The sequence below is a fragment of the Glycine soja genome, chromosome 20 (assembly GCF_004193775.1).
Source record: "Glycine soja cultivar W05 chromosome 20, ASM419377v2, whole genome shotgun sequence".
Lineage (NCBI taxonomy): Eukaryota > Viridiplantae > Streptophyta > Magnoliopsida > Fabales > Fabaceae > Glycine > Glycine soja.
The window spans coordinates 2,897,938-3,024,341 of NC_041021.1; the positions used below are offsets into that span (position 1 = coordinate 2,897,938).

Here is a 126,404-nt window from a genome sequence, read left to right on the forward strand (position 1 = left end):
CTTCGTGGATCGCAAGCAATGATGACAACTTGGCAATGAAAGGAATACAACATTAATCCAACAGCTACCAAATGGAGGCAACTCTGTTCGTTGCCAGCCATGCACGAGTTAAAGACAAGGATACGGATCCAAGTTCTTTCTTTAAATGTAAACTTAATTTCTTTTTGCAAATTGATTTTTTGAATATAGTTCTTTCATTATATATATATATATATATATATATATATAATAATAATCTGTTAAGATTAAAAATGCTTAGTGTTTCAACCATTTTATTTATTAAGTTAAATCAGAGAATAGTCGCATATTCGAATTTTTCATTGATATTTCCAATAAAATTAACAAAAATTACATTTGTCGATTAAAAAATATTAAGTTAAAGGATTAATGGTTTCATAATTATAATTTTGAAATATTAATAAAAAAATTATAATTTTGAATTTTTTTAGGGAGTATTTTAATGTTATCGTAGGACCAATTTTAATACTTGTCCTAATATTTTTATGTGGGATTAATGCATTTCCATTTAGGACTATATGATCTGTTACAGACATTTCATTTTTATAGTATAGTTGTACTTGTGTACAGCACAAAATCGTATGTACTACTTGTCCAGCTACGACTGCAGCAATATGCATGTGTGGCATGACAGAGTATATGATATTATAGCGTTCATAATTCCTCACGCAGCAGCATGCATGTGACATGAAATAATATATGATTTTTTTAAACCAATTTTTTTATAATAGGAACTAGGAAGTTCAGAATTAATATTTCGAAATGCTAAGATTAAATTAAGAGAAGGACTAACCTCACAGAAATTCATAATAAATATTATTTCATGTTGGGAAATTGAATTGGTGATTACACTGCTTGAAGATGTGCTCGGTGGGAGTAAAGGAAATATGTGATAAATATTGTGGATGAAAATAGAAAAAAAAAAGTAAGAAATAAGGGTGAAATTAATAGTGTTTTATTTAAGAGAAATAGAAAATAAATAAGTAACAAAGATATAAAAAAATGATATTCTTCACATAAAAAATACATTAAAAAAATGATAGAACATGCAAACACTTTTAATATTATTGAAGTCAATAACATGTTGGGGTTATCAATTGATACTCATCTAGAGGATTACTCTACAAGCTCAGACCACAAGCGATCCCATCTGGTTTTTAGTTACTCAACCAACTCAAGGGGTTAGGAGATTTTCCTAAGGAAGGTTGTTGTCCACTAAGTAGAAAAAATAGCATAACAGAGATTCGAATTCACACCCATGGAAAAAGGTGAAAAGTTGTGGTATCCTTAACCATTTGTATCCTTAACAATTTGTGTCGAGCCGCATTGGCATGATATTCTTCAATTTCATGCCACTAGAACCATCAATGGTCATTGTCCACTTTTTTAGTCATTTTTGTATACATCTTTTTTATTTATTTATCTTCTCATTCTTACTTCACTAAACACTTTATTTCATATATCCTATTTTCACTATGATTCCTATTTTTTCTCATCTCAAGATACAGGAAACCAGATTAGAACTCACACCCATGAAAAAAGATTCCCTTTCCTCGTTTTGGCAATCCACACTAATGACATTCCTGTGTTTTTATGTTGTGGTTTTGAAAAGTAATTTGATTAAAACACTTTTTACCTTCTTTGTGTTTTCCTACTACTACAACGAACCTTTTTTGCATTGGTTATTTTGGGGATTCTACATCAATTGTAAAATTGATGTAGCACCAAAACCGATGTAAAAAAGTCAAAATAAAAAAAAAATTAGATTGGTTATATCTAGTACTTGTCAATTTTCAAAAAATGAAGAATAATCTAGATTTGGATCTACACCATATCAACTCCATGGACAATTTGCCTTAAGCAAAAACACACTAGGAAGAGCAAGCTAAAACATAAACGAACAAGAAAAATAAGTTCATCCAAAGATTACAAAATGATTACAACTAGAGAAAAAAAATCAATAAATTATGTATAACAAACCAAGCACTAGATAGAGCAAGAAAGCAACACAACCGAAAAAAGAGAGTTTATCCAACGATGACAACTAAGAAACTTTTTTGCAAAATGATTACAAATAGAGAAAAAAGAAAACCAATAACTTATTTACAAAAATGAGACAATTAGAAGAAAGATAGACAAACATGATTAAAAACCAAGAACTCATTCAATTCTGAAGTGAAGGAACCAATTCTACATGATCTACGAGATCCAACACATCATCACTTACATGCTTGACCTCCACAAGATCTTCATTTTTCAACAAGATCCTCATCAACATCATCGACAACAAGTAGCATAATCCTTCCATGGATGCGATCAAGGTCACCATTGACATTGAGATCCACCAATGGTGTTAGGGCATCTTTAATAAAAGTTCTTGAGCTCAAAACCCCATGTCAATTAGATCTACCATTATTCTTGTTCAAGAGTTCTCCATGTTAGAGGTTGGGTTCTAGGGGAAGAACTCCCAAGAACTCTTTTTTTAAAAAAAAATATTAGTGTTTAACATTTTTTTTCCAAACTAATTCAATGTAGAATCCGCAGAAAATGATCCAAAAATCCAAATTGGGATCTACCACTAGAGTAAAAAATAAGTAAAATTCTTGCATCTATTTGACATTATAGGATCCACAAAAAGTGATCCAAGAACACAAAATGAGTTCTTCCATTAAAGATGCTCCCAAGATTTATGTCATCAACACCCATCTTCAACAATAGTGACAACATCTGCATCGAGATCCCTAAGAGGAGAATATCAAGATCCTCATTTTCAACACCTGTCATCAAGATTTGTGTCCTTGAGAGGGTGACAAGGTGGTGGTGGGGGCAAAGTAGACTGGGGCGCGAGGGTGAAAGAGATGAGAGATGCCAGGGCTCGAGGGTGGGGAATTGCTAATCCTTGAAAATGTGAAAATAAGGGTTCGCGGGTGGGGAATTGCAAAGTTAATCGAGGGTGGTGCATGGGGATCAAAATGAAGTAAAGGATCTGAGTGTATGGATTTGCAAGAACGATTTTTCATTAGTTATAAAATTAACGATGTAAAAAAGTATTTTCTACGTCGATTAATTTAATAACAGATGAACAATGGTATACTTATTTGCAAAATGTCATTTTTTATTTTCTACATTGGTTGTTAAACAACCAATGTAAAATGCTTGACGTAAATGACTATTTCATAGAAGTGTCCCTTATAAAAAATAAAAAAAAACTCAACTAAAAACCCACTTGATTGAACCCTAACTCACATATTGGATTTTGTCTAGTTTATGTCAAGCACAAGATGTTGCTTTAGATTAAAAAAAAGTTCATTTAATTTCTATCTCTATTGTTGCGAGAAATGCTAGCTATGAGATGGTTGTAATTTTTTTTTTATTAGGAAAGACTTGGTTGTAACGTTAGAAGTAAGGGTGGGTATAAGGACCAATTCATCTCATTTAAGGCTTGGCTTGCGAAACCCGCATTGTATAAGGGCTAGATAAGTTTGGTTTGTGAAATTAATGATCTTTTTTTCAAGCCCATACCCGATCCATAAAACTCCATAGATGAAGGAATTGATCAGCAAGTTCAAATAGTAATATAAAATAATTAAAAAAAAACAAAAAAATCTATCAAATTAGAAGATTATTTTTCTTTCATTTTAGTTAAAATCTATCAAGCTAAAATATATCAACATGTATAACTAAAATACATCAAGATTTATAACAACGAAAAACACTTAAACCTTATAAATTAAATATTAAAACCTTAGCATGTCTTATGTGGGTTTTGCTTTCACAGATTGGACCCAAAATTACCTATACTTAGATGATTGTTTTTTTAAAAAAATTGTTATCCACACGATCTATGAATTTAACAAACCGATTCATGAATTTTGATATGTTTACCTACCACTATTTAGAAGCGGAAATTTGTCAAATACATATGAACTTAGGAAGGGTGTCATTTTGAAGGGTTAATATAAGTCTCACACCAATTTCATGCATTTCTATATTAAAAAATTAACTACGTACTTAACTGATTTTTTTTATTATATAAAAGTGGTTGGTGCACTAACCTATGTTGTTTTGTATTTTCCTTGTCTCTTGACGATTAAGCAAGGCAAGAGTGTGCCTAAAACTCAAACGTAAAAAAGAAAAGGTGCATGATATATGCATTACGTATTTCTCATCTAAAATTAAAGAGGATGTGAGTTATCAAAAAAGAAAAAAGGATGTGGCAACACAAAATATAGTGTAATATAATAGCTATGACTTATGTTGTTAATTCAAATAATAATAATATTAATTATATATGGGGCATATATCAAAACATATAATAAGAATTGTTACCTGTCGGCAAGACTTTTCCATGATGATGATGATGTATCATGCATCAAATGTCGTCACTGATGGACAAAGCGCATTCTACGTCGGTTAATTTACACATATGACGGTTGTTGATAACCGTTGTCGTAGGCAATGTCGTAGAAAGTCTTCACTTTCTACGACGATTCTTTAAAAAAATGTCTTAGAAAAAATCACTATTCTAAGACGATTCTTAACTAAAAACCATTTTAGAAGAATATAGTTCTAAGACAGTTCTTAGTTAAAAATCGTCTTAGAATGATGTCTTTTTCTAAGACAGTTTTTCAGAAAACTTTCTTAGAATGTCGTTTTCTAAAACAAAAAAAAAATAAAAAATTTGAATATTCTAAGATGATTTTTCCAAAAAATCGTCTTAGAAAGTAGACATTATAAGACGGTTTTTTTGAATGTGTTTTTTTATAAAAAAAATTAAAGATTCTAAAATGATTTTGCCCTAAAAATTGTCTCATAATGTCATTTTTTTAAAAAAAAAATTCACTATTTTTAATACTTTTTTATCGTCATAACTTTAATGTACAAGCTACAAAATGAGTTTTTTTAATCTCAAATATGGGACAACCTGGTGCTGCAAAGCATTTATTATGCAAGACCCAGTGAAGGGTTGGACCTGCTATATGGGTCTGGATATGAGAAATGAATTTAAAATTTGCTAATAATGATTAACATTTTACCTTGGAGACTCTAGCACAACTACCATTGTTTATGCTCCAATATTGTATCTCACTGACACATAGGACAAAGCTAACTCATTAGTGAAAAAATAAACAAAAAGGGTCACATTGCATATATTTTGGCTACTAGAAGATCACATTGGAAATTTTATCAATAGAAGGACTAAGTTGAATAATTTAAAATAATAGAAGAACCAAAAGAATAACATAAGATATTGTAAGAAATAAACAAAGATCATCAATCAAAATAAAATGAACTGAACAAAGAAAGCAAGAAGCATAATTAGCAACAATAGAAAAACTCACCTCACTTGGGAGAGCAGAGGTAGCACTGCCACGATGGGCAGGATTGAGATCAAGAAATGTAGCCAAGAGACCCTGGGAAGAGGAAGGAAACTTCTAAAAGTTTTCTTCGAAACTTAGTTTGTAATGGTTTGGAGGCTGATAACTTGTTAGCTTCAGTTTTTTAAAATAATCCTCTGAAGAAGAACCACAAAGTTTGAAGATCATGTGAATCTGCTCAAGCTATACACATGGAAAACTTCGTAAAATCAGCTCATTTTACTAGTTTCCAATACAACTTTATTATTCCATTATATTTATGGATGGAGGAAGGGAGTAATAAAATTAAAACCTAATGAAGTTTTCATTTCAATTTTTCTTCATTATTACTTAATAGATCCTGATTATTACAAAATACAATTTTTTTAGAAAAATAGCTCATATCCCTAGCTTGTAGTATTTTTTCAAATATTTTTTGGCCAAATAAGTTTCAAGGTAATTAAATAAGTTAAAAACTAACTTAAAAGACTTTTCATTACCCTATTTATATAGTGTTTAAACTTATAGTTTTAACTTTAAAAAAAAAACTTATAGTTTTAGTTTTTCTTCTCCATTTTTTTCTTAATATCTTATTAGAATTCTTCTTTTACATTTTTTATATTAAAAATTATTAACACTTTCTTTCACTCTCATTCTCATCAATAAACATTTCTTTATGATATATAAAATCATCAAAATTATAGTACAAATCCATTTTTATTAGTTCATTTTATTCTCTAAAATATTCAAAAACAAAATATTTATATCCTAATTTTCATTTAATGAGCTAATTTATCTTTTAGTTAATTTATCTTCTAATTTTATCGAATACAAAAAAGAAACATATTAGATTTTTAAAAGACATTACTAAGACAATTCAGAAAAAAGGACATAAACAACCATGTATACGTCCATCCAGAATGAAAAGAAAGAGGAGAAATAGTTTAATTTGGTAGACAAGTCACAAGGTTAGATACATAGGGTTGGATTCATTTATTTGTCGTATTTTATTAAAAGAAGTTCTAGAGCCCTATAATGCATGAGATCAAGATTAATGGGAATCTAAAATCTTTCATGATCATAGGCTCAAGTTAGCTAATTGGTACCCCTGTCCTGCCAGGCATAATTGGTCTTCCAACAAGCATCTCAGCCAATAGGCATCCTGCACTACAGAGATCAATGTTGAATCCATAATCAGTTGAACCCAAAAGAAGTTCTGGAGCCCTATACCAAAGCCTTGACAAAAGATCAACAACATTGAGATTTGGTAACAGGTTAAACACGTCCTAAAAACATGCAAGATAAGAAATGGTGAAACACAATAATGTAGCATAAGCAAAAAAAAAAAAAAACTTCAATGGTTCCCAGCCGCCATTAATGTTACATCACATGGTTTATTGGTTTTGTTACAAAAAGGTTCTAAATTATATTAAAGAATTATGGACCAGCAGAAAATACTAAATCAAGATTCAAGAACCAATTGATAACAAAGCCAAATAATCAACATTTACTAAGCAAGAATATGAGAAACAAACTTGCAGATGGTACAGGATCTCATGGTTTAATGGAAGCTTTCCATCAATAACAAGGTCAAAGAAACCCCTGATCTCTTTAAGTCTTGCATCCAAACCCTTCAAGGTTGTGAGGTTTGCACTTACCTATGTAAAAATAGCATTGTCAACTCTCATCATCAATTCATTTGCTTAAAAGAATTTCAAAAGTATTACAAAGAAAAAACAAAAAATAGAAAAGTAACAAGACTAAAGAGTACAAAGGGAAAGGAATTACAAAAACAAATGAACTGGTTAAAAGGGACAAATGAAACCTTTGTCACAAGGATGCTAATGGTTGTATCCTTCACATATCTAAGCAAGTGTTCCACTACTGCACAAAGGTAAGAAGAATTAAAAAAACAAGAGAAAATGGTTACACAATTGTATGGATAAAATTCATAATTTTCATATAGAAATTTTGAATCAAACAAAATATAAACAAAACATAAGAAGAAATACATCAATTTTACATTGAATGGCATGACATACATATTTCCTCAACTTCATTAGTAGTAATCTCTGATGGCACATGTACAAACACCTTTTGACTTTTTTGAGTGGCATTATGTACACAGAATAAACTATATGTCAGTTTCTTGGAATACTAATTTTGTGTTGAGCAAACACTAGCTCCCCTCCCACCATCACATACATCAGGATTACTTTTGTAAAATAACAGCAAGAACATGAATATAAGAATTCTATCAAAGATATGAAGGGCTTAATTTGTACCTCTTTAACCTCTTCAACGACATAATATGTTTTTCTTGGGATTCCTAATTCCTTAGGTTCAACATCAATTATAACCAAGACAGGATTTGGAACATAGCTGCAACAATTTTAAGCTTGATTAATTTGGATAAAGATTGATCAGGTACACAAAACTACAAATGAAAACTGAAATTCTGATATCAATGACAGATGTCGTACAGGATGTCACGACATCGCGCTTTAGAACATGCAGATTATATTTGACCTTATGAACAGATTAAACAAGTGAATAACACAAGAGAATTGTTAACCCAGTTCGGTGCAACGTCACCTACATCTGGGGGCTACCAAGCCAGGGAGGAAATCCACTAAAATAGTGTTAGTTCGAAGATCTAACAGCCACTGTTTACAACCTTCTCACCTAACCACTACCCGTGCAACCTCTACCTAAGAACCACTCTTAGATATGAGAACCCCTCTCACTCCCTCTCAATCACTCTCCCGTGTTTACAATTAAATCAAATACACACCAGAGATTGCTCTCTGAACAATAGAGATCAACTCTACACACTCAGGTCCAACACTTGATGTTAGGATAACATCAAGGTGGCTCACAAAACACTCAAGTCCCAAAACTCACAAAATAACTCTTCAATCCCGGACTTGGTAGAAAACTCGTGCAGCCTTCATGTTTATATAGCAGTGTGCGTATCTGGGCTGCAACTACTTGTGCTGGATGAGATCTATCATTTTCCTGAAAATCTGCACTTAAAGATCTAAAAGATACAGTTTGATCTTTTAGTTTTTATCTTTAATCTTTAATCCCTGAACGAACTATTCAAGTTTGTAATTCGAACTTTAATTATCTTTTAATTCGTTCCTAAAGATAGATCGCCAAATCTGTTGCTAACTGCACATTAATCTGTTAAAGATATAACAGATTTATGTGTCCAGTATTTTCGGGCCGGATGTCAGGACATCGTGTCCGACATCGTGGATCCTGCAGCTTCAATTCTTCATTTGACATTTTATCTTGACTTATGCATTGTGCAGCCCAATCTGATTCCTTGTCATAACGTTGGACATCATGTGCAGCAACTCCAACTTTCCTTCATTGTCTAAGTGCTTATGTTTTAACAAAATTTTAGCCAATCTTTTAAAGCTCAGTAAAGCTAAGCACTAACAAAAACATTAAAGATAGAAAGAGACAAAGAGAATAAGAGTAACACCTAGTATGAAGTTTCAATCAATTTATGACAATTATATTGACAAGGATAAAGAACTTGCCAAGCCAAGCCACTATATTATTTTTCAGCAAAACTGTGAAATATTAATGCTCAAATAAAGTGAAGAATACACAATACACAACAATTAAAAATTATTATATAGAGAAATTCAGATCAACAAACATACACATTAAATAACCCATGAGTGTCAAAGTCATTTTCACGCAACTTTGGACCAGTGCTATACCACCCCACAACATGCTCCTTTGTTGTAAACCAAAAAGAAAAACCCATGTTCAATTAGATAAGAGATCTTCAATTGAAAAAGACATACAAGAAAAGGAAAAAAATTCCTACTCATACCATTTATTCTTTTAAACATGGAAAACATCGATTCATGGTAATTATGGTCAAGAAACCAAATGTTAGGATCCTTGTCATCTTCTTCAAAGGGCATTGTCAAATTAGATAACCAAGTAGTGAGAGACAGACAATTCATACACCCTAGTAGCTGTTAATTTTCTAAATTGCACATTGAAACATCTCAAAAAAATTCATTTTGGAAGTAACAATCTTATACATTCAAATTGGAAATCCAACATAGTAAACATAACAATGAAGCAACTAGTGCCACATGAAACTTCAATATTTAATCATCTGTTATACATAACACATAACAATCAATGTTAATTTAACAATTCATAACTTTTCGCAAAGCTGTCGGCAAGGGGTAATTCCATTATTATTAATTTTGAGAAAGTCCTAATCATCTCTTCACATGAAGGCTTCTAGCACTTAACAAAGCTAAGATGGTAAACGTCACACTTAACAAAAAGCTACTCTACTATATCTAGTTAAAGATAGGGCACAAATCCTCTGAACTAAGATTTGAATTAAGTTAAAATTGAAATAATTATTGGATCCGTAGCATGTGTGGAATGTTGATTTGGGTGTAAGCGAAGGCGGATATGAGACGTAGAGTCCACGGCCACCACTTGCTAGAACCCTCTGTTTTGATCATTTCTACTTCTTTTTCTCATGATAATTTTTTTTATCAGTTTTCTCAAGATAAATTAACATATAAGCAAAAAAGATAAGGGATTAACCGAGCAAAAAATCCATGGTTCCTTTTTCGTCGAATAACGCTTGGTTGATATATCCTTTTGAGGAATAAAAGCATAGGATTATATGACGAAGGAGCGCACCCTACAAAACAATGATAAATTCTAATTAAAATGTTTCTGGGAGGAGGACAAATGCTTAAAATTCCATACAACACCTTCTCATGTTGAAGTAGAAAAGATAAAACTAAGCAACGACGCTAAGGACATTTCACATTGAGCCTAAGCCAATCATCAATGCATTCAACATGAAAATTGTGAGCACAAGGTAACCCACGGACCTGCATTAGAGTAAGCGTGAAACCCTTAGGAACATCACCACTCAAACGGTTCTCTTAAACACTACTAGAAAAGGGTGATTCAACATCGTTAAATCTAAGTCGGTTATGAGAAAAACGATGTAGTAAAGCTTTTGGTGGCATTTTTGAAATTAAATCAAACTTTTATAAAGCGTTAACAATGTTTTTCGTTAACCGCATTTGATATAAATGTTACGAAGGCGGTTTTATGAAAACCCCCTTTGTTTTGTACCATTCAAAAACGATTTCTCATAAAAACCGTAGTTGAGTCAGAGTAATTTTAAAAAAACGCATGACTCTTCAATTCCTCTCTCCTCGTCCCGCTCGTTTTTCTTTTTTCATTGTCTCTTTCATCTTCCCTAGGCTCTCGAGAAGACGCATCCACCGCTGAAACCAAACCCAATGTCCTCTCTCTTGAATGTGAATTCCTCTCTCGCAACTTCCAACCAGCACCGGCATGAAGCATTCCGTTCCAAAGAGAAAATCGCAGTTCTCCTTGAAATCTTCTGTGAAACACGCGCTTTTCAAGAGCGAGTTGAACTGATTGTTGCTGTGAGTGTGCAAATCGGAGATGGCGACGATGATGTGGTCCTTGGAGAGGAGTGATTGGGACTCGGTGGAGGTAGGTGAGTCGGGCGAGTCGACTCGGTCAGTGACCGGGTCAGACCAGATCTGATGATGCTGAAGTTGAGCTCGCTCTTAGAGTCTTGGAAGGGTGTTTTTTGCTTCACCCTCAAAGTACTGCTCTCGCCCATCAACACAACGCTATTCAAGTCAGGTGTCCATCATTTTTTTTGTTTACATCTTTTCGTTTTTTCCATTTCTGTGAAAACACTCTGTTAGCTACTAAGTTGTTTATGTAAAAATTGTTGCCCCCTTTGCAGGTTTTAATGAATATATTATCCACTCGTGGAGTGCTTGAGCAAGGTGCATGCTTAGATGCTCTAATCTCATTGATGGTGGATTCATCATCCAATCAAATGGTACCTTGACTCTTTCTTGAGTTTACATCATTTGCAAATATGTTTCTTTTGTCTTCCTTCCATTCTTTTTTGTTTTAAATATCCGAGGGTCTTGGCTTAGTTGATAGGATGTACTGATTGATGTTCCTCTTGATGCTTATGAGATAGTTTGTCTAAGGTTTTGCTGCTAAAGAACATTTTTAATACAAAACTTGCCAGTAGAAAATGGAAACTAGAACACAACTTTCATTGTCACAGGAATTTGGGTTCATTCAATTTAATTTTTCTGAGAGGGACATTCAGCTCTTTTGACTATTACAGCTTCCAGCAAGCTCGTAGTTGGTGTTGAATGGCACCTTATCTTTACATTTATTTATGCTATAGAAGAAAAAAAAATAAAAGAAGAAAAGGATTAAAGAACAGAATATGGAGCCCCACAATTGTAAGATTGAAGAATAAATTAGAGCATTCAATTCAAAGGGGTACCTCAGTCTTTCTTTTACTTTTCATGGTCTAATAAGAAAACCATATTGGTCATACATATTATAAAACAATCTCACGTGTGGGTTGCTCTTCCAGTTTTCCTTAGGTTATGGTATCGATAAACATGGCTTGGTCCTTGAACTAGATGTTCCTTTTCTTGTTTAAGCTATGGACAAATCACACTTATACATGCCATGTGATTTGCAAATATTAATTAAGTAAAAATTAATATGTCCACATTTCTACAACCTTGGCCTAGTGGCTTCAATTTGAATCTTTGATCATGCAGGGTTGGGGTCGCTGTTCATAACCTTGGGCAGTTTTACCTTGGACAACGGAAGTTGGAAGAAGCTCGTTGTTCATTCAATTTTATTGATTTCTTTTTATGTAAATGGATGGTCCAAAAATAGTCCTATTTGTTACACATAACTCTTATTTGTTTTATGATACTTATTTTGTTTTCTATTTACAAACTGCTTCATCTTTAGCATATGCTGCGGTTTCCAGAAGTGGTCAAGAAAATCTCCTTCAGGCTCCCTTATTGTCTAGATCAAATAGCATGGAGGCTTCCTTGGCAAAGGATACTTCCTCTAATGATGTGAAAAATGGTCAAGGGTATATGGTTCTTCTATGATAACTTCTTACCACTTTCTGATCATGTGTGCTTTTGTGTATTGATAGTAGCTCTGTCTTGCATGTCTCTTAATTGGTATAGTGCCTTTAAACTCAATATCACAATCATTGCTTTCTATAATAAAATATGGTGCTGAATATTGTCGCTTTGCTTTTTCTTTTGAGATTTCAAGCTAATTGTATTAAACTGGAGGTATGAATAGCCTTTTATTATCCAAAGGGAGAAGTGAATGACTAGGACATCTCTCTGGTCAGTATTTATGATTTTGATGCAATCAAGAGTATGTTGAATGCATTATCTAACACCTCTCTTTTCTCTTTAGATTCCTATTTTGAGTTCACTGGCAGTTATGATAACTATAAATTGAAAAGATATTCATTTGGAGAGTCCATGTATGAACTCTATTCTTTTTTTTTTTGTTTAACAAAACAATGACAAATCATTTTGAAGTTATAAATTTGCAAACCCTATATGTTTAGTGTCAGTAAAATTGCTGAATTGCTTCAATTTTGTCAGGTTCAAAGGCCATAGCATGCTTGCTCCTTTCACAGCTGGGTGGCAGACTACTGATTTGCATCCCCTGGTCATAGAAAGGTCAGAGGTGAACTTTGTTGCTGTTTTTGTGATTTTTTAGATATTACTTTAATGTGATATATTTAGGAAATCACAGTTTCCTTTGTTTTCATTTTAAAGATTTAATGATAACTACTTTTTCAATTATGTTATTTACCTGATTAATTGATCCAGGGAAGCTATGTATATGACATTAACGGGAAGAAATATCTTGATGCACTTGCTGGTCTATGGGCCACTTTTTTAGGTATGTAAGATATCTTTGTTCAGTACTTCGCACTTATTTATTTTGCTTATGCTTTCTGAATTATATATTTCTTATGGTTGATGTTCTCAATCCATCTTAGAAGCAAGGATGGATATAAATTTATCAAATATATATTGATATTTTAGCATTCTCTCTCTTCAGCTATCCACCAAATCATGCCTAAGTTGCTTGGGGATCCATCTCCTTCCCTATACTTAGTCTGGAACATTTCCTTTTTAGAATACATTTCATGTGAATAAAAAAATGATGAAGTACATTGCTTGTGATGTACACAGTTGATAATATACAATTTTTTGTAAGCATGTACACAGTTAACATTGGTTCATGAATTTTATATTTGATATATATATATATATATATATATATATATATATATATATATATTTCCACGTACAGGAACATGCTCTACTAGTATTCCTCCTTTTTCTCATTTAAAACAATGTTATTAATTCTGTACTCTTGCTTCTGGATGTGATCATGGTAGAATATATTCAAAACATGTATTTTTGGTGCTTATAAAGTTAATTTAGATTGTTAGAAGTGATAGGACAGGCAGTAAGAATGAATGCAATTTCTACTTTAAGGTTGCTATATATAGGCTACATGTCTTCAAGGATGCAGAGTGGACTGATTTGTGGGGAACATTGATCATCAGTTGCAGGTACATTTTTGCTATTTATATAATGTGTCTTAGTCAAGTTATATGATTCTAATATACTGTCGGTGAGTGTATATGAGTTATAGCATTTAAGTGCATACAATGAATTTTCAATTTAATTATTAGATTTTTAAGTTGGTAGGCCTTGCTTCCTTCTTTCTTTTAATGACTAGGGTGGTCATGATCTTACTGAAATTGGTGAAAGAGGGGTAAACATCAGCGGTGGCCAAAAGCAGAGAGTATCCATGGTTAGAGCTGTCTACTCCAATTCTCATGTGTACATCTTTGATGATCCCCTAAGTGCTCTCGATGCGCATGTGGCTAGCCAACTAACTTCTTTATAGCTTCTGTTATTTCTATGTTAGCACTCAATGAGATATAACAATGTGTTAGTAATTTATTTTGCCTTTTATTAAGTGTTATTATAACTTTTGTGAGTATAATTTTTGTCTCATTAAAATTAAATTGTTAATAAAACAATTATACATTTATATTAAAAAGGTTCCTATAAGTAGGTCGTAGTTTTGCTGTTTTCCTTGTCCTACTGATAATTAAAAAAAATAGCTAGAATCAAAAGGGGGAAAATATCCTTAGAAAAATCATGTGAATTATGCCGCATGCTTTACAGGAACCAAGTCATTAGCAAGAATACCAAATCAAAAGGGGGGAAATATCCTTAGATAGATAGTGGGTGGCGAGCTTGATATATTGTTGGGTCGCAAGCTTCCTTCTCCAATTTATTAGGAAATCACAGTTTGGTTCCACTAGACATATGCACGAGTTTGGGTTACGATCATTAGTTGAGTTAAGAATAAAAAAAATCTAAACTTGTCTTTTGTGAGGTAAATTTAATTAACAAGAAAATCATTATATAAACATGCTAAAATTTACCTTTCCTTAAGACTTGAATATTATTCGGTTCCTTTGTTTGGGAAGTTTTAATTTGGAAATATTAGTTAATGCATCTAGGAAATAGTACGTTCATGTATAACATGATAAAGTGCAATCAATACTCATGGGTACTAGTGTATAGGAAGTTGTAGTCAATTAATATTTGCCTAGGAAGTTGTAGTCAATTAAATTGAACTTGATGGCCTGTACGTGGTTAGTGTTTTATTTTTTTATCTTGAGGGATTACGAGGTCCTAGTAAATTTTTTGGGAGATAAAAATTATTAACAGTATTTTCTTAAATTTTATTTTATTTTTACCTTTAGGACAACAACATTTAGGAGATAAAATTCCTTTTAACTACTTATTTCTTATTTTATTTAAGAAAACAAATATTATACTATAACCCTTTATATGAGAAATGTATAATTTATATCTTAATTAAATTTTAGCACATAATATTACTAATCTAAAAAAGGAGCACGTGCATGCAAGCTGTAATTTTTTGTTGTTACAAAAAGTGTGCACTGTGCAGGCTGTATTTTTAAATTAAAAGATAAATTTAGAAAGTTTCTCTATGGGATGTAGGTAATGAATTTCTTAAACCATGCATAGATACATAATGCCCGTTGATGAGATGTGAATCTACCCTTCTTTACTTTCCCCTGATGAGTGTCCTGGTCTCGTTATTAAGTGTATGTAATTAAAAAAAATGTACTTCTTTAGTTTCATCTTACCACATAGCACTATCAAATAGGAGATTCCAGTATATTACACTATTTTCTAGTTTGCCCCATTCCATTTCTTAAACTATTCTTTTATTTTGCTTTGTTTCAAATTAACAAAATATTATCATTCTCTGGTGACACAATTGTGTAGGTATGTCTTCACAGCTGATCCTAGAGGAACATTGAAACTCTGGAGTTTGGCTGACCCTTCACAATCTGATCTTCAGAGCTCCATGGGGAGTAACAAAGCATTGCGTATAGCAGAGTTTATACCAAATTATGGAATGCGGATAATGTGTTTGGATGCATGCATGAAGGAAGAGGTATTCATCTATCCATGGATTAGGATCCTCTCATCTTTGTTATGGTCTTGTTATGAAGAGAGAAAGGCATAGAATAATTATAATATGACCCACCCTTACTTGTGTAGGATTCATTAATTTTGCTTGTGGCTCTCTCGTTACATGGAATAAAACCAACGATTTTTTAAGACATATCTTTCCCTATGACTGGTCAATTGAAAAAAATTCATTGAGTGGCAATGTTCCTTCTATCATTTGGCAGAACAGGACTTTAAATGGAACAAAGCAAATTATCCTGAAGTTGAATCTTTGTCAGATGAATTGTATGTGTAACCTTTTTATGTAACATTTTCTGCACATTGAGCCAATGGTTCTCCATATTCTAAAAATAAATAAGCTTTGTGTAGTATAATTCATGCTTTATGTGTCAAATAAATTTGCGGAAATTATGTTACTAAATTTTTGCTTTACTTTCATTACTCTTTGATATTTTAATATGTGACTGCTATGAAGCTACCAAATGAATGTCCAATATGGAAATCCTTCAAATTCTACATCGGTTGACTTATAACCGATGTAGAAATCCTTCAAATTCTACATCGATTGACTTATAACAGATGTAGAAACCTTGCCATTATTACCCATTCTACATCGGTTGACTGATAACCGATGTAGAAACCCTACCATTCTACATCGGCTTCAACCTTAGAACCGATGTAGAAAGCTCACATTCTACATCGGTTGAGCTACACAATCGATGTAGAAAAGTCGCCCTTCAAAGACGGTCCTCCAACCGATGTCGGTATTCAACGACACTGTGTTACCACCACGCGTCGTAATCGATGTAGAAAGGTCATTAGAACCGATGTAGAAGGCCTTTTTTTTAGTAGTGAAAGCACCACAACTTAAGACTTGGTAACCCGAAAACCTTAAGGGGCAACTCACTTGAGAGGTTTTGGTTGTTGAAATCCAACACCGTTAGTCTCATCAAACTCCCCAACGAACTAGGAACCCTACTTGAAAACCCACACTGACTCAAATTAAGAACCTACAAATCCACATTGAACGGTCTTCGCGCACGCCAGGAGAGTGTGGACGAGATGCACGCCGACTTCCTAATGGTCAACGAAGACGACATGGCGCATGGGCTCAAACGCGACGGAGTCTGCTGATTCCACTAGAGATGGCTTGAGCTGCTTGTTGATGTTGTTGTTAGCAATTTTGATTCAACTCCTGAAGAATGGAATTGGAATTGGTTCATATGAAAAGAAAATTGGTATGTGGAGTTTCAAGTGAGACGAGAGAGAGAAAGAAGGGTGGAAATGATGAAGACAGAGGGAGGGTGAAAGAGGGTTTCAGAGTTTATTTAGGGCTAGAGTTTCATCTTTGGAGAGTGAGAATACGTATTCCCACTGGAGAGCGTGAGACAGTAGTTAAAGGGACACACTCAAATATTAAAAATAGTGAAAAATTTACTTATAAAATCATCTTAGAATGACCGTCATCTAAGATGATTTTTGAAAAACAATCTTAGTACATCTCCTATTATTTACAAAAGTGTCATTGTCTAACATTTTAAGACGATTACCTAAGAATCATCTTAAAAGATGTGTTGTAAAAAAGCACTTTTTTAGTAGTAGAATGAGAAATGAGACATACTTTGCCATTAAATACTTGCTGGACATGTCGGGTTTACGAATGGGAGTTTCAAACTTCATGGTTCCTTTCTAAGCTTTTGGAGATCAATTTTTCAGCCAACTCCAAATATTTTTTTGTGTGTGTATTAAAAAAGATATCATCAGAAAAAACTCAAATTGCGTGTCTGATAATGCCAACGAGTTGCGAAAATAATTATTTATCGATAGATATAGGCAAAAGGTTATTATATTATATTTGATGAAATTTTCATACCCGTCACTTCATGTCTTCATCTATGGCCTTTGAGATCTTTTTTACATACATTTATCTTGTGAAATAATTTAATTTGCAAGGATCTTTTTGGTGTATAACATTAATTTCTGCATCTAAAAGCAGGAAATAGTAGAGGAAGTGTTTGCAAATTATTTTGGATGATTAATTCTGATTTTATAAAACTCATTTTGGCTAAAAATAGTTTTAAAGCATTTAAAATGTTTTTTTCTTAATCAACAATATAATTTTACGGTAGAATATAATTGAATACAACGAAATGAATATATAATTGAAAAAGAAATATAACACGACAAAAGTACTCAAGCACAAATTACAACTGAAAAGGCAAACACACATTCACCTGAATACATCTATATACTTCTGTTCCTAGCAAGGGACACAACTTCATTTATCTAACAGCTACCAAATAGACTAAGAGATAACAGTAACTATGTTCGTTGCCAGCCATTATTCATGAGTTGATCGAAGACAAGAATATATGAATCTAAGTTTATTTTAAATGTAAACTTCATTTCTATTTGCAAATTAATTTTTTGAGTAAACACTCTCAATTCATCTCTAAAATAATTATTTGACGCAATTCAAATTTTTGAAATTTTTTATTAAATAATATTCTTTTAAGATTATAAATATATAATATTTTAGCCATTTTATTTATTAAGTTAAAGGATTAAAGTGTCCATAATTTTAATATTTGATCTAATACTTTATATGGGATTATATAATCTAAAATTGAAGATCATGGATTTCCAATTTTCCATTTTGAACTAGATATGTTCCATTCCAGACATTTCATTTTTGTTGTATAGTTGTACTTATGCATGTACAGCTCAAGATCGTATTTATGCTACATGTCCAGCTACAACAGTGCAGCATGCATGTGTGACATGGCATGACATGACATGATATTATAGCGTTCAAAATTCCCCACGCACTCCGCATCTGCCTCTCCATATTCCAAACGCAGAAAAAAAAATCCACATGAACCAAAATATTTTATAAGCATAAAAGATAAGTATTATCAGCGTAAAAAACTCTATATTATTAATTAATTTAAAAATTATTATTTATATTATTTATAAGATAAGTTAACAAACTTATCATCACATAGATAATGTATTTACGGGAAGCCTTTGTTGTTTTAAGTTATAAAATTGTATTTATGATGATTCTGAGCAATGTTATGTTTGAAGATGATGGTTAGGATGCACATGGTGAATTAATTTAGGCATCATGTAAAAGTTTTATGGACCATTAGATATCCTTAATTAAATTCTAAATCCATGGCTAAATTTTTCTTTCTCTTCCCAATTTTTCCCTTTGAAAACCCTTCTCTTTATCTCTCTTCTGCCTCACCTTCAACCACGATGACGTACTAAATCACTTCAACAACGCCAACATTTGCAACCTTCGCAGAGCAACTCCATATTGGGTTTGGTTGAAATAGATATTCCTTTGGTCTGATGACTACCTTGCATATCGGCAGGTATTGATGGTGTGTCGTCAAGGTCGAGTCGACCTTAACGATGGACTCGACCTTGACGACAACAACATTCGTGCCAGCCTAGACGGCCACACAATGGTGTTTGTGTCTTTTTTCTTCTTTTTGTGGATATGAGAAAGGTTTTTTTTTTTTCTAATTTGAGAAAGTGACCGGTTTGTGGTTTCCATATTTGAGAAAGAAAGGGAGAGTTGTTGTCATTATTGTAGCCGCCATGGTGGGTTCACGATAGTGATTGTGGTGCGTTCACAGGGTTTCCTAGTATTGTCATTGTAGTGGTTTTGCCATTATCATCTCCCTAGTTGGTTTCCTTCGATGTCGCCGTTGTAATGGTTATGGTGATGTCGCAATGTTGTTTGTTGGTGGCGATCGACAACGCGATGTGCTTGCTACTAGTGGATGAAAGAGATGGGAACAAAGGGATTAATTGGAAAAAAAAAAAACTTCACCTTTGATTAAAAAAATAATACATCTTATGATTAAAAAAAAACTTTAGCATGATGCTTAAGTTATTTCACTTGTAAACGACCCTAAACATAGACATGTTTGAAAATATTACTTGTGTCATTAGTAATTTAAAAATAATATTTAAAAATAATGAAAATAAAAGTGAGATAAAAAATATGAAAGAATGAAGTAAAAAGTGGTCATTGTGTTAGAAAATAACTTTCATTCCTATAAAAATATGAGATACCCACTTCTTATAAGAATAAAAAAGTCATGAAACAAATATAAACATTTTATATTACTAAAAATCAACTATTTCTGAAAATATTTTTTATAAAACTTACCAAATACTTCCAACATTTTTGGAAATCTGGTCTCCCTAGTTAAGAGTGTGAGTATACACTCAAGCGGGTCCATGAGCTTCAAGCAGCATTCGATAGGAGTTATAGTGATTTTACCTATAATATAACATTAAAGATGTGAATAAATTAAGGTAAAATTGTTTCAATAATTAATTAGAGCTCTTGGATTTGAAAAGAATTGTGTTAAATAGTTAAGAAAAAGAATTTTACTGTCTGAAGTGGTTCTATAAGGCTCATATAAGATTATGAGCCAATAAAGAATAATTGTGTTCTAGGCTAAAGATAATATTTGACTAGCTAATATCCAGCACACGTGCGTGTATTTGACTAGCATTATCATTGGCTTCAATATTCTTATGCAGTTTCTGTACAAATTATAATGCTCGGAATCATGAAAAACCTACTTGACATCATATGGGAACCCATTTTATAAGCAAAAAAGACACAACAGTATTATACCACTTCCAAGCAAAGATACACTTCCTTCTCACAAACGTGTTATTATACCACTACCATACTATAGGGTGCTCTCACATGCATGACTCCCCCACATGCATTTTATTTTCAACCACACAAACTAAGAACCAACCGGCCTCATAAAACAACACTTGACAAACAATAAAACAAGACCTGACAAACTAAATTATTAGGTGGTCTGAAATCAACCTATCATCCATCCATGATCTCAATCAATAATCATATGACATAATTATTTAGCATGATCATGAATGACGTGATGCTCAAAGACCGATCATCTAATAATTTCTCCTAACAAACAACATTTATATATATATAGCACTAGTAGTATAAGTTACTATAAATTAAAGTACTAGAACTTAATTATCTTCACTTCTTATTCTGATCCCTACCCATGTTCCTGTTCCTATTCATGTCCATATTCTTGTTCCTTTCACCGTCACCACGGCCGCGATCAGCGGTTCCATGGCCTTCAGTCGGAGCGCCATACACGGGAGCAGCACCAATAGTGCCATAAGCAGTACTGTATTCAAACCCCGAGGCTGCATAGTTAGGGCCAGCATACGGTTCTCCTGTGGGTGGCGCTCCGTACCCGCCACTCCCTATGTTCCCGTAAGCGTAGTTCGCCACGGGGTCTATGGCAGTTCGGCTTCCGAACTGGTTCCGCCACCGATCGGCCTCGTCGTTGTTCTTGACAACGTCGAGATCGCGGTGACGGACATCATAGGCCCTCTGGTCGTTCCCGAACTCGTCTCGGTGATTTTGTTGTTGCTGCGCCATTTGAAAGAGAATATTGTGTATGTTTTTGATGGATGTGTGATGTGGTTTGAGAGGAGTGTTGTTGTGTGTATTATATATATATATCGAGAGGTTAAGCGGTGAGGATTTAGTGCAAATGCCACCTTAGGTTATTCGGCATCTGCCACGTTTTGTTTGGATGGATTAATCATTTAATTGGACTCGCTTATTGCTAACACGTATGGTGCACAAATTATAAGAAATTCACGTATTATGCGAAGGGGCTCAAGCAAGGGGTTTAGGATTCATAAAAGGACGAACCATGTATAATCCACAAAAGGGATTTCTAGGCGAGAATTGATGATCCCATAAAAGGATATAATTTTTTTCAGTATTCTATCAGTTTTTCAAGTTCTTTCAACATCTTTCACCTTCATGCACGGAAGATTAGGTTTAGAATTACAAATATTAAAAATTAATTAAAGATAAAAATGTCTTTTAATAAAATATTAAATTAAAACTAAAAATATTGAATTTGCAAAAAAGAAACACCCTTTAGATTTAATTGTAAAAAAATAAAAAACAAAACTGAATTATCTACCGTGGCAATATATGTCACTTATTATTACATAATTTGATAATAAATAAGTCATAACGGCCTAAAAGAACTTATTTTCTCTGACCAGTATATTTATTTTGATTTTTAATTGGGTCATACACATCACTTAACATTTCTATTTTTTTTTATTAAAAAAATGAACTTGATATATCCCACCATTTTCAGTTTGAGAATGGGGGCTCTAGTTTGAGAAACTTCAAAGAGAACCAATACACATGCAATCTGGTACCGAAGTGGAATTAATGCTTTTCTCCTCAAATATCGTGTTCATGTTATCCAATGCAAATGGTCTTATCTATCGGTGTAGTTGTAGGAAAAAATATTAGATAATTCAATATTATTAAGAATATGTTTGGAATAGCTAAAATCTTAAGAAAAAAGATAAGTTTTGGTAAGTGTTTATGGTCTCGACTAATGTTTAATTATTTTTATATATTTAAGTTTTTTAATTTAAAAAAATACTCAATTACTTGACATTTTTATTAATTAGAAATTATGTGTTTCATCACTACTGATATTTTTTTTTTTAGATAGAAGATGATTAATAATAAAAAGGTTGTATATGTAACTATAATTTTGGTTGTAATCTTAAAAATTAATAAAGGTTTCGTATTCTTGTCCCGATAACAATTATGGTCATATCGCTTTATTTACCTATATTTTTGTTACTGTATTTAAACTTTGATTTTAGTATTGACCATGTAAAACATTTAATCACATATCATCGTTTGTATCACTTTTAATTAGGTAATTATATATTGTAAAAATAACAAACTTACGTTACATTGATAAATTATAATTGAATTTATATATAAAATTATTGTATATTATTAATATATAATTTTTTTTCTTAAACTTTAGAAATTTACATCACAAACCACAACAACTTACATGATTGAAAATTTATGTTTCTAGTTTGTCTTTTAAATCAATACTATTAAGCAAAGCATTACATTATCTTGCTCAATTAGACCATTTTAGAAGTCAATATCATACCATCATTGAAGATTATAATATTAACTTGATGATAAAAGAAAAAAGGAGAGAGAGAAGTCGTGGATTCAAGTTCCTTCACTAACAAGTAACATTTACTGATTAAAAAAATATCATACCATCATTAGGTGAAAGATCATTTTGTTCAAGGACACTTGTGGATATTTTGTGGAAGAATACTTGATAAGTGAAAGTAGCACCTAAATGCAGCAATTTGATAAGGACAATCTAGGGATCATAGTATCTTGGTCTTGCTAAGCTTAGTTATAAGGTTTTTATTGAGCCATGATAGTGCTTTCTACATAATGGAGTGTGAAGAGTGCCTCAATTATGAATCTCTTGATTTGTTGTGTTCATTGCTAACTGTTTATAATTGTAATCTCATGTGTTTGTGTCTATGTGTGCTTTAGTGCATAGGTAAAATGTTTCTCGAGTGACAAAAAGTATTGGGCCAAATTGGATAGTGAATGATTGAGCTTAGTAATTGGCAATTACTTAATGCACCTCACTTTTTGCTTTTGCATCCCATAATTTAATTATGCCCAAAATATCCTTGTTTATTACAACTTAATAATATGAAACCTTCGTCCTCCCAACACCTTCCCACCTCAACTCATATGCACCCTTTGCTGAAGTAATTGTGACCTCATTTAGCCATTAAGCCTCCATTTTGCCGACAATACGTGTTGTGGTTCATCTTCTCCTTTTCCTTTCGCCATGTGTCTTTATTGTTTATGTTTTTACTTCCATGAGGCTTCCATTTGAGGTTTAGAAAAGTTTCATTAAGGTTCTATTGTTGTCCTCCTTCCTCCATCGATGGGGAGGTTACTATTACTATTTATGGTAAGTTTTTTTTCTTCAGATTACATATTATGTAATTCGTGTTATGTAGTTACACATTGGAAAATTTGTAACAACTTATATATTACGTATTGATCAATCCTTAATTTATTAGATGAATTATTGATCCGTAACTCATCTAATACAACTATGGATTGATCAATTTGTAATGTATATGTTGTTACATATTGATTAATTTGTAACTTTATTAGATGAATTATGAAATGACTCTTTATTGTCAATGTAGGTTGCGAGTTAAAGAACAAAATGACAAAGGCTGAGAGTTAACCAAGCAACACTTATTATGGTGGCTTCAACAACATAGGTTGTTGAGGTGTAAGATGGATCTCAACCATCAATGTAGGTGACACTCCGATGACCCACGGGGTGCAATGTGCGAAACAAATATAAAGGAGAATAGGATGCTACAACGGTAGGAACAACAAAAATTAGGGGTGAGACAACATTGGGAAAATGGGTGCAAGAGTAACAACGAAGCAAAAATAGAATGGGGAGAAAGGGTGCGACGACACAAGAACAAGGAAAGTTAGAGGTGTTAGGGTTTGTACAGATGGGGTGCGAGTAAGTGGCTAAACAAAATTGGGGTTCAAGCTAAAATTAATAAAGAGTAAAAAAAATCCATCCATATGCTTTACTATTTCCAATGGACCAAACAAAAAATGAAGAGTTTTAAATAATTGCTCAAGCAATTCTTAGAACTGGCACTTGCTATTTACACCCATAATCTTGCTACATCCTTACTTGCTCTTTTAATTTTTTTTTTATTTTCGATTATACTCTTAATTTGTTAAAATATGATTTTGGAAAGTACCTTTTAGAACATCATATATCAATTCCATAAAATTAATTCAGAATTATATTTTAACAAAATGCATGGTTTCAGAAATTACTTTTCAAAATTGATATATGTTGTTCTAAAAGTAATTTCTAATAGTCATAAACAAAATTTAATACAAAATATCAAATGTACCTTCCTTCAAGAGCTACAATAATCATTAATTGTTGGAAGCATACTTTTTTATGCTAAATATTTAGAGACTAATAACATGTATACACGAGATTCCCAATTGGTGGTGAAACGTGTAGAGACACAAAAAAGTACCGTATACATTGTATAATATATGAAGTCAACCATGGACCTACCTTGAAATATAATGTCATATGGAGGGAAATGCACAACATCACGAATAAATTTGGTGGTAAATACGAATAATAATGAACATGATGAAGATGAGGGTTCAAAATTAGGATTTAAATAATAATGATGATAAAGAAAAAAAATAAGATTTTAAAAGTAACAAATATGGAGGGTGTAAAAATAAGATTTAAAAGGGTATGATTGGTAATAAAAAATATAAACATAAAGGAAGGGATGTAAGAATAGGGCCTAAAAGGGTATGATCATTAAAACATAATTTGGGTAATTAGTTTCCAGAATTGTTATATGTTCTAGAAATTAGTTTCTGGAACTATGCATTTTTTTAAAACATAATTCCCTAAATTAGTTTTTTCAAATTGCTATATGTTGTTTTGGAAAGTATTTTTCAAAATTGTTTTAACAAATACTCCGGACCAAAACTCTTGATGTTTTAGTTTCTTTTTTTTATAATTATAAAATTCTTCGTATTTTACAAATTTGAAGCCTCTTTAATTATTTTCTTCCACATATACTCTCATTATGGACATTTAATAATGGTATTTTAGACTAAATAGGTAGTTTTTGTGTAGTATTAAATATTTTTTAAGCTGTGTGAACTAACCTTAAACATCAAGAGTTTTTGTCCAGAGAGAGTAAAAGGGTATACTTGGTAATAAAAAATATAAAGAGTAGGGAGGAGTGTACTTAGCAAATACTGTGGTGTAAATAGTAGGTGTCTCCATAGCCGAAAGGCCTTTAATACACACTTTAGAAAAGGATGAGAATTGTAAAATTGATTTTGGTAATTCTCATTACATTCCAAAAAATTCTATTCCGAAATATAATAAAAAAATACGACCCTTTATAAAATGGAAGTAATGTTTGTAGTTGAAATTGTGTTGATTGTTATTTTAAAACTCGAGGTTACTCCTTGTAAAAAAAAAAACTCGAGGTTACTAAGATCCCTAAAGAACTACGTGGCAGAGTCTTTTTCCATGGCCAAATTAATGGCTCGCATCATTAATTAATTCATGACGACCATTATAGTTAACAGTAGCTAAAATGGAATCACAATTTATCACCACAAGTATAGCACAGATGGATTATCAATACGTGTTACACGTAAGTAATAAGTTTTTTTTTTCAAAATAAAATTAAAAGTGGTTCTTTATCATTATAAAGTTGAATAATCTTTTCTGCTTTTAGCCTCTCTTTTTTTGCTGGATAAGCTTTTAGCCTTTATGCATCCTTCGACCTCCTTACCAACCACTCTACTTACAAAATGGCGAAATACCATTGAATGATAAAGTAGCGTTCAATTTATGCGAAAATAATATGATCAATATTGATGGAAGAGATCATTAATATGATAAGGCAGAAGAAAAATGTATAGAAAAGGAGATAACGAGATTCCACTTTCTTACATGTGTCACTCAGTTATATTATATAGTTTTTTTTAGGTGGAGTCATTCTCCTAGACAATGATTGAGATCCCTTCCAATGATAAAAGCATGTAAAATAAGCGAATATCAACATATTATTAAAATTTACTTTAACTTGAATTCTCACCTACATAATCCATATCAAATCATTTTGTAAAAGTCTAATATCGAATCTATTTTGTAAAAGTCTAATGTAAAGGGATATATCCACGAATCGTTAAAAAAATTCAATCTTTCAAAATTAATTTGTGAGATGAGAATTATTTATCACTTATATATTCAATCTTAACACTATTTTTAACTAATATGAAACTTTAACCTATTTCATTTTTGGTCATGGTTACTTGTCACATCGTGGGACTTCAACGCACCTCTCTTTACCTAAGAATGATCACAGTCAAAGTTTTCCAACACACTCTCTCATACTCAAAGCATATCCTACTTGAAGCCCAACAAACACAAGAGACCCACTAATAATCTAAGATAAACTCTAATATCATTTTACAACTTGAATTTTGAACCTAACTTTACTTACAAATCGACTTATTATTGTTTTAAAATAATTTCATTAGTTTTGTTAAACTTATAAAATAAATTAATCCTAAATTTTTTTAAAGCCTAATTAGTTAAAAGTAAATATTTAAGTCAATGAATCAAGTTTAATAAATGGACTTATTTAATAATAATAATAATGATGATGATGACATGCAATATTATACTAAATTATAATTTAATGCTTTAATATTATATCTTTTTTGGTTTATCTAAAGCTATAATATACCTTCTTTATACTTTTTTCAAAAATATCTTTTTTTCCATAAAGAACTTTTCTGAATATTAAAATTTTAGCACTTTTGAAAAGTACCTTTTGAAAGTGTTAAAATTTTAACATTTTAGAAAGTACTTTTCGAATGCCACTTTCTAGAAGAAAAATATCCTAAACCCTAAAGATAAAAAATGGGGCACTTGTTGCCTTTTAAGTTATTTTGTGTTTGGTATGCATTGATATATTCATTTTCTTGATTTCTTTAAAAGAAACCCTAACAGACAAAAATGAAATTATGAGATTTATGAAAGCATTTGTAAGAATATAATTCTATAGGTCCATCAAGACTCTAATCACAATTATGTCAAATCTTTCAAGTGAATTAATCACTGAAATCATATATCGTTTGTTGATGAAGTGACTCATCTAATTAAGAAGTAAAGTTTTAATGACAACAAAAAGCACAAGCAAGCGCCTAGGTTCTTTGCAACTACGACATTACGATCATGGACTATCCATAACCGTGCAAAGGTTGCCCCTTAAAGAAAATTTGGTCTCCTTTTTTCTCCCTAAAAATTATTTTTTGGAAAGTATTTTTCATAATGTTAAAATTTTAACACTTATGGAATGTATTTTTTTTTCCTTCAAAATATATTAAATTTTCAACACTTCCAAAAAATACTTTTTAGAATATTAAAATTTTTACACTTAGAGAAAGTACTTTTCAAAATGTCTTAAATTTTTAACATTCAGATAGTATATTCTAGAAAAAAAGATTTTTTAGGGGGGAGTACAATAAGGGAGGCATATTAATAAAGTTGAGATATGTAAATAATAACTCAAATGGTCTAGCTATCCACATCCTCTTTAGACTAGATTCAAAGAACTAATCTAGGGTCCAATATGGTGATTCAAATGGACTAAATTAGAAAATTTTATCACTTATTCACACACCTATGCTAGAAATTCCAAAATAATCAACACCAAAAGAAACTCACTTGATGTCAAAATGGTTAAATTCAACCCATTTAGCCCTAATCCATGTGGGTCTAGACCAAAACACCCACATAAGAAAATCATAGGATCAAAAAGCCCACAAATTTTGATGGGCCAGGCCTGGCCTATTGGCCATAATTTTTTTAAAAGTTATTTATGGTTAAAAAGTTTGTTTAACCTATTTTATGGGTTAACCCACTCTATGAACTAAAAAGTCAATTTCTATTTTTGTTATAAATAAATTTATTAAATTATGAAAATTTTAATTTAAAATGAATAAAATTGACATTTAACCAATAAATTTTATAGGGATAGATTCATCTCTAATTTAAATACCAATTTCACTACAAAGTTGACTAGCCCCTTATTATTCATACTCTCCTGTTTTATTTTCCACTTTCTTTTTCTTTTTATAATTTTTTTATAAAAATACTTTTGAGTGAAATAAGTTTCCATTTTTTGAACTTAACATAAAGAAATTTTGTTTTCGTTCTATTATTTTTTTTGTAAAAAATTTAACATAACAAAAACAAGTTTTTTATTTTTATTTTTTTATATGAATGGAAATTAGTTTTTGTTGTATATTTACACGTAATGGAAACTAATTTTTGTCAAATTGACAAGTAAAAAAAGAAAAGAAACGAAAGGTGCAATTAAAGGGGTGGGAGAAGAAGAAAAGAGATAGAGGAACGTGCATCTCGTGAGGAAAAAGAGAATGGGGTAGGAGGGAAGAGAAAAAGGTTTAAAGAGAGGGTGAGGATGTGAAGAAAAGGGTAGAATAAGAAAAGAAACTGGGAAGTGAGAAGTGAAAAAAGGAAAGGAGTGAGAATAAAATGGGTCAAATAATAGGGTGGTTATTAGGAGAGATGGATTGACCTTATTTGGGATAATTAACAACTTTACTATATATGCTATAACTAACTCGTGGACATACTTAAATGGTAATTATTACTCACAAGTAATCGAGTTCTGTTATTTTCTTGTGAAAAACTTAACAAAAACAAGTTATACAAAAAATAGTTTCCGTTGTATATTTATGCATAATGGAAACTATTTTTTTGTCAAATTGGAAGAAAAAAAAGAAAAGAAAGAAAAGGAACGAAACTTGCTAATATGTATACCTTTGCCTCTTCAACATCATCATCGCCGTTCTCTTCAACTTAAAGTAAATTCAACAGCCTATAGACAAAGAAGGTTCAGCCAGATCACTAACATTTTTGCTAGGCTTTCCTACATCAAATTAAGTATGTATGAATGAGTTCATGAATCATGATATGTTTGTTACTTCTAAGAAATCTAGAAGAGGAAAATAATTCATAAAGATTAATTTGTTTTAAACTAATCTAACAGTTTAGCTAAACATTTTTGAATCTATAACATTAATGACATGTAAGCATGCGTGGATCCTTCATGATACATTCCTTCCACGAAAACTAAAAAAAAAAAAAAAAGAGTGAGAGTGAGAGAGAAATGACACATACGTTTAGTTTTTGTCAATTTGTTTTTAAAGAATTGCATTAATGTATACAAGAACGAGTCCTTTCTTCATGAAATTGCTGACGCACAATTCGTGATCGAATTGACTTTGTAAAACCTGAATTGTACGTGCAAAACAAGTAATGTTTATTTTGTTAACTAGATTGAGTAATTGGAATCTTATAATTTGCAAAAGTATCTATATGCAACATTAAAATATACAAGAATGAGTTCTTCATGATATGTTCCATGACATCGTTCTTCTAAGCAGCAGCCACTGGCGAATAATTTATGATGGAGTTGCATTTGTCAAACTCAATTGCGCAAACTTCTCTATTTTGTTAAGTACGTAGTTTGCATACACATAAAACGTATATTCCAAGCGAATGAAATTATTTTTCGTATATCCTACTCGTAATTAACGAAATCACTAGGAAGTTTCGTGTTTATAAGTATCAAAGAGACGAAGTTTCACCCACGATTAATTACAATATGTATAGAGTGCACGTAGTGGTAAGCAAATTACGTTTTCGGGGTACAATAATATTGAGTCTTGTAGAATTCACTCAATAGATAGTTTTGTTTTGCTTTTTTGAAAATCATTAGTACGTACCTCTTATTAATTTATTGAGTTCTCAGCTATAAGTTTTTTACTTTTTTAATTTAATTTAACCAGTAAAAAAAGTGTTGGTAACATTCTTGAATAGATGAATTGGCCAATATAAATGAGAACTCTAACGCTTTGTCTATTTATTTATTTATTCATTTATTGTAACAAGAAGTCTGAGGGTTTGTTTGAAAAAGAATAATTCAATTTCTCCTAAAATATTTTCATCTTCCTTCATTTCCTTTTATTTGTTTACTTTTGAAGATAACACAGATTGAAAATGTAACTAATATCCTTATTTTTATTAAAAACATTTCTAATTTCATAATATGATCGATCTTCACTATATCATTTCTTTATCATATATAATAAGTATGTAAAATATTTAAAATTACATAAAAAAGAGAGAGTAATTAATGTTATTCAACATATAATTAAAAGATGCAGGAAAAAATTTAATTAGAAGATAGTAATTAATGTTATTAAAAATATAGTAATTAATAAATTTTTCTATAATAAATAAATAACAAAGGATACTTTTCCTCCTATATATTAAAAAATGTTAAATATTTACTTATACTTTTAAGATAAATGCATTCATTTTTTATTTAATACTTTTTTATAGCATATTTAAGATGATGATTCTTTAACATACTAGCATGTTGAAAGCATTCCGAACATGATTTATTTCTGAAATGCCATAAACATTAACTATTTTTTCTTTAAATCATTTAATGAAAATAATTTCTCGGACATAAATTTTACAGTAAATATGAATAGCATTATTTAATATATGATTAAGACTTATTTTTTAAACCAAGATTTTTTTTAGGAACACCAAGATTTTAAAAAAAAAATATTTAAACACAATTTGATTCTAAGATAGTAAGATAGAATACTAATGCTTTTCTTAGATGTTTTTGGGTCATATTTAGATTATTTAAGTAAAGTTAAATATTTTATACCTTGATTTTTTTGACAAAGAAAGGAAACTCTTTTAAAATATTAAAAATATTACTTAAAAATGAGATTTTATCAGTAATACATTTGTTGAAATTTCTACTTCAAATTTTATATGATAAGATATCCCAAAATAAAAAAAGGTAAAAAGTAAACGTAGGTTGACAACCGATAAGCTCAAACAACATAGAAAAATATAACACAATTAGAAAGCAGAGTAATGGTTTTTATATTCCTAGACAACGCGGACATTCCAAATTCCAAACCATGATTTTTTCTTTTAAATGAACAAGGAAACTATTTATATAACAACATTCAAGGAAGATCCTTCTTGAAGCAAACATATAAGGGATATACACGAAGATAAAAAAATATATTTATTTTGGGTCCTATTACGGGTATTTTGGATCTTTCTTTATTTCACAGGTCACTCAATCTGAAACTAATTTTGTTTAGATATTATTATGATTATGATTAATTTAAAATATTTTTAGGGATACAAATTAAATATGATATTTTTTTTCGTTAAATAAAACGTTCCCACAAAATGAGACACATACATGAAAATAAAGAAAAGACAGAAAACCAAATGGGAATGCAAAAAATGCAATTATTCATACTTTGTGTGTGAAAACGAGAGATTGGGTTCCGTCTTAGGCCTATACCAAAAATAACTATTTTTTGCGGCTTCAACACACCCCACTATCACATGCCATTCATATTCTTTTATGCATTGCTTCTTTCTTCTCCCCATTCACACTTTGCCCACTAAATTCCCATCCCATCATTATTAGCTGGCTCTATAACCTTCTTCTCAATACTCCTCCACTCTCTTTATATTCTCCTCAAAAGTCTCACTCTTTTTTCTCACTTCTATATTCCATAATTAATCCTTCTTTTGTTTCTTTCTCTCCTTCAATCTCAAGTCTCAAACCATGGCGTTTAGAGGAGGCACTATGTTGATATTAACAATGATGGCATTACTTGAGATTCAGATATGCTCATCGGAGATAAACCGTGGAAACTTTCCAAATGGCTTCGTATTTGGCACTGCCTCTTCAGCTTTTCAGGTTGGTGCCACTCATCTTTTAACTACCATTAACTTATTATGTTTTTTTTTTCAACTTCAATTTCATGCCACAAAAGAAAAAGAAAAAGAAGACTTTTTCCGTCAAAAAATTTTAATTATTAAATTCTTGGTTTTTGTGATTGTATATTTTTTATGTAAATGTGTTTGCTCTTTTTATGATTATTTTGTTTTGGTTTGTTTTTCTATTTGATAGAAAAAATAAATAAAAAACTTGTCATGTCTTTGCTCTTTTGCATTTGGAGAGGGGTGAGGTTTAGCCTGAAGATGCTTTTCTTCCGCTACGTGAACGAGCGGTTACCGTAAATGAATGAGGAGAGATAAGAACGAAAAACGACACATAGGGAATGAGAGCAAACAAATTTTGCCTCGTTTGACATATTAATTAATTGGCCTTTCTCCTCCTCTACTTTTCTCAGTAATTGTTAATGTATCAAAGTGACACAACATACCTTAGTCGCTTTAGAAAAAGTGTGCAATATATGACGTGTTTTGATAAAAAAAGAAGAAGAAGAAAGAAAGAAACAGGCAAAAGTTAAAGGGGATGGAAATTAAGAAAAGTTAAATAGAGTGAATAAAAGTAGATGCAAATAAAGTATTTATTCTCACAGGTTATAAAGGTTTATTTGGTGCTAAAAGAAGAATGGAGGGAGGAGAGATTGTGAATGAGTTCTTTCACTTGTAAAAATACTAACTAACATTGAAAGATAAAAAAAATATATTTAGTGTAATAGAAATAATTTTTTTTATTGATTATTGAATTTTTGTAAGAAACACTTGATTAGCTTTTAGAAAAGAAGCTAAAATGGAATGAACGGTTAAGAGAAAAGAAAAAGGAGAAAAAAAATCATGAATTTGATTCTCTTTATTAACAAAATTAACATTTACCTATAAAAAATATCTTTTAAAAATTTATTTGTTTTCTTGAAATAATATATTGCCATGGTTAAAAAATTGTTATCTTGCGTAAATCGTTGATTACAATTAATTATCAGTGATGTTATGTGTCAAAGTAGATCACAACTCATGTCTATTTATAATTAGGGATGATAAAATGGACCTAGATTCTACGAGTACCAGTAAAAATATTCACAAACAAAAAAGATAATTATTCGCTTATTGAGGATGAGGACAGACATTTATCCGTAATTTTTTGTGAGGACAAGTGTGGTACGAGTACGGATACTATAATATTCATTTTGTTCCGTCTTGCACGCGTATATATATATATATATATATATAATTAAAATATGTTACTTAAGTAAATAATTGAATAATAGTTAGTCAAAGCTACATTGATCGAGTTTAAAAAAATATTATTCAATTAAAAGTTATTAAACTATGTAATAATAGTAAATAAGACGGACCAAATTACATTGATGTAATTTTGACCAACTATTATATCATTTTATAACTTGATATAAAATGCACTTTACATCAATTCAACTATTGAATAATATCTACATACTACAAAGATTGCTTGTATGAAATTTTGTCAAAATTGAACAATAATAAGAAGATAATTAAACAATCTATATTTTAGTATATTTTGAAAAGTTTATATTAAATCAAGTTTAATCTAAATGAATGTTCTAGTAACTAAGTTTGGATTAATATGAAAATTTGTATATATGATGTAAGGAAAATGAACTTTCAATCCAATGGTCAGGTTTAAAAAATATCATCTAGTTAAAAGTTATTGAACTGTTTATTAATTGGTCAAAGATATACGGATGTAACTTGATTTTTCATCTCATTGATATTATACATATACTCTTCTATAAAAAAATATTTTACTAATTTTCTAACAAACAAAAACAATTTAACATAAAGTAGTGAATCCTAATTTGACATACCTCATATTAAATTTGATTCAGATTCTATATTTTTTTTGTTTTGATTCACATTCTATTTAAGAATATTGAAATATTATTTACTTTTATGTATTAATTTATTTATGAATTTGTTGACAAATTCTTTTAAGATTGAGTTCTAATTGTAAATCAATGTTTTGTGTTGTTTGATGTTTCAAATTATTAGTGTAGATTTATGTCTATTTAATAACTTATCTTTATAATGCTAGATGATTATATTTGTAAAGTTATTTATTTATGACTTAAATTTGCATGAATGTTATGTTTCCTGGTTTTTAATTTTGCCTCTACCCCTATATATAAAAAATAAAAGATAATATTTTCTTGGTCTTAATTATAAGAAACACAAGATTACTTTATTCTTAAATTTCCGTTTTACCCCAGATCGGACATGAGGTCTATTAATGATATGCATTGAAAGTGGAAGCATTTATTGAACTATCAATAAAATAATGTATATTCATTAGTTAAAAATGATCGTTGAAAATTAATCACCTCTTAAATTATTTAATATCATGGGTAGCCTTGAATAAAATTTAAATTTATGAAAAATTAACTAATCTAATAACTTATATTGATGTTGATGAATTAGGTAATTATTCTTTATATACATATATGATCAAATGTAATATTATATATGTGATTTTTAATGTTATGTTTGGATTACTTAATAATAAATGTTGAATTTACTTGTCACAAAATTTTTAATTAATATATTTTTATTAATTTATTTTCATTTACTCTCATTTCATCTCTCCTAACAAGTTATAATTGGATATTAAAATTAATTTCAACCTATCGTTTTTAATATTTATAGTTCGAACTTGAATTCCAATAATTTTTTCTAAAAAAATTATCACTAATTAAAAATAATAATTTATGTATGAAAATATTTGTTTATTATAGATTTTAATTATTAAATAATTTATATTTAGAAGTATTTTATTATTATAAATTTAGTTGTACATTTATTTTGTGCAATGACTGGCTAAAATACTAGTTACTCTCTATTTTATCACTTATCATATTTTCTATTTCTTTTTTTTACTATTTTTTTTTATCTTTATTTAAGAATTATAAAAAATGTTAAAAAAATATTGTAAGAGTGAAAATGATGTAATATTGGTCACACCAAATTACATAACTTAAATTTAACACTTTACTATACTACATCAAATTTTGCTCCGTACAGTAAAAGTGTATGGTTTTTTAATACAGTAAATCTGTTAGAAAGCCTGATTCAGTGTAGTGATTGAGATGCATTTTATGTAACTTGTGAGACTCATAAATAGTTTAATTTATCAAATATTATACTTGTAGGTGACGATCCAAACTCCATTAAAGGGGATCTTACCTAACAACGTGCTCCTAGAATTAATCCTAGAATTATTCTGGTATGATATATATCCAGTGACCGAAAAGAAATTCAATGCCCAAGCTCCTGCGTTGACTTTGAGTTTGGGTTTATTTCTATATATATATATATATATATATATATATATATATATATAATATTTTTGCATTTCATTCTATTTTGTTGACAATTTTTGTCCGTCTACACAATAAATGGTTGTCTGGAAACTTTTTTTTTTTTTCATTTTAGAAACCAATCGCTAAAAAAAAAAAGTTGATTCCAGCCATGTGTTTGTGGAAATGGGTCCCTGAAGTTTGAAAAGAAAAAGGCTATATGGTGTGAAGTTATTAATCTTTCCACTTAAACAAATTCCTTTCTTTCATACAATAAAATTATCTGTTTTTTTATTAGAAATTTAAAAGCGGAAATAACGCTTTAATTTAAGCCAGAAAAATTCTCATACTCAAAGAACACTTATAAATTACTTATATGTATCTCATTACAAAAAGATGGGTCACTATGACATTTGAATGAAATGTCATCATTTGAATGAAATATCCATGACATTTGAATAAAATATATCTATCAGTCGTTGTATTAATTAATTTTCGTCAAAAAATTTAATTAAATTATCTTTAGTAAAATCTTTTTTTTTAATTATATTTTTTTATCGTAATGTTTGAATTTGAGACTTCACTTAATTAGACCGACTCTAATTTCACTTAGAGGAAGAATTTGTTGGTATCAAATATTAATAGCATGGTTTAGATACATGTAACTAAAAAAAACTCTAGAGAAAGTTGATATGTGCTTGTGGGACAGTGATCCTATGCAAAACCAGATAACTGCAAAAAGATGTGGTTCCAAAATAGTATGCCTTATTTTTTTTTATTTGGATTTTATAAATATGTTTTATGGGGGTATATATACTATTAGTTCCTTGTACTTTTTAGATATACTTTTTAAAATAGTAATTATAAAAATTAATAAATTTACATATGTGCATGATAATTTCTTATTAAATAACAATATAAAATATTTAAACAAAGAGTGTATTCAAATTAAATTCTAAAACATTACCTTTATTTTCTTCTTCTTTTTATTTCTTACATTTTATTTTTCGCCATCATCGAGTGCTTCTCTTGTTTTTATGCGTGTCCTGTAATGAATCATTATTGAATGTGTTATTTTAACGGTATCTTTATTTTTTCCCTAAAACTATTATTAAATCATATTCATATTTGTCTTGTTTGGACAACTGATATAATGATTCAATGACTCAATGATTCATCACAAAAAGAAAATGATACAATGATTGATAACTGATTTAAATGATGTTATTGATTTCTAGTATGAAGGGGCAGTGAAAGAAGACGGAAGGGGACCCTCTGTGTGGGACACTTTTTCACATACTTTTGGTAAGATTCAATAAATAAATTTAGAGTTTTATCTGTATACATTCGCATGACATATTATTTAATCTTAAATTATCATTTAAATTATTTTAAGATAATTATTTTAAAAAATAATAAATTCTTTATAAATAATAAATTATAATTGAATGAATGGATAAAATTTTTCATATAACCTTTTTTTCTTAAAGTTATTTGTCATAATCATCATTTTAGTCCAATTATTCATTCTGTCACCTAGCCTATAAATAAGTTGGCGGGGGATTGTTATAATTTGATTATGAGCTTTGACTTTGAGTTTGCATTTTAGAAATGCGACTACAATAAAAAATTTAGATGAGAAATTTTATCATTCATAAATGGTCGTATTTAACTTAATCTAAGTTATTGGGATGCCTAATGTAGTATTCGGTACTCTTTTGATAAAATAAAAAAATAATATTCATTCTTAATAATTTGTTAAAGTTATGCTCAATTCATGTAAAAAAGAAGAAGAAGAAGTGACACTCAATTATTGATTTTTGATTGGCCTTCCTGTTGTGCACTTAATTGTTTCAATTGAAGTTGCATAAATAATTGAGATGTTGATGTCTAGTACTACATTTTACTTGAAGCAATTCTTTGATTGCGTGAATATCAAGATTCAAGAGTACTGAAAATTATGTTTTCTTGGAATTTGACTGATGACATGTTTTTTAAAACAAAATATGAAAGTCTCAATTTCTAATGAAAAAAATATGAATATGTTTGGGAGTTCGGTTTCGAAGGAAATGAATAAGGAGGACAATTTTTTTTTTCATTTCTAAAAAATGTTCTCTAATTCGACATTTTTTTAAATGAAAGAAATAAAATAATAAATTATCATACATTGATCTTTCCTTTATTTCTATAAACATTATGTAAGTATTTTAATTCAAAAAAATAGTTGTCCTTTCTTTTCTTTTCTTCCAAAACATCACTCTTAAATATACAGTACCTTCAAAAAACCATTGATAATAACTATATGATATATTCTACTGGTTTACGTAAAAGTAATCATCAAATTTAATTTTTTATCAATCACTGAGGATTTTTTTTCTTTAAAATAAGGACTTTAATGCAAAAACATTAAATTTTTCTTATGATGCTGCAACTTGAAAGCAACAAGTTTCTTCATTTTTCTTCGGATCCCATATTTTGGTCATCATTTATTGTCCTCGGTAGCTTGGTAGTTTCATTCTTATTTCTTATTTTTACATCATAGAACCAACCTAAAACCTTAAATTTCATATTCTTTAGCTTAATTACGGTCTCTAATTAATCAAAATGAGAATTAGAAACCTTCTAATGGGGATAGAATTGCTAATTAAAGTGAAGAGTAATTTTGCTATAAAGTGGTATATGTTCTACCAAGGAGATATAAGGTATGGTAAATGGTTAAGAGAAAAGGAAAGAGAAGATAGGTGGTGGGTTCAATCCTGCTAATAAAAATAACATTCTAACAATCTAAGATTTTCCCATAAAAAAAAAAAAAAAAACTCCTTACCTTACATTTCTATTGCAGGCAAAATAATTGATTTCAGCAATGCTGATGTTGCGGTGGATCAGTACCACCGATACGAAGTAAGTAACAATGGGTACAGTTAAAATTTTTGGAACCTGTTTTTCATCTGCAAAACTTATGTTTCTAAATCAGTTAAATACTTTTGCAATCTATAAGAGTTAAAAAAGATCTAAACACATGTGTTAAGAGTTAGAAAGTGATCTATCATGATATTGGTCCAATTATGATTCTAAAACAGTTGAATACTTTTGCAAGATATAAGTTTCCTATGAAGCTTATTAGCTTAAAACAATTAATTGACATTCTTCTAATGTGATGACTCACTTTATAGAAACAAATTTGGCCTATTTCATAGTAGATACAATTCAACCACCTTTAACCCTAGGTTAAAAGTTGTGCATTTTTTTTTTTAAATTGCATATTGTTTTTCCATGCAGGAAGATATACAACTGATGAAGGACATGGGAATGGATGCCTATAGATTTTCCATTTCTTGGTCTCGGATTTTTCCCAGTAAGCATTTTCATGCTGTTTATCAAAATAGGCAATTGATTTAATGTTATTTACTACCATTGTCTTATAAGAATTTTGTAGTTAACAAATGTTAATAGTGGTGTGGATTGTTGTTGTAATATTTAGGAAGCACACTATGTTATAGCCTCATTCTTTGGATAACAAACAAAAAGGATTGTTGCATGCCAAGTTCCAAAAGAACATTAACACTTTTGTGTGACTGTTGAATGATTATAACACTTGTTTTTTTTAGCAACTTTGAAAGTTTCTGTTTAAGTATGCATAACTTGAAAATAATTGATCTGAATCACTAAAATTCCACTTGTTAGATGGATATGGCCAAATCAATCAGGCAGGAGTTGATCATTATAATAAACTCATCAACGCGTTACTAGCCAAAGGTAACTCTCATTATCCTTGTGCAATTGTTACATTTCTGTAATTTAGTTTTGAATATATAATAAAAGTTGCATTCCATCAACAAATGTTGTCTACATCTTGAGAGTTCTGAGTTATAGTAACATTTCTGATTTCTTGATCCCTACATTTGTAGGAATTGAACCATATGTGACTCTCTATCACTGGGACCTGCCTCAAGCCTTGGAAAACAAGTACAGTGGATGGCTAAACGCTTCAATCATGTACAAAATATAGCTCTTCATTTTAAATATGATTTTACATTACTCTTAAAATTTTGGTAACAAGAAAATATGCTTATAGTTATGTGATTCTTGTGCTACAGAATGGACTTTGCAACTTATGCTGAGACATGCTTTCAGAAATTTGGGGATAGGGTGAAGCATTGGATCACATTTAATGAGCCACATACATTTGCCACCCAAGGATATGATGTTGGTCTACAAGCGCCTGGTCGATGCTCCATTCTCCTTCACCTGTTTTGTAGGGCGGGGAACTCTGCTACTGAACCTTACATTGTTGCACACAATGTCCTACTCTCTCATGCAACAGTAGCAGATATTTATAGGAAAAAATATAAGGTAAAAAAGTAGTTTTATTTTGGTAGTAGTAATCTTGTTAAGAAAGCAATAGAATGATGATTCAGATATAAATAATTATTCAGTGTATCATTGGTAGTAGAGATTTTAACAATTCATAATTCTTTTAAGAGCTTATACAAGTGTTGATGTGCTCCTTGTGAAATTATTTACATCACATTAAAAAGCCTAAATATTGATAACTTTGGTTATTCCACAGAAAATACAGGGAGGATCACTAGGGGTAGCTTTTGATGTCATTTGGTATGAGCCACTAACAAATACCAAAGAAGACATTGATGCAGCTCAAAGAGCTCAAGATTTTCAGCTGGGCTGGTAAGTCATTCACATTTTTTTTTGTGCTGAAAGTGAGGGGCTAAGTCATTCACATAGTACCTCAGATTTGAATTTACATATTTTTTTTTTATCTAAGGGCATAAATGAATGGCTGAATAAGCATAAGATAAGGAAAATTGTTCACATTGGAAGTTCTATATAGGAGTTGTATAAAACACTCACCTTTTCTTTAAGGCCTACAATGTGTCTCTACCATCAAAATGAAAAACTAGGTCATAACTAGAATTAAATTGTTATATGTCATAATGACAGGTTTCTTGATCCTTTGATGTTTGGGGATTATCCAAGCTCAATGAGGACTAGAGTAGGAAGCAGGCTACCGAAATTTTCGCAATCAGAAGCTGCTCTTGTTAAGGGTTCATTAGATTTTGTTGGAATCAATCATTACACCACATTTTATGCAAAAGACAATTCTACTAATTTAATTGGAACCCTGCTCCATGATTCCATTGCAGACTCTGGTGCCGTTACCCTTCGTAAGTTTTGGACCAAACATTACCAAGCTATAGCATTCATTTGTAATTTTGCTTTTTTGTTCGGCCACTAAGTTATTGTTTTTCCTTTTCTTTTCTTTCAGCATTCAATGGTACTAAAGCTATTTCGGAAAGGGTAAGTCATATATGACTCATTTTTTTGTCTCATTGAGATATTGTAATGACAATTGCTTGAGAAACAAACCATAATCATATTGAATTTTGCTACTGGAAGCTACTAAGTAGAGCATACAAAAGTTTGTCATTATAATTCGGTGTTTGCTATCAAAACTTGTCACATAAGAATGAGAGAGTCTTGTCCTTAGTTATCTCTTATTGTCTTTCTTGTACTTAATTTTCATTTTCTATTATAATCAATTCTCCTTTTAACCATAATAAGTACTTAGAGCATAAATGCCGATTGGACTTTTATTTTTTGGTTAATTCTATAACTTGTAAGTTCTGACATGCAGGCAAGTTCTATATGGCTGTATATTGTGCCACAAAGCATGAGAAGCTTAATGATCTATATCAAACAAAAGTATGGAAACCCTCCTGTCTATATTACAGAAAATGGTAATCTTCAAATTCTTATATTCTACCAAATCTCTAGAGTGAATTTAGGCATTAAAATATTTAAGTATAACATAAATTACAAATTTGATTCCTTTAAAGTAACTAGTTCACTTTAGAGAGGAAAGGAAGGAATTCCAATAATTGATAAGAAAATTAATGGTTGTTATTACCTGCACGTGCATAATAAAATATAGATTTGTTAAAATCCACTTCCTTAATTTTCTCATCTAACAGTTGAGATTCCTTTCTTTTTCTTTTTAAAGTGAATTATTCAAAGGAGTAAAATCCATTAATTACTTTTTTGACAGGAAAAAATCCATTAATTACATAGTTGATACTAGGTGTTTGATAAAATGATGCATTATAGTATTTTTACAGGGCTAGGTATCATGATATGCTTTCAAATTACATACTAGAACCTTACAATCTTCTCTCTCGGTCTCTCTATAATCCTTGACATCATAGTTTTTTTTGTGTGTGTGTATTTCCATATTCTATAATTTGCAATTCAATCTATTTTCCATTTTTTTTCCAGCACTTTTAGTTGGAAAACAGTAGAATAAAATGCCAACAAAAAGTAAAAATTGTAAGCTAAATCGTCTTTCTCATGTCTATCACAGGGATGGATGATCCAAATAGTATATTTATCTCCATTAAGGATGCTCTAAAGGATGAAAAACGGATCAGATACCACACTGGCTATTTATCTTACTTGTTGGCTTCTATCAAGTATGTTATAGTTGTTCTTGTATTGTATTATGGAAAATTTCTAACACTATTTTTTTAAGAGTTTAATGTCTATGTATTGACAGTGTAACACAGTTTTACATTGTCATTCAATCAGGAATCAGCGTTTAAATTACATTAAGATAATTATTTAAAAAGTCAACAAACTTATCATATGAATAACCATTTTTCTCTTTTTTAAGTCAATAAACTAATGAAGTGCTGATTTGGTTGATTGCAGAGATGGTTGCAATGTGAAAGGTTATTTTGTGTGGTCACTATTGGATAACTGGGAGTGGTCAGCTGGATACACGTCTAGATTTGGTCTATATTTTGTTGACTACAAAGACAACCTGAAGAGATATCCCAAACAATCAGTGGAATGGTTCAAGAACTTCTTGAAACCTACTAAATAACTATGAAAAATATGTGCAAGATTGTGTTTGGAATCATAGAAATTGTATTTGATTAGATTTGAATTGAATTATATGATTCAAAAAATTAATTTACATGTTGGAAACTTATAATAAAAATTAAGATTTGAAATTGATTTGTGAATCAACTTTTACAGTTGGAACACCTTGTCACTTGTAACAGAATGAGTTATTTTATTTTTACTAATTTTTTTCGAATTAAAAAAAGTAGTGTGGGTAGATAAATAAAGGTAAAATTATTAATTCAAGTGTTTAAAACTAAGCTAAAATTAAATGCACTTAAATATAACTAACTTTGAGTGGTTTTATTAGCTAGACATAGATATGCTTTTAGTCCCTGTAAGATTATTTTGATTTTTTTTTCTTAAGGTTATTTTGTTTTGAACCATGTTTTTTAAAAAAATTATGGAGGACCGTATTTAAGCAATCTTAATATCTAAAACATGAAAAAGAAGAAACAAATATTCTAAGATCTTGTAATTTATTCTTTGATTTTGAGACTTTCATATTGAACTTCAAAAATGAAGATAAACAATTAAAACGTTAATAAAATATCCACATTTAAAAACGATGACAAATAATCCCATATTTTTTCAAAACTAATTAATTTTAAAAAGGTTTAATTATTCTGTGGCCCTTGAAATTTTGTCAAATTTTTAATTAGATCCTTAAATTATTTTATTCAAATGGCTTCCTAAACTTGTATGTATTTTTTAATTAAGTCTTTTAAACTTGTATTATTTTTTAATTAGATTCCTGCATTAGGGACCTAATTAAAAAAAATACTATTTCAAGGACCTAATTAAAAATAGTGAAATACTTCAGGGTCTGTACATTGATTTAGCTTTTTAAAAAAATTAACATAATATAAAGATTTCTAGATAAGCTCTGAATCAGAATTTAAATTCAAAACATAAACTTAATTTATTAAATCACAATGTAAAAATTTTGTGAGGCCCATCATCACACGCAAAAGGGGTAAATAGGCGAAGGTAGTTACTTTTTCCACTTCCCCCCATTACTTATAGACTCTCATTTCCCATCATTTTTTAAATTTCTTTCCCTAAACTGCCCCCATACATACCCTTCCCTAACACTCTTTCGAAAATAAAAAAAAAAAATAATCCCGTCTCATTTATATTTAGCTTAGGCTCCTCCTTCTTCCACCAAGAAATTGTCGTTGTCCTTATCCTCTTCTCCTATGCTTGAAATCATTCACATGGTTGTTTTCATAATTAGCCATTCGATGTTTAAGTTAAGAATAAATTAAAGTAGTTGAATCATGAATGTGTACAAAACAATCCATAATATTTGTATTTGAGTTGGATAGTTTTACGACTAAGAACATTGTATTGGAGAGACCTTGGTGCAATTAAATTCTAAAAATTGGTGACATCATTTTGTTGACCAATGTGTGTAAATTTTTCTTTTTCTCTAAATTTCTTTATTTTCAATCATTAAATAAATAAGAATATTATTTTATTTTTTAATTGGTACTTTTATTGGTTTTATAAAAGTTAATTAGAAGAGTATAAAAGCAAATTATTTAAATAGACGAGTGTTAGATTTGATTAATTAAATAATGGGGCTGGTGTTAAATTAATCGTGGTTTTTTTTTTTTAACTTCTCGTGGGCTTGCAAAACTGCAGCCCAATATTTGTTGGTTGTGTATGTTTTTTTATGTGCATTATTATTTTCACCTCTATTTTATCTATTCTCACCCCCATTTATTTATTTAAATGCCTATTCTACCCCTTTTCCTCACCCTCTCCCTCCTCCTCCCATACTCCCTTTTGTTTTTTTCTCTCCTTTCACACCCTTACTCTATCATGCTCTCCTGCACCCCCTCCCATTCTCTCATCTTTACTCTCTTGCACAAGTCGTCATTCTTGTGTTTGAATTTGTTGTTAGACAAAAACACATTTGTTGTGTATATAACACAAGAAGTTGTCATTCTTGTGTTTGTGTTCGTCATTAGACGAAAACACATTAGTTGTGTATATAACACAATGTAAACATGTTTCTATTTGTTTTTAATCATATCCATTTAATTATTTTTATCCTTTTTTTAAAAAAAAATATCACATAAGAAGTCACTTAATGTGTAGGAAACAAAATGTCGAGTATCTACCGAGTGTCCTATTGAGAGGATGTGCAGTTATCATTTATCATTTTGAATAAAGTAATCTCCTTGCACATGATCATGTTGTTGGTGCACACACTTGGAGCTACCATATGTCATAACTCATAACTATGTGTTTTCATTATTTGAGTAATATTCCAAGAGGGTGGAAGATGGGTGTCTAACCACCCAAACCGTGCCCAATGTCTCATTCTTAACTTTGATGATTTGGAGCAGCCAAGAAAATCCACTTTTGTCATTAGCTTTTTTTTTTTTTCATGTTAACCCTTTGATTCATCATGAGAAAAAAAAATTGATTATTCCAGAATTTGGTGAAAGTTAAGTAAAGTTTAATAAAAAAATATTTTTATTAAAAATTAAGCTCAAATAATATTTGAATGATTTAATCTTAACTATAATATATTAATCATTTATATCTAATTACTTGATTTACTTTTATATTTGATATTAGCTGATATCACACGAGTCAATTTTCTTCGTTTGCAATATGAAGTTTTCTATTGTTTTTTTTTTTTTTTTTTTTTGCTTTGTTCTCTTTCACTACCACAACAATCTTTAACTCACGTGACACTTTAAAGTGTCGGCATATTATGTTCTTTATCGTGTTTGATGCACAATCCATATTGCTCAACATATATACAATTTTCTACCCAAATAGAATGAATAAAAACTCGTCCACTCTCTCGTTCATATTAAATTTTTAAAATATTATTTTATTAGTACATATCAATTGTTATAATTTATTATAAGAGAAATTTTTGAACTTACAATCTCTCCTCCTTCCTTCACCCTTTACACCGTCAACCTTATATCTCCTCCGATAAAATAATTTGTATCTTATATATTAATCAATTAATAGTTAAATAAATAGCATGTGATAGTAGTAGTGTAATAGTGTTTTAACCAGATGTAAACCGAAAACTAAAAACTAAAAACAATGAAAGACGGAACAAAACGATTTATTTTATTGAATTAGATCGAATTTTATACGTAATTTTGGAAATCAGTACAATCTAATTTAAATTAAATGCATACATGCTTGTATCATTCTATTTTAAAATTATCATAGCAATTTATTTTTTGATTTTAAAATTATCCAAATTATATTTTATTTTAATTTTTTTATAATGTTAATGATTTTGCATTAAAAATGAAATTTGTTCTTTCACCTATTTTTCTATTATATAGTTGTTATGTTTTATTTTTAAAATTGAATAAAAATATGCAATAAGATTTATTTAATGCCTTCTAATAAAAACAAACACTAAAAACTGATTCAATTTAAATTTAAATTTAAAACTACACTGACTGAATAATTAAATTAAAAATCAATAAAACCAAATCTTCCTACAGTCGATCTAAATCATCTAATTTAATTCAAAACTACTTAGTGTAAGATACTTACAAAAAAAAAATACTTAATGTAAGATGAAGGGAAAATAAAAAATATGGAGCAGAATGGCAGTACTACTAGTAATCTAATGCTTTTATTCACGAAATACCTGGGTGAGTTACGTGTAACTCTACATCATAAATACTTAAATAGATCCAATCCACATGCTGCTTCATGATTTATTAATTTCTCCTTCTTTGTTCCCCCACAAACAGAAACAAAAAACTCTGTTCTTTCTCTCCACCGCCACTATTAGACAAAGGTAAATTTATTTCATCTCTCTATGTTACTGTCTTTGCCTTCTTGCCTTTGGTTTTGTCATTTGGGTAGGAGCTTTATGTTTTGGTGTGAATTGTCCTTGCTAGATCTGTTATTTTATTATGTTAAGATATTCAGATTCTTCAATTTGTCTCGTGTCATGTGTTTGCATGTTGGTAGAAAATATGAAAAACACAAGATGACCCAGCAAAACAATTGAATAATTTAAGTTCCATTAATTACATTGCACCACTTGCACTTAATTCTTTTATGATAGAATGTTCTCTGCATCTGTTTCATTTATAATTGTTCCAATTGAAAATTATAGATCTCTAAAATTCTCTCATCAAACGTGCACATATGTAATTTACAATTGTGAGAATCATTCTATTGAGTCGTTAATGTCAAATATTAGTCTAACACACACACAAGCACACATCACAGCTATATCTCTATTTCATGTCTTTAATTTATTCAACAATTCAATGTAAGAAGTATCAGGCATGTTTTGAACAAGTGTTGGTGTCAGAAATGTGTCTGACATGGAGACACTTTGAACCAGAGAGGTGTTGGTGTTTCATAGTTTATATTATTGTTGTGTTATTTGATTTTGATTTGATCTTCCTATAGGGTGCTGAGAGAGAACAAAAAAAATGCTGAAGATTTGTTGCATTGGAGCTGGGTATGTTGGAGGACCAACCATGGCCGTGATTGCAATGAAGTGTCCTAAGAGTGTTGTGGTAACCGTAGTGGACATATCTTTGCAGCAAATCAACGCATGGAACAACGATCACCCTCCCATCTACGAGCCGGGCCTCGATGAAGTGGTGAAGTAGTGCAGGGAGAGTGCTGCAAGGATGATTGCTGATGTCTCAAAATCAGACAAAATTGTGGTTGAGAAATCCACTGTTCCTGTGAAGAGAAGACAGAAGAGGCAATTGAGAGAATCTTGACTCACAACAACAAAGGCATCAATTTCACAATTCTTTCAAATCCAGAGTTTCTTGCTAAGGGCACAACAATTGAAGACCTATTCAAACCAGATAGGGTTCTCATTTGGGGTAGGGAGACCCCACAAGGGCAAAAGGTAATACAACCTCTCAAAGAAGTGTACACTAATGGGATTCTATATGTTAAATATGAGTTTTTTTTTTAATAAAAATATATTAAAAATATCTTAAAAAATATTTATTTAACAGTTATTTTTGGATTGAATGATAAGAATTGATATTTTTTTATTTATGACTTGTAGATATGAAAAGGAAGAATTAAAATCAAAACAAATTCGAAAGTTATCAAAAATATAAATAAGGAAGATTTTTTTTTGTAACCGCCAAATATAAGATATGAAAAGGATGAATTAAAAGCAAAACAAATATAAAAGATATCAAAAATAAATAAGGAAGCTTTTTTGGCATCAGTCCCAAGTTCACTCCAACATCTAAAAAAAGGGAGTTAAGCCAAGGAGAAAAGACACACAAAGTCTCAGAACACTCTCACTACTACCCAAAGCCTGAGAACTCCTCTTCTCCTCTCTTTTTATCATTTTTTCCAATTCTTTCTTCCATCCCTCCCATTATAAAGCCCTCATGACCATGAGTGGTTAATCCCTTAGTTAGGGCCTGATAGGCCTAAAAAGTCAAACGATGTATAGTACACTTCAAATTTATCAATGTAAAAGGAGTCCCTTCCAGGTTTCTTTTTTATTCTATTATCTTTTCTGTTTCTATCTTGCATATTTCATCTTATTATCCTGTTAGGGGTTAGGTGCTCGAGAGAGGACAACCTTTAATTAAGATATAAGGAGAGTATGCATGTATCGATTTTAGGGATTAGATGTTCGAGAGAGGGTAACCTTTAATAGAACAAGAAGAAAGAATATCTTAATAAAATCATTGCTAGACATAAAATGATTACATTATGCTTATGTGTCAAAGCAAGCATCTAGAATTAAACCTTCATGCATTTTATTTATTGAATCTTTTCAAAGACATTTGGGAGATAGGTAAGTAACATAGGCTTGTCATCATGAGACATCAAGGGTAAGTATTTTAACAGATGCGGGTAGAATAAAATCAATTGCATTGGTAAAGAAAATCATTAATTCATACATCCTAGCGCGATAAAGGCATGCTAGGTCTTGACATTCCCATCCATTTGAATTTTACTTTGTATCACTTTGCTTTCTCTTTTATTGTTTATTTACAATTTTGAATTCATGTTTTCCAACCCTTAAATCTTTATAAATTCATTACACTTATAAATTGAAAAAGTATTTAAAATAAGTACAACACGAGATCCCTGTGAAAATCAACACTCAGACTTTCGAGATTTTACTACTTAAACAAATTGATACACTTGCCAATCGGTTAACAAATTCCTGAAACGAATTTGTGGTCTACTGAACTCTCAAAGCTTGCAGCCAGTGCCTTTATGGCACAGAGGATCACTTCTGTGAATGCCATGTCAGCACTCTGTGAGACTATTGATGCTGATGTGTCAAGGTTATTTTTATTTTTATTTTTTTATTTGTGATTGTTAGTTGTTAGTTTTTATTAGAACATCTCCAATGCATGATGCTTAAATGAATTGCTTAAAGTTAAACAATGTTTCTTAAAATTTTTTTTTTTATTAGAATGGATGATATGTCAATGCTCTGTATAATTGAGTTGTTTAATTGATTATTATAAAAAAAGACCAATTTTTTAATCTAAAATTTAATGTGACTCAAGTTAAGTGCTTACTTTAAAAACTTTAGAGTTGAAGTAAATTTTTGTATAAAGTTCTTAAATCTATGTGGCATTAATTGTAGGATTCACAAATTTAAGACAAACAATTCATTTAAGCAATCATACATGATAGACGCTTTTGGTGGAGAAATTTGAACCCCCAACTTCTCCTTTCCCTTCACTTCACCACTAAGTCAACCTTATAACCTTCTCTTATGTGTTACAGGTGTTGCACTCAATTGGGACAGACTCAAGGGTTGAACCAAGTTCCTGAATGCCAGTGTTGGCTTTGGTGGCTCCTGCTTTCAGAAGGACATAATGAACTTGGTGTACATTTGTGAGTGCAATGGCCTTCCTAAGGTGCCAAATTATTGGAAGCAAGTTGTAAAAGTGAATGACTACCAGAAACCAAGATTTGTGAACAGGGTGGTGCATCAATGTTCAACACAATTTCAACAAAAAAATTGCAATTCTTGGCTTTGCTTTCAAGAAGGACACTGGTGACACTAGGGAGACTTCAACAATTGATATGTGCAAGGGGCTTTTGGGAGACAAGGCCAAGTTGAGCATATATGACCCTCAAGTCACTGAAGACCAAATCACAAAGGATCTTTCAATGAGGAAGTTTGATAAGGACCACCCTGCACATCTTCAGCCACCAAGCCCTACTTCAATAAAGCTATTGTTTGTGGTTTGGGATGCTTATGATGCACTGAAGGATGCACATGGTGCTTGCATTCTCACTGAGTGGGATGCGTTCAAGAAGCTTGATTAGAAGAAAGTTTATGACATCATGCAGAAGCCAACATTTATATTTGATGGAAGGAATGTTGTGGATGTTAAGAAGGTAAGGGAAATTGGGTTCATTGTGTATGCCATTGGAAGGCCACTAGATCCATGGCTCAAGGACATGCCTTCAGTCGTGGCTTAATTAAAGGGAGAAAAAAAATTTGCTGGAGACAATGTCATTCTATTCTTGTTCTTTTAATTGCATTTCTCTTCTTGCTCCTTTTCTATTTGATTAGTTTTGTTTCACAAGATCCTATGATACTGTAGTGTCCATTCTTGTCTTTTTTAGTTAGCTGAAAATTCTAATTTGTTGACTTGCCTTTATGTAATATAAACTAAGCATGGGACCTTGGCTATTGCACAGGGTTAATGACATATGATTGTTTCAAGAGTTGTTTTATTGTTTATATATATTAAAAAAAACATATTTTAAAATGTCGAGAAACAAAATGAATATTTACTTTTAATACAATGATTTTAATCTTGAGGGGGAAAAAAATATTACAGAAGTTAAATAATTTATGATCATTCAAGGTAATAATACATTGTGGTTATTAAGATATTTATAATTCGTTGACATCTCTAACCTTGTAATTAAGTTGGTCAACAAAGCTAATGAATGGACGTGTAGACAAGGATCAATTACCTTCCTTGAATTAAACATTCTTGTCATTTTGAATCTAAGATGCAAGATCAAATTAGCAAGAACAACTTTGAAAGACACAATGCATAAGTTTACCGCCAATTATAAATTATCAATTTCTCTATGTTTATTTGAGATCCATTTGATATATAACACTTGGGTGGAAGTTCATAATTTGATAAAGAAGATGCTATATAACGAAATTAATCTTGTACCTGTTGTAGATAAATTTTTTTTCTTGACAACTTCTTTATTTTGAGGTCTTTTTATAAGTATTTGATTATTCAATTTTTTAGAGTGTGTGATATCTATAAAAGGTATTTTGACGTTTAAGATAAGACTCACATTAAGTAATAAATAAGAATTAACAATGCTTTTATCTAGAGAATCTCACTCCTATTTATACATAGGTCTCTAAGTGAAGTACATAGAATTCATCCCTCCTACATAACAAGAGTTATCCTTCTAAGCCCTTTCATAAAGTGAGACGTCCAGTATCCATGATCACACACAAGAGTTATCCCTCCTTTAATAGGTTTTTGGATTTGTTCATCGTCACGCATATAAAGTAATCAATTGAAGGTTATGGATAAATTAAATGTGATTTATTTTATTTCATAATTAATTAATAAAAATATGATTTAACTAACAACATATTTAATTAAATGAGACGCAGTCCCAACTTGTTTGTGTGTAATTTTGACCCTGGGTGATCAAAGACAACCATAAGTTGAAAACATGCTATATGAAATTGGCTTATTTGCTATCCTTTTTAAGCTGTTCCCCGAGCTGTTCCTTCAAGTAAGAGTTGTGTTAATATTTAATTGTGAAAATATTAACACAACTCTTTAAAGGGACAGTATAAAGACAACTTGAAAAAAGACAACAGAGAAGTCAGGTCCCACGCTACATAGGTATATTAATCAATGCATGATTCATGAGAGATGAGGTTAACTTATAGACAATGAAATCTTATAATATTTATTTATTTTATTTACTATTCATTGAATACTTTTATGATTTTCTATCAAGTTTTTTTATACCATGATCCTTTCTTATATCAAGTTAGTTTTTCTTTAAAAAAATAAAGGTGTGAATAATAATAATAATAATAATAATAATAATAATAATAATAATAATGTGATATATAGATATAAAGATAAAAACATTATTATATAAATTATCGTATTTTTTAATTATATTATATATGAATATAATATAATATACTACTTGTAGAATCCAAGTGAATAAGATAAAAACAATTTTTAAAAACAATTTCGTGTCTTACCTTTTAAATTTGTTTTTTTTTTCCAAAAAAAAGGGGTGTCATTGGAGTTTTTTTTAATATTGGCCGTTTTTGCGTGTCGCTTATTCGAGGCCCAACCCAAGAGTATTTCAACCCGACATTCACACCGGACCGTGTCGTATTGAAAAGCACGAACCGTCCCTCTTTCTTCTTCGCGTTCTTTGTTCGATCCTTCTTCTCCCTTTCGATCCTCGATTTCCTTTTAATTATTATTCCTAATTCTTCAATCGAGTCCTTGCCTCGTTCAATTCCCATTTTCCTCTTCCGTTTGATCCCTTAATCGTTCCCCTTTCGTAACCTTTGTAGTTTAGGGTTAGGGTTTCGATTCGGTCTTTCAGGGTCGTAAGATTGTCGTTTTTTGTTGTGTTTCCCCCAAAACTCCTGGTTTTGGTTCTTATTCGCTTGATATTTCGTCCCAATTTGGCGTAATTTCTTGTCGCGTTTACGATTCTAGGGTTTCGTTCCGGTCGATTTTTAGGGCTTTTTTATCTTTGAATTTCAGGAGGGGTTTTCTGTAAATTGATTGAGGGGTTTGCTTCCTTCCCATACCTGACGAAATTCTAGCGGTCCTATTGCTTTTTATTTATTGATTTCTACGGTGAGTCAAGAATCTAGGGTTAGGGTTTGAAATACAATTAGGTATTATTCTAATTAGTGAAATTCAATTGGGGGTATGTTCTTTGGTGTTGAGGAACAACCTTTGTTGTTTAATTCTGTATCCAATTCTCTTCAATTAGGCCTTTTGATTTTCGTTTGTCCCTAAATTGTTCCGAAGTGCTGTGTTTGGCGGGTTGTCTGAAGTTTGAATTTTGAAAGAATACAAGGTGAGGATGATTTTCTGTCATTCCTGCTTTATAGTTGTTTTGTGATGTTTTTGGGTTTAAAACGCTATTGTTTACAATTAATTGCTTCTGATATGCTTCTCTACCTTTAATGTGGTAGTGAGAATTTCACTGTAATGCTATATGCATATGATACTCCTCTGTCCTGCAAATGTGATATTGCATGGCTGGCAGCTCTGCCTTCTTTTGTTCCTTTAATCATAACATTTGTAGGAATTTCTTTACACTTGACTAGAGGGTTATCCATTGTAAAAAGAAAAAAGAGGGATGTTAATATGTTTATTGAGCTTGGCACATCTAGCAGCAAGTAGCAGTTATGGGAATTCTGGCTCCTTTGAATTGATATTAGCTTTTTTAGTTTGTTTCTTTCAAAACTGAAACAGTGCCTTTTCTTTTATGGTGAACATATTTCTAGAATGTTAATGTTCCATTTTTCACAAATCTTTTGTTAACAATTCTATCCCTCTTTGCATGCAAACATACATACTCTGAGCACAAAGACAAACACCCCCCTAAGAGTACAAAGTCATTTGTGCATCAAATGCCTTTATTTATGTAGTTATTTTTTTTAATACCTACCCTTAATTATTCCATAACAGAATCAGAATGGGGTATAAGAGATGCCGTGAGGCTAATGAATTTGAGGATCTTTCTTTGAACAAGGCAAAACGTTTTGAATGCAACAATGAGCTGGTTTCATTAGCTGATATTGTTACGCCCAACAAGGCCTTTGCTAAGACTGTTATTAAAGGTAAATGATTTTCTTATAATATAGTTTAATTTGTTGAGATATTTGTTAAACATACTTTTTTTGTCATTGGTCTGATTGAAAATTTTGTCTGATAATTAATATATACTAAATAATATTCTTTTCATTTTGTACATAGGTGATGAAGATGGCTTTTACAACATTCAATGGTATGATCCACTTGAAACAGATGCTGCCAAAGAATCTCCATATACTGGTGACAAGAATGGTAAAACCAGTGGCCACTTCCGCAGCTGTTCTAGTGAGGATGATACTGGTTCTGGGGCGACATCATTATCATCTGCTTCCTCAGATTGTTTGGAATTTGATACTCCGCAGAAAGTATTTGTTCCTTTGGATGATGACTATTTAGACTTTGATTGCTCACCTAGAAAATCAGTTCCCATTGGACCAAATCATCAAGCCACCATTCCTGTTTGGAGGGGTAAAGTGAATAAGATGTTGGAGTTAGGCATATATAATCATGACAGTCCCTCCTCTGGCTTAGTATCAGCTCATACTGTTGATGAAGATGAAGAGAGGCTCATGGGAACTTCTGTGCTCTCAATGGATGAGTTTAGCTTTCATTATTTTAGTAGTAATGAGATTGGACAAGGCAGGACAGAGTGTAACTGCATGGATCGTTGCTCCATCAGATGTGTTAGACAGCATGTTAGGGAAGCGCGTGAAAATTTGATGGAGACTCTTGGGGAGGAAAAATTTGTTAACTTGGGCTTTTGTGACATGGGAGAGGATGTTTCACGTCAATGGACTGAGGAAGAAGAAGACATGTTTCATGAGGTTGTCTACAGCAATCCTGCATCATTGGGTAGAAACTTTTGGAAGCATTTGTCAGTCACTTTCTCTTCTCGAACCAGTAAAGAAATTGTCAGCTACTATTTTAATGTTTTTATTCTGCGGAGGAGGGCTGCTCAGAACAGATCCAGATTTTTGGATATTGATAGTGATGATGATGAATGTCAAACAAGAAACTCTAGGATTTTTGGTTTTGAAAATTCTGATGATTCTGCCATTGAGTCTCTTGGTGATGAAGATGTCCGTGTGGAAAACCATGATAATTATTCTGATGAAGATGATGATGACGATAACACTGATGATGGAACTGAAGATAATGTTCATGGAGTAACTGGATGTGATATTGGAAACACCACTGAGATAGAGGGTGAGATTGATCAAAACCCATCAAATTCGAAGGTGAACTCACAGATTGAGCCTTGGAGTAATCCTGATGAGCATGTCAATGGGACTCCTGGAATCCTGAACTACAATATTGCTGTCGGGGATGACTCCTGTATGTCCTTCGAATGTGATGCCAATATGCATGTGTCTTGCCATTCTCATGGTTTAGGAGGTGCTAGTTCCGCTTTGCAAGCTAGGGGATATAATTGTAATCAGAGTCCACATACGCAAGGAAAACTTGATTTGTCCAGCAATGAGATGGATCATGTTTATTTGATGGAGCCCTGTGTTTCTAAAGATTGGTATCCTGGGTACTCAACATGTCCAACGCCAAGTACAGATTTAGACTTCTTACCTACCTCCAATTTGATTGAAGAGTTTTTTGGCTATGGTACTCTGGATAAAAAAGACCTGAAGTGACTGAGGTATTAACTCAGTTTTTTTGGCATCAGCTTGACAGATTTAAGCTACTTGAGGGTGCCAATCCAGGTCTTAGAAAGTTCCAGTCATGGACGTGTTATTTGAGTACCAGGAAGGGAGCGACTTAATAGTGGTGGAAAGCCTTCTATTCTTTATTTCTTTCTTTTTTTTTCTTTTTTGCCAGAAAGGAGAGGGTGAGGGTAGAGGTACATTTGATGTTAATTTGTATATACTTCGTGTTGACCTCACCGTTTCCAAAATAAAAATAAAAATGGGTTCTCCCCGTTACTGTTGTTCATTTTACTACCTCACAATTTGTATGATATAATTGTAAAAAGCCAGTTTGAATTTGAATATTGTCTCGTATTGTCATAATTTTTGTCCTGTGCAGATATTGCATGCGGTATTATTTTGAGTTTGTGCACTTGTGTATTAAATTTTTTGATGGATGGCAATTTAATTTGTTACTAGTATTTTTTTTTTACCGTCCCTTGTTAACATTTGTTCTTCCTTCGGTTATTTGACTGCTTTGAATGATATCCAACTTATCAAGAGGGTGGAAGAAGGTACTTTTCCTCTTTATTGGAGAGGTCTTAAAAAAGTAATGGAAAGAACAAAATGCAATTTTTACCTCTTTATTTTTTTAAATTTATGATTTTAATTTTTTATTTTTTAATTAAAATATTTCGTCTTTTACTTTATAAAATCTCCTATTCAATTCCTTTGGTCAAACTTGATTATATACTTTTTAAACTTTTTAATAAATCAAATTTGTCAATAATTAAATAATTTTAAAAAAGTTATTTAAATAACAAAAAGATATGCGTGTTAATAAAATTGTGAATTTTTTAAAAGTGAAAAATAATGTATTAATAAAAATGTGAGATTAAAATTATGAATTTTTAAAAAATGAGAAATAAAATATCTTAATTAAAAAAATAAAGAAACTAAAATTATAGTTTTAAAAAAATAGAAATATAAAAATTACATTTTAATCAAAAGGAAATTAATTCTGCCTGCCTTTTGTTGTCATTTAAGACTTGTTTTGCTGCGAGATACAGTAAAATATCTATCTGTTTGTTTTATGCCAAAAATTAAATTAAGATGCTGCAGATATTGGCTGTTGGGGTATTTTAGCCATGGAGAATCGTTCTAGCATGAGACATGTTGTTGACATCTAATATTTAATGATTTAAAATTAATTATATTACTCCCTCTGATCCTTTTGCCTAAATAATGGGCTCAATCACTCTTCAGCATTGTTACTGTTAGCCCTAAACCTTATTACTTCAATCCCATCATCATCTCCTGCACATCTCTCATCCACATTGTCATCTAAGTGAACCTTTTCAACATTTTTCCTAATCACTATTTTCCTCAACATTGTCTTCATGTTCCACAACTCCTCTACACTTCCCATCACCTACACTCCCATTCTTGCTTGAATTACCATATGTATTTTCTTCATGATCTACATAAAAGTCTATTTGACATTTGTTATGCATCCATAGCTCCCCATTTCAGTTGCATGTGCATCCAATATAATTTTTCTCAAACCATTTTCAAAGGTATAACTTTGGTTCTTCCACCACAACTTCAACTTACCTTTGTATCCGAAATCATCCTTCATTCTTAAGGCTTGAAAATATGACCAACTATCCATCTCTATCCCATGAATGACCTCCACCTCTCCACTTTTGCACTGTAATTTGTGGTCCCATATAATTTTTTAATTAGTAGGTCCCATACAAATGAGTCTTTGAGATGAATTTTAAGAGAAAAAAGTTCCTTAAGACATATGATGTAACATAATTAACAAATAACATTTGTATATTTATCTTTATCTATTTAAACCTGCTTATTTGTTCATTAGAGAGCCTTAACTCCTAATAAAGTTGCGAACAACTTTCTTCTCACATTATATAGACGGATTTCTTGGATTTAATGGTCATTTGAATACCAGGATTGTAATTCCTAATAAGCCAGGATGTCAGTCCCATCAGCCTCTTGGATTTAATGATCAAGTAAAATATATAATATTGGTTATAAAAAAATTTAGATAACTAATAAATAAATATTAGAGATTAAACAAATTGATAAAATGATTAAAATTAAAAAAATATTGTTTGGTCATTTGTGGCGGATTTTAAAACCATCAGAAATTGCAAAACTTGCAAAATTGCAAGAGGTATACTTTGTGACAGTTAAAAACAACCACAATTTTTTTTAGTGAATTTATCAACATTCAATTAAAAATTACTACAAATCATTTGTGACATCCACAGTCTTAATGATTATTCTTGATTGTCGATAATGTATTTTATGATAATTTTTAATCTTTAAAAATGATTTTTTTAACTGCTACAAATTACAGAATTTTTTATAGTGTAAAATACTCACGTCCTTAGAACGTGGATTATGGACCTTAATTTAACCACAAAATCAAACTTGTAAGATGAGTGTTACCCTCTACTTATCTACACTAATATGTTTATATTACTAGTTATTATGGGATCTCTAACTTTCTCTCATGCCGAAGACTAGACATATCGAACATGAAATTTGTAGGATTGGACATATGCGGGTTGTTTGATAATAGGTAAGGATTGTTTTCCATTTGTATATACTAATTTGATCATATCATTAATTGATATGAGATCTTCAACACATAGTAAGAAAAAATACTACAAACAAATCTGGTAAATCTGGTGATTCTAAAACATGAAGGTGGTCATATCTAATATGAAGAAGTAATGAAAAAACAGGCTATAGTCACAATATTGGTGTTAAGAAATGCAATGCAATTAAATATTGTTTTCAATGGAGGAGACAAAAGAAGGAGCTTCGAACAATAACAAGCCTTTCACTTGTGTAAGCTCATATGCAAGAGAATTTAAGGCATAGTTTGGAGGCTTCAGTTTTGGTGTGTCATATCATGTGTCACGCCCCTCAATCTTAAAGCCTAGAGATCCTTAAAATAATCTACAAATCTTGATCAAACTCTCTCACACGACTAAACGTGTTGCCTAAATTTAAGGAAATAATCTTATTTTGCCAAAATTAACTCACTTTTATTTAGAAAAAAAATCATAAAAAATTGTATAAAAGATCCACAAGAAAAAATCTGCAAGTAAAAGTCAATATAATATAAGCTTTTGTATACCAAAATGAAGATAAAAGAACAGAAAAAATAGGCTTGAAAAATCCAAAAAAAAAAGAAACTTTTTATTATTATGAAAAGGCAATTGATGTATAAAAAATATTATTTAACCAATCATAAGGGTTGATACAATAAAAATTAAACGAAAAGTTGGCATGCAATATTAACATAAATTTGTCTACATAAATAACAATAATAAAGAAAATTATTAAGGATTACATTGTTTATGTCCCCTCAATAACTAAAAATTTACAAATTAAAATTTTATATGTTGTTTTAATTATTTAAAATTATGAATAATTGAGAAATAAACAATTTTATATAATATTTTGAAGTTATAATGGATATATCTAGTGGTAGGATTATTTTTACATGAGTGTTCTGCAATTAATTCATCATGCTTCTAACCCTTGTTCGCTAAGGCGAATGATTGAATTGTTGTGATAAGTTTGATTAATTTTAAGGTCTTCAACTTTGCAAATTCGATGCTATGAGGTGTAGGGTAAATCTTCATCTTTTCCATCTGACCAAGAGTGCTCTTATAACATCCAAATTCACACAAAAACATAAAAAAATAAATCTTTTTTAATTTTTAAAATTAGTTTATATAATTTATTAACAAAAACAACAATTATGAACAAATTTTTTTTTAAAAAAACTAAGATAATTACTTATAAAATAAGGTGTGAAAAATAATTATCAATGAAAGTGTGGGGAAAAATAATATGACTTTTAAAAAGTTTCCTTGACTTTTATGGTTTAATCTTTAACCAATTATGATAAGATTTAGTGATCATTGTTTATTCTTCTTAGTCTTACACAAAAATAACCCTCCCACTAAATATTTCTCATTATATATATAATGTATATAATTTATAAGAAATTTGTGTTGAAATTTTAAAAAAAAATAGTAATGTAAGTGAAAAATGTACTAATCATATTTTGTAATGTAAGTATTTTTTTTTCTAACATAATCATATAATATTAGTTGATCATAGAAAAGTATATTAATTATAATAAATACCTAGCAAAGTCATTTTTTCCCCAAAAAATCCAATCAGTTTTTTTTTTTTTATTGAGGGTTTATAATGATATTGGATCAATTTGTTCAAATTTATTTATCAAAGAAAGTTTTTATTTTAATAAAATAAGCAACTTTATATATCTACTTTATATATTTAATGAGCAAAACCTATATGTTTATTAAAAAACATTTTTTAAAAGTGCTTATTTTAATTTTTTTTTAAGTTTAAACAAATTGGTCCATTAATATTACATGTTGTAAGTATATTAAAATTAATAAAAAAATATAAAATAAGATAAATGTGAATCATGCATGTTTTGATGATGTCGAAAAGAAATCACTTGATAATGATTGTTATCATCAAAAAGAGGGAGAATGTGAATGTATGAATACATGATTTTGATGATGCCAAAGAATAATCAAACAAGGTTGCGTTCGAGATTACTTTAACAAACATTCAAAGGTTAAACATTGCTTCAAGATGAATACAAGGTTGCTTCAACAAACAAGCATTGCTTCAAGATTAATTCAAGATCAAGCTTTGCCTCAAAACAAAGTGTTTCCAAGACATCTAAGGCTATGGTAATCGATTACCAGGCAGTGTAATCGATTACCAGAAGACAATTTTGAAAAAACAGTTTTTAGAAGGGTTTTGAAATTTGAATTTAAAAGCTGTAATCGATTATCATTGGTGTTTGTAATCGATTACCAACAGAACTCTTGAAATTCATTTTGAAAAGTCATGATTCTTCAAAATATAACTATGTAATCAATTACCAGAACCCTGTAATCGATTATCAGTGAAGAATTTCAGAAATTTTTTTTTGAAAAGACACATCTCTTCAAACCATTTTGAAAAGGCACGAAGGACCTATATATATGTATGTCTGATTTCAAAAAGCAAGAGAGAGATATTTCAAGAGAACTTTATTGTCAAATGCTCTCTCAACAACTCTTGGGCAAACACTTACAAATCTATTGAGAGTTCATCCAAGAACTTCAAATTGTATTATCCACTCTAAAGGAGAGAAATCTTTCTATTCTTATCAGAAAGTCGATTGTAATCAAGAGACTAGTTGTCTCTTAAATTGTGAGTTTCCTGAACACAAGGAAAAAGGATTCCTTGGGTGTTCAGAAGTTATAAAAAAGATTTTTACAAAGATAATGAAAAATCTTAAGTGGATTGCTTGAGGACTAGACGTAAGCACTAGAAGTAGCTGAACCAGTATAAATCGAGTTTGTATTTCTCTCTTCCCTTAAACTTCTTTTATTTATTGTTATTTATCTTTTGCTTTAAAGAAGATTATTTTTGAATTGTCTTTTGAGTAATTCATATTAAGGGTGCATTGTTAATTCAAAAAGAGAGTTAAATTGTAATTGGGAATAATTTTTGTATCTTAATTGAATCCTCCTTCTTCAGATAATTGAGGCCACCTGTCCAGCAATAAATTTTAATTATTATTAATTAATACATTAAAAATAGAAATCAAATATTATAAATTAATCCGGTAGAAACACGTGTGACAAAAATGTCTCCTAAAATGAATATCTCTACACCTACAGTTTAGTTTAGTAAGGTTATTGAATAGACCTAACTTTGAATTTCAATCAATAAATAGAAAAAAAAATATATGATATATTTTAAGATCTAAAATTTTCATTCCAAGAATTTATTGAATAACCACATAAACATCACAAACAAAAATCTCTACTTGATTGTTCCAAATCGTGATGAAGGTAGTTATATGCAATATGGAGAAGATATGGGAAAACATGATATATTACAACCACAACATTGGAACAAAGAAACACGCATTAAATGCAATTAAATATCTTTTTCAATGTATAAATGCAATTAAATATCATTTTCAATGTAGGAGATAAAGGAAGAAGCTCTAAACAATAAGGTTGTTTATAAGTTTTGAGTACTTAGTTAAGTTTTTTATTTAGAGTTTTACGGTAATACAAATATACAATTCGTTAATTTTTATTTTATTCTTTTAATTTTTTGAATTATATTTGTTAACTAAAATTTAATAATAAAACAATTTTAAAATTGAATTCTTTAATAACTCATTTAATCACTATCTTATAACATAATTTATCTCAAATTAAATCTTGAAAATGTAATCTTTACAAAATTTCAAACATCATTACAAAAAATAATAATAATATTCAATGAACATTACATGCACTAATTTTTTTTAACATAATTTAATATTTTTATTAGGACACTAATTTCTTTTGTTAGTAATTCTTTTACTAACTTTAATTTGGAAAAAAATGTCTACACTACTAATATCAAATTGATGCTCACAATAATTTAAATTAATTTATATACACATAAATATACATGCACATGCACGCATGTGTACACACATTTAATTGAATACTTTTAATTTTTATAATATATTAGTTTGCGTCACCCCCGTGATAAATATTTATTTTATATAACAAAAAATTTTGTATAAAATATTATATTATAATCAAAATTCTTATAAAAATATTTTAAAAATATAATTATATTTTAATATTATGATAGTTATTTATATTGTTATTCAAACTTACTTTTAATTATTAATATTTTCTTTAAAGAATATTTGAATTCAACTTAAAAACAAAGATGAAAAAGATAGATTGTGCAAATATTATTAATTATTATTTTTTTGTTAATTTTTTCTTTTAATTTATCTTTTTAATTGTACATCAATGAAAAAAATAAATTGAAACAGAAAAAAATTAACAAAAAAAATCCAAAAATATTTTTGTTAAAGATTTTTTTAAATTGTTCCTATTAAACAATAATTCTTAAAAATATTTTTATTTTGATATAGTTATTCTTTTTTATATGTAGAGAGAGAAAAATATTTACTAAATTTTTATTATCAAATTAAATACAAATAATATAATAAAATTTATTATCTAATAATTTAAAAATATTTTGACAAATATATAAAAATTAAATAACTTAATAGAGACCTAAGATGGTTGCCTAATTAGCCTTGTGCTAGCCACTGTTCTATAATAGTTGTAGATTTGATTTTGATCTTTCACCGATATGAGCTTAGAAGCAAGGCAAATTTTGGTAAATCATGATATTTCTAGGTTGAAAGCTAAAGATTAATATCTAAAGCACTAAGATCTATTTAAGAGATTAATATCTTAATCTATATTTTTTCATACACTGAGATAGAGATTAAATCTATGATCATATATTTAAAGGACAAAATTATCTATCAATTATATCACACCATATTAATTGAAGTAAGATAATTTAAGACATGATTTGGATGATCCAAAATTTTAGTATCATATAACTCAAAAAAAATAATTTAATGTCATGTCATATGTGACACTCCCCAATGCCTAAAGCCTAGAGATCCTTAAAACAATCCAGAAATCTTACAGTTCAAAATGACCTCCTAATGGTTCTTAACAACTACACATGCAGCTTATCACTCCTTTTCTGATTTTTTTAATATGATATATTTTTCTTTCTAATGCATGGAATTCTCCTCAACAACTACTTCACCCAACACAAAGATAAACTAAAGTTCAAAGAGCAAAAAATAACAGTCTTGGCTTGGTTAATTAAATAGCTAGCTTTTATATATTACTATGAATAATTATTCTTTAACACACAGTAGTTGCATGAAACAATCTTATTCCTTCAAAATTTGATTTTTTTTCCTCTCTTTTATTAAGTTTCATTTGTGATTTGTCACTCCTCCATGTATATACATGCCACTAAATTTTGAGCATTCTATTAGGAAAACGGAAATTAAGGGGTCTTCTCCCCTTTTTGTGGGTTGGATCTTGTACTTATGGAACTGCCACATCTGACCAACTTGATTCTCTTCTTCTGATGATCACCACCACCTGGTTAAAAAAGCAAGCAACTTCGGTGTGATCTGAATTTTGTCCCTTTCTCTTTCTCTCTCTCTCTAAGCTCTCTCTTCCTTATTTCACCATTTTTGGGAAGATGATCATGGAATGAATGCTTGATATATTTTGTCCTTGCAGTATAGTTTGTTGGGTATACTAAACATCTGGTTTTTTCTTCTTTTTCTATTTTTCTGAGTCATATTCACATCACATATCACATCATCAAAAATACATGGAGGAGAGGAAGAAGTATGTGTGCAAGTATTGCAGCAAGAGCTTTCCTTGTGGGAAGTCTCTTGGGGGTCACATCAGGACCCATATGATGACTGAAGAAAGAAACAACAACAACAATGTTAATGTTGTTGTTGATGGTGCTGATGACAAGGACAACATCAACAGGTTCATCAAGTTGGGTGGTACTGTGATGAGGAATAATAATAACAAGAAGAGAGATTTATCATGGTGTGAAGATAGCAATAACAATCCCATTTATGGCCTCAGAGAGAACCCCAAGAAAACAATGAGGTTTGTGCATTCTTCTGGTGGTGCTGCCAATGCCAACAACAATGAACAACAACAACAGAATAAAGAGGATAAGAGATTCTGCAAAGAATGTGGGAAAGGTTTTCCATCACTGAAGGCTCTCTGTGGCCACATGGCTTGTCACTCAGAGAAAGAGAAGAGAACAACAGCAACAACAACCATCAAGTTTGAAGAGAAATTGGTTAGGGATAGTCATTCTGACACTGAGACTTCAACTCATCCAAGGAGATCCAAGAGAATGAGGGTGAAGAAGACCATTAAACTTTCCAATCACAACAACCCTTTTTCTTTTTCTTCTTCTCCTTCTTCTTCTGGTGTTGTTCCTTTGGTCAATAATGGTTCTTCACCTGTGTCCGAGGTGGAGCAGGAGGAACAAGAAGAGGTGGCAAGGTGCTTGATGCTGTTGTCTAGAGATTCTGGCAGCTTCAACTTCAAGAGTGGTCGTTTTGCTTCTGTTACTGAATTTTCTGATAACAATTCGGTTATTCTAGAAGCAAAATCATCCTCTCCTGATACCCTGATTGGTGTCATCAGCTATGGTAATAACAACAACAACAACAACTTTGTCTCTAATAATAATCATGCTTATGATCTTGTGGAGAAGAAGTTGCTTAAGGTTAAGAATATCAAGTTTAAGTCGGTTGAGTTTGGTGCTTCTGATAATTATTCAGGTGCTAGAGTTTTCAGATATGGTCCAAAAACCAAAATGGTAGACTCAGATTTCTCAAATGATGAACTCAAGCGGTCAAAGTTGGGGGACAAGTCAAGCAAGTACACTGCATCTGTAGTGAAGAAATTGGTGATGGAGGATTTGGATTATGATAGAACATATGGAGGAACTACAAGGAAGTTTGATTCAAGAAAGAGGGGCAACTATGATTTAGTTGGTGTTTCTAGCAAGAATGGAACAAAAGGGTGGAAGTATGAGTGTTTTGAAGGTGAAAGGGACAATAATAGTTCTTATGAATACTCAATAGATGATGAGAGTGATGAAAACAGTTCAGAGACTGAATCTTTTCCTGCTCCAGGGTCTCATCGTAAGAGTAAGGCTCTCAATGGAAAGAAGTGCACCACAAATGCCAAGAAGAAGAAGTTGAAGCCTTCTAAGAAAAGCAAGGATCATGAGTGTCCAATCTGCTACAAAATTTTCAAGTCAGGCCAAGCCTTAGGGGGTCACAAAAGATCACATTTCATTGGAGGTTCTGAAGAAAACACTGTTCTGATCAAACAAGTTGTTCCTAATTTCCTTATTGATCTCAATCTACCTGCTCCTGTTGATGAATAGGGCAATTGTTGGCATCCTGGTTTTTTTTGCATCATTTTGAAGCATTGAGGTACTACTTAGAATGTTTTTGTCTTTATCCCATATGATAAAAGCAATATTTTTGCATTGTACAGCCATGTGGGTAAAATGATTTTTGTGCTTAACGCTTTATTATTACTATGCTTTATTTGGTAGGAGATAGCTGTTTTCTTTCATGTTTAATGGCACATGACAATTTGGTAGTATCTTCGGTTGACATAATTTTGACTATTCCTATATAACCAAGAATATTCTCAGAATTGCATTCCTTTGCTGCTGCAAAATAACAATTTTCACTCTTCACTGCATGATTCAGTTAAATAATATTCAGAATGTTTGTCTTTCCATGTTTTTCAATTTTTGGTTTCATCCTCTTGTGGAAATGTAGAAAACATTATTTTAAATAATTTATGGCCAATGCATCTTGTAAGTGATGATCAATAGCCAAAATAATATTACTTAATTTTGAACATAGATTTAAGATCTCAGTTACTATTGGCAATGTGTGAATAGAGTCTTCTGGGAACCAAGATTGTGGAAAATGGATATGCTAGTTTGTATTTTTTTTTTAATGTTGTTTTGCTACCTAAATTACCTGAAGCGTGTTGCTTTTACTTTCTTAAACTAGAAGAATCCTTGAAGGAGGAAAAGGCAATCAAAGGTTAAAGATAGCGTAGCTTTAATTTTTTTTGTATTTTGGTCCAACTTTGCTACCCACCAAGTATGTCTTGTGACCAAATTTATCCCTCTAACATAAAATTCAGCACTATGGTCAATTCAATTCACGTGATATGTGTAGTTTCTAAGAGAGACTGCTTAGTCCCCTCACCGGAAATTTATGCTTTGAATTTGATCTAATCTCATCTATTAGAATTGAAAAAAAAAAAACTATGAAGAAAATCACGTTAGATAAATGATCATATTGTTTCTTGTAAATCAATGTCAATTTAGATTTTGTAAGAATAAAATTTTTAATTTAATCTTGAATTGTAACGATTAATGTCGTCAAATTATTCTTTAAAAATTATAACTTAATAATAAAATAGTACAATAAAATTTAATAACAAAATGTAATTATTATACTTTTTATATGTTAAAAAAAGATTAAATTAGAATATTGGTTCCTTTAAACATTAAATTGTTTTCGATTTACCTAAACTAAAATCATCATTAATTATCTAAACCGCATTTTATCTTTTATTGTTGGAGACAAAATTGTGGGTTGAAGTAGTTGTAAGGTCGCAAAACTTTATGATAGCTCCATGTGTACATGTCCAACACGTAATTAAAATAGCAGTAGAATTGGTATGCCTTTTGCTTCGTGCCAATTACTATATGTGTTGTTCCCTATTTAATTCTTTTATCCGATGGGGTGTACGAGAGGACCACTGGTATTATAGTAGTAACTTAGCTCTTGCTCTCATCTCATGTGGGCTCAAGACAGAACTGCACTAAGGTCTGTGGAATCATTACAATAAAAAGGTAACAATAGGACTTGCAAAAAGATTAATGGAGCAATAACTAATGACTTCTGCAAACAGATTAATTGAGCAATAATTAAGATTTAATTGATTGAATAGAATATATATATATATATATATTTTAAATTTTTTTAATATTATATTTAATTTTTACAGATAAAAATTATATTATTTGATAAATAAAAAATAAATGAAAAAAGTAAATATGAAATAAAAATTTTGAATTAAAATAAAATACAAAAGAGTGAGATTTATATCAAATTTTAAAAATTTTCTTTTATTTTTCTTCTCTTTTCGGCACAATGAATGGAGTTTAGGAGAGGATTCAGTTATTTTAAATTAATTTTTTAACAAGCATTTATAAGAAATGTAAAATAAATCAAACTGCGTACATGCGTTAAAATTAGTTTTTGTGTCAACTTTTTCAAAAGTTATTTCTTCTAAATTTTTCATGAACATGGTAAAGTTACAAAGATTTCTTCAAAGTTAAAAACAGAGTCAACCTAACATATTTTTAGGCCTAAACTGAATTTTAAGATGAGATCTTTTCAAAACTCATGAAAGTAACAAAAATAAAAATAAAAATTAAGGATTTCACAAAAAATAAAAATGATTTCTCTTCAAGTAAGGTTCGAACCTTATTCTGTAAGGAAAAAATATACCTTAGTTATAACATATTACAATAAATAATAATAAAATTACATAAATATTAATACTAAATAACTTTAAGTAAATAATAATAAAAGTTAGGGTAAATAACCACTTTTGTCCCTCAATGTATAATTCGCTGACAAATGCGTCCCTAAAATATGAAAATATAAAACTTAATCCCTCAAAGTATAAAAAGTGCAACAAATATGTCCTGCCGTTAACGTCCTTATGTTACCGTTAGTAAAATAGCCTACGTGATATGGAGTGACAAATTTGTCGCGGAAATGATTGTCAACATGGATTGCCAGCATAGGGGCATATTTGTCATAATATTTTTTTGACTTTTCATCTTCCCACTCCGTTGACAAATGTGTACCTGAAAGATAAAAATATAAAATTTAGTCCCTGAAAGTATAAAAAGTGCAACAAATATATTCGGATGTTAATAATAGATTGTGACTAATTATTATTATTATTATTATTATTATTATTATTATGTGTTTATAATTTACTGTTCTTATTCGTTTAATATTTATATAATATTTTTTAAATTTTCTTTTAATATATATATTTTTATTATTTTGATTTCTTTCTCAAATCTTAATCTTTGCTTCTAAAATTTTTTTATCTTATACCTCATATTTAGATTGAAACTAATATGTCAAGAATTTTGAGTAGAAAAAACACAACCGGTCAAGGGACCAAATTTATTTATTTATTTATTTTAAAAAGAGATTTTAATCAACTATTTTTTTTTAATAAAAAACAAATCTCAAAAAATTTAAACTAGATAAAACTAAAGTAAAATTATAAGTTTTTTTCTTAATCAAATATATATATATACCTCAAATATGAAAGAATTCCTTGGATAAATCTTATGTGTTTCCATTCGAGACAACATTTATTATACATAGTATAAATGAAATGAAAACAATTACTAACAAATAAAGAATCCAAATAAATTTAATTTAAAAATACAATAATACTCAAACTAATATAGATGTTAACTTTAAAACAAAAAAAAATATTAATACAGATGTTTATTCTTTGCCTATACGACATATAGTTGTATCTCTTCTTGATTTAGGGACTGTAGTGACCTTACATTCCATTTGACATACTATGATAGGGTACGTAATAAAAATTAATAATTAATTGAAAAAACAAAAAATTTCAATAAATAAAAGGCTTTCATTTTTTTAAATGGTAATTATGATGTAAAAAAATTGAGTTACCATTTTAAAAAAAATGAAAACCTTTTATATTTGAGGTGTGCATTTATATATATATATATATATATATATATATATATATATATATATATATATATATATATATATATTATTGATTAAGAAAAAAGAGTTATAATTTCACTTTAGCTTTATCTAGTTTAAATTTTGTGAGATTTATTTTTTTTTATTTAAAAAATTTGATTAAATTCTCTTTTTTAAAATAAATAAATAAATTTGGTTCTGTGACCGGTTGTATTTTTTCTACTCAAAATTCTTGACATATTATTTTCAATCTAAATATGAGATATAAGATAAAGTTTTTTTTTTCACAACAAAGATTAAGGTTTGACAAGAAAATCAAAATAATAAAAATATATATATATATATATATATATATATTAAAAAAAATTTAAAAATATATTGCATAAATATTAAACAAATAGGAGTAGTAAATTATAAACCCATAATAATAATAATAATAATAATAATAATAATAATAATAATAATAATTAGTCACAATATATTATTCACGTCTGGGTATATTTGTCGCATTTTTTATACTTTCAAGGATTAAATTTTGTATTTTCATCTTTCAGGATGCATTTGTCAGCGGAGTGGGAAGACGAAAAGTCAAAAAAATATTATGACAAATATGCCTGTATGCTGACAATCTAGGTTGACAATCATTTCAGCGATAAATTTGTCCCTCTATGACATGTAGGTTATTTTATTAACGATAACGGAAGGAAGTTAATGACAGGACATATTTATCACACTTTTTACACTTTGAGTGACTAAATTTACATCTACGAATTACACATTGAAAGACAAAAGTGCTATTTAACCTAAAAGTTATTATATAAATACTAATGCTAAATACTTTTAATTTTAGTAGCTTAAAGCAATGGTCTGAGCTATGTTATGGCAGGGACAACCCTGATTAAGAATCAAACAGTTATTTTTATTTTATCCCTTATAATGTGTAATTTTTTGAAATGAAAGAATAAAAGGAAAACAAAACCAGAGAAAAAGAGTGCCTCGGAGAATTAAAACTGAAGAGTCACTGCTTATTTCAATAAGTTGGTAATGGACTGAGAGGTTTAGTGTCATCATGCTTAGTGATCAGGGAACAGATGTTGTCTCTTTTACACATAAAGTAACTGCTAAGCAGGCAACTTTTCTGTCTTCGTTTTTGCTGAGACAAAAAGATTGTTGAGATTGCTGTGGCCGGCCAGTTTAAAATGGAATCACAATTTGTATTTTCTTTAATTTTGACTAGTGATCATGACAAATTCAGAAGTCAAGTTTGGCTTTGGGATCATAACAACTGATTCTGTATATTGTAAGCCATAGTTAACAATTTTACAAAGCAATCGGATAATATTCAATTATTGTATCACTGTCATTTTATTGATTAATACGTTGTGACAATAATTACATATTTTTTATTAGAATTTTGTTTAAAAATGCGCAATATATATAAATTAAACTAAAAAAGCGTTAAATGGGTGTGTTGATTTACACTTCATTTGTGGAAAAGAAGCATTATCTGAGTGTCAGTGTTATTGTCTCATGGAAGCAAGAGGCACACATGGATGTACTTGCTTTTAATGATGCAGGTAAGGTACAACTACTGGTGAATGTGAATTTTTCCAATTTTACTATTTTCTCTCCTTTTCACTGTCAGCTATGTTACTTGTATATGGATTAATTTAGTGTCGTTTGTGCTGTGAAAAATGCTGGTAACTGGATGGTCGTGCATGTATGATGCACCTTCGACAGTGTGGGAATTGGGGTAAAAGAATCATCATGGAGATATCTGGGAAAAAGGTGTAACGAAAGTTAACTTTTTTGTTTTTTTTAAGAACAATGTTAGTTTTTGTTATTGAAAAGAATTGGATTTTGTATATTTTTTTACCACTAATTTAATCTTATATTTTAATGAAAGTTAACTAATAAAGAAGCAGGTGCTAGCTGACTAGAACATTTATTTATTTATATAATTTTGAAATAAATCAAATAGATTTAATTCAGTTGAATATCATAAATCCATGCTATTCTATTCATCAATATATATATATATATATATATATATATATATATATATATATATATATATATATATATATATATAAAGGTGGAAAAGGGTTTAGATAGAAAGTGAAAAATAATATAAATTCATCTGGGCCAATCTGGTCAGATAGATTTTAAGCATTCGGTATTCAGAGTTATGCCCACACCTGGTCCCTCTCTGAGTGCTTTGGTGATGGTGACTATGCTCTCTCTGGGTGCTTTCAGCAAGACAATATGTGGGACATTGGATTTTCTTTTTTAATTGTTTGGGTATAGGGAGAGAAATGGTATCTACATGGTCTCAATATTCAATCAAAGTTGTCCCAATCCTTAACCATGTGTTAACTAATTTAGAATCAACTTAATTTTTCGTAATTGTTTTAAATTAGTGGAAATTATGTTGGAGTAAATTGCCTTTTTCACTTCTTTTTTAAAAACGTAGAATTGGTTTATGTTTAGAAATATTTACATGAAAAGAATTTAATGGTTCCTGAGTAAAATAATCTTAGATTGTCTTTAAATTATAAATCATTATTGGTATAATTTTTAAAATATTTATTATAAAATTAACTATCTTATTATATAATTAATCATGATGGGATAATAATATAAAATTATTTTATAGTATCAATGTATAACCTATTTTTTTTTTATGAAAAATTGATTTTAACATTATCAATATTTGTTAGGATAATGCTGATGAAAAGTATTTCTAAATGTATACTCTATTTTTCTTTAAAAAAGTATAATTTATCTTTAAGTTAAATTACATAATGTTTATGTTGAAATAATTGATTTTAAAATTTAAGTTCATTTTGAACAATGTATAATATAATTTTGATGTTGTTCGGTTAGTTCTAAAGGAGATAAGCAATTATGTACTTACTACCTTGTGATTCTCAGGGAATGAGCTGGGCTTTTTACAGTGGTCGATCTTCTGTATTCCACGTCCGAGGAGATATTATTGTAAGAATTCTCTCACTCAAATTAGTATGAGTTAGAGTGAAGAGGTTGGAAATAGAATAATGTTTACCTTCCAAAGACTAATTTTAGAATTTTTATACCCTTTTTTGTCTTTATTTTATTTTTTGATAAAACCCTTTTTTTTGGTCTTTACTCTTAGGCTCTAATAAGAATAAGAACAAGTCATTGAATCTTTATTATACCATAAAATAAAATATTCCAGAACAGATGTAATAGCTGTATAAAAAAAGTTATACTGCCATCCAGAGATTTATTGTTATATTATTCATCTTATATAGTTGGTCGCATAGACAATTTCATTAGTACTAGTGAGAAATGTTTTTATATGGGCAGTACATCAAATTAAATTAAAAAAATATTGTACTTTACTTATTTAAATATTATACGATATTTTTAGAATATCAAACATAATTTTATTTGAATTTAATGTTTATATATGGACAATTTTATATTATCATTTAATCATAAATTATTGTTTAAATTATTTTAAAATAATTATTTTATCAGATGAATTATAATCGGATGATTCTTTATATATATTATTAGTGCCTAACCATTTTTTCATTTTATTTTTGTTCAAAAGCAATAAATTGGCACTTCTAAGATTAAGCAATAAATTGTTCTGTTTAAAATTGCGTGGGACAAATTTTGAATGGCAACAAGCTTTTGAATGGTTTAAATGTCAAACTAAACATACTCACCTAATTTTGTTTCAAGTCTTGATTGGCTACTTTTTCTTTGAATCCACTAGATTCGGAATATCAGGCAAACAGTTCTGATTTTACACATTAATTGGTTTTTGATATAAATATTTAAACATAAATTATTTCTGCTGAAACACATTTTCAATTAAAATCAATTTTTATAAAACTAAGACTATGTTGAACAATATATTTAAACTAGTTTATAATTTTTTTAATGAAAAACTTATTTGATTATTTGGTAAATATTTTTTTAATAAATTTTCAGTAATTTTTAATATTTTTTAAAATACTATTTGAAGTAGCATTTTTTTAAATATTAACTTCTATTTTTTTTATTTTTCCTTAAAACGATACATTTATTTTTTTTGTTATTATATTTTATATTTTTTTATGTTACATTATTTATTTTAATCATTATACCATTTATAATTTTAATTTATTATTTCAACACTATATATTATCTGTTATTTTTTTAATAATCTTATATTAGTTGATTTACATTAACTATTACACTAATTCACATAATAAAATAATAAAAGTATAATATCCACTTAAGTGTATTTTCTTACATTATTTTAAACTTAATTAAAAATATTTTAAGAAAGAACATAAGATTAATTATATAATACTTAACATGAAAAAATGTAACATAAAATAGTAGAATATAAATATATTTATTTTTATTATTTTATATTTTTTAACCATTAATTTTATCGAACGCTTATACTTTAAATTAATTTTTCAACTTGAAATTTATAACTTTCAACTAACTTGTTTTCTCAAATATAAATTAATCTAAACTTATGTGTATAATTTAAGTATTAAATAAAACAGTTAAAAGAAAATAATAGTATCAAGCCATCAATCCATTCTTTCTCGCACAATGTACACATGTTTGCAATTTCTCCAAACATCATAAGCATTTCAATTTGACGAATTCGTGTCACTTGCAGGTACAAATTTGCTCAGGTTACTGTTTAAGTTACAAATAAATTCACTAAAACAAGTACTTAAGCAACATTAAAATTTACTAAAACAATTTCAACAACTTTCTAAATGAAATCATATATATTTCAGAATTAAAACACAATAAGCCTTTCAATTTATTTGGCACACTTTTAACATTCATCATAGAAATCATAAAGTTTCCCTAATACATTACATTTTCCTTTTCTTTATTACAACTGTGACACAACATAGAAATTCCATTCTAATTCTATAAAGTACCACTCTACTTATTCTACATAGAACACAAGCTAGCAACAAAGGATGCAATGCATGCATTAACATATGGTAGTTGAATGATCACACGGGAGCAACTTCAACTACTTTGTTTTCCAAAGCTACTTATTCTCAAGTCCTTCAACAATTAATGTCTTCAACATACACAACTTTCTTTTCTCTAATGTAAGCTAGGCAGCATAGTCTCTAACATATTGGGATACAGAAGATGGTGATCTCGAGGAGTAAATCCTTTTATGCTTAGACTCTTGAATGTAATATGCATCAAATTCTGCACACGATTCAATGTGTCTTCGGGTGAGAGAGAGCAACTCATAGTATTTTTGAGAAATTAATATCCCCACTAATGGATTGGAATAATAATTTGAGAAACAAAATAAATAAATAAACTTAACTTAGATACCAAGAAAGTTTAGTTCACTTGACTGAATAATGTACATAGATGATTGTAAATCTCTTAATATTTATTTTTTATTTCTCCTGATAAAAAAAATCACTTAGGCATTCATGGCTTATGAAATGACAAAATTTGTTTGTACTAAGTGCTGCCCACGGTGAGTGTTTAATCTTATTACACAAGTGGTTATTTAATTACATAAAAGATTATGCAGTGATTAATCTTCAAATATTAAGTATTGAGTGATTGACCGTTCTTAATTAAAAACATGTACACTAATTTTAGTATATAAAAAAAATAAGGAATTGCTGCTACCGTCAATTGTGTTTTCATACTTATCTAATAAATATTAATTATTTTCATTTAAAAAATAACAGAAGAATTGTTAGTTAAACAGAAATGCATATGGTGTGCCGCAATATTCATGACAAGTTAAGAGAAAACTGAAATATAATTCGTGTATACAGAAGTCTGCATGTAAAATTGCACAAACTGGTTTTGGGTGAAGTGGGATAAGAGTTTCAATTTTATTTGATTAATCGGAGGTTTAATTTTACTTGAACTTTCCTTACACGTACAACAAAATGAATGAAAATAAATTAACACTCCCAGAATAACTAAGGAGGTTCACTTGTATACTTTATATTCAACAGGCTAGGTGATTTAAAAGAGAATTAATTCAACTAGTTCTCAAAGTTGCAAGCCCTCGCGAAGTTTTATTTTGAGGGACTTGAAAAGCTGAATATGCCAAAAACTCACCAGCTTGTGAGTAACTTTTCAAGCCAATTCAACGGGTTCAATTCTCCATATATCTCTAGCATATTCATGAATGGTCCGGTCACTGCTGAATTTGAATGAACCAGCTGTGTTCAAGATTGACATTTTTGTCCATCTCTGCATCCACATCATTCAAATTTTAAATCAATACATGAGCCACATGACATGGTTGATATATATATTTTTTTATCGGCAAATGTTAATTGTTAGAATGTTAGTTTTTGTAATGCAACTAAAAGAATATTAGTTTTCGTTAGCAGAATAAATCGTAATTTAGAAATGTGGCAAATGAAGAGGGGGTGTTACATATATATTCTTTAACATTATTTCTAACAAAGATTCTATTGTTGGTTAAAGTTTATTCAAAACTACTAAATTAAAAAAAAGACTCATTAAATAAAATGTGAGAATCACAAATGTTTATGACTTTGAATAAATTTTGGTCAACAATAAAGTGTTTTAGAGTGTGTTATTGCTAGCATTTCTCATCAAATGAGTATTATTTCATTTATCATGTGGATTAGAAATTCAGGCTAATAGACTTGGACATTTGCTGGTGTTGTTTTCTCCGTGAAAGGTGCTCCACTCAAGCATTAAATTTGAAAGGAAAGTTCATATGAAAATGTATGTTTTGTTCCTGAGTAGAGAGATAACATTTACTTTTTGATCATGATAAGCCTTGTCAACTTCTTCTTGGCACTCCAGGTAGCTAGGGAAGTCCTTGCCAACAAGGAAATAATCAGCACGACCATAGCCTTCATTCCCTTCCAAGGACCCCATCAATTCTTCGTAATTGTAAGGGCCAAAAACACCACTTCTTACATATGCCTTTACTTCTTCAAACCGTGGATCTGGTACAAACTGCACAGATTTTGGAATAGACCATACAACATTGAGATTATGATAATTCCACTGGTTTGGACCAAAATAATAATGTCCTTAAGGATCTATAGAAGCCGAATTTTATTAAATTTTCAATCATTAGATTATACTCCCTCCGTCCTTATTTATAAAACATTAACTAATTTATGCTTTTTAAGAAATTGGTTAAATTTAGGCATTAAATTTGTCTGTTAGTATAATATTTTTCCAAATTTGTCTTTAATATTATTGGGAGCATATTCATCTTCTCCAATCTCGATAGGAGAGAGAAAGAGACAATTCGGAACATTTTAGTAAAGAAATAATTAATGCACAATACACTTTAAATGAAATATTATAAAAAGGGACAACAAAATTGCAAAACTATGTCTTATAAATAGAGAAAAAGGGAGTATATATTTTGTTGTTTAAAACCATACCAATACGCTATTTTGAAATGCATCATGAATTAGAAGAACATGAGCCTCCTCATGAACTTGTTCAAGCTTTTTTAGAGCCAATGCTTATGAAAGAAAAACATGAAAGGAAAATTAAGGAAAGAATTGAATGATGAATCATGTAGTCTTGTTTCTTTTCAAATTTACCTTTCCCTCAACTCTTTCTTTCCGTAGCCCGACAATTTCTTGAGCTCGCGCACCAAAAAGAAAGAAGTTATCTTCTCCAACCTCTTCTCTTATTTCAACATTAGCTCCATCAAGAGTTCCAATAACTATGCATCCATTCATTGCAAATTTCATGTTGCTTGTTCCACTGGCTTCCATCCCAGCCGTGCTAAACACACAAAGAGAAATGTCAGAAACAAACACTGATAACATCGATTACAATATCAGCCATATAAAAATGAATTACAAGAATACAAAACCAACCAATTTGATTGTAAACCTTAAAATATTTTTAAATAAAATGTTTGCTAATTAAGGAAAGTACCTGATGTGCTGGGACAACTCACTGCCAGGAATTAGCATTTCAGCAACACTGACATTGTAATCAGGAACAAATACAACCTACAGATTAAGACCAACTAAGATTAGTCATACTTCTTAGAAAGAAGAGGCTAGCTTAACACCCTTTGCCTTAATTATTTTAGCTTTTCCTTGTAGACTTGGAGTAACCAACAACCAGAAAATTATTGGCCAGCATCCTATACTTGTGGTTTTGTAGAGGTGGGATTGCTGTATACATATTATCAGTCTGAAGTATCAGCATGTTGTTAATTACTTTTGTCCATATTTGTATGGGAAATTTAATTATTTAACTTAATGATTCTTGTAATATTATTTAGACTTGAACCAAATCCTTGGGACATTTAAATAACATGTTGTTAATTACTTTTGTCCATAATTACTTTTGTCTAAATAATATGTTTAAATGTCTATCCTCCAAGTTGAAAATATACCTTCAAAAGATCGCCAATCTCTGGATCACTGTTGATTGTAGCTCCCACATCTGTGATGAATTTTACTATCCGCTTGGCTTGAACATATGTTGCAAATGCTTTTCCCCCAAAAATACAAACTCGAGGAACAAACATATCTTTCCTTTCCTCAGCACTCAATTCTTTCATCTTTTTGTAGCGATAAACAATTCCCAAGATATTCAATAACTGTCGTTTGTATTCATGAATGCGTTTCACCTGAAAATGAATACATCAGATCTTTCTCTAACCATTAATTGAGTGCGGAAAAAACATGCTATTGGAATCTTAATTGTTATCCCATTTTCCTAAGTAGGATTTTATGCTAAGAGGTTTTTTCTATTGAGCTGACAGATTGGATTTTGATGTGTATGTGATTTATTTTATTTTGTTAATGATAAAAAATTGACATACACCAAAATCATTACATTTAGCCAATAAAAAATTGAATCACAGAAAACTGAATCCATGCTCTTAGACTAACTTTAAAGCAAAATTTAGATCACTAATTGCAACACTGTTAAACTATGTAATAATCTCTCACCAAAGGTTGATGTTATTTTCCGGCACAGGACATTTTAGCTAATATTACAGGGTTGAGTCCCTTCTCTTATGCGGCAAATAATGAGACCCTATCAAATTAAATGAGTTTCTATGACAACAGAGATGAAGATGACTGAGTCTGTGATCCTACTGCCCAACCGTTGCAAGGAATACTAAATCTATACAACTATCAAAGGCAAACACCTTAATGAATTAGGCATGCTTGAGTTGTTTTAGATTATTAGAGTAGAAGAGTAGAATTACTCCCTTTTCTGTTTAACTACTGTTAGTTATGTTAGTTGTGTCAGTTAACTAAACTAACCTTAGGTTAGTTGACAGTTACTACTGTTAATTGTAACAGCTGTTTAGCTCTAGTATAAATACTAGAGATGTAACTACTTTCAGTTGAGTTAGTTAATATCAAAACTCCATTCCTGAAGTTCCTTTTATAGATTTACTGAAGTATCAAGGAAGAACTAAGAACCATTCATTCCTTGATCAAGATGAAAAAATGCACTCCAGTCCTTCTATAGAAATGTTAACTAAAACAGTGGAAGAAAGAAATGAAGTGGTTGGTGACAGAAAACCAACCTGTACATCAAACATTGCATTTGGATTGACAACATAACCGGTTTTCTCTTTGAGAAATGATGCAACCCTAATCTTGTTTCTTCTTTTTGCTTCTATCCACTCTAGCTGTAGATCCTCATTATCTGCAAACTGTTGAATAAAAATCATTAATAAAAAAAATATAGAACTGTTAGAATATAGAAAAATATCTTTCCACATCTTACGTTATCCTCTTAGATTACTTTCCCTATTTCCTCATTATCTCTTAGGATTAGTCACCACATTTCCTCCCCTCAGGATTATGATTAGTATAAATAAGGGTTAGTGTTCTAGGTTCCATGAAGTATGAACTTATCAACACATTGTTTCATTCTCTTATTATCAGTTAGTGTTTCACTCTCTTTTATATCTTCCTCCCAATATCTAAAGTCTCATAATTTGAATAAGAACAAAAATACCATAGAGATTTTGCGTAAAAAATTTGTGCACTGACTAATAAATCACCTATTTTGCTTGCTGACACAATAAAGTTATATATATATATATATGATAAGTCATGCACATATATTCATTATCCAACTGTGGAAGTTAAATCATGTCACCTACAACTTATCTAATTCAAATATTATTTTAAATTCATTTACCTTGCGAAGTATAGCCAATTTCTCAAGATCTGTCACCCAGTCTTCTGTTCCAATCCACTTGGTTATGATTTTACTAAGATCAGGATTGCAGAAACGGATCCATCTTCTAGGAGTCACCCCATTTGTTTTATTCTGGAATTTCTCAGGCCACAACTGTCAAAAGTTATGATAAAGAAATTTGATGAGCATTTTATTTTTTTGGATGTAAATGCAGAGATTCCAAGAAAGTAATTGTCCTTGAAAGCAGAAAAAGAATCTGCTGGTATTACTACCTTGTAAAATTCATCAAAAACTTCCTCCTTTACAATCTTGCTATGAATCTCAGCTACCCCATTTACAGAAAACCCACCAACAACACATAGATTAGCCATGCGAACCATCATTGGTAGCTTTGGATCAACTTTGAATTTCAGTTCTATTTTATTGCTAGTATCCTCTTCGACAGATGGTTCTTCATTATCTTCTTCTTGTTCCTCTTCTACTACTTCATAGTCATCATCATCATCACCATCTTCTTTTTCAGTTGCCTTTACATCAGTATCATCAACATCAATTTCCTTCACAGGATCAACAGCTGGAGTCTCTTCTGTAATGCTAAGCAGCTCCATCACTGAGTTAGGCAACTCGATATTTTCTAGTATTCTCATTTTTTTAAGCCTTTGTTGGAATAAGTCCAGATCATCTATCCCATACTCAGAAATGATTTCATTTATCAACTGGATAACAAAGCAAACATGCATAACATTAAATAAGATAAGATTTCATAAATAATGACATGTGAATGGGTGTATGAACCAAGAAGTCAAGAACATGACTATCTGAAAATCAAAGCCACATATGTTTAACATTACCTCCTCATCTATCTTTCGTATTATTTCCATGTGTCGAGGAAGCAAATCCTGAAGAAGAGTCAAACTCCATTTCTCTAGTGCCTCCGGTAGAATTGTGTGATTTGTGTAAGCAACCGTTCTAATAGAAGATTCAATAAAAGATGGATCAAACAATGTTTAAAAATCAAACTAGTGGTTACAACTTACATTGGAAAGTGAATCAAAAAATCACTCAATGTGTTAGAAATGTTATTATTGAGAGGCTGCGAATTTTGAAAATAGGAACCTAGTTTATTTGTGTAAGTTGGCACATTGGGAATTGGGCAATGTAGCAGAAGCAGTCTTGTTAACAAACTTGTATCCAGGAACTAAAAAGAAAACTGGAAACTTTAGAACAAGACAAGCTCACTAACCCTTACAAGTAAATAATATTTTTAAACACCACTTCTCCTAAAAGCAGCACTACCCCTTAGGAAGAGCCCTTTGGGCTTAAAGCATGGACTAAGTGATTTTGCCTTGTGCCGAAATTCAACTTAATTATTGGAAAGAATTGAACTATGAGGCTCTAGTAGCATTTTATGAACAACTATACTAAAAGCCTAAGCTATTAGCTGAAATCTCGACAGTGGTTTTATATCTTTTAAATATAACGTGAATACACAGATTTTGCAAAAAGGAAGCACCTCTTAGTAATATTCCAGGCTTTCTCCCAACTTAAACCCTTGACATCCACCAATATCCTAATTATCTCAGGAATGCAGAGAGTTGGGTGAGTATCATTCATTTGCACCACCACTTTATCTGGGAGAGTGTCCCAATTTACTCTCTTTCCCAATCTCCTTTCAAAGCGTGCAAAGATGTCCTGGAGAGAAGCAGAGCATAGTGTGTATTGTTGCTTCAGTCGCAGAGTCTTTCCATCTATTGATTCATCACCAGGGTACAGAACGTAGCAGATCTGATTGCAATATAACATTCTAAAAAAATGAGCATCATTTGTGATTTATGCAGACAGTCTTCTGAATTTAGTGTTACTGTTAATGCAAATAAACTTAACTGATTATTAGGAGATGAAATGGAGGTGCAAGTACAATTTGTAACAAGAAGAAAATAAGCTCTTGTTCATACCAATAGTTAAAGTATTCTAAAGGTTAAAGGGAAAAAAATAAGTTCCACAGACCTTCTCTGCATTTTTCATAACAGCATATGCTTTGGCATGATCTCCAGAATTATAAGCTTGCAAATCAAATTCTTCTGGTGAAACTTTAGTGGACCATAACCGCAGGTTTATAGTGGTTCTAGTTTTGTATCCAGGTATTGGAACATCATAAGCAACAGCCAATATATTTTCTCCACCAACCCACTGTTTACTTCCATTTGGCCCTGAAATAACTTCTCCATAGAATTTAACTGGATAAGAGACATCATTTTTCAGAATTTCCCAGGGATTTCCCATCTGCATAGAGACACTTCAGTCAGAGAATCAACATAAGAACTCTTAACTTACTAAGATAGCCTTCCAAATCTCCCAAAATAGTAATAGAACAATTATAGAACAATGCATGCCTACCCTAATATGAAAAGCGACGTCATGCCATTAACTTTGAATCAATGAATATAAATAATACCTCAAGCCAGTTTTCAGCAACTTCCACTTGTCCATCCTTTGTTATGTGTTGTTTGAATAAACCATACTTGTATCTAAGTCCATATCCCCATGCAGGGTAATTCAAGGTTGCCAAGGAGTCCAGAAAGCAAGAAGCAAGCCGACCTAATCCCCCATTCCCAAGGGCAGCATCCGGCTCCTGTGGAGGATAGCACATGAATTAGCATTTAAATAGGCTTCATTAAATTATCGACAGTATGTCCATAAAACTGTCATTCCTGAAGGGTTATGTGGTTCTTCTGCAGTTTTTCTTAGTCCTTTAGGAGTTTGTTTCCACAAAAGATAAATGCTTTTTACTTCCAAACTTGATTGATTATTTCTTAACAATGTTCTTAAAAAGAAAATCTTTTAATGATCTTGGGAATCAAATATGAAACTATTTTTATTGACTTGAGAAAGCAAGGGTTATTAGTAGTTATTAAAGATACAGTGAGTAATAAGAGCTGAAATCCTCAAGATACAGATAACAATTTTGTGAAATGGACACAGAAGCATTAGTCCTAACTGATAAACAAAAATTATATCACTTCATAGTTTCTAACAAGAGAAGAAAATTGTAATATGAAGAAACCTTATTAGCCACATCCTCTAAATTGTGACCCAGCTTTCTAAGAGCCTCAGCATAAGGACCTGAGAGCTGTAAATTCCCAATTGCATTTAGCAATGCCCTACCCTTCACAATTAGGAAAAAAATAGTAATTAATATTAGTAATCATTTGGAATAAAAATGATCTCTGTCGCAATAAAGAAAACTCAATATGAACCTGTAGATACTCCATAGACATATAATAAGCTTGCTTAACGTTCATCCTTTCATAGTAGTCATTTGTTGCATTCCAATTTATGATGAGGGAATCACGAACACTCTCTGCCGTTGCAAAGAAAGCCTTATTGAGCTCAAACTTCTCTGGAGAAAAAGGGCTGGTGAACTCGGCATGGAATTTGATGCTTGAAGCAATAGATGCAGAATCTGGTACAAATTCATTGAAAGTGTCTGCAAGTGTTATTAAAGAAAGAATTATTAATTAGGTCCTTATTTACTGGAAAAATAAAAACAATGTTGAGACTGTATGGCTAATAAATCTCATATTATTAGTTCAATAAAAACATAAAGATGGGACAAAATCTGGAGCATGGTCCAAGTGGACACTGCTATATTGGCTGTGATATTGATTAAAGGAGTTGCTAGTGTGATTAACCAAATAAAAAAACACCGAACATGTTCATCTAACATGAGATTTTACCACTAATTCCATTAAGACTCAAAGAAACTTGGTTAGCATGAAATGACTAGGAGAATAGAGTATCAGCAGCACATTAATTATCCAGGACCAGTCCTATATATCTTATGATGCATCATCTTCAACAAAACTATAATATAATGTCTATAGAATTTAAACTTAAAAAATATGGTGATATATGTCTTTTATGTTCTCAGTACTTTGGTAGTGCATTTCATCCACCAAACATCAAATTGGGTAGAAAAGTCACACTAAGCCACTATTTGGATCAGCTATTATGTCCATTGACAGTTTAACTCAATATATGCTTGAACATGGCCATGGCCTAAAAACAACGATGCACTAACAATCAAATAGACCCAGAAATTTTTTCCCAAAAATGACACTCTTACAAGGCTAACTGAAAATGAATTATAAACATGAATTTTTTGAATTATATATTAGAACAAAAAGAAGTGACTGAAAGAAATAGAGTGACAAAGTAATAGAAAATGCAGGCAAGAGACCTTGTTCATTGAGTGGTTCTTCCAGTTCCTGCTTCTTATCGCTGGTGACATTCTTCACGCAGAGCTTTCTTATTGCCCGTCTGGAATTTGACTTTGTGATGACAAACAACTGCCAAATATTGTTTCTTTGGCTGAAACCTATGAAGCTTGTTTTTGAATTGTGATGTAAAGGTGAGTTGGAATGCCTGCAGGTTGTTGAGAAGGGTAGAGCAGCCATTGCTGCAAGTTTTTATTCAATCAGTGTGTCTCAGAGGAAATACCGAAATAGTAACACACAGAACAGAAATAATATTTATGTAATGTTGCTTTGACTTGTGAAGGGAGAAGAAAAGAAAAATGAGTGAAAGAGGAAGTGTGTATGTGTCTTTGTGTTTGTCTTCTTATCTTCATTTAATATCTCATTTTGAGCACGAGCCAAAATATTGGGGTGTCACTATCCCCATTCCTTTTTTTGTGACACTGGTTGGTTGGTCCTCCTTTTTCCTTTCGTGATCAAGAATAATCATGATTGAACTGCATGTCCATGAAACTAGTTGATGACCGAATCACCCCTCAGATATTTTCTGGGTTTCTGCCTTACACAATTTGATTATTTTAGCAATTTTTGTCTGCATATGATACAGCACGCTGGTTTCTTGTCTGAATATGGCCACTTGCACCGAAACGTAATATTTCTACTTTCAGTGCTATTGGCCCATAATAAACACATGATTCGAATTTGAATCTAGAATAATTTCAAAAATTGATGAGTTACGTTTAAGAATGTTGTTTGTTCATTGAAACCAGAGGTTTGCTTGACTTTGAAGAGTAACAACCATCTCTCCCTTCTAAGTTTGTGTATAAAAAAGGACTGACATACAAAATTTAATGATCAAATTGGGTAATTCCTATTGCGACATCAAAGTTTGTGTATCAATAGTACAATCAAATCTAACACTTTTTTTTCTTTGTTACAATAGTGTATGGTCTCATCCAACAGATCATATTACCTTGAATAATGTACAACAACACAAGTTCCTATATGAAATGCCTTAAAAGAAATAATTAAGCAAGAAAAAAAAATGCATATATACAAAGATAAGTCCTCAAGTATATGAGGTGACAGCTTAGGTGTCTTAATCAAACAAAAACGAGTGGAAATCTCACAATTCAAAACCTTCATGCCATCTTGTTTTTCTTTTCTGTGAACCTTCATGACCTACTTGAAAATTTGGTAAACAGTAACTGTAATATACAGTTCAAGTTTCCTCAGTCTTCACCGGAGTCCAATTGCTCTCTGGCACCTCAGACTTCTTCCTTGCACTTGTAACGTAACCAAAAACGTAACCCATGAATGCACCAAGCAGCAGCACACTTCCTCCCTTGACATACCAAGACAATGTGGATTCCACAATCACATTTCCAGCTTTAGAATTAGCATCAGCAATACTACAGCCTCCGTCACCACTGACAACTTCCCCAGATGCCAGAATTTCCAACTGATCATGCACCTCACCGTCATGGTTTCCCACATAAGAAAGCACGAGCTTCTGCTTTGTAGCGACGAGTCTTGTGTACCCAAACTCGCCTCCGCGGTACAGAGACCATTTTGGCTGTGGAAAGATTGGATCATCGGGATGGTCTGGCCTTGGTTCCCAGACAGGTTGCCAGTCTTGCCCTGCCATGCCGATCACAATGTGAACAGTATATCCTTTTTTGTCCCCTGCATTGTGACCCGCATTAACACCACAAGTGAAGTTATTCAGTGGACAAAATCTCTCGTATCTATGAACATGACCCCAAAGGGCAAGTGTCACATTGTTATTCACCAACAGAGGTTCCAAGTGCTCAAGCATCTTTCCTCTTAAAGCAGCATCCCTATTTTCATGGCTGGTAGTGTACATGGGCCTGTGCCCTTGCACCACCACAAAAGGAGTCTTGCTCCTGTTAACCGATTCCAAATCATGCTTCAAGAAGTCGTACTGTTTGCTCCCAGGAACAAAATTGGTCTCCGTGGAAATATACACAAAGTGTACTGCTCCCATATCAAATGAGTAATAAAGATTCCTAGTTGGTGGGGCTGCAGCATTTCCAGTGAGTTCTGAAGAGTTTCCGGGCATGTTAAACCTTAAACTGTAAGGCACACCACACTCACCACCCCCATCTTTTCCATAACTGGCCCAATCAGGTTTCCATGGCTGCAAAGGCCAGTCATACTCATGATTGCCAATGCAAACATGGTATGCCACTTGGGAGGCAACAGGTTCAATCTGGGCAAAAAAATGGTCCCACAACCAGGAATAACCTCTTGCATAACTAATGTCTCCAATGTGCGACACAAAGGCTGGCTTGTCGCCTAGAGCTTCAACATCACGGAGGATCCACTTCATGGTTGATATGCTTTCATCCTGCGTTCGCAGAAACGTATTGTATGGTACAGCTGTTCCCATGTCACCAAACAGGAAAGCTATTGTTTCGTCTGAATCACTATTCCTCGACACAAAACTTTGAGTTGCACTCCAACCTCCGTTATCATTTCCAACCTGGTACATATTAAATTAGATTTAAACAGTTAATATCTCAACATTTCTCCATTCATAAGGTCTCACTGTTTTGGAGCAAAGAAACAATTTTGTTCCAGAAATTGATTAACACCAGACAAATTAGTCCTGACAAAAGCAAAATTAAACCCTGACTTGGGCATTAGCAAATATTTGGGTTTGGGCTTAATTAAACTCTTATTCAACATTCTTTTATCAAAATGAAAACTTATTCACCTGTGTAACCATGAAACTTACTGACACATTTTAATAAGATTTTTAAAATAGAATTTAGTTCGAGTTTAATAGGCATGCATGGTCAATGTAAAGTTTTTACAATGTCAATAAATAAGAAATCATATATAACTTTTAGAGAAAATAGTATATGCATTGAGTGTAAAGGGTTTTTACAATGTCAACCAATTAGAAATTAGAAATTGCCAGGTATAATAAACTTATTGAATAATTACGTCAAAATTCATGCCTACTATGATTTCTTATTGGCTAATAACATAAATTTTTTACAGAGTCAGCATACAAAGATTAATCAATAAACTGGAAGTTATTATAAAAGTTACTAGTAATAAACCTGTCACACATAACTGTCCATTTATGATTAGATAACGGTGCAAAAAATCTCTACATAACTGGTGCATTTATTCTTCAATTTATATTTGTTAATAGTGTGAAATGTTCTTACGCAAACTTCCATACATCACATTAATAAACAGGACCACTGAGTAAAGTCATTAAATCCTATTGAATACAGTATACAGTATATGTGTACACTTATGATGCAATAAACTCTTTAAAACAAATCAAGAGCTTATTAAAAGGTCTAAAACCACTTTCACATAAATAAGCCCTTTCAAATGCCAGCTTGACACACCCATTAGTGCCAAATGTAGCACCTAAGCAGCATGCCACTTAATGTAACCCCACAAGACACACTAGAGTAGCATTGATCAGCCTCAGAGCCAAAATAACCAACACTCAGGACCATAATTTTACCACATTTAGCGACCAACATTAATAAGCCTTAGAACAAAATCCCGAATAGATAGAGTAAACCAACAATTTGTCCCTAAAGTATTATTTTATTTCCTAAATAATCTTAAAGTAATGAAGTTTTATAAGTAGTCCCTAAGATATTAAAAATCCATCAGTTTATTCTCTACATTGATATATTTTTACTAACGCTGAGAGACTAATTTGAAGGATTGTTTCAATACTTGAACAACTATTCTAATACTTTAAAAACTACTTATATAAAAAGTTCTAATAAGTTGTATATTTGCACAAGTTCTTCAAGTAGCTTGTATCTAAATAACCACGGGAATTTAGGTCAGTAAATCTCACGGATAAATAAAATTGTATTCAAATAAATCCTAATTTCATTACTTTAGGAGAGAGAATAATGCTTTCAAAAAAAAAAAATTGATGGTTTATTCCAATAACAGTAGCAGGTTCCAATTACTACCTTCATTAGAGGGTGTGTTTAAAAAAGTGTATGAGGGCGTGTCTCAAGCTTCTCAACAAAAAATAAAAACTAACAACTACCTACTCCCTTTGATCTTGATTATAAGATTTTTTTTTTCAAAACTTAATATGTAATAAAAGAACGTTATTAGTCATTATTACCTTGTAATAATACCTCTGTCCCTTCTTCAAACCTATGAGAACGGCGTCGTGGATAAACCCAGGGTCCCTCCACCCAACACTCGTGTTGGCAGGCGCGTCGCACATGTGCTCCCTCTCGTACCTCTCCACACGTGCGACCGCAATCCCATCAAGCTTATCCTCCCTCTCCCCGTACCTTACGTAGGTTTCTCTCGGATCGCGCGTGATGTACATCACGCGCATATCCTCCTCCTTGCCGTGGGCCCCAACGAACGCCAGGTGGATCTGTTGGGGCCCACGGTGAGGGGCGAAGGAGACCTCCTCCGAAAACGCGAGGAGGTGGCGTGTGACCGGGAGAGGGTTGTGATCGTGGTCCTGGCGCTTGGGGTTGATCTCGGCGCGGGTCCAGCTGAAGATGCGGAAGGAGTAGTTGGAGCGGAGGTCGACGAGGGGGAGGGAGAGGTTGCCGGAGCCGGTGCGCCACGTGGCGGACTGCGAGAGGAAGAGGTATCCGATGAAGTTGTCGTGCGGGGAGGTCGGAGGGGAATAGATGGCGAGGAAGTCGAGGTCGGAGGGGGAAGGGATGCCGGACCAGCGGAGATTGACGGTGGCGCCGGAGGCTGGGAGGGTGGTTGGCGTGGCGGTGAGGGAGGGTTTGGATTCAGCGAGGTGGAAGAAGATGATGAATAAGGAGAAGAGGAAGGGGAGGGGTAGATCGGGAATCATGGTGGTGGATTTGGATCTGTGATAAATTTGGAAGATTGAGACTATGAATTGAATCAATTCTTCATTGTTGAATCATGAATGTTTGATTATTGATTCATTCCTTTGATAAGGGCATGGGATGTGAAATAAAATAATAAATAATCGTTTTTAACTCTAGTGTGTTGATAAATTCGAAAATTTAAATTTGTCAAAAATTAAAAAAGTGTCATAATTCTATCTAATTCCATAACTTCTGTCCATCTATTTTATATGACACATCAATTTGTGAGCGCTTTAAAAAATTATTATTTATTTAAAATATAATGTAATATTTATAGTTTTTTTCTTTTTAATCTTTCAAGCATACCATTATAATAAATACCTAAAAAAAATTAAGAAAAAAAACATAAATTTACTTGTTTGTCGTACTTTTCTTTTACAATTAGACTAAAATTTAAATTTTTATTTTTTGAAAACAAACTAAAATAAAATTATTAAAAAGAGAGAGAGAAAGAGTATCGTTTTCGCATTTTAAATGGCATATTCCATCTTCTTTTGCTTACGCGACACTGCGGCTCGTTTCTTCCTGTTGAATTTCCTGAGATTTTTTTACCGTCTATGTCATACAAAAAATGATAAAATCTCAATAATCAATGGGACCAAGAAGCAAGAGCTACTTAAAATAAAATTAAAATATATTTTACCCCAGTCTATGTCATACAGTAATTATTTTAAGTCAGTGGTTTATTAATTTACATGCAAGTAAATAGTCACTTTTATTATTTGTTAGTGAATATTACAACTTTATAAAAATTAAACCAAATCATATATCTTGGGTCAATTTTCTTAATTTTAGTTTTAAAATTAATTTTATTTAATAATTTGCTAAAAAAATTAAACTATCTCAAGTCACTCTCGTTTTAACCGTTTTATATTTTCTTAACTGTTTTTTTAAATAAACACATTTAAAGAATAAAGTATGCATAGTGTTATATTCTTTTAGAGAAAATAAATGATACACAAATATTTAAAAATAATTTTATAACATCATTTAGTTATAAATTATTATTATTATTATTATTATATATATATATATATATATATATATATATATATATATATATATCGTCAAAATTGTAAAAGTATTTTAGATAAGTTATAATCAAGATAACTATATTTTCATGCTAGATTTCATTAATTAACTTATCAATTTTTTTTATCATGAGAAATAGATTTCATAGTTTAATTGTAAGTTTTTTTTTAAAATAAACAACTATAATTTTCAACTTAAGAAAATTGTTTATATGTTGATAAAAATAATAATTATAATTTTGATAATAATATTCACTATAATAGTTAAAAGTAGTTTGTTTTAGATTGTAATAAGAACAGAAATTGAAAAAAAAGTAAAATTCGAAAAAGAAATAGACATTAAAAATAGTTAAAGGATTGAAAGAAAAATCAAATAAAAAATTAATTAAAAGTGGAACAAATATAAATACTATCATCTTTGAACCAATAGTCACATGTGTGTTATGTGAATGATGTATGAAGATTTAAGTGATAATAATTGAATTTGAAGACAAATAGAAATTGAATCTCTTATTTATAGATTACAATGGTTTATTAACTTTCTATCTCTATCGGTGCTACTTGTTTCGTGGTGTCTTCTATGAAAAACCACTACAACTGCTTCCTTTTGAATTTTGAAAGTCTTGCTGGAGGTTTCAAAATTCTAAAAGCATGTGCATAAGTGATCATTGCCACTAACTTTTATCGAAAGAAGACTTCTCACACAACTTAGTAAAATTTTCTTATTTGCTTTCGACCATCTCTAATAGAAAACATAGTTCGACAAAATTAACATAATAGGCAATCCACATGCTAGTTTTGACAAAAATCTTCCTCTAAGTATTTTGTTTTGTCAAAATTAACTTTGTCCAAACATAACACTTCTATCCTTAAGAAAATTTTACTTAACAAAGATAATAATACAGTAAGTTTGTTAATTTTTTTAAAATTCATATAAATGATAATTCGTGATTGATTGATAATGTAAAATTATTTTTTATTGTGATGACTATTAAACTAATTTTTTGTTTACATAATTTCAACTTAAAAAATTGAATCGACATTTGTAGAAGCAAAGCACAACTACCATGGAATGGACCCACTTAATATATATGCGTGAATAAAAAAATTAAGTTTAATTACTCATTTGATTTTTATAGTGTCATTGTTTGTTCTTATAATTATCATTGGTAGTAGGATGCATACACTACTACAAAAACAACATTCTACGTCGAGGATTCAACGAACAACCGTCTTAGAAGGTGAGGCGATGACATGTTCGTAATTAAGAGCATGAGAACGACGTCGTTAGCCATTAACCGTCGTAAACATGCAGTTGGCGTGGCAATTTGTATTTACGTGACTAACTTACAAAGACGGTCTTGTGGTGAAAACCGTCTTTGTATCGTTAATGGTTACACATGGCAAACACATGAGTGGGCCGACGACTATACAAAGACGGTGGTGTGGTGAAACCATCTTTGTATTGTTAGTAGTTTCACGTGGCAGCCACGTGATTTGGCGATTTAAAATACAAAGACGGTCTTGTCCATAGACCCGTCTTTGTATTGTTAAGGTGCAAACACGTCATGATTTTTGTCATTAGGATACAAAGACGGTCTTGCGATAAGACCTATCTTTGTATTGTTGGTGGTTTCACGTGGAGGCCACGTGATTTGAGGCGTAACAATACAAAGATGGTTTTGTCCCCAGACCCGTCTTTGTATTGTTAAGGTGCAAACACGTCATCATTTTCGTCAGTAGGATACAAAGACGGTCTTGCGATTGTGAATGTATGTATACATGATTTTGATGATGTCAAAAGAAGAATCAAACAAGGCTCATTTTGCTTCAAGATTAATACAAGATTGTTTCAACAAACAAAGCCTTGATTCAAGATTTCTTCAAGATCAAGCCTTGCCTCACAATGAAAGGTTTCAAGTCATTCAAGGCACATGTAATCGATTACCAATACATGTAATCGATTACCAATGGTTTGAAAGTGTGTAATCGATTACACATCATATGTAATCGATTACCAGAGACTCTGAACGTTGGGAATTCAAATTTTAAATGAAAGGTCACAACTGTTCAAGAAAAACAACTGTGTAATCGATTACACTAATTCTGTAATCGATTACCAGAGAGGATTTTCAAGGAATATCGCCAACAGTCACATCTTATCATTTGGATTTTGAATGGCCATCAAAGGCCTATATATATGTGTGACTTGGGCACGAATTTTATGCAGAGAGTTTTGCTTGGCCAAAATGTTTTATCCTCTCTCAAAAGAAAATGAGAGAGATTCCAAGAGAATTTCATTGCCAAATGCTCTCTCAAGAACTCTTGGACAAACACTTGCAAATCCATTAAGAGTTCATCCATGGATCTTCATTGTAATATTCTTCTCTTGAAGAGAGAATTCTTCTTCCATTCTTCTTATTCAATGAGATTGGTTAAGAGATTGTTGTAAAGGATTCCTGAACACAAGGGATGGATTGTCCCTGTGTGGTTCAGACTTTGTAATGGATTTTACAAAGATAGTGGAAATCTCAAGTGGGTTGCTTGAGTACTGGATGTAGGCACGGGAAGTGGTCGAACCAGTATAAAATTGTGTTTGCATTCTCTCTTCCCTTATCTCATTTATGTTATTGCAATCAATTTTGCCTTGCATGTTTATAGAATATTATTAAATTGATTATTGTTGCTTCTTCTGCATTCGAAGCCTATCCCTCTTAAGATTATTGAGGCCACAAGGTCCAACAGCGATAAGACCCGTCTTTGTATTGTTGGTGGTTTCACGTGGAGGCCACGTGATTTGAGGCGTAAAAATACAAAGACAGTCTTGTCCCCTGACCCATCTTTGTATGTTATTTCGTGACACGTGGCGGACACATGATGTTTGACTTTATTGCAATACAAAGATGGTCTTTTCTAAGACCCATCTTTGTATCCTAAATGGTATCACATGGTAGGCACGTGCTTGTTACTTTCTTTTACTTTGACGCGCCCTAGCAATTGGAAGCTCAAAATTAGCACACAATTACTCACAACTTTGCGCCCTAGGTAGCTATAGAGAGCATAGTCTCTGACAAAGAGGTCTGTCGTTGCTTCTTCTTCCGTTTACAGTCGCCATCGACAAAGGTAAGGTCCGTTGTTGCTTCTTCTTCATTTGCATTGCTTATATTCATTCATTCATTTGAGGAATCTGCTTTGTTGTCGTCTCAGGCTGTTAGTTGTACGTTGTTGGTGGTCTACATTGTCGTGAAGCTGCGTCCCATAAAAGGTAAGGTTTATAACATTGTACTGTTTAATGTTTGTATGCACAGTTGAAAGGCTGGTGTTGTTGTGTTGTACTATTGTGCGTGTTAGTTTTGTAATTGTCCTTTTTCATTTTATCCCTCAAAAGCAAACCATTATTTGGTTTATGGAGAAAGCTGGTTCCATAAGGTAAGATACATTGTGTGTTTTGTGAGAGAAGCTCTGATTTTTGTTTATCTTTTTATGTAATCTGAAGCTGTTAATTTTTGTTTTGTTTTGCGTTTCAGTCGGGATTATGTGAAATGTAGTAGTGTAGTAATGTAGTAGTTGGTCATTTAGGATTTCGGATTTGTGTTGGTAGTCTGTAGTAATGAGTTTATGTTAGCTACCATGGTTGTTAAACTCTCGATTTAAATCGTAAAATCTTATAATTTTGCGATTCTACTGAGGGTTTGCGAGTTAAATTGGAAATAAAATCGAAACCGGAGTAGACTCATCCAATTTTGCGTAGACTCGGACGAGTTTGGGTAGGCTCGCGAGTATGCTCCGAGTCCACGAGTTTATGAAAACCCGAAACGGCGTCATACAACAACCCCCGAAAATGACTCTTGCGACTCTCTCTACTCACTCACTCTACCTTGTTCAAGCTACTCTCAAAATGACTCTCGCTGAGCTACTCGCGTCGTGGTGGTTGTCATCATCGCTGTCGTGCTGCCGTGCTGGACTGCTGAGCTAATCGCGTCATGGTGGTCCTTGTCATTGTTTGAAACTTGAAAGCCCTCACTCGTCGAAAGCCCTCATTTCTTGACCTAGCTCCAAGCTTTGCTCCATGACGCTAAGGTGTTTTCTTTCTCAAAGCTTCTTTGTTAATTCATCTCTGTTAATTGAAAGTTTGAAACGATGCTTAGTGTTGAATTCTGGCAACGCTAAGGTGGTCCCCCAAACATGGACAAATTATCTGTTAATTGAAATTTTGGCTTCATCAAGGGTGGATAGTGGGTTTTGTTGCTGCCTTTTGGGTAGTGGGTTCTATTGCTACCTTTTGAGTAAACTCTTACGAGTTTACGATTCGATTCTACGAGTCGAGTTTACGGAACCTCCACGATTCTATGTTTTATGTCTAACATCATGAAACAGATCTGATGAATCTTTGTCACTCTCATTTTCAATTTGTCTAGTGTGGAGTTCAAAGTATAGGCACCTTGTAGGACAAAACTGAAAAAGATGATAACAGGAATACATAATGTACATTATATGACATTAGAGCCAAGTCACATCATCCTAGCCAACTAACCAACTTCGCTGATGATTGAAAAAATGAGATAGTTATCCTGGATTTGCATTCTTTGAGGAAACCAGAATGAGTTTGGTTAGCCTTTGGATCCTACTCATAACAACAACCTTGGCTTCCTGTTCTTATTCCAATCTTGATTGCATTTTCAATTGACCTTCTTCTAAGTACTCATATATTATATAATACATAAGTAAATACTTTACACAATGACAGAAACCATGCGTATATAAAAATTAAAAAGAAAATTATAGTGTAGCATTAAAAAATTATAGTGTATTATACAATACAGATTTAGCTGCAAAGAATTATGAATTCAAAGAAAATTGAAAAGAAATGGAATAGAAAGATTTTAGATGCTGAGAGAATGTTCACCATTAGTAGAGGAATAACATCATGTTTTCAAATGAAACCTTTAATGGCAACAAAATGTTGGATGATGCAGTTTTGTTGCATCAAAGAAGGGTGGGATTGCAATATTCACACCATCGGAACCTAATCAGTGGTTGACTATCCTTAAACACGACGACTGCATGCATGTGTTATTTTTCTGATGCTACCCTCATTTTTAAACATGTCTTTAACTTGTGTACGCATCCATATGCATGCATATCCCGTACAAACACATGAACCTCGACCTTCATTTGTTGCTGAAGTCTACAGTCATGTGTTCTCCCTCCAATTTTATCCTTTATGTGGCCATGCTCAAATTTGTATATTTGTGTTTGATTGACTTGCTCCCCAATCCAATCTGTAAATAGCTCCATCATTTCTTCCATCCGCTTGAATCCCGCATTATAGCCTTTGTGATCTGCTTTCATGATCTTTTGAATTGAATTGAGTCTTCCTTCCATCTTATGTTCATACTCCCACTGATTATCATTAAGGTGAAGGTTTAGGCTCTGCTGATTCCTTGCGTGCGAAGCTTCCTGATTTCAACGTATTCGCATTGTCCAATGATAGGTCCGAATCAGTGGATGTTGGAAAGTGGTACCGACCTTTTATGTTTATGAAGGAAAGATTAATGAAATTGAAGGAGCAGATGAAAAACACAGTGTTCTATGAATTGACCTCCTTACCAAAGATCATTCAAAGGTTTACCAAGAACCCTAGAGGGATAACCCTTCTCCAAAGGATTGGAATTGGCCTCATAATCCGCATAGTGATCATGGTGATTGCGTCTATAACTGAAAGGTATAGACTTAGAGTGGCCAAAGAAAAGAGAGAGAGAGAGAGAGAGAAGGAGATAAGAAAAGGAAAAGAGAGAGAGAGAGAGAGAAAGTGACATATTTGATATATGATATAATGAGAAGAGAAGAGAGATAAAAGACAAAATTGAGAAAGCATGATATTGTGAGCAAGTTGGATCCTTTCCTGTTGCGCTGCCTCTATAAAACGTAAAACATAAGTATAAAAATAGAAAAAATTAAGAAAAATTCGGTAAATAATGGAGAAAGATGAATTAGAGAGGGATAAAGACGATGGAAGGAGGTTAGAGAGGGGGCTACCGGAGAGGATCAACATCCCACTTAGTTAGTGGGTACGTCAAAAAGAGTATTTGAGAGTGTCATAGCATTTGTCCTTAGAACCACATGGTCCACAGCCCCCAAGTGCCAACTCCGAAAAACAAAGATAGTCATGTGGCAACTAAGAATCTAAGATGTGCCTCAATTACGATGGTCCAAGTACAGCAAAGAGACGAAAGAATAGGAGATTTAGAGTTTATAGGGTATGCCTTGACTAAATTACAACAACCAACAAGTGTCTTGAGATGCCTACAAAATGTGCAAGATATTGAAGGGTAAGATATGATTGAAAGATAGCAGCCAAAGGATGACATATTTCAACCAGTCTTTATTGTTGAGGATGAAACATGAGTTGATAATGTCTATCCTAATTGAAAATATTTAATTTCACCTATTTTTGAGACAAAATATTCGAGCCATCATAACACAGTCTTTTCTGGTTTTCACACATAATTAATGAGTGAAACTCCAAGATATAGCAATTTTCTCAATAGCATCAAACCTACTACTACTCTAAAATGGCAATAAATAGGATTTTGAAACATCATAATACATTGAACATTGAAACTAAGCTCAAATGTACCAACAACACTGTAATTGCAAAAAATAAAACATTGAAGTGGCCTTTAAAAAAGAAAAAAGACAAAATCACTCCTTGAATTTAGTTTAGATTTATTTTCATAAGCCAATTTAGTTCATATTGATTGGGTCTATACTCACCCCTAGTTTTACCCTTACTTTTGCAAAATGGTATATATAATTTAGGTTAACTCTTCCTGCAAATATCTAATTTAGAATACAGGATGTTTTCCCACTTCTCAAATTTTCCCTACTAACGAAATAACTTTGGAAAAATACAAGTGACCACAAAGACCATATATCTCAAAGAACAAGAGAGGAATTCAAGTAACTCATTTTATTGAATTAAATGAAAAGATGATGATACAAGTAGGAGCTACACATTTTTATTGACAAGGGAAGAAAGCTAGAATGAGAGAGGTACAACTACTCAAATACAACAACAAACACACTCATGCAGTAATAGGTCTAACTACCTATAATAACTGTAAACCAAGTTAGTTAGTAGTTACACTTAACTTGAACTGTGACTAGTATGCTAGCTACAGCCTACACATGTTGGAGCTCCTTGTCATATTCAACACAGAAGGATGATAAATTGGCTATTGGAAATTCATAAACTCATCAAATATAACAGAGAGTAAGTAAGGAAAATAACATACCTCATCAAGTAGTTTATTGGAGGCTTTGAAATCTTTGTATATGATTTGTTTTTCTGAGGTGTGTAAGAAAGCCAAGCCCCGTGCAGTACCAATAGCTATTTTGATTCGGGTGTCCTAATAGCAATAACTTTGGAAGGATTACCTCCATGTTTTCCACATCCTATTTTTGGTGTGATTCTTTTGTATGATTTTGTATTTTTTAGGAGGTATTTTGAAAACAAATTCAAGCAATCCATGAGATTCATAATCCTTAGCAACAACATCCTAATTCTTACTGTCGGCCACTGACCACTTGTTTGTTTGCCATTCACAGCCAATGGAAGATACACATTGGTTACTACTTAATCCAGCTAGCAATTCTGGGCATAGGCCCCCTTCCTCTAGGGAATGTACTTAATTGCTTTAATACCTAGATGTAGGCCACCTAATTTATTAACAAAAGGGCCCACAAATATCTTCGGCACTAGATGTTTTTTCCAATTCATTATGTTGGGTTTTATCCATTATTCCTTATTATGAAGGAATTGTTACATCATGGAAATTTTTGAGTCTGCTTAAATTGTTGAGTTATTTTCCTTTTCTTTTAAATTTACACAGTCCTTGCATTTGAATGACAAGGCAAGTCTATCACACAATAAAATGGAAGGGTGAAGTATACCCAATCAAAGTTCTATAAAGCTTGATTTTGCATAGTTGCACCCAACATCCTGAGAGAGGCTAGGATTTAACCAATACATAAATATAAATGTTTGCATACCTATAGGCTATAGCTCACTAGTTATTGTAAATATAAGCTTTAAAGTTATGTTCTAGTTATAAATAATGCACATGACATCATGCAATTATGGCACAGTTGCAGAAAGTCTTTGATTTATAAAATCTTAAATGTTGTTTGTTTTGCCATGAGTAACCTTAGCGACCTAATATTATTTGAACATTGTAATTCTTAAACCTTTTGTCCATTTGTTTAAAATATTGTTTGTCTTTTCATTTGTTGTAGGAAATTTTTTTGCAAACTACGAACTGCAGCTTCTTATCTGATAATAAGATGTTGTTGTTCTCCCTCCCATCATCACACTGCTAGCATTTTGACACGTATCTTTGCAGGTATGTATGTCATACTTATGTTCGTAACGTATCTGAATAGTTATAGCATTATCTATGTTGTGGATTGGTAATTTCTAGTGCATGCATGAGATACCCTTAGTTTCCCGTTCAAGATTCAAAAAAGGGATTAATACGGACAGTTTGGATTAATCACTTTATTGGATCTTGAATTGTCCGTTTGGATATTTTGGGAGCATTTATTTTTTTTACTTCATTTACAGTTACACGATATGTACGGTTTGGTACATTTGAGTAAGTTTCGGTTGACTGCATAATGCATTGTTCTCCGGGTGCACATTTGAACATGGTCAATTCACATGACTTGTTTCATTTCGTGCACTAGAGACCAATGCAAAGTGTTGCCAAAATTCACTCAAATTTACCTTATCATACTTAGATTGTAACTGTCAACGAAGTAACAAAAATAGAGTGTTCCTGAATGGGATAGGACGACACCTTTGAATGAAAATAAGAAGACATTGACATGCATTGAGTATGACGTACCTAGTATTACACAACAATGACCATGGATCGAAATTGGATTACAGCACCTCACATAAGCGAAGCATATGAAAACGGGGTTGAAGAGTTTTTGTCATTTGCCCAAATAAATTCACCAACCATAGATGCAAAGTATTTCTGCCCTTGTGTTAAATGTGTGAATGTCAGGCGTCATTCCTTGAATGACATTAGATCGCATCTGATATGTGATGGGTTTAGCCCCACTTACACAAAGTGGATATGGCATGGTGAGTTGCTTGGTCATAGAACAACATGTCCAGCTCATTCGATTGAGCTAGAAAGCGGCGATCGAATGGAAGACATGATACGTGATCTTGGGCAAGAGGGCTTTCGGGGTTTTCATGCAGATATTTATGATGATCTTCAAACAGATGCACAGACGCCATTGTATGTTGGATGCAAAAGATTCAATAGGTTATCAGCTGTGCTAGCTTTGGTTAACCTAAAGGCTAGATTTGGGTGGAGTGACAAAAGCTTCATTGAGTTGGTTTTGTTATTGAAAAATATTCTTCCAGAAGATAACACCTTTCCGAAGAGTCACTATGAGGCAAAAAAGATATTATGTCCTGTTGGCATGGAGTACCGAAGAATCCATGTATGTTCGAATGATTGCATTCTGTATAGAAATGAGTTTGTGAATATGCAATTCTGCCCCACCTGCAGACTTTCACGCTACAAGGCCAACGATGGGGAAGGCAGTGAAGGTTCAGGCACCCCTAGTAGTCGTCTAGCAAAGGTTTATTGGTATTTGCCAATAATACCTAGGTTCAAACGGTTGTTTGCCAGTGCACAGGATTTTAAATACTTAAGGTGGCAAGTAGATGAAAGAAGAATGGACGGCATGATCAGACACCCCGCTGATTGTACACAACGGAAGACATTTGACTGCTTGTATCCAAATTTTGCACAGGAGCCTAGAAACCTAAGGCTTGCACTAGCTTCAGATGGAATGAATCCTTTTGGTAACTTGACCACCAATCATAGTTCGTGGCCGGTATTATTAATGATTTACAACCTTCCTCTGTGGTTGTGCATGAAGCGAAAATACATGTTACTGTCTATGATGATAGCCGGTCCAAAACAACCTGGAAATGATATTGACGTGTATCTGGCTCCTTTGATAGAAGACCTGAGCAATCTGTGGGTAGACGGGGTTGAAGTGTATGATGCAAATGAAAAATAGTCATATTATATAAGTAACGCACAGCCAGTCAGGGTTCCACAAAGTCGTCATCAGGCCACGACTCAAGGTAGCGGAAGTCGAGGATTTAATGTTGTCACCATGGATTGCCAAAGGTTGTCCCAAGCTCATCTATATGTCTTAAACAACGCAAAAGAGGTGATGCCTTACATAGATTGTCACAAAAACCAATTGTCAGCTAAAAACCCAAAAATGAACAAGATGAGGTTGTTGTAGGAACATAATAGAACTTTCGTGAACTGGTTCAGGCACACCATTTTCGCCGATGACACAGTTTTTGATACGCTACGACTGTTAGCTATTGGTCCAAATCTGAATGTGCCCACCTGGCAAGGATATGATATCAACGACTATGCTTTCTACACAAAGTCACAAGATGCAAGAAGTACCATGCAAAACAGTGGGGTTACTGTTGACGGTGAGTCACCTCACTTTAGTAGTGTTTCTAATAACAATCCGATTAACGCGTCAATGCCATACTATGGAGTCATTGAAGATATTTGGGAGCTTGATTACGATCAATTTAGAGTTCCTGTGTTCAGTTGTCGATGGGTTAATGCAAATACAGGGGTACGCAAAGACAAAATAGGCTTTACTTTAGTTGACCTGAAAAATGGTGGTTACAATGATGACCCATTTATGATGGCAGTGCAAGCCAGACAAGTTTTTTATGCCCAAGATCCGTCTGACCCAACTTGGTCTGTGGTTGTACAAGGCAGAAAATTTGATATGACCGACTTTAGTCATGATGCAGCATTTGACGTGACTGACATGTCACCTGTCAATGAACAAATACCCATCATGTCGGCCACCAATGAAGATGATGTTGAACATGCAACTAGACATGACCATCATGAAGGGCTATGGGAGAATAACGACACCTAACTGCCTATCATACAAAAATGGACTAGACCTAGAGGCCACATCACTTATTGGCAAGGTAGGTGTCACATGCAACCCAAAAATAGCTGCCACATTTTCTAAGGCTGCAGCATCTGAAATTTCTAGCGGTTTCTTGACTTCATTCCTTGATTTAATAAGAATCCTGAATATGAATTGGTCGCTATTAAATGTCAGTCATACTTTTCCCGAGCTTCAATATATTTAGTATTTAGTGTGTAATTAACACTTGAATTTAAATATTTTTTCAAACATTAGTTTTTGTTTCAATAAAAAGATTTTTTTTCCTCAAGATAAATAAACTTTAACAAAAGATCTATTTTTATTTTAACGAATCCTTAAAAAGTTTAATAATACATAAATTATAAAAAAATTAAGTAACATGGCCGGCCAATGCTTATCTCCTTTATACACAAATCATATTTACATTTAGTATCACAAAAAATTTCCATCCTCACACACAGCATGGCCAATGCTTATCTCCTTTATATATGCATGAATGATCCTTGCTAGTGTACAAACATTATGTCGATTGCTTGTCAGTTCTCGGTGCTAGTCCACGTTGTTCCAACTTTCCAAGTGCTGGTTGGTGGCAGCCAATACTTGAAACTTTGTATATTGACTCACATAAACTTCTAACAATTTTATTCCACTTGCCTATCTTATTTTTTATACAACCTATATGGTACAGGGTACTTGGATTAAATTCTAATGCTAAAAATCTTGTCTAGATCATAAAAACTGACAACCCCCCATCCCTTATAGGAGTTTATGTGTTTGCTTGTCAGTTGATGTGTGCTAAGAAACACATTGCATATCTCTAGAAGTGAATTCTCTACATAAACTAGATCTATTAATAAACTTTAAGAAAATGTTGTAAAAATACAACTTTAAGAAAATTTAAGAAAATAAAATTATATCTTTAGGATGAGAAAATAAAATTATATCAGCCTGGTTTTTCTAGTCTTGTGGTCTACCATTTCTAGAAGGATGACAAGATGGGTGGAGATGATGATGATGGCTATTGGTATGCCACTGTTGAAGAGATCAAATGGGATACCATCTTTCAGGATCTAATGCCAAACTGAAACTTTCTCTTTTCTTTGGGGGTTGACTGGACTCTATCCCTTATTTTAAACTAATGAGTGAGAGATTTGAGTGTTTTTCTTGTTGTTTCAGATACTGGTGGTGGGTAAGTTTAACACCATGTATGTTCTGTAGTATCAAGTTTGTACTATTATATGTTCCGTTCATGTCCTTTAGACTTGATAGGGGGAAAATTGCATCAGATTAGAAATCTTCATGAGCAGAGAAATATCGAGGTAGATATTTAACTAGGTCGTTATATAGTAAGAAGTATATAATTTGAATTTTGAAGCATAAGCAATTAGGCTTGAGTCTGCCTCACTCTACTTTAGCCAATGTAATGTGTTATGTCTAATGGTGACGATCATATTAAAAATTTGATTCTATCTTGGCAGTCTTAGGCCTAATCAATATTTTATTGTATGCATTTAATAAATTAGAAGATTTTTGGAAACAGGATTTTGTTCTGAACCCTGAAACCATGTAGAAGAAGAAGGGGAGAGAGAAGAGATGGATCATGTGACGTGACCATGTATGTGATGTCAGTCACTGCAGAATCCAAGTTGGTGGCACTTAAGTAGGGATTGGGATTGAGCGGGAGTGACCTCATTTTTGTTCGAGTTTGTTATCAGTTTAGAATCTCCTTCTATGTAATGCTTTCATTTATTTTATTTCAACTTTTGATTAATCATAAGGAGTTCCTATCCATGCAATCAAGAGTATGAGCAACAAAGATTCAAAAATTTAGAAATTACAATAACCAGGGAAATGAGATAAGGAAGACAACAGAGATTGGGGCTTAATAGTTCAGCTTTTACAAACTTTTAAGCTATTCAGAGAGGAGAGGAAAGCACCTTTACTAATGGCATTGTTAATTTTCAGTTCTTACATAATATGGCTCAATACAGCACCTACAAGACTTGTTTTATCGAGATAGTTTACTAGTGTCTTTTTTTTAATTAGCATTTGAAAATCAGGAACTATACAAAGTACAAACCATAACATTATGGAAGTTTATTTTTATTCAATGAGAGCTTGAAATAATGAAATCACATGAAGAGAAAATTTAAGAAAATAAAATTATATCTTTAGGGTTGGTTTATTTGATTACTCTCCTAATCATTTGCTGTAACCATCAAATAATCAACAGTAATAGAAATTATGCTTAAATTTACTGGTACCTTCTTGACATATCTGAGGTTGATGTTACATTGTTCACATATCTTTATTTGATTCTCCACTTGAACAATATAATATGTCATTGTAGCTATGATCTGTATTTTGTTTGGCTCGTAACATGTTGAATCTTTGGCTAATTAACAAAAATAATGTCATCATGTATTTTGTTTCATGTTCAATCTTTGGCTTCGATCATGTTGAATCTTTGTTGTTGTCCCCATCTATTTATGTCATTTTTACTGACTGTTGTCCTCATGTATTTTCTTTCAGCACTGTCCTTCGAATGACGACACCCCCACTATCACCTACACATGCCGAGATTCCTTCTGATGGGACGTCTCGGAAAACTAGGCAAACCACTCGACTAAGAAGGTTGACAGCAAGAACCTTGGATCAACCAAGGGCAACTATCAGCGTCAATCCAACCACTGGTAGAGGCTCAGGACCTCATAAAGATAAGTTTCACAGTTATCTTGGAGTTGTGGCACGAGACAAGATTCCAATTTTACACTCTACCTGGAATGATGTACCAGAAACGCTAAAGAACATGATATGGGATGACATATTGGTAAGTCCATAATGCTGGTAATTTATTATTTGTTACAAACATTGATATGTGTCTGCATGTTATTTTTACACAAATGTTTTGTAGGCGAAATTCGACATCCCCGAGGGTGATAATGCCAAAAAGAAGGTGATGCCAATGGTGGCAATGCGTTGGAGGCAATTTAAGTCGTCGTTGACAACAAAATATGTGTATGGTAACAGTGAAGGGAAACCAAAAGATGATCCTTCGGTTAAATATGGCATTGATGCAAAAGATTGGGCCAAATTTTCAAAAATGAGGCAAACCCCTACTTGGCATGGTTTTTTTTTTCAGTATTAATGTTTTGACCTCCTTACATACTCTGTATTTGTTTGCAAGACATGTTTTTCTGAATCCTTGACAAATGGTTATTTTTTTTATTGGAAGGGGATACGGAAAAAGGCATAGGAGATTCAAAAATACAATGACTCTCCGCACTTGTTGTCTAGGGGAGGCTATGAGCTGCTTGAAAAAAAATTAATAGAAGAAAAAAGGAAGATACCAGAAGAAAAAGCAGCATTTATTGAGGACCCTTCATTGTACCTCCCACCGTCCCCAATTTCTAGACACGAGAAGTGGAACAAGGCACGTACAAAGCAATATGGCCAAATGACGTCTCAAGCTGCGAAAGAAGTAGCTGACAAAATTGTGAGCAACTAACTTATCTTATTAGCCTTCTCTCTCATTTTCTGTTGTAACCATTTTTAGTTAGAATAAGTTGTAATTGTTTGATGAGTTAGTTATGAACTAACTCTTGTATATAATCTGTACTCATCATTGAATTGCTGAATGAGAGAAGCATTTCTTTCATTTTCTTCTTCAAGCCTTTTTTCTCTGTTTTAGAATATGCTATGCCATAACTTTTGATGCAATCCTACCCCCTAAGGGTATTGGATAGAAGACTCCAAGAGGCTTGGGCTAGAGCTACTAAAGAAGGCCCTAGGGTTCTCATGAACCTTAGGGTAGATTTTTGAGCCCATGGGTTAAGGTTGGATCCACTCTTCTTTGTAAATATTAGAATAGGTTTTTCCTTCTTTTGGGCCTTGTATTTTGGCCATTCTATTAGTATAGGGTTTTAGCCTTGTATTTCAGGGCATTTTGAGTAGTCTTTGTAGTATGGACTTTTTTTGTATTTTCATGTATTTTGTCAAGGAGGTGAGCTTAGTTTTTAGATGGGTGTGTGTAGTTAAGCTCTAGCTTCTCAAGGAAGCTTCTTAAGGAGGTGAGCTTAGTTTTTAGATGGGTGTGTGTAGCTAAGCTCTAGCTTCTCAAGGAAGTTTTCTTAAGAAAGCTTCTCAAGGAAGCTACCTAGTCTATAAATAGAAGCATGTATAACACTTGTTGTAACTTTGATGAATGGGAGTCTTGTGAGACACAACTCAAAGTTCAAATTCTCTCCCTTTTTTCTTCCTTCAATTTCGTGCTCCCCCCTCTCTCTTTCTCTCCCTCTTTCTTTTCCTTCATTGAAGCATCCTGTCCAAGCTTCTTATCCAAGGCTCATCTTGGTGGTGAAGCTCCTTCTTCCATGGCTTATTCCCTAGTGGATGGCGTCGCCTCTTACCTCTTCTCCTTTGACTTCCACTGCATCTCCATGGTGGAAAATCACCATTAAAGGACCTCATTGAAGCTCAAAGATCCAGCCTCCATAGAAGCCCCACAAGCAAGCTTCCATCAAGTGGTAATCAGAGCACAAGAGCTTCAAGTAGGTGCTCTTTAAACCTCCATTAATTTTTTGCTTTACCTTCTCTTCCATTGTTTTTTCTTCATTTTTTCTCCATGTATCTCCTCAAATGTCTTGTGCTAAATTTTGTTAACATGATTCTTTAGAGTTTTCATCGATTAAACTTGCTATAGAAGCTAGATTTTATTTTCTATGGTTCAAATTTCTTGTTCTTGTTCTTGAACCATGAATTGTGTTGAGTTTAGGTTCCTTTGAGTTTTGTCTTGTTATTTTTTCTGGTAGAAACCTAAACCATAAAATTCTTACAAAAATATTAAAGTAGAAGAAAACCTCAAAAATCTAGAGTGACTTGTTCACCTATTGTAGTTTTGTCATAGAAGTCATGTCTAGTCATGAAACTTGTCACATAAGATTTCTTATGTTGTGCTGGATTTTATTTTCTTGTTTCTTTGTCTAACTCATTTGTTCACGAGTGTATGAAATTCTTTTAGCCTATTATTTGATTTGAGTCAAATTTTTCATGTTAATTAGTCCTTAACATGTCCATGCAAAATTCTTAGAAAGTCTTTGATTGTGAACCTTTTCTTGAACTTTTAGGTTTCCTTATGATTGTGTCTATTGTGAATTTGAGTTTTGGTGATTGAATTGCTGGCTGAAATGTTGATCCTAAGTGAAAATTGAACTCCTAAAACTGTGGTAAACAATCCTAGTGAGTTCAACATACATAGGAAGATTGAAAGTAAGCCCAAGGCAATCAATATACCATGCTTAAAAAAAAAATCGCTGGTGCTGGTAGCTTGGACATACAAACTTGTAAAAATTACTGAGAATTGGTTACTTCGAATTTTGAGCTGAAATTTTTACTGAATTTTCTAGACATCTGGAAAAAATTTACAAAAAAAGAAATAAGTGATTTGGATAAAAGTAAAAAAATACAAAAAATCACATAACTTGGCAGGAAAATTAGTATCCAAAAAAAAAGGTGAAAGGGAAGTGTGCTTGTTGTTTTGGCTCAAAATTTATTGTATAATTGAAAATTTCAATTGAAAATTAGTGTGAAGACAAGTGCCAAAGCTAGAGGTTTGTTGAGTCTTTTTTTTTACTCTACTCTAGAGCCATTCTAAGTTTCTCTTTGAGTCCTAGCTTGCTTCTATGTCATTTTCATTGCTTTAATTGTTGAATAATCCTTGAAAAATTGTTTTGTTAAAACTCCATTGGTTTAGCTTTCATTTCATTTTTTTGTCTTTGGTTATTGCTTGACTCTTTGTTTCCTTGTTTGTGAGTTGCCATATAGAGAATTGGAAAGGAGGATTGGTGTCATCCCTTGAAGAATTTGAGTCAAGAAGTAAGGGACCAACCACCTTAAGAGCTATTGGACTAAGAAGCACTCCAAATTGAGTGAATCACCAAAGAGATAACAACCACCAAAATTGAGGACGTTTTGTAATTTTTTTAATTTGCAATTTACTTACCTTTATTGCTTTCAAGTTTTGTAACAAAAAGGTCTTTCATTGGAAGTGTGTTGGGAGCCTCCAATAGGTTAACAAACTTCCATTTGTGTGTAATAATTTTAGGCAATATTTTCTTAGGATAGTGAGTGTTTTGTTGGGAACCTTGATGTGGTCATCCAAACACTCTTAGGATTCACCTAGTTTACTTTTCTTGCTTACTTTCATAGCTTATTTCTTTTACCTTCCATTGTTAAACCGCCTAGATAGCTTGCATTTTACCAATTAGTTTTTACCTTATCTTTCACACCTCTTTTAGTGTTTATTTTGGCTAGTTTCAACAATAGTTTCTTTTACCTTTTGTTTACAAACCTCCAACAAGAAAGAACCACAACTTAGGAACCAACATGAGTCATCATTCATCTAGTGTTAATGGCAAGGGTACTAGTCATAAAGACCCTTTATCTAGAATCTTAGATGAGTTGAGTTCCTTCAAGTTATGGAAAGAAAAACAAGAGAGAAAAGAAAAAGGAAAAAAAGAGTGGAAGAAATAAGTCAAGATGAAAGAAAGAAAATAAGAGAGGAAGAAAGAAGAAAAATAATGAAAGAAATGAAAAGAGAAAAACATGCCTCCTATAGTAGTCATAACTCTTGCAAGAGCCTAAGTGAAGAACTTCGTGACTATTACGAAGGAAGGCATAGGTCACATCTTAGACCTCACTCCCATAGAAGAGAAAAGGAAAGAAAGCCTCAAGAGGCTAACATTAATCTCCCATACTTCCATGGGAAGGACAATGTATAGGCTAACTTAGATTGGGAAATAAGGGTAGAGCAACAACTTAAAAAGAAGTCTACTTCAAAATCTTATGGCTCTCACTCTTATCCAAAGAAAGACCAGGGTCAAGGCATCTTAGGGGTGACACCTTCTAAGCCCAAAGATGATAAGGGGAAGACAATAGAAAAGCAAACCCCTAAGGCTAGTATGCAAGAGAAGACTAGCTCTATAAAGTGCTTTAAATGTCTTGGAAGAGGACACATTACTTCTCAATGCCCCACCACAAAAACCATGATTATGAGGAGCCAAGACATTTATAGTAGCCAAGATGAGGCTACTACGTCACCTTCCTCTAGTGAAAGTGAAGAAGCAAAAGGGGAAGAATCTAGTGAAGAAATCTACCCCCAAGAAGAAGGACAACCTTTAATGGTTAAGGAGGAGTGTAAGGAAGTAAGTGCCTCCTCTAAGAGGTTAGTTAAGAAGGAAAGTCATTTTGAAATAAAGAAAAATATTAAAGAAACTTCCCCTCTTAGACAACCTCCACATCTTCTCCTTTGTAAAAAGACACTTGTTAGCATAGCCACACCTCTAGGGCTTGAGGTTTTTCCTCAAGTAAAGGAGTTATTGGATGAGGATTTGGTTCGTAAGAGCTTAAATCCTTGTGCTCTGTTGGTGCCCAAAATAGGTATTATTAGGCACCAAATCCCTACAATAAGTGATATGATGAATTTGTTGAGTGTTGCAACCCTCTTTTGTAAAATCATTCATGCACCCAACGTCTTCATGATTCATGTACATAGGGACTCATTAGGTAGGTTTGTTCTTATTTTTGGTTTTAATACAAACTTAGGTGCTCATATGGGACACCTTAGGTTTGTTGTATTTTTTTGTAGGAATAATCAACATAAAAATACAGAAAAAGGTACGCTTTATTGCATTACATTCCTTAATTTTTTAAATAGTGATCAAGGGGTTCCCACGGACCCTAAGAGAATAAAGGTCATTCCTGATTGGCCCACTCCACCAAGTATAAGGGAAATCTGGGGCTGCCATGACTTAACAAACTTTTACAAAAGGTTTGTCCCATATTTTTCTATACTTGTAGCACCACTCATTGAGTTGGTGAGGAACCATGTTCCCTCATGGGAAGATGTCCATGAAAGGAGTTTTCAGACCTTACCCTACTCTAACATACCCAACACCACTAATACATATGTTTTTATTCTTTTTACAGGTGTCGAGGGAAGGAGCCCAGAGTATGAAGAACCTCGAGATTTGAGGTCAAATCCTTTCCAAGGTGGAGGGGATGATGCAATCCTACCCCCCAAGGGTATTGGATAGAAGACTCCAAGAGGCTTGGGCTAGAGCTACTAAAGAAGGCCCTAGGGTTCTCATGAACCTTAGGGTAGATTTTTGAGCCCATGGGTCAAGGTTGGATCCACTCTTCTTTGTAAATATTAGAATAGGTTTTTCCTTTTTTTTGGGCCTTGTATTTTGGCCATTATATTAGTATAGGGTTTTAGCCTTGTATTTCAGGGCATTTTGAGTAGTCTTTGTAGTAGGGAATTTTTTTGTATTTTCATGTATTTTGTCAATGAGGTTAGCTTAGTTTTTAGATGGGTGTGTGTAGCTAAGCTCTAGCTTCTCAAGGAAGATTCTCAAGGAGGTGAGCTTAGTTTTTAGATGGGTGTGTGTAGCTAAGCTCTAGCTTCTCAAGGAAGTTTTCTTAAGAAAGCTTCTCAAGGAAGCTACCTAGTCTATAAATAGAAGCATGTATAACACTTGTTGTAACTTTGATGAATGAGAATCTTGTGAGACACAACTCAAAGTTCAAATTCTCTCCCTTTTTTCTTCTTTCAATTTCTTGCTCCCCCCTCTCTCTTTCTTTTCCTCCATTGAAGCATCCTCTCCAAGCTTCTTATCCAAGTCTGATCTTGGTGGTGAAGCTCCTTCTTCCATGGCTTATTCCCTAGTGGATGGCGCCGCCTCTTACCTCTTCTCCTTTGTCTTCCGCTGCATCTCCATGGTGTAAAATCACCATTAAAGGACCTCATTGAAGCTCAAAGATCCAGCCTCCTTAGAAGCCCCACAAGCAAGCTTCCATAAACTTTCACATATCTTGTTAGTGAAAAAGAAATAATTATTTTCAATCACAAGTTCCTTTGTGGCTTTATGTTGTTTTGTGTTATTTGAACAGGACTCTTTGGAATAGCAGAGCACACAGTGCATCTTTGTACCTTCTGGACGTGACGATATTTTGAACATGGCTATTAGAAGACCCGAGCATCCAAGTCGGGTACGTGTGGTTGGGACAGGAGTTACAATTAGCCAGTACTTTGGTCCAGCATCATGTCGGTCTATGAGTTCGTCAAACTCGATCACTCCAGAACAGTGGGTTGATATCATTGGTAACTTAAAGGAAGAATGGCGAAGAGAGGTTGAACAACAAAACATAAAAAAAGAGGAGGCGTGGATGAAGAGGGTAGAAGAGGAAAAACAACGCACTATGGAGACATTTAAAGGACAAATAAAAGAAGCAATCAAGTTGGAGTTGTCACAAATTGCATCACAACAGTCACCCCCACTTTAGGCACATGATATACAACTATTAGCAGCAAGGGTAAGCACCAAGGGGAGCTGTGCAGCACCGGAGACAAATGAATTAGCTAAAAAAAATCTCTGAGTTGCATTGTGACAGTGTGGGGCTGCATGTAACTGTCGAGAACTCAACCAAATTAGTGGCAATGGGCACACAACGCGACAGTTTTGGCACCATCCACAACGTGCCTTATGCTGATGATGTTGTTCGTGTCAGTGTTGTCAAAGTTATTTTTGGTGATGTCGAGGTTCCAATCCCTACATCAGAAATAAAGTTTGTGAAAGAAGCTTTAGGGAGTTTTGTTCCATGGCCAACACATTTGGTGAAACCCATCTTGCCTGAGGTAATTACTTTAATGTGGATAGTAACATTATTCACTTTGTAAAATGGTTAGTTACGTAACACTTTATTATGTTTTGTACTCGTTGTAGGATCTAGAGAAGGTTGTCTCACCATTGAAGACTGTTGAGGAGGAAAAGGCATCGGTGGTGGTTGATCGATTGGGAGACTTGGTCAAGAACTTGTTCGATATTTACCAAAGGCCTGTTGAGTTGTCATGGGATGGCGCTAAATTTGGGATCAATAATGTCAAAGATGGCTTCTTCATCACACACGCTGATGTCACTGAGACAATTTTAGGTGACAAGTGTTTGAACATATCCATTCTACATCTATGGCTTATGTAAGTGAAATATCTTTATTAGGTCAAACATCTGTACACTGCACAAATAACTTAGTTTAAATAACCGATTAACAACTTTTATGTCGAATGTTTTAAACAGGTTTATTCATGATTGGAGTTCAAGCATAGGTTATGGAGCACTATATGGTTTCCTTGAACCTCAGTGTATCCACAATGCAAACAACAGACGTCAAGAGTGTGAAAATTACATTGGAAGATGGTTAAAGGAAGCAGGAAAACAAATTTACATATCACCTTATTTAAATCAGTAAGTTGAGTTAATGTTGTTCCACATGTGTATTAGGTTGCACATATTGACTGAATAAAGTTCCTTTATCTGTTCAGTGCTCATTGGCAGCTGCTGGTTTTGTGCCCAGGTGACAATCTAGTGGTTTGGTTTTGTTCTTTGCGGAAGAAGCCTGATGCTGCCATCAAGGGTACAATAAACAGGTTAGTGTTGCCTCTAGCATACTCAATGACATAATGCAATCGTACATCACACCACCAATGATTGTAATGCTTTGTTTCTATCTTTAAAATAGTGCAATGAAATCAGTAAGCAAAAATGCAGAGGGAAAGCCACCCCAACATGGGCCTCAGTGGATTGAAGTAAATGTATGTCTTTTTTTAAATTCCAAATGCCATGTGGATGTCATGTGTGGTTGCATTGTGAATTAACAAGTGTTGCCTGTAGAGTCATGTTCAAACAGGAAACTACAAGTGTGGATACTATGTTATGCACTGGATATGGTGCATCGTAAGTGCCGGATTGAAGGATGAATGGATTAGCGTATGTTTGTTATTATTCATTTAGTTGTTAATGTAATTAGACCTCACTAGTTTTGACCTCTTTCGATGTCATTTACTAAATTAATATTTACATATGTGCCGTGGTTTTCTGATGGAACAGCGGTAACAAAAGAGACCATGACCACACTCCGGCATAAATGGGCGGCATATTTTCTCCAAATGAAGAAATCAGAACTTAGAAAAATTTAGATAACTTAGGAACATTTTTCGTTGAAGGCAAACATTTTTTTAACTGATTTTGACATCTTCTTTTTTCATATGTATTTTATGATTAAAGTTCAATTCAGATGATGGAACCAATTTTCAATCCAGCCCTTCGTTGTGGGCGTGTTCCTTGAACAGTACATTGTTTCAGTGTTTATTTTATTTCTATATCCAAATTCATTTTTAACCTACTCAGTGGCTCTATGTAACCTGCATTTCAATTCAATACACGAACAACTAACCAATGGGTATACAAATGTTGTTGTAGTCTACTTGTGCTTTTTACAGATACAATGCATATGGTCACTGCAGTGAAAGAGCAGACACTCATTCTAGAATGCCTAATGAGGTATGTCATGTTTCAAGTATTGAACAACACCAGCATTATCAACTCAAACTTCAGGTAACCAAGTGCAGAAATTTTGGAATTGCAACCACATCTCTGTTATTTGTTCAACTATTTGACATGTAGGAAGCTAATGCTAAGTTTATGGCAGCAACGTATATGACTAAATACAAGAAGGCAAAGAAAGGAATTCAATTCCTCATCAATGGCAGCAAAGTGGGTAATTTACCAGAGGAAATAGCTGCTTTCCTTAAAGATGCATCTGGGTTGAACAAGACTGACATAAACTGAGTTGTGAGTCACATAAACTTCAGGTAACCAATGAGGTATCTCACTGACTTGTGACTGACATAAACTAATACAAATGTTCCTTTCAGTTTTTATTTTATTTCATTTTATTTTACATCTCTGTTAAATTGTAAAATTATTCATTGCATTTTCTGTCATGGGATAGATGGAAGCAGTTTATGTGGACCAATACCAATTTCATTGGGAACTGGACCAATCTTATGACACTATGAGTATACATTTAGAACCATGCATTACTTCTAACTTATAAGTGCAGGTTGAGGGAAGATTCTTTGCTCTCTGTCACCCTTCCCTCCGGTGTTGAATGAAGCTATTGAAGTTATGAAAAGGATTGCACCTCTAGTGATCTTTTAATTAAAATATTTGGTATTTGAAGTAATTATTTATTTTTTTATTCTGTGTTTTGACCAGTATCTTTTTTACTGTGTTGAATTAGGATTCGTTTTAAAAGATATTGGAGGAGGTTTCACTTCTTAATGTTGTGGTTTCTTAAATTGATGAGCCATGCTTACTGGTAATAGTGTTAATTCTGTGCTGAATCTCAACAAATTCTGGTTCCTGGAATATACATTGGTATTAGCTCTAAATTTCAAAAACAAATCTTCTTTTACTTAGAAACTACTTAACTAATAAGTGCTATTTGTCGTGAAAAATTTCTGCTTTTAATTCACCTGAACGTCTGATTACCTCCATATGTAAGCATTTCTATAGTGTTGAACCATGGTTTACTTATGGGGACTAGTTATTTCTTCTGTCTTTACAAACTTCAGAAACTCTATTGTCCTCAGTAGTCTTTTTTCATATAGTACGTGGTCTCTGTTCTTTGTTCTTATTATTCTACTTGGAACAATGCTATATGTTGGTTTTTTCTGTATCTCCTGCTCCCCTTTAAGTGTGTTATTGATATTTATTCTCTTGCAATTTGTAGGTCAGTCTATTATGCAACAACTAATGTTGTAATCCTATTATTCATGATTGAGGTGTGCTCCGCACCAATGTTAGCTACCTTCAGTATTCCTCTTGCTCAAAGTGATGATGAAATTGTACTAGCACTGTGTCCAAAAAGGCTTCCCTTATGTTATTCATGTTACTTCTGTAATGTCCATGAAGACTCACAGCTAGAGATGCCTTTGTTACTTCATTAGCAAAGTTTAACTCCCTGCATTCTCCGGCTAACATTAAGCAGAAAAACATAGATGCAATCAAGGTTGGTAAATTATAATCCTTTTTACCTGGCTTATGAATTTCTCCAAATTCAGGGGTAATTTGCTCGAGTCTTTGGTAATTAGTATAATAAACAATAAATTTAACGGCATTTTTGGAACCTTGATCTTCTTGCTAGTTGCAATGTCCATTGTTTGTTATATATATAATCTGAGAACTTTGTCTTCTTGGTTACTTTTTCTCATTTGACACATTGCCCCTTTTAAATTCCCAAATTTCATGCAAAATCATTTGTAGGTTGGGAAAATTAATCATTTCAATTTTCAACTACTATTTTGTCCAGTTGTTGTAGATAAAATGTTGGTTTGCATGTCAAGAGACCAATTTTTTTTTTGGATATACAATTCAGAAAGTGTTTCATTTTATTGGTCAAGGAAAGTTAATTACTAATGTCCCTAAAGATCATGATGACATTGAGAATGTGCAATTCATCCATAAAATAAAAAATTGGGACAGAGCATTAGGTTTATCATGATTTTTTGATTTGCGATTAATTAATCTTTATACACTGCTACCTTAGTTATATTGTTTGACTTACAAAATTAGGTTGTCATGCTTTCAACTTATGCAATCTTATGATTAAATTTGACTAAATGTGTATTTCTTCCCATTTTTAGGGTCATGTTCATTACTCAAGGACAAATGTGCACTTAGTCCTTCAACAGCCATCGACAAGGCTTGGATAGAAAATATAGTCCTTTGAATTGCCTAAAATGATGTTTTTTTTAAAATATAACCATTCTACGACAGTTCTGATGACACAACCGTCGTAGAATAAACACTTGACTACGACAGTCATTGGACGAGACCGTAGTAGCATTCAGCCTTGTCTACGACGGTCATGGGACGAGACCGTCGTAAAATTCAGCCTACTCTACAATGATCACCTAGATAGGCCCGCCGTAGAGTCCACCGATTCCTACCACGATTATCAGGACGAGACCATCGTAAATTTATCTTAGTCAACGACGGTCATTTGGACGACACGGTCGTAGAAGAAAGGCTTGTCTATGACGATCGTGGGAAACATACCGTCGTAGAATTCACCAATGTCTAAGACGGGCACCTAGACAGGCCTGTCGTAGAATCCAATAAACTCTACGACGGTGTTGTCCCGGTCACCGTCGTAGTCTTTGGTACAGTCTAAGACAGGCCTGTCCAGCTACCCGTCTTAGAACTCGAGGACGTCTACGATGGTTCCTCATGACCATCATTGAAATCGTCAGTACTTTTCACTACGTCGGAGACGACGATGGTTGTTAACCGACATAGAAAACCATTTATAACCGACTTAGAATGCTGCTTTTGTAGTAGTGATAAAACTAGATTGTTTTTTTTATACTATTCTGTAATTTTAGCATTAAATATTTTCTTTTTTTAATTCCTTAATCATTAGTTAGCAAGACCCTTAAAATAATATGAAAATTTTATATTGTAATTGTCTTTAAAAAAAAGTCCCAAAAAAATCATTACTCATAAATATAATTACACCATCAATTACATAAAACATTTAAGGATAGACAATTCTTAAACATAATAAATTGAAAAAGAAGTATTGAAAAAAAAAATCAATAATCGCATTACAATAATCACCCTCTTACACACACGCACGAACATGCACACACAAATAAAAGAATAATACAAAGGAAATTTAGTTTAATTGATTGAATGTTTGAGTGTTGTAAATCTTATGATATCATGTTCAATCTTTATGAAGAAAAAACAGAAACTAAGAAAAATGAGAAATTAATAGTATGAGTTTTCATAACCAATGAAATTTAGCCATATAACAAAAATTGAATTGAAAATTAAATTATAAAAATAATGAAAGGGTGAAATATTCTTAACGAAATAAATCAAAATGGAATTAGATTGGATAAGATATCCTCATAAATGATACAAATATGTTACAAGAAATTTATATAAGTTCTAAAACATAATTTTTTTTTAATTATTTATGCATATCATTCATGTAATCTGTTTTTTTTTTAGCTAGTCATTCATGTAATGTATAATAATAATAATAATAATAATAATAATAATAATAATAATAATAAAAGTATACCGTACACACACCAAAAAGTTTCCAAATTTTATTCACATAGAGTTTTAAAAACATACATACCAAAAATAAAGTATTGAAGATTGCAAAACAGGAACCATAATTAAATTGACAAAAATAATAAATTTAAAAGATAATATATTGAGAGGATAAAAAAATAATATAATATATTGAGAGATTCAATCTTTAAAAAATATATCATGATTAAAATTATGAGAAAGATAAGCATAATCAAATAAAAAAACAAATATAAAATTATGAAATTTTTTAAAAGGATATTGTACAAAAGATTGGGTTCTTCTGAAAAATATATAAAGACGTCAAACTGCAATACTTTTGAATTGATCACAAAATTTATCATAGGGATGGAGTGGTGCAATCATTGTTGCAGATTATGTCAAACAAGAGTGGAAAACATCATCGCTGAGTCTTCAGCCAAATATTGCATGTAAAGTATTAGTGATAGTATTATTTTTCGTATTTTCTTTCATCTTAAGGTTTTTGGGGAAAACTATTATTATATTTTCACGCTATTATTGATTTTTTAATGTCTTATTTGCAGCTCTTGCACCACGTGCGGGAAGATTTTATCATACTTGGGTAGCAATTCTATAAAAGAATAAAGGAAAAGAGGAAGAGCAACGTAAAAAATGTGAAAAAAAGAACATGTAAGTACTAAGGTCTTGGTTCATTTTTTTTTCCTTAATTAAGATTCTGTGAATAACTTGTTATGTAAATCTAAATTAAGTTTTTCTCTATTCATACGTTTTTGTTAGTTTAGACTTTAAAGTGCACCTTTAAAACTATCTTTTCTGGGATTGACTTTTCTGTTTCAATCATTTGAAAAGTAGGTCTAATTTTCATGATTGTTGTGGAAAATTCAAGCTTGGAATTGAAATAAGAGAATCATGATCCTTGATCTTAATTTGTTTATGTCCCTATTCATCTCCTAAATTGTGGACTTCATCTTGAAGGATCCTACATTCTATTAGATAAATAAATACTTGCATGCATGTATACATGCATGCCATGATTTCACCATACCTGAGTTGTCTATCTTTGAATGCTTCCTTCTTTGTGATATTGGGATCTTAAACTCTGACTTGTTCATTTTTTTTTGTATTTGAGCAATCATTTTCTAATGTTCACAGTTAGATCATTTAATTGACAATATGTTGTGTGGATGCATTTTTATTGCAAGATGCCGCTTCTAAGGGTTGTCAAAGCCAGGGAGCTCAAGTTTCTGATTCTGAAAGTGTTGTTTAGTGTGTTGTAGATGAAATATCTCATTTAACATTAAGATGAAGAGAGTAATTTTTATTTCATTTATCTTTTGAATAATATGATGTTAAGCACGTGAATAATTAGTATCATATCTATTGATACCAATTAGGACTATTATACCTTTGACACATTAATCAATGAATAAATTAAAATTATATCAGTTTATATGACTTTGTTTTCCTTTTTACTCTAGATTAGGTTATTTTCCGTTGATATAGTTTTATCATTGTAACAAAAGTTGATGGAACAAAGTTGTAATTGATAACCACCATTTTTTTCTGAACAAATATGGACTGTGGAAGAAAAATTTATCGTATGATTTATTTTATTTATGCTATTATGAATAAGTCTATCATCGTCGATGCAATACTCTATATTTGGAAAAGTGGTAAACGTAAATTTCTTAAAGAAATAAATCAATTATGTACATTTACAAATGCAACAACTGAGATGAGAGCTACATAATGACAGTTTAACACTATTAGAATTGTGCTTTTTTACGATGTACTATCTAAGTCGGTTATCCAAAACCGCCTTAGAAAGTGGCACGGTGACAAATTTGTAATTATCAAAGCTGAGAATAATTTTTTACAACACAAATTCTAAGGCGGTTATAAATAACCGTCTTAGAATGTGGCAGGATGACATTTTTGTAAATATAGGAAAAAATTCAACAACATGTGAAATATTGACCTGTAAAGTATGAGTGGTTTTATACATGATAATATAACTATCATCTAAAATATAAAAATAAAATTAAAATATTAGTAAATTAATTTAATGAAGCATGTAATGCCACACATAGAAGGAATCCTTGTTCTTTAATATGTACTTCAAAATTCATACATTAATCTTTCAAGCATGGAAGAGAAAAGTATTTTGTCTCACAAATTAATTACTTTTGTTGATTATAAATTATATTATATTCACTACTAGAAAATAAGTTCTTAACATCTATTATTCAATTTAGGACTTTCAACATCAGTTATTAACTGATGTTGAAAGTATTGACGTTGAAAGTATTATCGTTAACATCAGTTTTTTGAAAATCGATGTTAACGTAAGATTACAACATCGGTTATTTTAATAACCGATGTTATATAATAAGAATTACACAATAAAAAGGTATATATGTTCATACCAACGTTGGTAGTTAACATCGATTTTCTAAAAAATCGATGTTAACTGTCAACGTTAACATCAGTTTTTTAAACAACAAATGTTGTTAGTATACGTTAATATCGGTTTTTAACATTTGCAGTTAACATCGATTTTTAAAAAAATTGATGTTGTTAGTGTATGTGCATGCAAACATCAAATAAACTAATAGCATGTTTGTTTTCTTGTATCAAAGACTAGAATTTGAAACTACTAATATACACCATTGACCAAAAGCCTCAAGCAATTGACCAAAGGAACAAAAACAACAAAGTAGCGAGCCTTAGGGGAGTTGTTATCCTAGCAATTAGATCAAAACATTCAAACAATGCTGCAGCAGCAACAATCAATGCATTGCAGTTCACACACCTTCCTCGTATGAAAGATTAAAAAATGGAAGAAATGGGATACCTGAAAATTGGCCAAGAAACTAGAAAAAGCAAGTCAGACAATATATGGACTAACTTTCTGCTCAGACCCTGCCCAATCAATTTTCACTAACCCAATGAGTCATATCATAGCTAAGTACCAACACACAAATCAAAAGTGTACTAGTTAATTTTAGTTCACGAACTAAAATCAATTCATTTTATCTTATAAATATTTACGAAGAAATTTATCTGAACTTTGTAGACATATTCGATTTTGGAAATTGTGTATGTGCATGCAAGCATCAAATAATGGACAATTGACAAAGGTTAGTTTACACTTTTACAACATTCCAACATAATACGAGGATATGGAATGTCATAATCCGAAGTCCACAAAATTAAGAATTGTCATAATCATAATTTCACTAACAAAACCCGAAAATTAGACAAGGACCATTGGAAGGAAGAACTGCACCTTGTGTAGTTCATTTTGAACTCAACTGAACCCTCATGCCACCGTTTGAATTAAGGCTTCATTTCTGACTCAGTTTTTATGATATTACAACCTAGTGAACCTACACAATGCCAATAAAGACCTTGGAATCCCAAGGTTTTCGTAAATTACACTAAACCAAACCAAAACCTTGGAATTCAGGCATTGAATTGTTCGGCTACGTACCACAAAAGCAATGGCTTCTAAACTCGTTAGATAACATTTCAACTCCAGAACACAGAAGTCATAGAAAACAAACAAATCATAAACCAAAAATAAACAATCAAACATGTAGAATTAAAAAATTGCATAGAATTAAAACACCAGAAAACAAAAAACGCAGCAGCAACCGAAACGACTATCTTTAAACGACAAAAAAATTATAAAAAAAAGGAACCACAACTACGTTACCTAACAGAGAAAACACACACAATTATTGTTATCATTCAACTTCAAGAAGTGCTACTAGTTTTCTCAAGTACCACAAATATTATTTTACGACAAAGACATCAACAGTTTTCACACATCTACGATTATGAGTCAATTGGCATAAGTCTCTTCATATAAGTTATCCTCATACCACCTAAACTAGTACTCACTAACCATTTCACAATGGTTTCACAACCTTCGAGTCAAGAACAACTTTAGTTACCTATAGGATAAGTTAGTTATGTGGCCTACTAGTTAACTAAACAAAAAGGCTGAAGGAGCCAAGACTTACAGAATGCCAAATGGAACAACGAACTCGCGAACCCACACACCAGGAGCCAAGACTATGTCTAAAATCTATGAAACAACGAACTCTGTTCCTGATGTTAACATTCTAGAGGGAGAAAGGTTTGAGCAACATAAAGGTTTGAGCACCCACGTACCTAAATCGCGGTAGTGACGAACCCAAACTTGTGGAGCAGCGTAGTTGCAGGTTGAGCGGTTTGCGACAATCACACGAACCTCAATGGCAGGTTGAGTGACACGATGAGGAGGAGACGACGAGGAAGAAAGGGAGACAGGTCTTTCGAGCTTGAGAGATGACGAAGAAAGGGAGAAAGAGTTTTGGTAACTGATCACACGGGGGAAAAAAAGGATTTGGGGTTTTAACTTATGGATAAAACAACATCGATTTCTTTAACAAAACCGATGTTAACTTTAGAAAGTTAACTGATGTTAACATTCTAAAGTTAAGATATTAATGTTAACATCGGGTTTTGGAAAAATCGATGTTAACATCGGTTTTTCCAAAATCGATGTTAATTAACTCAACTTATTTACGAAAATGTCACTGTGTTTTTCTTAACATTGATTTTTTAAAAAATCGATGTTAATCTTACAATGTTAAATCAATAAATTTAAGTAGTGATTCAATCCCCATGTGGCTATGTTCCATGTATCAAAAGTTGAAGGCAAAACAAAAGAAAGTGAGGATAAACTAAACTATAATGATAATGATAATATTGACCTATTGTGTTTCTTATGTTTATGTATTGTTTTTTTTCCCTTAAAGAAATGTTTATGTGAAGTTAAGTAAAGAATAAATAGTTATGTATTTTCTCTAAAGTGTGAGATGTTAACAAATTGATTTTGAAAAAAAAAATAGTTCTTAAATATGTAAAAAAGAATGTGATAAATTAGTCTTAATTTTTTATATTTTTAAAATTCATATAAAATTAATCATATACATTTTCTTTATACTTTTATTATTTAATGTATTTATAATTTTACTCAAATTTTTAAAAAATATTATAACGTATAAGATGCATAATAGTTATTTTAAAAATTTAATCAAATACTTGTGAGTATCATTATATATGAATATCTTTAAATTTAAATTATAATGATTCAAGTCAAATAATATATATATATATATATGATAAAACATAAATATCTAAATACCGGTAAATGTATTTTTGGATCTTTAGATAAGATTAGACATAATTTTCATCTTAATTTTTTAATTAATGCAATCTCTCTATTTTTAAATTATGCAAATTTGATCTCTTTGATGAATTTCTTTTAGTTGAAATTTTGTTTCTCATTTTCTGTCCAAATACTTGGTATTTATGATGAATTTGGGATATTAGTCATTTTAAAAGTTCACAAGAAATTTAGTGAAATTTTGATGATAAAAAAATGAAGAATTTTATAGAATGTGAGATTGTGACTTGAAGTGAGAAGAAAATTAAGAACAGCTTTACATTAAAAAACCTTTTTTGTTTTCACTTTTACTTACAAAATCATCATCTTAAATTTAGTCATTTTTTGTTTCTCTCAAATATTTTTACATGAACAAAGAAAATATTTTTTCTCTATTTCTGAATTTTTTTTAAAACAGGAAATACATTGAAAATTAGTTGACAATTATGCAATTCAAAGTCAAAACAAAAAAACAAAATCGTGAAAATGAAAATAGAAATAAACAAGGCCTATCATTTTTAGTAAAATTTGACATTTTGGTTGGTGAATTTGGTAGAAGAAAGGGTTTAAACAATTTATCTATATGAAATTTGAAACGGAGATCAAATTTACTTGATTTTAAAAAAAAGAGATATAATTAATTCAAAAAATAAAACCTAGAAGATGAAAAATACTTACAATCAGGGTTATCAAACTCTCAAGTTAACTCGCTAACTCTTGCGAGTTTACAAGTCCACTTGTACTCTGCGAGTTGACTCTTGAGTAAACTCTTTTTTTAGTAGACTCTGAGTAAACTCTATAAACTCTCAGTAAACTCTATAGACTCTCGAGTTTACCACCGAGTCAACGAGTTAGCAAGTTAAAAAAATTAGACCAAAATGTAAGTAATTTTTTATTGTTTTCTATGTGTTTAACATTCAACATATATTCATTTAGCTTGTTATTCTCAAATAGAAAATTCTTAACTTTAATAATACCAAACTTAATAACATCAAACCCTCGATGAGAATGATCTACCACTACTATAACTTCTACAAATTATTGTCTACTAGTGATGTATTATTACTAGACTTGGTTATTTAAATATTCTTAACTTTGTGATACTACTTTGCTTTATTATATTGTTGAAATGTTTAATTAGTATGTTATTTATAGATATTTTGATATTATTTTTATATGAAGTAAACTCTTACGAGTCTGCGAGTTAAGTCTACGAGCCGAGTTCATGGAACTCTCACGAGTCTGCGTAAACTCTCGAGTTTGATAACCTTTCTTACAATTGAAATTAAAGAAATAAAAAGTTAATTTTAAAATTTAAAAGGGCATTTTCAATAAATAAAATTATGAAGAAATTACGTCATAATAAAGTAAAAAACAACATTTTATCTGTAACTGATGTTTTGAGGGTAGCACATTCCACTTTAATTTGGGCTTCTATCAATAAAGGCAATAGCCATAGGTGATTGATTATGAAGTTGAGATCCAATTTTGAGGTTTATCTTCAGGAGTTGATATGGTACACCCCCTGTGGGTATCTTTGGTATTTCTTTGGGTTTCTAACCTAATGAGTGTATCAAACTTTGCTCTCAAGTGTGCATTATCTAGGAGCAATTTGTGAATATATAAACACTTCATCTTGGCCTTCAAATGATAATGACAACACCAATTCCACAACTACGTACTTAATGCACTGCTTATATTGACCCTTTTCTTTAATTTCCCCCCTGGGGTAGTTAGCCTGTATTATATCTAACTATATTGTTCTGATACTTTGTTAATTTATGAAATAAATTCCAAGGTGTCATTGGTAATTTTTGTGACATTTCAGATTGATATACAATTAGAAACTGGAGAATACTTTTTAACTAACAAGAGGAAATCAAGAGAAGCAGGAGAAGCAGGCTGAAAACAAAAGGAAAAGAGAAGAGGCCTTTATCCCACCCAAGGTTTATGTCATTATTTATTTTTCGATTTTCTCTACTATTCACAAAATTTATGTCGTGCGAATTATTTTATAGCTTTCTTCAGTGTCTTATAAAACATTTATTTGCACTTTTTAGGAGACTGCAAACCTAGTAATGTAGTTGACATGGCAATGTCCTTAAAGGTAAATAAGTTTCTAGCCGAACTTTATTAAGATTTTCTTTCTTGCTTTCTTGCTTGACCAGTTAAAATTGTAACTTTCTTTGCCAAACAAACAAAGTTTGGGAAGCGTAAATCTGAAGAAAATATAAATGCCGAGACATATATTATAGGATCATCAGAACAAGCATCGGGAAAGAAATCCAAGAAGCAAAGGTCTTAATCATAATCTTCATTTTGGAGATAAAAAATGAGCATGTGATGTCTATGTGAATTCAATCAAGATCTTCTGCTTCCAATGTCTTTGCAGTAACAGTTTTGACACCAATGTATTTTGAGGCATAGTTGTTCATTCCATTTGTCTTGGAGATGAGTGTGTGGGCATCGTGTATTTTATTGTAGTTGCCAATAGAAAGTAAGTCAGTAAAACATTTATTGTACCTTCCAATGTACACCACCTGTTCTTTAAGTTTTATTTTCCTTTTCAAAAACATTGTCCTGGTGATGCTATATTTGCAGTTTTGACTATGTGATTTATTTGTTATATTTGTTCTAGTCCCAAAGAAAAGGGAAAAAGAATCAGAAAACATTTATTCTAGCGTTAAAAAAAAACATTCGAACTTGCCACTAGAGTTGTTTTCAACGAAATCAAGATGAAGTCACAAAATCAGTAACATATATGGATTTTCTTTTAATTTTCCTTGGTAAGTTTAATAAGTTTATAGAGCGCTACTACCATAGTTTAAAAAATCAATCTACTTAAGGCACTCGATCTAGGGATGACAATGGGTGGGTCGGGTAAGTTTGTCTATCTTCATATGGGACAAGTTCAGGTTTGAATTTATAAAAGCTGAGGGGTGGAAAAAATGAAATCTGATTCCATTCTCATAGGATTTGGGTTTTGGAAAATACAATTTTGCGAAAAATCCATCTCACATTTTAAAAAATATTTGTTTATATGTTTTAAATAAATCATAAATTAAGTCATTAATTATATTTTAATTCAATCATTATATATAATTGAATAAAAAATAAATAACTTAAACATACTTAACAATTAAATTATATTTTTAGTTAAATGTATAATTTTTAATTTTGTTATAATTAGAAATATAATTATTAATTATTAATTTTACTATTTAAATAATTGTTCTATATTTGAATAATTATATAATTGATAATTACATATAATATATATAATAATAAAATTATATATAAATATATAACTACGTTATTAATAATTATAAAAATATATGTAATGGAGTGAATAGGAGACGGGTGGGGAGTAACATACTTGAGTCCCAATCTGTTTTTGAAGTCAGGAAAAATTTAACTCCGACAAAGAATTCTTTCAATCAAAATCGAGGCAAGATTGAATAGGTATCCATGTGTTCAGTTTGTATTATCATACCTAATCTGATCATTGGATTAATGGTTGAATCAGTATGTCACTAATTGGAATGAAAATTAAACTATAAAAATAATGAAAGAATGAAATCTTCTCAACGAAATAAGTCAAGATGAAATTAGATTGGATAGGATATCATCAGAAATGATACAAAATATGTTACAAGAAATTTAGATAAGTTCTATTTTTTTTTAATTATTTATGCATATCATTCATGTAATCTGTTTTTTTTTTTAGCTAGTCATTCATGAAATCTAAAATAATAATAATAATAGTAATAAAAGTATACCGTACACACACCAAAAAGTTTCAAATTTTATTCACGTACAATTTTAAAAACATGCATACCAATTCCAAAAGTAAAGTATTGAAGATTGAAAAAAGGAACCATAATTAAATTGACAAAATAAATTTAAAAGATAATATATTGAGAGGATATAAAAAGAAGATAATATATTGAGAGATTCAATCTTTATAAAATATATTATGATTAAAATTACGAGATAGATAAGCATAATCAAATAGATTGAATTATTCATTTGATCTCTATAATTTCATCATTTGTAACTTTTAGTCTCTATAGTTTTAAAGTAGTTTTTTTAATCTCTATAGTTTACATTTTAATTCTCTTTTAATCCATGTAATTTAAAAGTGATTTTTTGTCTTTATAATTTATCTTTTAATTCTCTTTTAGTTTCTATAATTTGAAAGTGGTCTTTTTAGTTTCTTTATTTTATATTTTAATTATCTTTTAGTCCTTACTATCAAAATATAAGTAATATTATCAATTACAATTAACTACAAAAATATTAACAAGTAATTTGTAACTAATTTATCGCAAGATAATTTGTAATAAAAAATAGTTGATAATTTATAATTAATTTGTAACTAATTATTTTTATATTTTTTTTTATAGTAAGGACTAAAAGATAATTAAAATACAAATGATAAGAACTAAAAATATCACTTTGAAACTATAGAGACTAAAAGAGAATTAAATATCACTTTTAAACTATATGAACTAAAAGAGAATTAAAATGTAAATTATAAAGACTAAAAAAATAACTTTCAAACTATAGGGATTGAAAGATAGGAATCGTGAAACTATAGGAACAAATGAGTAATTTAAAAAAAAATAAAAAATAAAAAAGATGTAGTGCCAGAAAGTAGAAATTTTTCTATGGCATTCATTATATCTCACTAATTTAACGGCCATTTTCGGAGATAGAACAAATTCTAACTAGTAAAAAATTACAGTTGACAATGGAATGGACACACTTCTAACTCGAAGCCCAATTCACTTCCACCTTACTAACATGGGTACACCCTTTCACATTTCATGTCACACAATGACAAAGGAATAGACAGTCCACTAGACAAACACAACACCATTGAAGCCAACTTCATATTCTCATGGTGGGGTAGCACAGTTTGCTCCACCAAAGTCTTTCAATTATCACTTCAATTACAAGGATATTTTATTAGTTCGACTTGTATTCGTTTGATAAAGGAAATCATCCAATGTTACCCAAACTAAACTACGCTATCTTCTTAAATCATCCCTTTTTTCTTTTCTTGATTGTCAAATAATTCTATTATACCTCTTTACTTAAATGCTTAGGTCATCAACAAGCCATAATGCTGCATAATTGGATCATACTACAATCACAAATTGTCCATCCTTTTGTCGTATTAATTTGTGAATCGTGATCAAATATATAGTTTCTATAAGAAAGAAATTTTGGAGAAAATGACGATTGAAAATTTTTGTCAACTTTTTCTTTTTTAAAATATGATAAAATAGGAAGACACTCATTATACTAACTATATTGAATAAAGGTATCAATGACGTGTTGAGATTGACAACAAAATTTTAGTAATAATATGTTTGGATTGATACTCTTTGATCAACGAATCGTCGTTTTCTGCGTTGAAAAGAACAAATTAAAAAACATAAAAACTATTATTTATAGCTTTTGATTTCTTCCCATCCGTAAGTTTCAAGTGTGTTACCAAACATGCAATAAGAAGATTATTATACAAACCATAACCACAAGTATTTTTATTCCCTTGCAACTATGCAACAAGCTTTTAAATGCATAAGGTAATTTCTCTAAAAAAGGGTTACTACCAAATAAGATTTTAGTAGCAAAAACTGAATCCACATCCACTGGAAAAATAAGAGTTAATTTCATATCTCAACTATTCAGATCAACCTGTGTTGATTATTTGTTTGTTACTTCTTTCTTTCTTCCTTCCCCTCCGTACTGGATAAAAGAATTATAATATTACAACATTTTTTCCTACTTGAAAATCAAATAAGATGGATAAAAATTGAGTGTGTAAGTTAACTATAAAAAAAGTATTTTAACAATTCGTAGTTTTGAAATCAAATCTTATAAGAATGCAATTCGTAGTTTGTGGTTAAAATTTCATAGGAAAAAAATGTTAACCTTTGTAATCTTGTTGGGTAAGAATCCAAATAAAGTGATCGAGTTAAATCTGAAAAAAAAGATGCACCGAAAATCAAGAAACCAGTTCAGGTATACGTCATAAAAAGCAAGAAGTCAAACACGCTCATCCACACATATAATACATAGCAATATTGCACTATTAATAGTAGTCATTAACAAATGAAAAAACTATTTCACTCGAACAATTTTACAAATCTACGTAAATATATGTGGGATTCCCCTTTTATTAACCAATCAAATGCCATGCTTTAAACAACCACCACCTTCATGGTGGATCTGTATTTTCAAATTACACGTTAATAAAAATTGCTTCCGTTTAAACAAACTAGCATCTCTGCTAATTAAAATTATTCGACCTAAAATACCATTCTCCCGGTTCTGCCAACTCTATCTTAGACACAAATATTAACAACCGAAGTCACAGTGACTTATAATCTTTAATCAAGTGATTCAAGTCTTAAATCTTAATTGATCTTTAGATATAAAATAAATTGTGTTGAGAAAGAAATACTCACTTTATGTATACTCAGAATTCTTAATAAAAATTTATTATCATTATTTTTAATCGGACCAATTTCATACTAATACTATAATTAAAAAAAATCTT

At 31.5% G+C, this 126,404-nt stretch overlaps 6 protein-coding genes and 1 pseudogene across 8 annotated transcripts; 4 read left to right on the plus strand and 3 right to left on the minus strand.

Annotated features, from left to right (window-relative positions):
• Positions 1-6,466: 6,466 nt before the first annotated feature.
• LOC114403576 (26S proteasome non-ATPase regulatory subunit 7 homolog A-like) lies at positions 6,467-9,322 on the minus strand. Its single transcript, XM_028366596.1, has 7 exons — positions 9,229-9,322; positions 9,053-9,134; positions 7,661-7,757; positions 7,418-7,493; positions 7,201-7,259; positions 6,911-7,033; positions 6,467-6,661 (listed from the first exon to the last, which is right to left on the minus strand). Exons 1-7 carry the CDS (start codon positions 9,320-9,322, stop codon positions 6,467-6,469), a joined length of 726 nt encoding a protein of 241 aa, XP_028222397.1.
• A 22,597-nt stretch (positions 9,323-31,919) lies between these two features.
• LOC114403786 (beta-glucosidase 40-like) lies at positions 31,920-42,584 on the plus strand. The gene is made up of 13 exons (XM_028366942.1): positions 31,920-32,167; positions 36,764-36,830; positions 38,368-38,426; positions 38,805-38,880; positions 39,210-39,281; positions 39,434-39,521; positions 39,623-39,878; positions 40,096-40,211; positions 40,485-40,708; positions 40,810-40,841; positions 41,179-41,281; positions 41,902-42,010; positions 42,249-42,584. Exons 1-13 carry the CDS (start codon positions 32,033-32,035, stop codon positions 42,421-42,423), a joined length of 1,512 nt encoding a protein of 503 aa, XP_028222743.1. The 5' UTR covers positions 31,920-32,032; the 3' UTR covers positions 42,424-42,584.
• Positions 42,585-46,600: 4,016 nt separating this feature from the next.
• Positions 46,601-50,092, plus strand: LOC114403037 (annotated as a pseudogene).
• A 1,722-nt stretch (positions 50,093-51,814) lies between these two features.
• LOC114403284 lies at positions 51,815-55,266 on the plus strand. Its single transcript, XM_028366144.1, has 3 exons — positions 51,815-52,526; positions 53,144-53,295; positions 53,432-55,266. The coding sequence occupies exons 2-3, from the start codon at positions 53,151-53,153 to the stop codon at positions 54,910-54,912; spliced, it is 1,626 nt and encodes a 541-aa protein (XP_028221945.1). The 5' UTR covers positions 51,815-52,526; positions 53,144-53,150; the 3' UTR covers positions 54,913-55,266.
• A 7,488-nt stretch (positions 55,267-62,754) lies between these two features.
• On the plus strand, positions 62,755-65,123 carry LOC114402903 (ras guanine nucleotide exchange factor Q-like). The gene has a single exon (XM_028365590.1). The coding sequence runs from the start codon at positions 63,214-63,216 to the stop codon at positions 64,807-64,809; it is 1,596 nt and encodes a 531-aa protein (XP_028221391.1). The 5' UTR covers positions 62,755-63,213; the 3' UTR covers positions 64,810-65,123.
• A 7,900-nt stretch (positions 65,124-73,023) lies between these two features.
• LOC114401455 (alpha-1,4 glucan phosphorylase L-2 isozyme, chloroplastic/amyloplastic-like) lies at positions 73,024-83,017 on the minus strand. 3 transcript variants are annotated; one of them, XM_028363970.1, is made up of 16 exons: positions 82,662-83,016; positions 81,679-81,908; positions 81,486-81,587; positions 80,877-81,053; positions 80,429-80,704; positions 79,935-80,206; positions 79,273-79,390; positions 78,694-79,137; positions 78,422-78,574; positions 77,799-77,927; positions 76,647-76,883; positions 76,178-76,254; positions 75,835-76,021; positions 75,029-75,229; positions 74,351-74,485; positions 73,024-73,465 (listed from the first exon to the last, which is right to left on the minus strand). In XM_028363970.1, the coding sequence occupies exons 1-15, from the start codon at positions 82,876-82,878 to the stop codon at positions 74,369-74,371; spliced, it is 2,937 nt and encodes a 978-aa protein (XP_028219771.1). In that variant the 5' UTR covers positions 82,879-83,016; the 3' UTR covers positions 73,024-73,465; positions 74,351-74,368. The 3 variants fall into 3 exon arrangements, with proteins under 3 accessions (XP_028219771.1, XP_028219772.1, XP_028219770.1); XM_028363971.1 differs by lacking the exon at positions 73,024-73,465 and having other exon boundaries at positions 74,088-74,485; positions 81,679-81,884; positions 82,662-83,017; XM_028363969.1 differs by lacking the exon at positions 73,024-73,465 and having other exon boundaries at positions 74,088-74,485.
• A 507-nt stretch (positions 83,018-83,524) lies between these two features.
• LOC114402608 (probable inactive purple acid phosphatase 9) lies at positions 83,525-87,654 on the minus strand. Its single transcript, XM_028365255.1, has 2 exons — positions 86,822-87,654; positions 83,525-85,183 (listed from the first exon to the last, which is right to left on the minus strand). Exons 1-2 carry the CDS (start codon positions 87,524-87,526, stop codon positions 83,900-83,902), a joined length of 1,989 nt encoding a protein of 662 aa, XP_028221056.1. The 5' UTR covers positions 87,527-87,654; the 3' UTR covers positions 83,525-83,899.
• Between the last annotated feature and the right edge of the window lie 38,750 nt (positions 87,655-126,404).

Excerpts from the sequence above, each read along its gene's own strand:
- LOC114402608 (XM_028365255.1), bottom strand. The coding sequence starts at position 87,526 with ATGATTCCCGATCTACCCCTCCCCTTCCTCTTCTCCTTATTCATCATC. Across the intron at positions 85,184-86,821 it reads GACAGAGGTATTATTACAAG|GTTGGAAATGATAACGGAGG; the intron begins GTAATAATGACT and ends AATATGTACCAG.
- LOC114403284 (XM_028366144.1), top strand. The coding sequence starts at position 53,151 with ATGGGGTATAAGAGATGCCGTGAGGCTAATGAATTTGAGGATCTTTCT. Across the intron at positions 53,296-53,431 it reads TGCTAAGACTGTTATTAAAG|GTGATGAAGATGGCTTTTAC; the intron begins GTAAATGATTTT and ends TTTTGTACATAG.
- LOC114403786 (XM_028366942.1), top strand. The coding sequence starts at position 32,033 with ATGGCGTTTAGAGGAGGCACTATGTTGATATTAACAATGATGGCATTA. Across the intron at positions 39,879-40,095 it reads TTTATAGGAAAAAATATAAG|AAAATACAGGGAGGATCACT; the intron begins GTAAAAAAGTAG and ends GTTATTCCACAG. Across the intron at positions 42,011-42,248 it reads TACTTGTTGGCTTCTATCAA|AGATGGTTGCAATGTGAAAG; the intron begins GTATGTTATAGT and ends GGTTGATTGCAG.
- LOC114403576 (XM_028366596.1), bottom strand. The coding sequence starts at position 9,322 with ATGCCCTTTGAAGAAGATGACAAGGATCCTAACATTTGGTTTCTTGAC. Across the intron at positions 7,758-9,052 it reads ACTCATGGGTTATTTAATGT|CTATGTTCCAAATCCTGTCT; the intron begins GTATGTTTGTTG and ends AAATTGTTGCAG. Across the intron at positions 7,494-7,660 it reads TCGTTGAAGAGGTTAAAGAG|AATGCCACTCAAAAAAGTCA; the intron begins GTACAAATTAAG and ends TTCTGTGTACAT.
- LOC114401455 (XM_028363970.1), bottom strand. The coding sequence starts at position 82,878 with ATGGCTGCTCTACCCTTCTCAACAACCTGCAGGCATTCCAACTCACCT. Across the intron at positions 76,884-77,798 it reads ATGCAATGTTTGATGTACAG|GTGAAACGCATTCATGAATA; the intron begins GTTGGTTTTCTG and ends ATTCATTTTCAG. Across the intron at positions 76,022-76,177 it reads GAGTTGTCCCAGCACATCAG|CACGGCTGGGATGGAAGCCA; the intron begins GTACTTTCCTTA and ends TTGTGTGTTTAG.
- LOC114402903 (XM_028365590.1), top strand. The coding sequence starts at position 63,214 with ATGGAGGAGAGGAAGAAGTATGTGTGCAAGTATTGCAGCAAGAGCTTT.